The following is a 144,179-nucleotide window of genomic DNA, read 5'->3' as shown; positions in this document are numbered from 1 at the left end:
GCACACGGAAGTTTCTAGCATGAATAATCTTATGATCCCTTTGAGCCTGGGTGGCATTCCATAGGGTGATCACACGGGTACTCCGGGAACCCCTTGGGCAAGCACTGGGTTCTCCAGGTGCCCGGGCAAACCACTGGGTGCTCCAGGGTGCCCCAACCAATCCACCTAGATGTGTATTAAAGTAGCCACCTTAAGTTTCCCTTTGTTATTATCTCTCACAACTTGCATGATTCTCACATACCAATCCACATCTACGAGCATGGCTAAGCAATATATGACACAACGAATATTCCCGGGGTGTTTAAAAAGGTAATAGGTTCCTACCTCATCAACTACATAGCAAACCCCAATTCCCAAATCCTGCACATGCAAATCTTTGAGGAGTGTAACTAATGCAAGTAAAACTACGTATAGGAAGAATATGATCAAAGTGTGAACTTGCCTTGTACTGTTGATGAAGATTCTTCGCACTCATAAATCCTGATAGTTCTACTCGTCACACTTCGTTCAATCTATCGTAAGCAAGCAATTATAACCACACATAAGCAATCACTCAAAGATCCAAAAGAACGAAGAAAATACTTTAGAAAACTTCAAAACCAACAAATAAAACTCATGGACATAAACATATTTTTAACAGGAGCAAAACTATGTGATTTTGATCTTAACAGAAAGTACAAGTCAAGAGCTTTGATTTGCAAAAAGAATCAATTAAATCGGAGTTATAAAACTTAAGTTATAGCCAAAACAAGCTTTAATTTGAATCTGATCTAATTCAAAATTTAATATTCCAAAGAGTTGATTTAATAAGTTCTCTGGATAGTTGAGATCATGACGAAGAATTTGGCATTGGTTTCGCTGAATTTGGGTAAGCGAGCAAAAGGTTACGGAGGTTTAAAGATAAGGGGCTAATCTGCAAAGAAAATATTCACAGATGGCTCCTTGGCCGAAAATAAAACAGAAAAAGAAAAATCTATCGGACGAACGTCCGCTACGGGGGACTAACGAACGAAAATGTTCACAGAAGCTAAACCGATGAACGTTCACTAAATCAAGTAGAAACGTTTCAAAAAAACAAATCGATCTAGACCGTCAGATCCAGATTGGACGACGAGAGAGGAGCGGGGAGTTACCGCGTCGGCGGCGATGGTCAACGGCGAGACGGGACGGCGGCGGCGGCTCGGGTCCGGCCGGGGCGGCGGCTCCAATCGTCGAAGAGGCCGATGAAGTAGTCGGGGAGGGGCGGCGCGGAGCGGCGGATGCGGTGGTGGCGTCGGCGGCGGTCGTCGGCGTCGCTGCCGGCGGCTGCGGCCAGTGGCGGAGCCAGGAAAATCAAATTGGGAGGGCCAAACGTTGCTAAACCTTGTTTGGGAGGGCCAGATCATTAAAATGCATTGTTTTAACAACAAAAAAGTCAATGTTTACACTAGTATTAGGCCTAAACCAGTGACATTAGGGGGGCCGGGGCCCCTGCTGGTCCCCCTGTCTCTGTCACTTGCTGCGGCGTTTCAAGGCGGCGGCGGCTGCTGCTGCGGCTGTTTGGGAGGAAAGAGACGGGGCCGGGCCCGGGGTATTTATAGGAGGGAGCGGAGACGGTGGCTTGGAGGAGGGGCAAAGGCGAGGCGCTGGAGAGGCCGACTCGGCCACGGCGGCGGCGATGGCGTACGGGCGACGAACTCCCGCCTGGAGTCGGGGCGGAGACGGCGCGGACGCTGGGCTGGGCCGCGGCCTGGCAGGCGAGCTGGGCCGGCCCGGTTCGGCGGTTTTCATTCATTTTTTTAAACACAGCCACAACAAAAGAAAATAAAACCAAATGAAACAAAAATATAATATAGGCATATTATATATCAAATTTTCAGAGAAAGATTTTCTAAAACATGAACATATTTTTAGAGGCAAATAAATTCTAACAAAAAATTAAATAAAGAAAACAGTGCTACTGGTTCATTTAAAAACGAAATAAAAATATTTTAAAATATCAAAATGTTTTCAAACTCATTTTTCTCCACTTTTGTACTGTAGGGAATCATTTTACCCTATTTTCCATATATTTTTATTTTTGGACAAAATTGATTTGAATAAAAACCAAATAACTCCAAATTGAAAGTGGGTTTCAAAATAACTACAAAAGGACTTTCAATGTGATTCTTTGAAACTTCCAACTCTCTTTCTTAGCATTTGAAGAAGTCATTTTATCTTCTCTCATGAAACTCATTGAGTTGCATAAAGTTTCCAAATTTGGAATATTTCCAAATGCAATTCAAATCTTTTCAAAACCCTTTTCATTTATTTAAATGGAAGAAGTCATATCATCTTCTCTCTAGGGTTTTGTGATGAAATGAATTTGAATTCATGGAGATCATAAATGCAAGGTGAAAGTTTTGGGAAAGTCATTTCATTCCCTCTCATTCAAAGAAAAAGTTTCAGATTCCACTCAATTTCATACAAGCAACCACACCACAATCAAACAAACAGAGCAAAACTATATATTTAATATAACATTCCAAAATTTAGAATTTTGGGATGTTACAAAGATTCATGGAATTGTGCGTTGTAAAGCATAAAGTAAAAACAAATAATGGCAAATCATGTAGAAAAACAGTTGGGCAATTATGATACGGAAGATTCTAGAACAAAGAAGAAGTGCTTGTGTTTTGAGGTTTGTGCATTATGCTTAAGTTCAACCATGGAGTCTTCTAGATTGTACATGTGGCAAAATCTGGTGGAATGTAGATGATATCCACGGCCAGTAGTTCTGAAATTTGCCAGCTCTGCACCGTCGGATTGGCTTCATCCAACGACCATCTTTCAAAGTTAAAATTATTTGCACACTATATAAAAAATAAAAAATATAATATATAGGGGTATAGATATAGATATGTGATGCGAAAGCCACCCATCATCTCCAATTATAATAGTGTGTCCATGCACGGATGCAATGTGGCAAAACGATGTCTGCCATCGGTATCTCAAATTCAAATCAGTCTGACCTTGTTCAATGTGTATACAGTATAGCATGCCCGTTTTCAAACCACACCGCGCATATCTCAGTTATATTCATGCATGCATGGGTTTCAAACATCATGATCTCTTATTCAAATATTTGAATTCAACTTTACATTGATTATGACCTCACCTAGTCTTTTACACCCACACAGTCGTCTTCTCTTTATAATTGTACCACTAACTTTCTCTCATGCATGCATGCACACACACTACCACTTGGCATTATCCATCGCACACATGCAATCTTTTTCTTCAGGTCGGTCTCCCATGCATGCACACACACACACACACACCTCCCCCTCTTCATCATATCGGGCATTCTTTATCTCTCACGTGCATGCGCAACGATCGATGTTCCTCTATGTGTTTGAACTAGATTATTGACTCTAGTGCAAGTGGGAGACTGAAGGAAATATTCCCTAGAGGCAATAATAATGTTGTTATTTTATATTTCCTTATATCATGATAAATGTTTATTATTCATGCTAGAATTGTATTAACCGGAAACCCTCGGCAAAAGATATGGGCCTAATGGGATAAGAGGGGAAACACACCAGCCATAAGGAGGCTGGTGCGCCCCCCATATGGGCTGGCCAAATTGGCGAAGGAAAGGGGAAGGAGGAAAGGAAAAAGGGAATAGGATTCCCCCTTCCCCCTCTTCCCTTCCTACTCCTAATAGGAATAGGAAAGGGGGGAGGCCCAATTGGGAGGTGCCCAAGTAGGATTCCTCCTACTTGGGGCGCCCCCTTGGCTGCCTCTCCTCCTCTCCAACCTATATATATATATGAGGGGGGCACCGCTAGAACACACACCAACAATTGTTAGCCATGTGCGGCACCCCCCTCCACAGTTTACGCCTCCGGTCATATCTTCGTAGTGCTTAGGCGAAGCCCTGTGCGGATTATTTCACCATCACCGTCACCACGCCATCGTGCTGACGGAACTCTCCCTAGACACTTTGCTGGATCAAGAGTTTGAGGGACACCATTGAGCTGAACGTGTGCAGAACTCGGAGGTGTCGTACATTCGGTCTTTGATCGGTCGGAACGAGAGAAGTTCGACTACATCAACCGCGTTGTCAAACACTTCCGCTTTCGGTCTATGACGGTACGTGGACACACTCTCCCTCTCTCATTGCTATGCATCTCCTAGATAGATCTTGCGTGGACGTAGGAATTTTTTTGAAATTGCATGCTACGTTTCCCAACATTCCCACGTACACATCGATCAATCTATACCTCTCTATATAGGATTACATAGCTAATACCACCCACATTAATTATATATCCAACGTCCCCCTCTTATCATCCATGCCTTCCGCTTCATCTCCCAGACACGCGCACAGTGGCGAAGACAGGGAGCAGCAAGGGCCCTGCCCCTCCCCTAACATCACTATATATTGAGGCTAATATGAATGTGATCAGTAGATCAATTGCTGGTAAAATGGTTTAAGTTGATGAATTGGCCCTCCTCGTAAAGGATTAGCAATGCTTGGCCCCCTAGCTCATTCATTTTTCATGGCTCCACCACTGCGTGCAGCAGCGCAAGTTCTCGCATCCTCTCTTTAAATATCGATCTAGCACTTGTGCACTCCTTCATAGTCTCCCTCCACTTGGCCCCTCGCACCATATTCTAGCCCCCACCGGATTTTGCCACATGTACAATCTAGCAGACTCCATGGTTGAACTTAAGGATAATGCACAAACCTCAAAACACAAGTGCTTCTGCTTTGTTCTAGAATCTTCCGTATCATAACTGCCCAAATTTTTTTTCTAGTTGATTGCCATTATTTGTTTTTAGTTTATGCTTTACAATGCACAATTCCATGAATCATAAAATAGATTAAGGGCTTCTTTGATTCAAAGGATTCTCAAAGGAATTTTGGAGGATTCTAATCCTTAGGAATTTTTCCTATCTTGGTTGTTTGATTCGTAAGATTGTAAACCATAGGAACTTTTTCATAGGATTCATTTGCACTAGATCTCATAGGAAATTTTCCATCCACTCAAACCTCTTTGAAAGAATCCTACGTTTTTTCTATGCACAATCAAACACTCGTACAATCCTGTAGGATTCAAGATGACATTCCACTCTAATCCCATGTTTTTCCTATTCCCGCGTTTTGGAAATCCTACGAATCAAAGAGGCCCTAACTTTTTTATAAAAACTAATTGATTTTGAATGAGATGAACTATAAGAATTAAATGAACGTCTACATCATGCACATATGACTCAAAGCTTACATGCTATAGTGTGGTATTTATTCATAATTTGGTTGCCAAATCTGATGCGTGCAATGCACGTGTACCTTACTAGTACTTCCAGTATGTACAAAACACGTAAATTAGAATTCCATTGGCACGCTACACAGTGTCTCTCTTTCAGTTCATGAAGCCACATGGCACATGTGGAGGCGTTGTCGCGACCTCCTTGTGTGGATTGATGATAGTGACGTGTTGCTGGTTCCAGAAGAATGCACTCGTCCTCTCTCAGGCACACTGGCAGTACATGCACGAAGCGAAGATGTGCACACACGCACTCATTCCCTTGCACGCACATGCAGTGGGACGCATTTTTGTACGAAGATCCACCCCATGTGATAATTTGACGCGTGTAAAGTCCTTCACTTCATTGATGGTCAATTAATACAGCGCATGCAAATTGCGTGGACATGAGGGAGGAAGTAGTTGAGAAAGACATTACTACTCCACTGCGTGCATGCGAGTAGTTAAATCATGGGTTGCTACTTCCATTGGTCTCCTTCATATTTTGTGCCAATTTTTGACCATATTTTTAAGTAACATAATATTTATGCATGCCATAAAAAGTGGCACAAAAAAGGGGGCCAATAAACCAGGACATAGGCAGCATGATCAATTTCTGCTAGGGCTACTGTTGGTGGCCTTTGTATTTAAATATGGACGGAGTGGAGTAGTACTTTCTTTATCTTAGCCTCGTAGGGCTCTCCCAGCGCCTAGGCTCGCCTCCCCGCCTCACCCACCGGATCCCGGCATGGATAATCCCTTAGATCCCAGGATCCCGCGGGCTGCCCTCTTGCTGCGGCCCGCAGCACTGCCGCCTTTGAGCGAAACCCACATGTGTTTTTTAGGGATCCACTGCTCTGGAATCACAGATTGGTGGCACCGAAGGACATGCCAGGGCTGCGTTTCAGGTGGTGGGCAGCAAGGGCAAATCGGACCGAGGAAGCGTCGCATTGATTGGAGACAAGTTCGAAGGAGCTGCGCTTGGCGCAGCACAAGGCAGAGGCGCAAGAGGATCTCAGGGGAGAGATGCTGAGGGATGTCAGCATCTGGCAGCGTCACGTTGATTTCGAGCTAGGGCTAATGGCAGAGATCATATTCATGGAGTCAACTGCGGAGGAAAGAACGCGCATGCCTGCGGAATGGCATGAGCAGCCGGTGCAACTGTTCAAATGGGCGGTAGGAGAAGCCAAATGCGGGACCAGCTGCGGCGGCGCCGCTGGGCATGCATCGTAGGCCAGGTGAGCTGCCCTCCTTCCCCGCCGGCGATGCAGTGAACTTGCGGCGCCATGGCGGTTTGCAACCGCGAGAATCACTTCATCTATATGTATTGTATTCCTGTGAAAATACTTGGTCGTTTGGAAAAAGATGGTAATTGATTTATCACTAGTTTTTGAATGCTTGGTCGTGACAATCACCCGAAGCCACAACCAGAAGTCTCCATCCCGTAATACTTATGGTCGGTCGCACCAATAGACGGTCGGTCAGACCCGCGACACGCATCGGCTTGGTCTAACATGTACGACCAGTTACATCACTGACTTGTGCGACCGTATTTGAGCAGTAGTACTTGAAATTTGTGTTCCAAGAAACTCATCGGGAGCCATTTCGGGCCTCGAAACCAAAACCATCAATTAATCTTTAGCTTGTTCCCATCACATTCCAAAGTGTATAGTATAATTAAGTGCAAACCTGAATGTGTTCCCACTATGCAGGTTTTAGTACTAGTGCTAGTTCTAGGTTATAAAAACGGGAACTAGTACCTAGCCGAAAATTAAATCACTCTATCTCTTCCTCCTCATAAGTCTTTCTTGTTCGTTCGTCCTTGCCATGGCCAGTATGCAGAGCTCTAGGTCGAGAATTATCCGAACTACTCGTAACAAGGGAGCGGCAACCAAGGCCACGGAAAAAGAGGGCTCGCCGCCTCGCAGAGACCTCGAAAGATCTCTCACGGGCAGGCGAGGGCTCCCAGGAGCGCCCTAGCTGCAGAGGCGAGTGCCCCCAGGAGCGCCCTAGCCGCGGAGGCGAACATGCCGAGCTGGCGGCGCTGGAGTCCTTATCCCTCGACGACATGCCTGATCAGCTTAATAAGAAGGAGGAGTTCATCGACGGCTTGGTGGACCTGCTGAAGGAGAGCCTCGACGACATGCCCGCTGAGCTCAGTGAGCAGGGGGAGTTGACCGCCAGCTTGGTGGTGCTGCTGAAGAAGAGCATTGCCTTGGATAAGAAGGCGACTGGCGAAATCCTGTAACTTCAGGAGGACAAGGAGAAGCTCTGCCACGAGCTCGAGCTGCTGAAGGAGGAGAACACCGGCTGGAGAAGCTGCATGAGAAGATTAGTTCCTTGATGAAGATGCTGCAGGCCCTCGTCATGGAACAGAAGGAGGAGTTGGCGAAGCTCCGCATCGAGCACCCGGCTGCTGTCAAGGTACGTAATGCGGTCGTGGAACAGATGATGAAGGCTCGCGTCAAGAAATGCCGCGTCATGGACAGAATGAAGAAGATGGCGGAGGAGAAGCGCAAGGAGATGGAGGTCGTGGAGGCAATGAAGAAGCAGTTACGACTCCGCGGCCAGCAACCCTTCATGTAGTAGAGAGCAGCGCCCCAGACTTGTGTGTGCGTCTTCCTTCTTTTTTGGGGGTGATAATCTTCCTTCTTTTTTTGGGGTGATAATCTTCCTTCTTCTTTTGCTCCTGTGTTTCTTCTTTTGCTTTGCGTGTTTCGCCGCACGTGTCACGTTCTCTGCGAGGCATGAATAGAACAATGCTAACGATGAGCGGCGCTATGGGATCGATGACTAGCAAATTAGATCATATTTTATCGCCATATAGCACTGGGCTGCCGTGTTTCGTGCTCCTCCGTCATACTAGTACTTGATACGTCCATTTTGCATCATGCTTTTATATCAATATTTATTGCATTATGGGCTGTTATTACACATTATATCTCAATACTTCTGGCTATTCTGCTCTTATTTTACAAGGTTCACCATGAAGAGGGGGAATGCCGGCAACTGGAATTCTGGCTGGAAAAGGAGCAAATATTGGAAACCTATTCTGCACTGCTCCAAAAATCCTGAAACTCCACGAAACCTGTTTTTGGAATTTATAAGAATTATTGAGCGGAAGAAATACATCAGGGGGCCCACATCCTGGCCAGGAGGGTGGGGGCGCGCCCCCTGTCTCCTGGGCCCCCTGGTGCCCCCCCGGTGTCCATCTTCTGCTATATTGGGGCTTTTACCCTGGAAAAAATCGTGGGCAAGCTTACGAGATGAAACTCCGCCGCCACGAGGCGGAACCTTGGCGGAACCAATCTAGGGCTTTGGCGGAGCTGTTCTGCCGGGGACACTTCCCTCTGGGAGGGGGAAATAATCACCAACGTCATCACCAAACGATCCTCTCGTCGGGAGGGGGTCAATCTCCATCAACGTCTTCACCAGCACCATCTCCTCTCAAAACCCTAGTTCATCTCTTGTATCCTATCTTGTATCCAAACCACAAATTGGTACCTGTGGGTTGCTAGTAGTGTTGATTACTCCTTATAGTTGATGCTAATTGGTTTACTTGGTGAAAGATCATATGTTCAGATCCTTAATGCATATTATTACTCCTCTGATTATGAACATGAATATGCTTTGTGAGTAGTTACGTTTGTTCCTGAGGACATGGGTGAAGTCTTGCTATTAGTAGTCATGTGAATTTGGTATTCGTTCGATATTTTGATGAGATGTATGTTGTCTTTTCCTCTAGTGGTGTTATGTGAACGTCGACTACATGACACTTCACCATTATTTGGGCCTAGAGGAAGTCATTGGAAAGTAATAAGTAGATGATGGGTTGCTAGAGTGACAGAAGCTTAAACCCTAGTTTATGCGTTGCTTCGTTAGGGGCTGATTTGGATCCGTACGTTTAATGCTGTGGTTAGGTTTACCTTAATACTTCTTTTGTAGTTGCGGACACTTGCAATAGGGGTTAATCATAAGTGGGATGCTTGTCCAAGTAAGGGCAGTACCCAAGCACCGGTCCACCCACATATCAAATTATCAAAGTACCGAACACGAATCATACGAACGTGATGAAAACTAGCTTGACGATAATTCCCATGTGTCCTCGGGAGCTCCTTTATCATTATTAGAAATTGTCCAGGCTTATCCTTTGCTACATAAAGGATTGGGACACTTTGCTGCACTTTATTTACTTTCATTGCTTGTTACTCATTACAATTTATCTTATCACAAAACTATCTATTACCTACAATTTCAGTGCTTGCAGAGAAAACCTTACTGAAAACCGCTTATCATTTCCTTCTGCTCCTCGTTGGGTTCGACACTCTTACTTATCGAAAGGACTACGATAGATCCCCTACACTTGTGGGTCATCAGTACTCCAGTGGAAAACTTGAGTATACCGCACGGTTGTTTGCTCCTCCTCAGGTCGTCAGCAACATTTATATGAGCAGTCAAATCACAAGGCCCCGCCTTCCAGCAGTAATGAGCCGTCAAAATCACAAAGGCCTCGCCTCTCGTGAAACCGACCAAGCGAGACTGCCCCACCCTATAGCCTTTTAAAAAAAGTATACTACAGTAGTAGTATCGATGGATTGCGCCATGGAGCAAAACTAACAAGATGAAATTAAATAAAAAAGGTGGTACATATAGAGAGTGCTCGTTGCCAAATTATGCATATAGTACTATTAAAAAAGCTAGTACATGCTTAAATGGGGTGCTAAATTCTATTAAAGAAATTAGCATACCTATTTAATTCTTGGGTTCTTATTATTTATTCCAGTAGTTGTGTATCACTACTCAGTTTTGCCATTAGAAGTTACAACTACTCAAAAATGCCATCGATCCGTGAGATGCTTGCTCAAAAATGCAATTAGATATCTCAAAAAGGCCATCTTTCCGTTAGATGTTTGCTCAAAAATGCCATTAGACATTGTTATTTTCACGTCAAACCCGTTGACCATGTTAAATGACAAAAATAGGCCGATTCTCACAATGATAAGTGTGGCCCCGCTTGTCAGGAGTCACCAAGCGAATAATTTTACAGGAAAATAAGAACGTTGTTGGGATCAAGTAGGCCCCACACTTTATTGTATTGTAGTGAGATAGAGGGAGAGCTGGCATGTTGGTCCGTAGGTATTTATGTCATTATAACATGGCAAAAGAGATTTGAGTCACAATAATGGTGTCCAGCACAACACACCCCTCAAATAAAACTAAGCACCCTGAAATTATTTGACAACTAAACTGATGGCTATATGATGTTGGCCATATATATTGTACGTATATAATGTGAGGAAACGAGTGGTAGTACTCTACCAACTAAAAGATGAACTGTAAGAAATACTAGTATGTACGTACTGAAGACTTAAAGTAGCGAGAAGGAACATAACGCAGTTCTGTTGGGAGCTCAGCACAACACACCCCTCAAATAATACTAAGCACCCCTGAAATTAAACTAAGCAACTAATCCGGTAGACACGACATTAGAACCACCATGAGCAACGACACTGCCACCTTACTCGGACTCCTCATCCACGTGCTCGACTTCGTCCTTGTCCCTCTTCCTCTTGCCGATACTTCTTTGCTTGAACCACACACTTGGCTCTTGCTCTTCAGCCAACCCTTGTAGATATTGAAAGAAAGGTAGGAATCCATTGCAGCGTACTGGATGTTGTCTATATCTAGTACATTCCACTGCCATGCATGATGATGAAACTTGTGCGGAGGTTTCTTCAGTTTACAGTACGAAGGATGAACCATGGCTCCTGCGAGGGTCAGCATTGAAGGCTGATCACGGGAGGGCACCAACCTATTCTACTGGAGGTCGAAGGGCTCGCCTACAACGAGGCTATCCGACCCAGGACTGTTCTGTCGTTCGTAAAGTCTACAGTAATGAATTTGACTAGGCCGCCCGCGAGGAAGTTCTTAAATTCCTCGCACTCAACATCGGCATGGCATATGTGGTAGACCAAGCATAAGTTATGCACGCAAACCTGGATGACGGCGGGCTTCATCTTCTCTTCCTCCTTTAGATTCTTCTCTTTGTCCAGGGCTGTGGTTTACTCAACATCTAGCCCAATGACCCATTCATCATTTGACTTCTCGAACATGCGTCTGTTCACCGTCGCGGAAGAACGGGTGTAGATGACGTCGAACTCATCGCCGATGATGGTTCTAACCTTGTACTCACCGCCGATCATGGAGATTTGGGACGCCATGGATTTGGGAGGAGGGTTAGGATTAGTGGAATTGTCGTAATGTGAAAGGATGGGACGACTAGGAGCGAACTGCCATAATGTTAAAGGACGTCCGGGGACGAGTAGGAGCGAACTGCTAGCGTTTTTTCGATTGTAAAAATGCTGAGTGGGGCGTGCGAACGGAAGGGTAGTGGCTTTCCTAGTGGATAAATGGATTCAAGCACAGTACTACGGGGGCCCAATTAGATGGCATGTCTACTCGACGCCCAATTAAATGGCTTCATGCATCTGCGTGTTCGCACGTCAAGCGTCTTGAAAATTACAGGTGATACGAAGCTTTCCATGCTCCCATGATACGGGCTTCTGAGAGCCCTTGGATCTGAGATCGAATGGTTGCATGGCGTGATTCTAGACCTATGGGTGAATATCCTATCCTGGAGGATTATTCTGCAAAGTTTCAGCAACTTAGCATGCGACCGTTCGATCTCAGATCCAAGGGCTGCCAGCAGCCCGTATCATGGTCGCGCCTACCATGACCGTCGCCTTGCTCGCGCGGTCGCGCTCTTGGAGATTTCACACAGTGCGTTAGGTTATCTGATGTTGGCATATCATACATAGTCATCATTTAGTCACTCATACAACAAGGTTAGCTATAAGGTTGGCTATAAGAGTTTTTTTGTACTTCTCTCTATCTCTTTCTTCATAGTATTTATTGCATTTGCCAAGGAGTGACCTCTTCCACTGAAATGGTGCTTAGATGAGGTGCTAAGGGCATTAAATGGCTTAGCAACTCAAGTCCCCAATGCATAGGTGCTTAGTTTTTTGTTGCTAAGCTTGCTTCATTTAATTAGCTATAGACTCAAAATTGTCTTTTCACCTAGGTACACGCGCTTAGCACCGTTTCTTCCTGGGGTCACCAAACTAGTCTCTCTCTTCTTAATTAACTTGCCACATCAGACTTTATGCCTATGTGGCAGGCTTAGCACCTATACGAGCCAGTACAATAGTGGGCTATAAGCCCGCTTACATGGCATTTTTGCATATGTGGAGGAGAGAGGCAAGGAAAAAGTGGAGGAGTGGGCTCTCATGCAAGAGCGAGCCTCTACACGTGCTCCTAGACAAAAGCATTTAATACAAGGAGAGAGATGGAGAGAAAGTGAGAAAAACCTTATGGCCAACCATATAGCTAGCCAACCCTATTGTATGACTAATAAATAATACTACTAACTTTTGATGACATGGCATGTTTATATACTCATGCAGCACCAGCAGCTGGCTATACTATTGACCATGCTCTACATGGTGGAGCATTGGGAGAGGCACCTGTATACCATGGAGGTGGTCAGGAATCGGGAGACTCATGCCGGTCATAGCGCCGCAGTTAAAATGATAATGGCAAGTCAAATCACGGGGCCCCACCTATCCAGCAGTGACTCGCTGTCAAATCACACAGCTCTACGTTTGCAGCAGCCTACTCCCTCATCTTCTCGCATCTCCGTCGAACCGACTAGGCGGAACTGCCCCGCCCACCGCGCGGGAAAAGCCCCGCCCTCGACTTTTAAATAGTAGTATAATTTTGTATCCATGGATTGCACCATGGAGCAAAGCCTCAAGAAAACGGCGGTATACATGTACGGAGTATACAACACGCCCGTCGCGTTCGCGTCGCTCCTCAGACGATCGGTCGGTCTGGCACGCCGCTCTCCGAATGGAACGTGCGTCATATTGCATTTGCACACTCATGTGGGACCGCAATTGAGAACCGACCATAGGCACTCTCCCCGGCCCTGCAAATCGGGTGAGTTAATAGAAGAGAGAGACGAGCGATAGTACTGGAGCAGTGTTGTACAGACGTCGGTGCCTGGACAATCCTTGCATGACACGGAAGATCAGTTCATCCATGCATGTGACCAGACTCCAGCAGACACGGCTGGATTGGCTATCGTCTACATATCATGCAGGCTGCACTACAAGAAAAAGACACATCCGTGACATTTTGGGCCGAACGGATTTTTTTCCTGTCATGCTTATGACACTTCTATGACGATAATTGTGACAAAACCCGGTATCATCATAGATGTGGTGGGCTCCTACTTCTATGACAAAAAATCATGACAGAAAATGGGCTTTTCGTCCTGGGCGAGCCGGAGACGCAGTTGCATGACATTCTTTGGGCTGTCCATGATGGAAGAAACCGTGGTAGAAGCAAGGGCGAGGAAAATATCAGGAAGTTCCCGGTTACGGTGGGTGGTCGGGGGCCGAGCGATGCGCGTTTCTCTCGTACACGTATGCGCGTGGGTGCGAGGGGCTCTAATTGAACCCGAGTGAGGTGTTCGCCTACTGAACCCGAGCGATTGCACTGCAGGCTACGTGTTACTGAACCCGAGCGATCGATCGTTCTGGCTGTTAACTGAACCCGATCGAGCGCTTCCTTCGCTACTGCTGCTAACTGAAGCCGATCGAACCCTGCTGCCTCCTTCCCTTGATGAACAGTGAGCGTTGTTGGGGGGTTGGATGAACAGTTCCCGGTGGGGGGTTAGATGAACAGGACCCCGTGGTGTTGCCGCTGGATGAACAGGACCCCGATCGGTCGAGCCGGTTGGGGGTGGATGAACAGAACCCCGTGGAGGGCTGGATGAACAGGACGACCCCGTGAAGGGCTGGTTAAACAGTAGCTGGTGGAGGGCTGGATGAACAGTAGCCCGTGGAGGGGAGGTTGAACAGGACCCCGTGGAGAGGGCTGGTTGAACAGTAGCCGGTGGACGAGCGGTGGAGGCTAGATGAACAGGAGCCCGTGGAGGCAGGAGGGGAGACGCCGTGGATGAACAGTCGCAGGTGGAGGCTGGAGGAGGTTGACGGTGGGTGAACAGTAGCCCATGGAGGCAGTCGACGGTCGAGAAGAATAGTATCCCGTGTTGTCCCGTTTTGCGGTACGCCACACCCCTCCCGATGAACATGACCCCCGTTTCGACCGTAGCACTCCAACACAAGTCCGTTTCCTCCGTTTTGCGGTATGCCACACCCCTGCCGATCAACATGACCCCGTTTCGACCGTAGGAGGGCCAAGAGAAGTCCGTTTCCTCCGTTTTGCGGTACACCAGACCCCTCCCGATGAACAGGATCCCGTTTCGACGGTGGCCGGTCGAACACAAGGCCGTTTCCTCCGTTCTGCGGTATGCCAGGCCTCGTTTCGATCGGCTGTTCCATCCAAGTCGGTTGGCTCCCGATGAACACGACGACGCAGTTTCTCCGTTCCGACCCAGCCATGTACATGAGCCATGGCGTACATATGCGCGAGTAGGCGTTTGAGACCCCGCCCGTATGTACGTACGTTGCCGTATTTACTTTCTTGCACCCTGGCTGTATGTACGTGTACATGCTACGTGCACGCCTCTACTACGACACGTGCCCTTCCTTACTCGGCCATGGTTCATCGCTGCAGACTGCAGACAGACCGATCGTATGTACGTACACGTTCGCGACCAGAATGACAACGCTACGTACGCTACGACCAGGTGGGTCCCGACTGTCAGGCACTTCCTTGCGTGCGAAGATGTAGCTGGTGGGTCCCAACAGTCAGGGGGAAACATTTTTTTACGAAATACGGTGGCCCGTCCAGTGGGTCCCTACTGTCAGGTGGAGGAATCATTATTTTCGGCGTAATAAGGAGGCACTTCCTTGCTATGGCCGCGGACCCAGCTGCCAGCCTCTCACGTACAGTACTCTTCCGATGGAAGTCGTTCGTCGACCACATTGACCATGCCACGCCGAGAGCACCATGGCGGTGGACGACGACGAGGCCTAGGAAGGAGACGACGCGGAGCCGGGGAAGACGCGGCAGTGGATGCCCACGCGAAGAGGAGTACGAGGGTTCACTGGTTCGTCTTTGGTGTGAGGCTGCCGTCGCCGCAGAATAACAGGTGGTGTGGGTGAGTAGAGGGATGGCCTGGCCAGCGGTGGGAGTAGTAGGGGGCGGTGAGGCCTCCACGGCAGCACAGCCCGGGAGGCAGGAGCACGCAGCACAACCGGCGTTGGTTTGGGCGGCTGGAGCAAGAAGACCAGAGGTTGAAGAAGCACTACGGTCGTTAGATGGACATCATACGGTCACTGGAGCTAGAATCGTTCATATTGACTAAGTTGACAAAGCCCTCCGTCTGCGTCAACTTACTAGGCCCACAAGTCAGCCTCCCACTATGGTGGGTCCCAGCTAGCAGGGGGAGTATTCATTTTTTTGTGCGTAATAATTAAGGAGGCACTTCCTTGCGTGCGAAGATATAGCTAGTGGGTCCGAGCTGTCAGCAGGGGGAACATTTTTTTCGCGAAATACAGAGGCCCTTCCGGTGGGTCCTGATACGTCCATTTTGCATCATGTTTTCTTACTGTTATCTATGATGTTTTTATCCATAATAATGCTTTTTGGAGTAATTCTAATGCCCTTTCTCTCATAATTTGCAAGGTACACACTAAGAGGGAGAATTCTGGAAGCTGGAAATTTGGACCTGAAAAAGCTACGTCAGGCCACCTATTCTGCACAACTCCAAATGAGCTGAAACTTTACGGAGAATTTTTATGGATTATTTAAGAAATATTGGAGTCAATAAACACCAGAGGGGGGCCACCAGGTGGGCACAACCCACCTGGGCGCGCCAGGCCCCCCTAGCGCCCCTGGTGGGTTGTGGCCTCCTCAGCCCACCTCCGGTGCCCATCTTCTGGTATATAAGTGCTTTTGACCAAGAAAAAATAATAATAATACTTTCGGGACGGAGGGCCTCCTCCTCGAGGCGGAACATGTGCAGGAGCACTTTTGCCCTCCGGCGGAGCGATTCTGCTGGGGGAACTTCCCTCCCGGAGGGAGAAATCATCGTCATCATCATCACCAACAACTCTCCCATCTTGGGGAGGGCTATATCCATCAACATCTTCACTAGCACCATCTCATCTCAAACCCTAGTTCATCTCTTGTATTCAATCTTGTTACCGGAACTATAGATTGTTGCTAGGGGGTGACTAGTAGTGTTGATTACATCTTGTAGTTGATTACTATATGGTTTATTTGGTGGAAGATTATATGTTCAGATCCATTATGCATATTAATACCCCTTTGATCATGAGCATGTTTATGAGTTGTGAGTAGTTACTTTTGTTCTTGAGGTCATGGGATAAATCATGTTGCAAGTAATCATGTGAACTTGATATGTGTTCGATATTTTGATAGTATGTATGTTGTGATTCCCTTAGTGGTGTCATGTGAACGTCGACTACATGACACTTCACCATATTTGGGCCTAAGGTAATGCATTGTGGAGTAGTAAATAGATGGTGGGTTGCGAGAGTGACAGAAACTTAAACCCCAGTTTATGCACTATTCCGTAAGGGACCGATTGGATCCTAGAGTTTAATGCTATGGTTAGGATTTATCCTTAATACTTTTCTCGTAGTTGCAGATGCTTGCAGGAGGGTTAATCATAAGTAGGAGGTTTGTTCAAGTAAGAACAGCACCTAAGCACCGGTCCACCCAGATATCAAATTATCAAAGTAGCGAACACAAATCAAACCAACATGATGAAAGTGACTAGATGAAATTCCCGTGTACTCTCAAGAATGCTTTGCTTATTATAAGAGACTGTTTTGGCCTGTCCTTTGCCTCAAAAGGATTGGGATACCTTGCTGCATACTTGTTGTTACTATCGTTACTTGCTCGTTGCAAATTATCTTGCTATCAAACTACTCGCTACTTACAGTTTCAACACTTGTAGACATTACCTTACTGAAAACTACTTGTCATTTCCTTCTGCTCCTCGTTGGTTTCGACACTCTTACTTATTGAAAAGAGCTACAATTGATCCCCTATACTTGTGGGTCATCAAGGCTATTTTCTGGCGCCGTTGCCGGGGAGTGAAGCGCCTTTGGTAAGTGGAATTCGGTAAGGAAACATTTATATAGTGTGCTGAAATTTATTGTCAGTTGTTACTATGGAAAACAATCCTTTGAGGGGTTTGTTCGGGGTATCTTCACCTCATTCGGAACCACAATTAATTGCCCCTCAACCTACTGCACCTACTGAAAATATTGAATATGAAATCCCTTCGGGTATGATAGAATAACTGCTAGCTAATCCTTATGCAGGAGATGGAACCGAACATCCTGATATGCACTTGATATATGTAGAACAAAGTTGTGGATTGTTCAAGCTTGCAGGTTTACCCGGAGATGGGGTGATGAAAAAGGTTTTCCCTTTATCTTTGAAGGGAAAAGCATTGGCATGGTATAGGCTATGCGGTGATGTTGGATCATGGAATTGGAATCGTTTAAAATTGGAGTTTCACCAAAAAAATATCCTATGCATCTAGTTCATCGTGATCGGAATTATATATATAATTTCTGGCCTCGTGAAGGAGAAAGTATCGCTCTATCTTGGGGGAGGCTTAAGTCAATGTTATATTCATGCCCCAATCATGAGCTATCAAGAGAAATTATTATTCAGAATTTTTATGCTTGTCTTTCTCGTAATGATCAAACCATGGTTGATACTTCTTGTGCCGGTTCTTTTTATCTTTTACGAAGAAAACTATTGAATTCCAGTGGGATCTTTTGGAAAGAATTAAACGCAACTCTGAAGATTGGGAACTCGATGAAGGTAAAGAGTCAGGTATAAAGCTTAAGTATGATTGTGTTAAATCTTTTATGGATACCGATGCTTTTCAAAAGTTTAGCACTAAATATGGACACTCTGAGATAATAGCCTCCTTTTGTGAATCATTTGCTACTCATGTTGAACTCCCTAAAGAGAAGTGGTTTAAATATCACCCACCTATTAAAGATGAAATTAAAGAACCTATTCCGGTTAAAGAAGAAACTTTACTTTATAATGTTGATCCAGTTATCCCTATTGCTTATATTGAGAAACCACCTTTTCCTGTTAGGATAAAGGAACATGCTAAAGTTTCAACTGTGGTTAACAAGAGCTATGTTAGAACACCTAAACCTGACGAACAAATTAGAGTTGAGCCTAATATTGCTATGGTTAAAGATCTCTTAGAAGAAGATGTGGACGGGCATGCTATCTACTTCTGTGAAGAAGTTGCTAGAATTGCCAAACCCGAAAAAGGGATAGAAATAGACCAGTTGTTGGCCTGCCTGTCATTTCAGTTAAAATAGGAGGTCACTGTTATCATGGTTTATGTGACATGGGTGCTAGTGTGAGTGCCATTCCTCACTCATTATATCAAGAAATTATGAAAGACATAGCACCTGTTGAGATAGAAAACATAGATCTTACTATTAAGCTTGCCAATAGAGATACCATATCACCAGTTGGGATTGTTAGAGATGTCGAAGTCTTGTGTGGGAAAGTAAAATACCCTACTGATTTTCTTGTTCTTGGTTCTCCACAAGATGACTTCTGTCCCATTATCTTCGGTAGACCCTTCTTGAAAACAGTTAACGTTAGGATAGATTGCCAGAAACAAACTGTCAGTGTTAGCTTTGGTGATAAGGCTCATGAGTTTAATTTTTCCAAGTTTAGTAGAAAACATCATGAGAAAGAATTGCCTAGTAAGGATGAATTAATTGGTCTTGCTTCTATTGCTGTGCCACCTACTGATCCTTTAGAACAATACTTGCTAGACCATGAAAATGATTTACATATGCATGAAAGAAATGAAATAGATAATATTTTCTTTGAACAACGCCCTCTACTTAAACACAATTTGCCTATTGAAACTCTAGGAGGTCCTCCTCCACCTAAGGGTGATCCTGTGTTTGAATTAAAACAACTGCCAGACACTTTGAAATATGCTTATCTTGATGAAAAGAAGATATATCATGTTATTATCAGTGCTAACCTTTCACAACATGAGGAAGAAAGATTATTGAAAGTTCTAAGGAAGCACCGAGCTGCTCTTGGATATACTCTTGATGATTTAAAGGGCATTAGTCCCACTCTATGTCAGCACAAAATTAATATGGAACCTGATGCTAAACCAGTTGTTGATCATCAACGTCGGTTAAATCCGAAGATGAAAGAAGTGGTAAGAACGGAAATACTAAAACTTCTGGAAGCGGGTATAATCTATCCTATAGCTGATAGTAGATGGGTAAGTCTTGTTCATTGTGTCCCTAAGAAAGGGGGTATTACTGTTGTTCCTAATGATAAGAATGAACTTATTCCACAGAGAATTGTTACAGGCTATAGAATGGTAATTGATTTCAGGAAATTAAATAAAGATACTAGAAAAGATCATTACCCCTTGCCTTTTATCGATCAAATTCTTGAAAGATTACCTAAGCACACACACTTTTGCTTCCTTGATGGATATTCCGGCTTTTCACAAATACCTGTTTCTCAACCTGATCAAGAAAACACCAATTTTACTTGTTCTTTTGGGACTTATGCTTATAGACGTATGCCTTTTGGTTTATGTAATGCACCTGCTACCTTTCAAAGATGCATGATGGCTATATTCTGACTTTTGTGAAAAGATTGTTGAGGTTTTCATGGATGACTTCTCTGTTTATGGGAAATCTTTTGATGATTGTTTAAGCAATCTTGATCGAGTTTTGCAGAGATGTGAACAAACGAATCTTGTCTTGAATTGGGAGAAGTGCCACTTTATGGTTAATGAAGGCATTGTCTTGGGTCATAAAATTTCCGAAAGAGGTATTGAGGTGGACCAAGCTAAGGTTGATGCAATTGAGAAAATGCCATGTCCCAAGGACATCAATGGTATTCGTAGTTTCCTAGGTCATGATGGTTTCTATAGGAGATTTATCAAGGACTTCTCTAAAAACTTCTAGGCCTCTTACTAATCTTTTGCAAAAGGATATCCCTTTTGTTTGTGATGATGATTGTTTAGAAGCCTTTGAAACACTCAAGAAAGCTTTAATCTCTGCACCTATTGCTCAACCACCTGATTGGAACTTGCCTTTTGAAATTATGTGTGATGCTGGTGATTATGCTGTTGGTGCTGTTCTAGGACAAAGAGTTAATAAGAAATTGAATGTTATTCATTATGCTATTAAAACTCTAGACAATGCTCAATGAAATTATGCTACTACTGAAAATGAATTCCTACCAGTGGTGTTTGCTTGTGATAAGTTTAGACCTTACATTGTTGATTCCAAAGTAACTGTTCACACAGACCATGCTGCTATTAAATATCTTATGGAAAAGAAAGATGCTAAACCTAGACTTATTCGTCCGGTTCTCTTGCTACAAGAATTTGATTTGCATATCATTGATAGAAAAGGGGCTGAGAACCCCGTAGCTAATAACTTGTCTAGGCTTAAAAATGTGCTTTATGACCCACTTCCTATCGATGATAGTTTTCCTGATGAGCAGTTAGCTGCAATAAACGTTGCTAATAGTACTCCTTGGTATGCTGACTATGCTAATTACATTGTTGCTAAATATTTGCCACCTAGCTTTACTTACCAACAAAAGAAAAAGTTCTTCTATGATTTAAGACATTACTTTTGGGATGACCCACATCTTTATAAAGAAGGAGTGGATGGTATTATTAGACGTTGTGTACCTGAGCATGAACAGGGACAAATCCTTCAGAAATGTCACTCCGAACCTTATGGAGGACATCATGCTGGAGATAGAACTGCTCACAAGGTATTGCAGTCTAGATTTTATTGGCCTACTCTCTTCAAGGATGCTCGTAAGTACGTCTCGTCTTGTGATTAATGCCAAAGAATAGGTAATATTGGTAAGCGTCAAGAAATGCCTATGAACTATTCACTTGCTATTGAACCATTTGATGTTTGGGGATTTGATTACATGGGACCTTTTCCTTCCTCTAATGGGTATACACATATTTTGGTTGCTGTTGATTATGTTACTAAATGGGTAGAAGCTATTCGAACTAGTAGTGCAGATCACAACACCTCTATTAAAATGCTTAAGGAAGTTATTTTCCCAAGGTTCGGAGTCCCTAGATATTTAATGGCTGATTGTGGTTCACACTTTATTCATGGTGCTTTTCATAAAATGCTTGCTAAGTATGATGTTAACCATAGAATTGCATCACCCTATCATCCTCAGTCTAGTGGCCAAGTTGAGCTTAGCAACAAAGAAATAAAATTAATTTTGCAAAAGTCTGTCAATAGGTCCAGGAAGAATTGGTCTAAGAAATTAGATGATGCACTTTGGGCTTATAGAACATCATATAAGAATCCTATGGGTACGTCTCCTTATAAAATGGTTTATGGAAAAGCATGTCACTTGCCTCTTGAGTTAGAACATAAAGCATACTGGGCAGTTAAAGAACTCAACTATGATTTCAAACTTGCTGGTGAAAAGAGGTTATTTGATATAAGTTCATTAGATGAATGGAGAACCCAAGCTTATGCAAATGCAAAGTTATTCCAAGAAAGGTTAAAAGCTGGCATGACAAAAGAATTCAAAAGCGTGAGTTTAAAGTCGGAGAATATGTTCTTTTGTACAACTCTCATTTCAGATTCGTTGCAGGCAAACTCCTCTCAAAATGGGAAGGCCCATATGTCATCGAGGAGGTTTACCGGTCTGGAGCCATCAAAATACATAATTTCGAAAGCACTAACCCGAAGGTTGTCAACGGGCAACGAATAAAGCATTATATCTCAGGTACGCCTATTAATGTTGAAAGCAATATTGTCAAAATGTTGACACCGGAAGAACACATAAAAGAGTACCTTCGAAACACTAAAGAATCGTCAAAATAAGGAGGTATGTGATACAGTAAGTAAACAGAATCCGAAAAATCCGTAAAAATATTTTCTGTCAGTTTTGGAATATTTTAAAATTTGGGAAATAAGAAACTTCCAGGAAGCGTCCCCTAGTGGGCACAATACACCAGGGCGCGCCAGGCATGCCTAGCGCACCCAGGTGGGTTGTGCCCAGCTGGGACACCTGCCGTACTCCGTTTTTCTTCCATATGCTTGTCCTCCAAGATAAAAAAAATCTATATATATTTCCCGAACCTGTTAACCACCGTACCGCGGAGAAAAGCCTATGTTCACTTTTCTTGTTGTTTCGGGTCAGATTTGTCAAGCTAGGCATCATGTCTTCTGGCTCCTCCAACCACATGGAAGAAGATGCTTGGCTGATGAGGATTGAGACGAAGGGAGGAGCCTACTAACGCCATCAAGGGAGACAAGGGCAAGGAAGCTTCCGTAGATCCATCCCCGGTGGCAACACAAGCACTGTTGGCCGAGGAGGAGGAGGAGGAAGATGTCCTCAAACCCTATCTTACTCACCTTACTCCTGCTGAGATTGAAGCTTTTTGTGTCTTTGAAATGGTTCGCATGCAAAATAAGTATCTCACTCGCGAAAATATTCAGCATCAAGAGCATATCACCTACCTCCGGAGCGTCACCCGTCGGCTTCAGGATCTTTTGACCTTTAAGGACAAGGTCGCTTCATCACCACCATCACCTTCTTCACCACCAAAGGAGAACTGAGTATCGGGTATGGGCACTCCCCTTGGCTTCCGCCAAGCTTGAGGGAGGTGCCCCGGTATCGTATCATCCCGCTATCTTTTTGCCTTTACTTATCTTAGTTCAATCTTTTGCTTAGAAGAATAAAGTTTAGTTCGATCTTTTCTTCTTTGAGAGTTTGCTTAGTGATCAATCATTGTTATCATGTGCAAGTTATATAATAAAGTTAGTTCGAGTTTTTACTTTCTTTACTTTCCTGTTGCAAATAAGGAAAAGAAAAAGAGAAAGAAAGCAAACAAAAGAAAGGAAATAAATCAATAAGATCATATACTAATCCTATGGTAGGTGATGGCACCACATAAGGAAAAGTATAAGTAGAAAATTTTATTAGAGATTGACAAACATAACATTAGTCAATGATGCAACTCACGAAAGAATTAATAAGGGAAGAGAAGATTCACATATAAATATACTATCCTAGAAATCTTTTGTGATTGTGAGCCCTCATCAAAATATTATATGCCAAAATTGTTGACGTTGGACAAGGAAGACAACTTAATGATTTATATTTGTTTATATTCACATAGAAGTCATATTGTCATAGATCTTTCAACATGTGGTGGCCAAAATTCCGCACTAAGTAGAGATACTACTTGTGCATCCAAAAACCCTTAAACCCAAATCTTTTTCAAGTGTCCACCATACCTACCTAGGGATTGAGCAAGATCATCAAGTAAGTTGTCATCGGTGCAAAAAGGCAATAAAAATTGCTTCTAAATGTGTGAGATTGTTTAGTGTAAGAGAAAATTGACCGTTGCACGAACTTGGATGACAAATAATAAAAGCGACAGAGTGCATAATAAAGGTTGTCATCTTAAGGGGCAATGTAACGTGATGTTATTTTGCACTAAGGGATTGAGCATACAAACAAATAAGCGCATGGCAACCTCTGCTTCCCTCTGAGAAGGGCCTATCTTTTACCTTTATGTATTTACTTTTATGCAAAGAGTCAAAGTATTCCGTCTATTCCTTTTTATTTTCTCTTTTGGCAAGCATCATGTGGTGAGGAAAGATCTAGGCACATATGTCCAGTTGAATATAGATAGCATAAGTTATTATTGTTGACATCACCCTTGAGGTGAGTATGTTGGGAGGCGAAACTATAAGCCCCTATCTTTCTATGTATCCGGTTGAAATGTTTTGCTCATGTGTACTCGGTGAGTGTTAGCAATCATAGAAGACTATATGATGGTTGAGCATGTGGACTTGCCTAAAGGCTCCGACACGTGACCCTTCCTGAAAAGATGATGAATTGTAGTTGCAAAGTTGACTAAGAACATAGCTTGTTGGTTTATAATAGAGTTTTTGCTTTATACTTTGATTATGTGATGAACTGTTACTTATTCATGGGAAGAGTATGATAAAAGTTCTATGATAAGAAGCTTATGTTTAAATTGGTTGCTGTTATAATAATCAACATGATGCTTCTATGTCCGTATTTTTGTTTTTATCGACACCTCTCTCTCAAAGCATGTGGACATGCTTTTCGATTTCGGTTTTCGCTTGAGGACAAGCGAGGTCTAAGCTTGGGGGAGTTGATACATCCATTTTGCATCATGTTTTGTTACTATTATTTATGATGTTTTTATCCATAATAATGGTTTTGGAGTAATTCTAATGCCTTTTCTCTCATAATTTGCAAGGTACACACCAAGAGGGAGAATTCTGGCAGCTAGAAATCTGGACCTGAAAAAGCTACGTCAGGCCACCTATTTTGCACAACTCCAAATGAGCTGAAACTTTACGGAGAATTTTTATGGATTATTTAAGAAATATTGGAGTCAATAAACACCAGAGGGGGGCCACCAGGTGGGCACAACCCACCTGGGTGCGCCAGTCCCCCCTGGCACGCCCTGGTGGGTTGTGGCCTCCTCGGCCCACCTCCGGCGCCCATCTTCTAGTATATAAGTGCTTTTGACCTAGAAAAAATAAGAATAATACTTTTGGTACGAAGCGCCGCCGCCTCGAGGTGGAACTTGGGCAGGAGCACTTTTGCCCTCCGGCGGAGCGATTCTGCCAGGGGAACGTCCCTCCTGGAGGGGGAAATCATCGTCATCATCATCACCAACAACTCTCCCATCTTGGGGAGGGAAATATCCATCAACATATTCACCAGCACCATCTCATCTCAAACCCTAGTTCATCTCTTGTATTCAATCTTGTTACCGGAACTATAGATTGTTGCTAGGGGGTGACTAGTAGTGTTGATTACATCTTGTAGTTGATTACTATATGGTTTATTTGGTGGAAGATTATCTGTTCAAATCCATTATGCATATTAATACCCCTCTGATCATGAGCATGTTGATGAGTTGTGAGTAGTTACTTTTGTTCTTGAGGTCACGGGATAAATCATGTTGCAAGTAATCATGTGAACTTGATATGTGTTCGATATTTTGATAGTATGTATGTTGTGATTCCCTTAGTGGTGTCATGTGAACGTCGACTACATGACACTTCACCATATTTGGGCCTAAGGGAATGCATTGTGGAGTAGTAAATAGATGGTGGGTTGCGAGAGTGATAGAAACTTAAACCCCAGTTTATGCACTATTCCGTAAGGGACCGATTGGATCCTAGAGTTTAATGCTATGCTTAGGATTTATCCTTAATACTTTTCTCGTAGTTGCGGATGCTTGTGGGAGGGTTAATCATAAGTAGGAGGTTTGTTCAAGTAATAACAGCACCTAAGCACCCGTCCACCCACATATCAAATTATTAAAGTAGCGAACACGAATCAAACCAACATGAAGAAACTGACTAGATGAAATTCCCGTGTACTCTCAAGAATGCTTTGCTTATTATAAGAGACCATTTTGGCCTGTCCTTTGTCTTAAAAGGATTGGGCTACCTTGCTGCATACTTGTTTTTACTATCGTTACTTGCTCGTTACAAATTATCTTGCTATCAAACTACTCGCTACTTACAGTTTGAGCACTTGCAGACATTACCTTACTGAAAACTACTTGTCATTTCCTTCTGCTCCTCGTTGGGATCGACACTCCTACTTATAGAAAAGAGCTACAATTGATCCCCTATACTTGTGGGTCATCAGGTCCCAGCTGTCAGGTGGAGGAATCATTATTTTGCGCGTAATAAGGAGGCATTTCCTTGTGTGCGGTCGTGGACCTAGCTATCAGCCTCTCCACGTACTGTCCACTTCCGATGGATGTCATTCGTTGACCATGTTGACAACGCCGCGCCAAGAGCACTAGGGTGGTGGACGACGGTGAGGCCTATGAAGGGAATGACACATAGCCAGGGAAGACACGGCAGTGGCTGCCCACGCGGTGGGGAGTACGAGGGTTGACTGGTTCGGCTTCTGTCGCCGGAAAATAACAGGAGGTGTGGGTGAGTAGAGGGATAGCCAGGCCAAGGATGCGAGTATGGTGGGGCCGTGAGGCCTGCCCGACAACATAGCCGGCCATGGGAGGCAGGAGCAGGCGGTTCCGCCGCGCTGGTTTGGGCGGCTGGAGTAGGAAGATCAGAGACTGAAGAAGCACGATTGCCGTTAGATTGACATCTAACGGTCTGACGCTGGTAGAGTCGATTGTCGACTAAGTTTCTTTTTTTGAGAAACCTTGTGTACGCATGAACTTAGTAGGCCCACAAGTCAGCCTCCAAATCTGTGGCAGACAACATAGAGCCCATTTGCTATTTCTTTAATAATTTGCAGCCCATTTGCTAATTCTTAAGTAATTTATTACAGCCAATTTTCCGCCCAGGACCACGGTCAAAAAGTTCAACCTTATTTTGCATATTTCGGTGGAGTCCGAACTGTTGTAATCCCAAAATGATAAACATTTATTTTTTGAGAACTTATTGATTTGTGAAAAAAAATCTTTTTGTTTTCGTAAGCAAATAAGACGTGGGACAATTGAGTTGGTTTAAGGGAAAACCAGTGGTAAAGAAATCAGCGCTGGGAGGGAAAACAACAACAAAAATAAGGATGTAAATATGAAAAGGGAACTTTATGTATTTTAAATATAATGATACGTGTATATGAACTAGTAAAACTATAGGTAGAGATTAGAAAACGGAAGTAGGACATGGCGTTTCAAGAGGAAAATAGAACTGGGATGTGTGTTTGATTCAGTAAAAAAACTACCTGCGGATGTTCTAAGACAAAATATAACTAATGCTGGCAGGCCAGAGGCCAGTAGATACCTGCTGGATCTTTGTGACCCGTTGTGGTCATGGGCTGGGCATGTTAAAAACAAAACCAAGCCTGGGCAGTCTACAACCCAGTTGAAACTTGCTCGACCTGAAAAAAATATACCTGCTCAATAAACGAGAGAATTCTGCAAGTATAGACTCATAACTGGGATCTAGCAGGTATATTGTTCTTTCATCGTGATAATAAGTGCATGCACTTGTTTCGAAAAATTTGGAGAACTGGGAATTCGAACGGCAGGTGCTTATGCTACCCATCAAATAAAAATTAGGTGCTTGAAAATTCATTTTGAAACAAATGATTCAGCTTTATATCCACGTCGACCCTCGGCATGATGGTTGGAAGCAAATGCCAAGTTCATACCGAAAGATCGTTAACAACAATACCAACTTGCGGACGACAAGGTAGTACAAGTACCAATATCAAACTAACTTATAATCTTTTTAGCCCTGGCCCTAGTGTTCGTCTGGTAGAAAATCTTGTAGAGGACCAGCTCCCTCTCCTTCTCTTGCTCCAGGTCCCTGAGGTGGTACTGGTGCATCACCCAGTTGGTCCTCTGCTGGTTGAAGTTCTTGTTGGTGTGGAGCACCAGAACCTTTTTGCTACCCGTCTGCCGGCCGTTGACCATCACCAGCAAGGTGTTGCCGGTCTTGTGCCACATCGCATAGATGCCGCACTCTGACTGTATCTTGCGATGCGTCCATGTGCCTCTTTTGAATGCCCTAGAGTTGCGCTGGAAGAAATGCTTGCTTAGGCCACTCAGTGTGATACCTGAAGTATTGTCGAATACATGTTTTAGTGTACGTAGTTGGCATTTTCATAACATCTTTTGCATGTTGCAACCACTTGTTTCACTTTTTATTAACTGTCAAATTGTAATTGCTTCACTAGGTCTGCGTCTAAAAAGAAAAATAGAGCTATAAACAAAGGAATATGTTTGTGCAAGTAGACGGCCGATCGGTGTCTTACCTGGAAGTTTCTCAGGATGGGTGTAGCATATGCCGTGCTCGTTGTCGATGGTTGGTATGAACAAATCGACGAGAGGGTGAGATCTCGCGCTGTCAGCACTCACTTTGGCCTCAAGGTGCTTGATCAGCTCCTGATCCGTGGGATCGAACTTGAAGCCAGCCGGAAGCACCGGCCAATCATTCTTGGACTTGCATCGGTTAATTCCAGTTATATGGTACTCAATGTATGATCAATCGACTGTTTTAAGTGAATGATGAAAGATTTCAACAGATAAGTGGTACTCCAAATCTGAAGTCCACAATACCCGAACACGCCGCCGGGACTCTTGTGTCACCTCACGCGCAGCGTGTTGTCACGTCAATTCAATGTGAGGACATGATGAATAATTTGACCGACGTATACTAGTACTGCTACTGTACTACTTACTAGTCGTATTTAGTGTCACATTTTAACCATATCAATTAGGCTTCAAGTGCATACTTGTTGGTGAAATTGTTGTCCAATGGGAATTATATTTTGTATTACTCATGTAGCCTACAAAGTCTGTCGCACAACCTTGTAACTTCTTACTCCATTTCTATATATATATAGGACAACACTATTCTAATCCCAGGATTAGAATAGTTATTTGGATCACACTGTCGGGACCCCGATTCCAAGTCACACCGATCTAGCCTGTAACACCTCATATCACTTTGCGGCCTCACGCACGGTACTCCCACGGGTGTCGCCTTACCATGGCCCGGAACCGTTTGCGCCTTTTGGCTCACGTATATGACAATGTCGCTAGCATCCATATGACAGAGAACCCGGGCCGACATGGCTAGTCGTGAACCCAAAGCGGCACTAACGTATGGGGACAGGCATACATGAATCAACATCGAACGTGTCGGTCAGCAGCGTGCGAATCCGGGCTGTAGCACTAGGCTAACAGGACTCCGGGAACCCGGGCTGTAGCAGGCTAGGCAGGACTCCGGATGTCACCGCGTGACATTTCCCCGAAGGGACAGACACAGGAACGATATGAAACACATGCCGGCCAGTCAAGTGTCCAGAGCAGTAGTGCTGGGCTAGCAGGACTCCAGTGAACCGGGCTGTAGCGGACTACTATGGCTCAAGGAGGCACTAGACTACATTTCCCCATAAGAGAGGCTGCTAAGGATAGACAACTAGATTGTCGGATCCCACACATACCAAGCATTTCAATCATACACACAATATGCTCGATATGTGCAAATACAACATGGCATCACAACAAGACTCTACGACTCAGAGTATTTATTCATTAGGCTCCGAAGAGCCAGATATTACAAACATGGGTCTCATGACCCAACATTCAGAGCATACAAGTCAAAGCACATGCGGAAGCTTAACATGTCTGAGTACAGACATCTACAAATGAAAAAGGCTGAGAAGCCTGACTATTTACTAGATCCTGCCGAGGGCACAAGATCGTAGCTGAGGTATCAAGCTAAACGTCGAAGTCCACACGGAACTACTAGCGAGACTGACGTCTCTCTGCAAAACATAAAATAAGCAAACGTGAGTACAAATGTACCCAGCAAGACTTACATCAGAACTATCTACATATGCATCGGTATCAACAAAGGGGGTGGTGGAGTTTAACTGCAGCAAGCCAGCTTTGACTCGGTGGCTATCCTGAACTACGACTGCAAGTAACTCTTTTGAGGTGGCGCACACGAGTCCACATATTCACCATATCAATACACCACTATGGATCCGCTCCCGTCTCCCTACGAGAACGCCATCCATAGCACTCACGCTTATCTTGCGCATTTTAGAGTATCCACTTTCACTTGTCTATGAACTGTACAGGCAACCCAGAAGTCCTTTACCGCGGACACGGCTATTCGAATAGATCATATTAACCCTGCAGGGGTGTACTTCGTCACACACGCTCTCGCCACTTACCACCATGTACACGTCGTGTACCTCGGTAACCTTCAAGCGGAAGCCTGGCGAGGGAGTCGGCCACGACCTGACTAACCACACAAGTCTCTCGTCCAGGTTTATCGCCTATTCGGGTTCCATCCGCAAGGAGATCCGGCCGGGGTGTCGCTCACGGCCCCAAACGATGTGTGCAGGGTTCCCGAGCCCACCATCCGGGTGCCACTCGGTACACCAGGCCACGTGTGCCTAGTCTGTCCCAAGCCCACCTGTACCGGGTGCCACTTGGTAGACTACTAACACTACCTACAAACACCAGAAACTAGTTGCAACTCCTGGACAGAGATCAGGTTGATTAATAAGTCGAGAGAGCTCGGAGCGCCCGGAGCCCAATGTGTGGTAGTAACTGTTCATGGATCACAAACACAGAACTCAGTTCCCGAGGACGGTTTCAATGAGACAACCCACCATGTACTCCTACATGGCCTCTCACCGCTACCTTTACCAAATCGTGTTCACACACTTAGCTCTCACACAGTAGGACATGTTCACCACTTTCCAATTCATCCCCGATGAATCAGACCTGACACAACTCTAAGCAATAGCAGGCATGACAAACAAGCATGAATGAGTAGGCACATCAGGGCTCAAACAACTCCTACTCATGCTAGTGGGTTTCATCTATTTACTGTGGCAATGACAGGTCATGCAGAGGATAAGGGGTTCAACTACCGCAGCAAGTAACAGATGAATCGTTGTTGTCCTAATGCAGTAAAAGAGAGCAGGAGCGAGAGAGTGGGATTGTATCGGAATGAACAAGGGGGTTTTGCTTGCCTGACACTTCCGAAGATAGTATAGCTCTTCATCGGTGTCATCGATCGCATCGTCGAAGCAACGTCTACTGAGAGGGGACAATACCGGCAAACAGAGAAGAAACACGATCAATGCAATGCACAATATGATGCATGCTATGACATGGCAATATGAATGTGTTTTGAGCTAATGCAACTAGCAACATATTAAATGGAGTTGGTTTGAACCTTAGGTTCAAATTCAAACTCCATATAAGACATTTCAAATGCCATTTATTCAAATTGTCATATACAGTGGCTGTAAGTTGTTCAAACATGCATGAGGATGCCATAAACAGATTCTTTGGATTTTTCTGATAATTTTTCATATATGAATCATTTCATTTGGAGTTATAGATTAATTTCTATGGGTTTTTGAAGTTTTAAACATTTTCTGGAACTTTTAGATTTATTACTAAATAAGAAAATCCCAGCAAATGTATTTATGACGTCAGCAGTGTGCATAGCAACGTCAGCAGTAAACCACGGTCAAACCTGACGGTGGGACCCGCATGTCATTGAGACAGTGTTGAACTCCGGTTAACCCCGCGTTGACTCAGCTTTGACCCGTCGTGGGGCCCGGTGTCAGTGTCACTGGGTTAAACTAACCACGGGGTTAGTGGCTAACCTAATCTGCCACGTCACCTAGCCGGCGTTTAGCCGCCGGTGCTAATCAGGACGCGGCGGCGCTCCTCGTCTGGCCATCTCCGGCGATGAGAGCTCGCGTGGCTGGGCGCGTTGGAACCGGAGCAAGGAGGCGCGTAGGTTGGTGGCCTCAGGCGATGCTAGGGTGGCCGGGAACGTCGACGGCGTCGAGTTACGCGGCGGCGCAGCTGCGGCTTGCACGGGTGCGAGGGCCACGGTGCACGAGCGGGCGACCTAAGGCGCGCTACGGGTTCCTGGAGAAACCCGGAGCACGACTCCATGCTTGGGTTGGTTGGGCGGGGCAGCTAGCAGCGGCGAGCTTCACGGCGGCGGCAGCGAGTGCTCGGCCATGGCGGGGATGCGGTTAGAGAGCGGGAACAGAGGGGGTGAGCACGGGGGAAGGTGTAGGAGCTCACAAAGATGCGGTAGAGAAGGTCAGCGGCCTCGGGGACGGACGGAAACCGACGAATCGATGGAGATGATCTCCGGGCGCCGGCGGTGAAGACGAGGACGTTGGCGACAAAGCAAAGTCCTCCGGCTCGTTTCCATCGGCTTGGGGATGTGGTGCCCGATTGCGGAGCTGCTGGGCACGATCACGGGACAAGGGGTGGCCGGTGGTCATGGCTACGGCGAGCGGCGCTCTCAGGTGCGTTCGGTGACGAGAGGAAGGGAGAGCAGAGGAGGAGGAGGGGTCCAGAGAGCGAGGGAGAAGTGAGAGGGGGTCGGGGAGGTGCCGTGGCACTCGTGGAGGCGTCCAGAAGCGGCGGAAGCAGGAGGTGGCCTCGCGCGCGGCGACCACACGCCCGGCGTCCCTCTGGCGTCCTTCTGGCGCGAGGTGGGAGACGGTGGCGGCTCTGGTGGGCTGGGCCAGCTCCTGGGCCGTGGTGGGGCGCCAGGTGAGTCCAGGTGAGGGGCCCAGTGGCCTTCTCTCTCTCTCTTACTTAATTGTTTCTGTTTTTCTATTTTATTTCTCTGTTTTGAATTAGTAAAAATACTAATTCATTTTGTACGATCCTGAAAATAATTGTGGGCACTTTTGAAACTATTTCCAACAGCCCTCAAATGCTTTCAAGATTATTTGGACATTTAAAATATTTTATAGAATTTAAATGTCCAAATTCAAATACTTATGATTTAATTCAAAAATCCAGAATGTCCTAGAAAAGTGTGCACCATTTTTGCCAGGGGTTTTAGCCCAATCCAGAAATGATGAACATTTTGTGAAGGGCATTTTGGGTTCATTGAAACAAATTTTAGTAAACCCTAGTTGGTTTCAGGGGGGTGCTGGGGTTCTGTCATCCCCATTTCAAGTTTCTGCAAAATTCAAACATGATGCACACATGAAGCTAGCCTAGTGCAATACGAGAAGCTAGGGATGTGACAACTCGCCCCCACTAAACAAGAATCTCGTCCCGAGATTCAAGTCGTGAGGTAAGAAGACAGAGGGACACAAGCTAACACAATCTTCACGGTCCAACTGCTCTTCTCGAAGACATTGACTCATTGCATCATCCTGACCTTGACATCTTTTCTTTTGAGAGCTTCATCCAACTATGATGACGGAAGAGAGGGAAACTCTACAGGATTGATCTTCTCGAAGATCGAGCTATACAAGACCAACTCGCGGAATGAGATGTTGAAACATCTCGAGTTGAGACACCAAACACATCGAGAGGGATGGAAGAACAAACGATGAGGTTTGATTTGGTGGGCAACAATCCCACGCTTAGATAGTATGGTGCATGGGTTCCAAAGCAGCGAGGAGTTAATTGCCATGACTCCATAACGGGGCACCTTAGGAAAGGTGACTCGTAGAATTATTCCCTTAAGTGGCAAAAAGAATTACTTTTGATATAAATATCATTGAAACTCTTTATGCCAGCCTAAGGCAATCACAAATGATCGTTCGAGGGAGTTCGGGGGAACGACACACTCGGGCTAGAATGGACGATGTGAACTACCTTGTTGAAGACAACGAAATGGATGATTTGCTTATCATCGGGGATGGATGGGACCCATAGTAGGACCACTTTTGAAGATGATCCTAAGCAGTAATTACTGAGGTGCAAGCTAGGAACAAAATGCAAATGATGGGAATGATTCTAGTAACTGGGGAAAAACCCAACAGTAGAGAGTGATTCCACTATTGGAAAGGTTATAACATAACCGATGAAATGTGGGCCAATCCCAGTTAGTGCCGATGATGACACCTAATGCTTGCACGTGCTCTCAAGAACTTGAGCATTTCCATATTCATCAAGGTTTTACCAACATCCGTGCTGAGGATCCTGGCAACACAACTTACTACCATGATGAATGGTGATGGACGATGCAGGTGCAAAGGGGGACAACACTTTCTCAGATTTTTCCTTAGCAATGCCAAAGAAGCAAATCTGGATGATCGACCGAGAGACATTTAGCACTCCGCTTCTAATGTTCTCCTTGATGTTCTAGCGTAACCCATTAGATGTGGTTTGGTATCTTGAACATCAAGTAGTAGGTCGGACTTCGGAAATATAAAAATCCATAAGGAACACTTCTAGAATAAGTCACACGAAATCCTCATGGAGAAGATGGTTAAATAGCTCAATCAAGATAGTACAATGATAGATCTTCCGGCTAGGTGTGTCGGCCAGAACATCAACCCTGTCGGGACCTACATCATAATCTTGGAAAAGTTCCAACCATCATATCTGCCTGAGATTCAGATCTAGTTGGTAACAGGATATTCCAGACTCATTGAGTCTAGAAGAAAGTGAAGGTTTGCAACACAAATCGACGAGATGACGTTGCGAGATTCTCGAGAGATGAACTACGATAGTAAGCTCCAAAACATGAGCTGGTTCTGCTACACACCTGTGAACACACTGTCCTAGACAAGCACGACCACATGGTAGTCCTATAATAAAACACTACCGAGTTCTGGTTGGGAACCATCATCGAGGATAACGGAATCTTGTACAAATCCGTCCGGTACCTTCAGGACTAGCACTTAAAACTTATTATCCTTGAACAAATCATTCAGTGGCTTGGTGTGCTAGGAACACATATAGAATGAAGGTTGCAAGTCTCCAGACCACAGAACACTTCGCACATATGCATGACTGACTTGGGATGATTCCAAAGGAAGCAAAACAAGCTTTCTCGAATCCACGGCAGCAACTTACATCAAAAGCACGTGAATTAGAGGAAGTCACTACTTTCATCCAAACATATACTTCATGAGCTGGCACGAAGAAAATGCTTTCAAAAGTTTCCAACACTAGCTGGATGTTCAACATGAATCAGGGAGGAGACAAAATGCCATTGATGGGCTCAATAGCAACTCATCAGAATTTCCATATCACTGGACTTCCACCATCATGTGAACACGGTGATAGCATTGGTCAGACCAAAGATATAATGGTGTATGCTCGAGGAAACAACCACGAGTAACACAACATTAGGAATATCGTTGGTTCTGATTTGACTTGACGATAGCCCATACTCAAGTCAAAGTTTTGACAAGACAATAGATCCAACAACTGATCACGAGGACCAATCGGTGAAGATATCATCTTTCTTCAACACACACACAAACACAAAGATATCCTTTGGAAAGAACTAAGTCAGGCAAGCTTTTATCTTCCAACTCTCCAAGTTGTTGTTTAGCTTAACCAACTAGCTCAAGGTATCCAACACAGATTCTTGGAGAAAGAGTGGTTTATAGGAAAAACATTTGATCACGAGCTCAACATAGCGGTCAAGTGACAACCTGGTGATACTTCCGAGAAGATATTCGGAAAATCATGTACCACCGATATGTCACTAAGCTCGAGAACAATCTTGCCTTTCAGACAAGACGATATGATCAAATAAGCAAGGATTGACAAAATCCTAACTCATTGATTGAAGAGTGCACCAAAAATAAGGACTAGGTAGCACGATCAATCTTAGGATGATGATTGAATAACCAACACGCTAAGAATGAGATTGTTGTCCATTAACTACCAAGCAACGGGGTTGCTAGGAGTATTGATTTCACACATCACAGTTCACTTGTCAGCATTCCGGTTACAACCAACACGGAGACCGAGAGATGAATAATGATGGCGAGAAGTATCACTACATCAAGAATTCATGAGAGATTGTGCAATTCTCATGTCATTCTTGATATGAAAGAGGGTGACATTCCAAGGTAGAACAGATCAACGGCTGGATTGGCAATTTGATCTGCGGAATACAACTACTTTGACCCAATCCTAGATATGGACGAGGTGCCGGAGATTGTTTCTCCGAGTCATTCTGAAATAGAATGGCTTGACAGACCACAAGAGTAATAGGCATCGATGAACACGAGTGCACGACTACTCCTGACTATCAATTGATAGACGGGGGTCAGAAAATAACTAAAGAGGGACAACCCAAAAGAACATATGATTTTCTGAGTTGTGGATGCATGGATTAGTATGTCGAACAAGTTCAACGTATTTCTTCCGGATAACCCATGCAGAAGGAGAAGGACTGGCAGATTCACAATGTGAATGGAGAACTCGTCAAGAGCACTCTGGTTGTGATCTTTCGGTTCAAGAGAACTTCTGCCATAAGCAGTTCATGGTATTGGAAGAACGATATACCACATACCTCGAGGACTATCGCAAAGGTTACTAATATCCTAAAGGTATGAGCAACACTATCAACACGAGGTAAGTAGAGTGAATCTTGGGTCAAGAACCCAAGAGTAGGATACCCACTACTAAATGGCATCACGGGATGCTTTCGAGAATAATGGCCAGAATCATCACACTAGGGATACAAAGCATGGCTAGATTACTAGGTGACTCCCTAAAACACCTAGGGTCATAGTAATAGCTCCAACATATATGTCGAGGCAATAGAGTGCCTCAACGCACCGGTAGTGTGCTTAATCTGGCCCAAAGGGACGCAAAACAGAGGGAAAGGATTTTGCAAATGCATCAGATTGTTTAGAAACCAGGGATGACTCGGACAACATAACGGCTGTAAAAGCTCAAAAGATTTGAGACATCCTGCAAAAATGGTGGCATAACCATTCAGAATCACAATATCAAGGTTCCGAGACCAACTATGAACATACGGAAGTAGTAGGAACTGAACTGAGGCCTGGAACCAACAATCCTACGAGTCTACGGATTAGTAACACGTGATCCTGATAGAAAGATGAGGAGCCTAGTTCTTAATCCCCGTAGAAAAGAAGAGGCTGACTCAGATCAGAAGGCCATAAGGTATAAGGAGTAAAAGAGCCTTACGTTCCCTTCCACAATCAATTCCCTTATATAACTAAAGCATTTCTAGACTCAACTTCGACCAGTTTGGCTTCGTAAACCTACAGGCAGTCAGGCTCTGATACCAAAGCTGTCGGGACCCCGATTCCAAGTCACACCGATCTAGCCTGTAACACCTCATATCACTTTGCGGCCTCACGCACGGTACTCCCACGGGTGTCGCCTTACCATGGCCCGGAACCGTTTGCGCCTTTTGGCTCACGTATATGATAATGTCGCTAGCATCCATATGACAGAGAACCCGGGCCGACATGGCTAGTCGTGAACCCAAAGCGGCACTAACGTATGGGGACAGGCATACATGAATCAACATCGAACGTGTCGGTCAGCAGCGTGCGAATCCGGGCTGTAGCACTGGGCTAACAGGACTCCGGGAACCCGGGCTGTAGCAGGCTAGGCAGGACTCCGGATGTCACCGCGTGACATTTCCCCGAAGGGACAGACACAGGAACGATATGAAACACATGCCGGCCAGTCAAGTGTCCAGAGCAGTAGTGCTGGGCTAGCAGGACTCCGGTGAACCGGGCTGTAGCGGACTACTATGGCTCAAGGAGGCACTAGACTACATTTCCCCATAAGAGAGGCTGCTAAGGATAGACAACTAGATTGTCGGATCCCACACATACCAAGCATTTCAATCATACACACAATATGCTCGATATGTGCAAATACAACATGGCATCACAACAAGACTCTACGACTCAGAGTATTTATTCATTAGGCTCCGAAGAGCCAGATATTACAAACATGGGTCTCATGACCCAACATTCAGAGCATACAAGTCAAAGCACATGCGGAAGCTTAACATGTCTGAGTACAGACATCTACAAATGAAAAAGGCTGAGAAGCCTGACTATTTACTAGATCCTGCCGAGGGCACAAGATCGTAGCTGAGGTATCAAGCTAAACGTCGAAGTCCACACGGAACTACTAGCGAGACTGACGTCTCTCTGCAAAACATAAAATAGGCAAACGTGAGTACAAATGTACCCAGCAAGACTTACATCAGAACTATCTACATATGCATCGGTATCAACAAAGGGGTGGTGGAGTTTAACTGCAGCAAGCCAGCTTTGACTCAGTGGCTATCCTGAACTACGACTGCAAGTAACTCTTTTGAGGTGGCGCACACGAGTCCACATATTCACCATATCAATACACCACTATGGATCCGCTCCCGTCTCCCTACGAGAACGCCATCCATAGCACTCACGCTTATCTTGCGCATTTTAGAGTATCCACTTTCACTTGTCTATGAACTGTACAGGCAACCCAGAAGTCCTTTACCGCGGACACGGCTATTCGAATAGATCATATTAACCCTGCAGGGGTGTACTTCGTCACACACGCTCTCGCCACTTACCACCATGTACACGTCGTGTACCTCGGCAACCTTCAAGCGGAAGCCTGGCGAGGGAGTCGGCCACGACCTGACTAACCACACAAGTCTCTCGTCCAGGTTTATCGCCTATTCGGGTTCCATCCGCAAGGAGATCCGGCCGGGGTGTCGCTCACGGCCCCAAACGATGTGTGCAGGGTTCCCCAGCCCACCATCCGGGTGCCAATCGGTACACCAGGCCACGTGTGCCTAGTCTGTCCCAAGCCCACCTGTACCGGGTGCCACTTGGTAGACTACTAACACTACCTACAAACACCAGAAACTAGTTGCAACTCCTGGACAGAGATCAGGTTGATTAATAAGCTGAGAGAGCTTGGAGCGCCCGGAGCCCAATGTGTGGTAGTAACTGTTCATGGATCACAAACACAGAACTCAGTTCCTGAGGACGGTTTCAATGAGACAACCCACCATGTACTCCTACATGGCCTCTCACCGCTACCTTTACCAAATCGTGTTCACACACTTAGCTCTCACACAGTAGGACATGTTCACCACTTTCCAATTCATCCCCGATGAATCAGACCTGACACAACTCTAAGCAATAGCAGGCATGACAAACAAGCATGAATGAGTAGGCACATCAGGGCTCAAACAACTCCTACTCATGCTAGTGGGTTTCATCTATTTACTGTGGCAATGACAGGTCATGCAGAGGATAAGGGGTTCAACTACCGCAGCAAGTAACAGATGAATCGTTGTTGTCCTAATGCAGTAAAAGAGAGCAGGAGCGAGAGAGTGGGATTGTATCGGAATGAACAAGGGGGTTTTGCTTGCCTGACACTTCCGAAGATAGTATAGCTCTTCATCGGTGTCATCGATCGCATCGTCGAAGCAACGTCTACTGAGAGGGGACAATACCGGCAAACAGAGAAGAAACACGATCAATGCAATGCACAATATGATGCATGCTATGACATGGCAATATGAATGTGTTTTGAGCTAATGCAACTAGCAACATATTAAATGGAGTTGGTTTGAACCTTAGGTTCAAATTCAAACTCCATATAAGACATTTCAAATGCCATTTATTCAAATTGTCATATACAGTGGCTGTAAGTTGTTCAAACATGCATGAGGATGCCATAAACAGATTCTTTGGATTTTTCTGATAATTTTTCATATATGAATCATTTCATTTGGAGTTATAGATTAATTTCTATGGGTTTTTGAAGTTTAAACATTTTCTGGAATTTTCAGATTTATTACTAAATAAGAAAATCCCAGCAAATGTATTTATGACGTCAGCAGTGTGTCATAGCGACGTCAGCAGTCAACCACGGTCAAACCTGACGGTGGGACCCGCATGTCATTGAGACAGTGTTGAACTCCGGTTAACCCCGCGTTGACTCAGCTTTGACCCGTCGTGGGGCCCGGTGTCAGTGTCACTGGGTTAAACTAACCACGGGGTTAGTGGCTAACCTAATCTGCCACGTCACCTAGCCGGCGTTTAGCCGCCGGTGCTAATCAGGACGCGGCGGCGCTCCTCGTCTGGCCATCTCCGGCGATGAGAGCTCGCGTGGCTGGGCGCGTTGGAACCGGAGCAAGGAGGCGCGTAGGTTGGTGGCCTCAGGCGATGCTAGGGTGGCCGGGAACGTCGACGGCGTCGAGTTCCGCGGCGGCGCAGCTGCGGCTTGCACGGGTGCGAGGGCCACGGTGCACGAGCGGGCGACCTAAGGCGCGCTACGGGTTCCTGGAGAAACCCGGAGCACGACTCCATGCTTGGGTTGGTCGGGCGGGGCAGCTAGCAGCGGCGAGCTTCGCGGCGGCGGCAGCGAGTGCTCGGCCATGGCGGGGATGCGGTTAGAGAGCGGGAACAGAGGGGGTGAGCACGGGGGAAGGTGTAGGAGCTCACAAAGATGCGGTAGAGAAGGTCAGCGGCCTCGGGGACGGACGGAAACCGACGAATCGACGGAGACGATCTCCGGGCGCCGGCGGTGAAGACGAGGACGTTGGCGACGAAGCAAAGTCCTCCGGCTCGTTTCCTTCGGCTTGGGGATGTGGTGCCCGATTGCGGAGCTGCTGGGCACGATCACGGGACAAGGGGTGGCCGGTGGTCATGGCTACGGCGAGCGGCGCTCTCAGGTGCGTTCGGTGACGAGAGGAAGGGAGAGCAGAGGAGGAGGAGGGGTCCAGAGAGCGAGGGAGAAGTGAGAGGGGGTCGGGGAGGTGCCGTGGCACTCGTGGAGGCGTCCAGAAGCGGCGGAAGCAGGAGGTGGCCTCGCGCGCGGCGACCACACGCCCGGCGTCCCTCTGGCGTCCTTCTGGCGCGAGGTGGGAGACGGTGGCGGCTCTGGTGGGCTGGGCCAGCTCCTGGGCCGTGGTGGGGCGCCAGGTGAGTCCAGGTGAGGGGCCCAGTGGCCTTCTCTCTCTCTCTTACTTAATTGTTTCTGTTTTTCTATATTATTTCTCTGTTTTGAATTAGTAAAAATACTAATTCATTTTGTACGATCCTGAAAATAATTGTGGGCACTTTTGAAACTATTTCCAACAGCCCTCAAATGCTTTCAAGATTATTTGGACATTTAAAATATTTTATAGAATTTAAATGTCCAAATTCAAATACTTATGATTTAATTCAAAAATCCAGAATGTCCTAGAAAAGTGTGCACCATTTTTGCCAGGGGTTTTAGCCCAATCCAGAAATGATGAACATTTTGTGAAGGGCATTTTGGGTTCATTGAAACCAATTTTAGTAAACCCTAGTTGGTTTCAGGGGGGTGCTGGGGTTCTGTCATCCCCATTTCAAGTTTCTGCAAAATTCAAACATGATGCACACATGAAGCTAGCCTAGTGCAATACGAGAAGCTAGGGATGTGACACACACCACGCCTATATAGGGTCCGACGGATCCTCCCGAACCGGTGCGGCCAGCGCCAGCCGATAAAACAAAAAAAACCGCACCTTCTTCCCACGTCTCCCGACTCCACCCCGAAACTGCCCGCACCCCCGGATCCCCGCCGCCGAGCCCCCTCCCCCGATCCCCGTCGCTACTCCCTTCCTGAACCCCCCATGCCGCCGCGCCCTCTCCCTGGAGGCCCCTCCTGCCGTCCCCCCTACCCAAAGGCCCCCTCCGCCGCGCCCCTCCCCGGAGGCCCCCACCGCCGCTTCACCTACCCGGATCCACCCGCCGCGGCGCGCCCTCCCTGGAACCCCCACGCGCGCCACCGGATCCTGCGGCCGCCAGCCACCACCAAGCGCCGGCGCGCGACCCCGTGAGCGGCTTGGCTGGTGCCGTCACTGGTCGCCTCCAGCCTCCTCGTGAGGTCACTGCCGACCCCGGTGTCGCTCGCCTCCCGCCCCAATTAGGTGCTCCGCGTGTCGACCTCACGCATCTCGCCACTGTGAACCGCCGCCTCCTGCCGACGACCACGACCCACTGTTGCGCCTCACCCAGCTGCCCCTGCCGTCATGGTCCGTCTCAACATCCAGCCGCCGAGATCCATGCGACCAACCTCCTTCTCCCCTGCTCCAGCAGGTGGAGAAGTTCAGGACGACCTCGCAAGGAAGGTCAAAGGCGGCAAGAACGACGCCCATGAGCAAAGCTCCTCCCGACGGCTGTGGCTCGTCCACGAGCGTACTCTCAGACCCCGGAGGCAGCAGATTGTCCATGGTCACCATGGTTTCCGCAGGGCAATGCTATGCACCGTCAACCCCATCCGTTGCTTCCCGAGGCACCAGCAATCACGCACCGGCTACTTCTGGGTACCGCCATGCGCGACTTGAGCACGACCTCGCACGGTGGTACGGTGGTGCGTTGCTGCCATTGAAGGCCGACTCGATTGCCTATGCATGGATATTGGAGAAGTAGAAAGCAAGCGGTTCCATTCAGTATTGGTTTGTACGCCTGTAACTTGTAAGTTGTAACTTGCTAGTGCTTTTTCAGGGAATGCTCAGATTTTTCTAGTAGTGTTTTTTATAAAAAAAAATTAGTAGTCAAATCGCTACTCATTGTGTATGTATGTTAGATGATGGCACTTGCTCTCTTGTATTACTGAAGAACAGAACCCTCCTAGAAGTTCAGATAGTGAACCGAGTGAAATACAGACAATAAAAAACATTAGTGCCTGCTCTCATTCTTTATATTTCCAGTGAGGTTCCTACGAGTGTGTGGACCACCTATATTTTGTTAAAAATGATAACTTGACAGCACAGATGGTAGACAAAAAAACTTAGGGGAACTCTCTAGCAATATACATTTTCCCTGTCGAAAGTTCGATGTTTAAAAACACATAAGTTAAAGGAAAGAGGAGTAACTCGGAAGCCACTTCATGAAATCTCTATAAAAAATAGTGCACTTCAAAAAGTTTCTAAAAAATGAATTTTCCTTGTTTAAAAAATCCTAAAAGTTCAAATTTAAATAATAGAGCGGTTTTGATATATATTACAAAACTAGGACTTTCCCTGTTACTAATGGATAAGACCAAGAACTCTGAAGTAAAAAACAGAGTGTGGTTTAAATTTATAGAAAAAATGGATTTTCCTAGATACTAAACAATAAAACCAAGAACTTCAAATTTAAAAAATGGATTATTTCAATCTATATAAAAAAATTATATTTTCCTCGTTGCTACCAAGAAGTGTAATTATAGTATCAATAGGGAGTTCAAATTCTTTCTTTCTCTCTCTCCCTCTCTCATAACATTTTTATTGTAAAGAACAATCTAGATTCAAACTATAGTATCAATAGAGAGTTCAAATTCTATATTTCTTTCTATCTGAAGTTCAAATTAAAACAACACAGAAATTCAAAGTATATTTAAACCTAGGATTTAGAAGCTCAAAAAACAAAAAACAATAGTGTCATTTTCGGCGCCAATGCTAAAGATTAAAACCAAGAAGTTCAATTTCAAAAACAGAGTAATTCAATGTATATAAAAAACTCCTGTTTTCTCGTTACTAGAGAATAAAACCAAGAAGTTCAATTGAAAAAAGCGGAGCAGTTTGATATTTATTTGAAAAAATCACATTTTTCTGGTTACTAAAGAATAAAACCAATAAGTTCAATTTCAAATAACAAAGAAGTTTGATGTTTCTAAAAAACCTCAAATTTTCACTTTTCTAAAAGTACACAATGAAGTTCAAATAAAAAGGCTAGGGTGGTTCAATGTCTATAAAAAAACTCACATATTTTCGCGTAACCGGGAGAAGTTCAGATTGATAACTGCGAGAAGTCCATGCATAAAGTTCTGTTGCTAGAAGTTCAAGTGCTCGGCCCGAGGAAGTTCAAAAATTCTCGTGTGGGAGAGGTTGAAGAAAAATACGTGACATAAATTCAAGGTGAAAACAATGGGGAGTTCAACTACTACACGGAATGCGTTTCAGATAAGAATATAAGAATAGAAAAACAAAAGGATTTAAAGGTCTGTTGCAAGAAGTTCTCGTGCTCCTCCGTGCACGGTTCGGAATTCATATTGCAAGACGTCCGGCTTCCAGTTACATGTTTGAAAAAAGCAAAAAATGGCGTTCGACCTTCAATTGCGTGTAATTCAACGTATGCACAAAACTGTGACAGAAGTTCATAGTGAAAACAACGAGAAGTTCAAGTACAGTAAGAAATGCATTTCAGGTGAGAACAAAGGTATAGAAAAATAAAAGCTTAAAAGGTTTGTTGAAAGAAGTTCAGGTGCTCTGTCAGGGGAAGTTCAAAAAATCTTGCGAGAGAGGTTCACCTTGCATTTCCATGTTCGATTTTTTCCGTTTAGAAATCGAATACAATTCTTTACACAAAATAGAAAAAAGGTGAAGTTCAAATTGAAATAACAGAGAAGTACGGAGTTAATTAAAACCTAGGATTTACCTGTTCAAAAAATAAAAAACACAACGCCATTTTTTGCATTTTTAAAAACAACTCATAAACGAAAACAAAATGGTTGCTAGAAGCTCAAGTGCTCGGCGAGGAAAAGTTCAACAATTCTCGTGAGAGAGGTTCACCGTGTATTTAGATGTCTAAAATACATAAAAAAATATGTTGTTTTTGTGTTTTAAAATAATTCTATCAAACTAGAGAGAAGTTCAAAGTGATAACAACCGGAAGTTCACGTAGTACATGATGTGTATTTCGTATAAAGAAATATACAATAAAGTGAAACAAAGTGAAGTTCAAACAGACATGCCGAGAAGTTCAACTACTTCACGTAGTGCAAAAAACAACATGTCAAAAACAGAGTGAAGTTCAAACAGACATGCCCAAGAAGTTCAACTACTTCACGCAGTGCATTTCCATTTGCGATGAAGGCAGAAATCATGATCTCGTCATTTTCTAATTTACTTCAAAACGGTAGGAATATCATTTATGTAAGTTCTAGTCCTCGGTCGGAGAAAATTAAAAAAAATATTATGAGAAGGGTTTGTACAAAAGGAAAATCATTTGTGTAACACTAACGAATGGATGAGGAAAATTACAAACGAAAATACGTCACAGAAGTTCAACGTGAAAAGAACAAGAAGTTCAACTACTACACTGAATGAATTTCACATGAAAAACTTTTAAAACCGTCGCGAGTATGAAAATATGATCAACACGGGAAAGTTGCGTGTCTACATCAGCTTTCCATCGGTATATCACTTGCTCAATTTCGATGAGTGGATGGAGAGCTACAAGCAGTGCATGGAGATCTACGAGCAAAAAAAGCACGTGAAAAACAGAGTGAAGTTCAAGTAGATATGTCGAGAAGTTCAAGTCTTCACGCGGTGCATTTTCAAAGAATCAGTTTCGCGATAAAGGCAGAACGAATGATCCCGCCATTTTCACAATTACTTGAAAACTGCTAGGAATCAGAGAAAACCATCAACATGAAAAAGTTTCGCATTTTCCGTAGCTTTTTAACGGTATATTATTTGCGCTATTCCGTTAAAGTTTGTAGAAAATACAGCGAAAATACATTTTTCGCAATTTTCGAAACTAACTTAAAACCATAAAGAATTGGGAGAAATAATAGATACAAAAAAGTTTCGCATTTCCTCAAGATTTCCAACGCCATATCGTTTGCTGCATTCGGACATACTGTTAAAAAATTAGCTCGAAAATACAAATTCGCTAGAACTTGTATTGTTTTCTAAATTTCTTTTAAACCATTCAAAATTAGAAAACACTTTCAACATGAAAAAGTAGCGCATTTTCATAAGCTTTTCAATGACATATCATTTGCCTCAATTGGATTAGCCGTTTAGAAATTTCATCGAAAATACGAACTCAGCTGTTCGGTTTGTGAAATTTTACAATTTTCCAAATTACTATTTAACCATAAGGAATTAGAGAAAAACTTTCAATATGTGGAAGGAGCGGTTTTGCAGCAGCTTTCCAACGCCATATTATTTGCGTCATTCCGACAAATGGTTTAGAAATGCGATCGAAAATACGATTCACGTTTTTTGTATGAAGGAAAAATGGTTTTCAAAACTGCTCTTAAACCGCTTACATTTTGCCAAAAATTCAACTTGGGTCATGATACTGGTGTTCATAGCTTTCCAACGGTATATCGCAAGCCCCATTTGGACACTTTTTAGCTGAAGTTCAACCTTGTACTCGGGGAAGGTCAGGCGCGTTACTCGGGAAGTTCATGTTGTGATGAGAATATTATTCTGATCCCGTGATTAGAATAGTGTTCATGTATATATACATATATATATATATATGGCTTCTGCACAGCATCTCCATCATCATTATCAGTACATTGTACGCAGGTCAGTTAGGATGCACTTGATCCCAGAAAGGTATCTATCCTTCAAACCAAATGAGTGCTTCGAACTAACAACAGTACATAACATGCAACAAAAGAGGGTCGTGCTACAGCAGCAGGATCCATGGCTTAGTCTAGATATCAGTACGAATCAAGTTGTGCATATTTGCTATTGGCATGAACCACATCGCCGCATGTCGGGTTTGCAAAAGCCATCCATCGCATGGAAGCTTGATGCCTTTCACACACTGAAGATTATCTGGCAACAAGCTGTGTCGACGAATCTCTGGATATGGTGATTCATGAAACCCATTGTATGATGTGTAAACACAGTTCCCCCTGGCGAATGGAAGTTGCATAGCACGATAATTATCGCCGTTGATATGATCGATGATTGGTTGGATGATCGGATAATTGAGCCTGAGGAACATGGAGTGGTTACCGAGGCTGTAAACCCGCCTCCAGTTGAATACGCCTGGACCAACGGAGCTAGGATCTTTCTCGAACACGAAGCAGCCATAGCCATCAATGTCATGAACGCCCCAGGTATTGTACTGCATGTGGTTTGATGTAATGGTTTGGTCAATTTGGTACGTGAGAATGAGCATCAAATGACCGCCGTCAGCTGAACGAGCGATAAACCACCACCAATCGACTGGTATGATTCCAGGTCCTAGAATCATGAAGGCCAGCGCATTTTCGTCTGCTGCAACAAATCAAATTGGAGACCAAAAGGACAAAAATATACAATCATGTTTAGAGTATGTGTGGAATTAAGATTATTATAACAGTGACACATATCACAGACAGAGAATTGCAATGACGTGGTCATAATCATACCCCAAGTTAAAAAAAATAAGCTAATGGCTTTCATATTCTTGCAATATGTCATGGTTAAAACATCATGTAACAATGAGAGGAAAACAGCTATGACAGGGCCTACTCATATTCTACCTTAGCACTTACTACTGTTCTCATATCAACTCTAAGCAATAACATGCGTTGTTATAAAAATCTTTGAAATGAGAGTAACATATAGCAATCATGAGGTTATACTCATAATGTCTATTCTAACAATCATCAGATGCCAATTGTTCTCATGTCAACTCTCACAATAACATGTGTGGTCATAAAAATCTAGGAAATGAGAGGAACATATAGCAATGATGTGGTTATAGACATACTATCTATTCTAAATTTGTAACAATCAACAGGCAGTCGTATTCATAAGGTAAAGATGAGATGCGATAGAACAATTACACGACGATAGATTCCACCAGTGTAGGAAGCCAATCTGTGCGTAGACCGCGTAACGATGCCATCATGCACTATAGCATCAGACAAAAATGTTGCCTCAACAGGATTGACGCTGAGCCATAACCATGTATGGCGACCGGATTCCAGATAGACTAATCCCATGTTGGACAAGGCAATGAGCTTGTAATCCATGTAGTCTTCTGATGGTGTGGGCACTTCGCAGATTACAACCTTGAGCAAACAGAGGTCGAGCCAAAAGCTTGACGCGTCTCGTGCGTAGTAGGCAGGAGTGTCCGGCGGGCCGCGAGGCTCGATGGCGGCGGTATCCAACGATGGAAGGGTGATCTCTCGCTGGGTGTAGATATCCACGAGACGCCATGGACTACCGGATTGGTGGATGAGGACGATCCAGTTGGCCTTCATGCCCGCCCAGTAGTGGTCGCGCATGAAGGACAAGTGGACAGGTAGTGGTAGCATGTCGAGGGGCACCACGGCAACCTCCGTAGGATCGTTAAGTCGGTGTCTGGGACACCTGCGAGGATCGGGCATCAGCAAGCAGGGTGTCTTGAAAAGAGCCGGCCGGTTGCAGACGAGTAGACGGTACAAAGACACCGAGCATGCGGCCAGACAGACGGTGCTGAGCAGGTCCATATGATTACAAATCTGCTCCAAGAGAACATCGGGGAGGGAATTCCAATCATGGAATTGTGTGTCAGTCGGTTCTTCCATAGGGTTTTTTAGGGCGCTGAGTGATTGGGGTTTTCGGTGCCTGCGAGCCAGCGGGGAAGTGGATTCGGGCGGGCGAGCGAAGAAGATGGCGTGTGTGGCCGAGCAGTGAGCGGGGGATATGGTACGCGCGAGCTACCAAGGTAGATGGCGCGGGCGTGCGAGCAATGAGGGGGGGGGATGGTGTGTGGCCGACGATGGGGAAGAGAGGAGGAAGAAGAGTGAAAGACGGGAAAGAAAGTGCATTAAATCTCAATTCTACTAGTACTACTACCAGGATATACCGTCCTTCGGAGTGTAAATAGTTACGCCGATGACATGGGGGTCTACCTCAAGAGGGCCCATATGTCAATTAATGGAGGAGAGAGGCGCGTAGGCATATTTGCAGAAGCGTGCTCCACTGGCAAACATGATGGCAGTACTGGGTAAGGCTGATTTAGTAACACCAACACGCTGGTTCAGCTTATTAATTAAGTGTCCCATCTGCTGCAACGTGTATTGTCACTTCACTGTGAAGACTAGTGATGACCCACAAGTGTAGGGGATCTATCGTAGTCCTTTCGAGAAGTAAGAGTGTAGAACCCAACGAGGAGCAGAAGGAAATGACAAGCAGTTTTCAGTAAGGTATTCTCTGCAAGCACTAAAATTATCGGTAACAGATAGTTTTGTGATAAGGTAATTTGTAACGGGTGACAAGTAACAAAAGTAAATAAGGTGCAGCAAGGTGGCCCAATCCTTTTTGTAGCAAAGGACAAGCCTGGACAAACTCTTATATAAAGGAAATCGCTCCCGAGGACACATGGGAATTATCGTCAAGCTAGTTTTCATCACGCTCATATGATTCACGTTCGTTACTTTGATAATTTGATATGTGGGTGGACTGGTGCTTGGGTACTGCCCTTTCGTGGACAAGCATCCCACTTATGATTAACCCCTATTGCAAGCATCCGCAACTACAAAAGAAGTATTAAGGTAAACCTAACCATAGCATGAAACATATGGATCCAAATAAGCCCCTTACGAAGCAACGCATAAACTAGGGTTTAAGTTTCTGTCACTCTAGCAATCCATCATCTACTTATTACTTATCAATGCCTTCCTCTAGGCCCAAACAATGGTGAAGTGTCATGTAGTCAACGTTCACATAACACCACTAGAGGAAAGACAACATACATCTCATCAAAATATCGAACGAATACCAAATTCACATGACTACTTATAGCAAGACTTCTCCCATGTCCTCAGGAACAAACATAACTACTCACAAATCATATTCATGTTCATAATCAGAGGGGTATTAATATGCATAAAGGATCTGAACATATGATCTTCCACCAAATAAACCAACTAGCATCAACTACAAGGAGTAATCAACACTACTAGCAACCCACAGGTACCAATCTGAGGTTTTGGACAAAGATTGGATACAAGAGATGAACTAGGGTTTTAGAGGAGATGCTGCTGGTGAAGATGTTGATGGTGATTGACCCCCTCCCGCTGAGAGGATCGATGGTGATGACGATGGTGATGATTTCCCCCTCCCGGAGGTATGTTTCCCCGGCAGAACAGCTCTGTCGGAGCCCTAGATTGGTTCCGCCAAGGTTCCGCCTCGTGGCTGTGGTGTTTCGTCCCGAAAGCTTCCTCCTAATTTTTCTAGGGTGAAAAGACTTCATATAGCATAAGATGGGCACCGGAGACCTGCCAGGGGGCCCACAAGACCGGGGGGCGCGCCCCCCACCCTCGTGGCCAGGGTGTGGGCTCCCTCTGGTTGATTATTTCGCTAGTATTTTTTTATTAATTCCAAAACGTGCCTCCATGAAGTTTTAGGACTTTTGGAGTTGTGCAGAATAGGTCTCTAATATTTGCTCCTTTTCCAGCCCAAAATTCTAGCTGTCGGCATTCTCCCTCTTCGTGTAAACCTTGTAAAATAAGAGAGAATAGGCATAAGTATGGTGACATAATGTGTAATAACAGCCCATAATCGCAATAAATACTCGAATATAAAAGCTGATCAAAATGGACGTATAACTCCCCCAGCTTAGACTCGCTTGTCCTCAAGTGGAAACCGATAAGGAAAAATAGTCAGCATGTTTCGAGATAGCGGTGTGATAAAATAAAATACGACATGAGGGCATATGATCATTCTTCTAACCAGAAACATAATATACAATATTGTCATATGAGTTTCTTATGCTAAAGGTAACAATCTATCTCACAATGTAAGTAATGAACTCAGAAAACTTCATTGAGAACTAACAAACTATCATCTCGGTCATGAGCAATTCAATTTATCAAAACATTAGAAAGAGTCAATATAGAGCTTTTTCAGCAGTCCACATACTCAACTATCATTTAGTCTTTCACAATTGCTAACACCACTGCAATCTTATGGTTATGGAAATTTTTCATCGGACATCAGAGAAAGCTAGGGGCTTTATAGTCACTACAAAAAAATACACTTCCGTGATGATACGTGTTTGTCACAGTAGGTCGCGTTTTTTGTCATGCATGTACATCCATGACAAATTTATGACAGAATCAAGATAGTCATACCTGTGCTGTCGTAGAAGTGTTCCATGACATTACCAAAATTATCATCACGGAAGTGTCCACTTCCATGACGATAAATCGCGCGTCACAGAAGTGCTTTCGTCAAGGGTGACCGACACGTGGCATCCACCGTAACGGAACGCCGTTAAGCTATCGGGTCGGGTTTTGGATCCGATAACCCGTTAACAGCCCCGACCAATGGGGATTTTCCACGTGTAAAATCATCATTGGCTGGAGGAAACACGTGTCGGCTCATCGTTGGGACAGATGTCATCCACTCATTGGACAGAAGGCGCCTATGATACGTCGACACGTGGCACGGCCCATCAAGTTTAAATGGGCCGGCCCAACTAAAGGCCCACAAGATTTTGCGGACCATAATGGGCCGGCCCAGCTAAAGGCCCACGAGATTTTGCGGACCATAATGGGCTGGCCCAGCTAAAGGCCCACAAGATTTCGCGGGCCATAATGGGCCGGCCCAGGTAAAGGCCCACAAGATTTTTGTGTGCCATAATGGGCCGGCCCAGGTAAAGGCCCACAAAATTCTTGCGGATCATAATGGGCCGGCCCAGCTAAAGGCCCACGAGATTTCGCCGACACTAATGGGCCGGCCCAGCTGTAGGCCCACAAGATTTTGAGGACCCTAGTAGGCCGGCCCATTAACTGGCTGCCATGTTTTGGGCCAAATGCCGGCCCATATTTGATCCGGTCCATTAATGGCCTGCCACGTTCCGGGCCTAATAATGGCCCATATGAGATCCGGCCCGTTAAAAGCCTCCCACGTTCTGGGCCAAATCACGGCCCAGATCAGGTCCGGCCCTTTAAGAGGCTTTGGCCTCAATTATGGCCCATATCAGATTCGGCCCGTTAACTGGACGCTATGCTTTTGGGCCCACTTGCTAAAGGCCCATTTAGTAATTCGGCCTGATATTAGTTTCGGCCTGTTAAGGGCCCGTTTAACATTTCGGCCCTATATTAATTTCGGCCTGTTAAAAGCCCGTCATATAGTTGGGCCTAACTACGGCCCGGTTTGCATCCGGCCTGCTCGCAGCCGATATCTGATTGGGCCAAACAAGGACCGAGACAATTTTGGCCTGTTAAAAGCCCGTGATTTGATTCGCACAATCATGGGCCGGGGTCCATTTCGGGCTGCTGCCGGCCCGTGAGCTGTTCGGCACGTTTCAGGCCCAACCTACTTCTCAGCCTCCTAAAAGCCCATTGAGTTTTCTTGCGAAAAGAGGGCCGGGGTTACTCGGCCTATTAAAGGCCCGAATCTACTAGTGGGCCAGTTTGACGGGGCCCATGATGCGGATCATACATCGTGATTGCATGACGACCCGATTATGTACCGTAATTTTATGGTTTGGCCGCTTTACTGCGAAGACAGGATATATATACAGTAAAATAACTGCAGCATCGTGAATAAGAAAAAACCTAGACTATACAATAAAGAAATTACGGCATATTACATCCACTGGGCATCAAAGTTCGCCACTATGATAATAAAGCACAAGCAGACAGCAGATTACATACACTGGGCATCAAAGATCGCCACCAGTGCAAATAAACACGCCGACAAAATAATATACAAAACCGACAGCACTTCAATAGAGTTCAAGAAAGGTTAGCCCTGCTGGCGAGCTGCAGCGCAAGCACCTGAGCAAGATGATGAGACTGCGCTTGTTCAACACTTATATCTTCCTCACTCTGAAAGATAAACAAGCAGACAGATGACAGGTTTTGCACATAAAAGTATCAGTGCTGACAATTCATCACATTTCTTACTGACGAATAAAGTGACACAGTTTAAAAATGCATTAACACAATATGGTATTGTTCAGGTCAAGACATGGCAGGAAATGACATTGTGAAGGAGTTGGCAGCTTCACGACACCACTGGATTACAGATCAAGAACTCATAAGTATCAATGGTTAGTGTGCTGTCAATTTATCCCATTTCAGATTGGCAAATAAAGAGACGGTTTAAATAATAGTAGAATGATATGACATTGTTCATAGTTAAGACATTGCAGAATATGACATTGTGCTGTAGTGGGTAGGTTCACCACACCACTGGATTACGGATGAAGAACAGAAGCATACATGCAGTGCAAAAGAAGATCACTTGCTCTGTATAGTTTAATTTACATGGTATGAAGAAGGAACTTGGTTGTACAACTGAAAACTTAAATTGAGAAGGACAAACTTTTGTTTATGAACTACATAATAAACTTTAAACATGCAATTTGATGCAAACACCAAAAATAAACAGCTGTTGCAGTCATGCCTAACCAAATATACACAACAAAGTTTGAAGGCTTGAGAAGGACAAACTTACATTACTGGTGAAGACAGGCTCTATAAAGCCCTTGTCCATGCTGATGGGGGGGGGCAATTCAAGAAGTTTACCACAGAATCTTCTTCATAAGCATTGCCTTTATTCTACATTTTGTTAAGAGTATATATAGATGTGATAATATACGAAAAAATGGAGAATATTTAAGATAAGATGAAGAGTGATGCTACATAACCAAGTAGCTATAAATGTATGTGCAGCGATACAGGCAAAAGGCACAGCCAAGAGCAATGCACAGCTAAACTTCTTCAGTACCAACCTTATGGTAAGAGTAAATATAGATCTGATGTGTAGAAAATGGAGGGCAAAGGAAAATAAGCTGCAGAGTGATGGTACATGAACAACTACCTGTCAATATAAGTACACTGATAAAGGACAACATGTACTTACAAGAACAATGCAGAGCTAAAAAAATTCATTGGCATTGGATATATTCTACACTAATGTAACCATTCATACAGATCAGATAATTTGGAGCGAACAATTGATAAGCAAGCTATCATGCATACTGCTGTCACATAATGAACCAGGTATGTATGCAAGTACAGTGATACAGGACAACAGGTACTAACAAGAGCAAAGCAGCGGGCAGCATATTTGCGATATCCTGTCGTTCTTTTCAAACCGGAATTCTTCTTCGAGCAGATTTCCTGCAAAAAAGATCCGTAAGGCACATGCGGAAAAGTAGAAGTTCAAATTGTCATGTGATTTCATAGACAGTACCTCATCCTGGGAACGAGACCAGTGCATAACAAGGTTTTTCCATTCAATGTCTTCTAAATTTAGCACAGGAGACTTCACCGGAAATTCGTTTATAGACTTGCCATCAAAGTGTGATTTCCTCAGGTAACACCGATACTGCTGCAATGCTTCCTTGAAAAGCACAAGCAAGCTTTGCTCGTCATGACTATCCAGATTGACCCTCGCCTAGTTACAACAATGTAATGTAAATCATTGATGTGTTCGATCAGCAGAAAACAGGAAAATAATAACCATGAATAATAGCACTTACACGTAAGTTGGACAGGAAGATGTGAAAATGGTGTTTGTCTTCACTATAATCTTCCCATGATGGGAATATATGCACGTAGTCCCTAACAACATTGAAAGCATTGTCTTTTAAACTGGGAATAAATGGAATGGGGTTCCAATCTGCAGGAATTGGCCGTCTCTGCAGTTGGGATAGGTCTTCGGCCGGTGGACTTGCTGTACTTTTTGCTGGAGTGGGATTTTTCTGTGGTACGGCTGGTGCTATGGCAAATGAAATCGGTATACCTTTTGCTGGAGTGCAGGTCCTGTGTGGTGGGGCTAGTGGTGTGGCCAGTGAAGTATGGGTACAGTCTGCTGGAGTCGGTCCTACGTTTTGTGTCACTGGTTGTACAGCCAATATAAGTGGGGCGCTGTCTGATTTCTCCGGCACCACCACGTTTTTCAAGGACTTTGCTGGTGCTCCTTCGGGTTCGGCAATCACCCTCTTCCTTTTTGATGTCTGATGCACAAGAACAACATTTGAGTGGAAAAACATGGTATGATGACAGATGGAATATGTATTGATAATGGATGGGCATGGCATCTCGAGTTATATGATGAGTAAACTAAGCAGATGGCGGTGCAACAAAGTAGAAGAAATGCAAGACAACATATGCAAGATACGCGCAATCAATAAAACCTTGCCAAATTAGAACAGGCACCTTGATGGGTGAACAGGACAGGCCATCTGCCTTTGACTCCTCGAGGTTAGAATAGTCATTAGGATGATATTCTGAACAAGAATCAACAGGTGGGGAGCGTATGAGTTTCATTGCTTCCAGAATGGCACTCAATGCCTTGGTGCCAATTTTGTAAGTCATTGCAGTGTTCCACAATATTCTTCTGATGCGCGGATTCTGATATTCACTGTAATTGCGTATAATATCTGAGAACCATGAAAACATAAATAGTTGTGAGATTATCTTTGTAATGCAGATGATATTCTAATATAGGGGCGCCCCTGTAAACACTTGTGTGCTATCACTGGATTCTGATGAGAGAGCTCATGTGTGCTGTAATATGGTGCGTGCATTTATATAATCTGGCACAAGTACACAAAAAATAGGCTCCAGAAGTAAGGATAGCTGGCAGATGACAGGTTCATAATATACTGTATAGAGAGTTTATTGCCAAACCATGATAACAAGAGCACACAGCAACTAGGCAGATCATAGTGTACATAACAGGGGTACACCATAACCACGATATATAAATCGGGAAAGTGGAACTGGCTTGAAAATACGGTGTTGTATTGCCGCTAGTAATTGAAAGCCTATCGATCACGTACAGGCCAGCTCTATCAGCTGTTGACTGCAGATGTCCCTGCGCCCCTTCCTGACAAGGAACATACTGTACGTACTAAATACAGAATAAACAAAGAGGAACATGTTAAAGAACAGAAGAGGAAGCATATTCTTGAGGTTCCGCTTCATTGCATACAATGTTGGTTGCCCACTCATGATGAATCACAGCGCCCAAAGAAATGCAATTCCATGTTGTCTCTCTATATGTGGCAATTTTGAACAAGAGTCATTAGGATCATATTCTGAACAAGAGTCAACAGGTGGGGAGCGTATGAGTTTCATTGCATCCAGAATGGCACCCAATGCCTTGGTGCCAATTTTGTAAGTCATTGCAGTGTTTAGCTTCAAGAGTGGACTGCTGCTAGTGCGACACAATGCAGCTACACAGATCATAGTGTAGATATAACGGGAAAACCTTAAGCATCAGAGTAAAATCAGCAAAGTGGAACTTGCTGGAATATATGTGCTAGTTTGCCGGTACGGCTAGAAAGGCTTCGGATACCAGCTCTCTTCAAGTGAAGGTGCGGTACTGTTAATATCAGTGTAACTCTCAAAGGCGACACAGCTCCCCGCATTTCCTTGCTATTCTTATAGGATTCAAGTGGGCAGGCCACTACAAATCCTATTCCTATGTTTACAAGATCCTACGAATCAAAGAGGCTCAAAGTGTCCATCACAACCGACCGTATAGACCTCTACACTGCAAATGTCCCTGCTCATCTTCAGTACAAGGAACATACTGTACTACTATCAAACTCCCTCCGTTCCAAAATATAAGTCTTGGTAGAGATTTCCACTATGGATCACATACAGATGTATCCAGATACATTTTAGAGTGTAGATTCACTCATTTTGCTCCATATGTAGTCCATGGTGGAATCTATACAAAGACTTGTATTTAGGAACGGAGAGAGTACATATTAAAGAAGAACGGAAGAGGAACATGGTAAAGAAGAGCAAGCAGATTTTGGATAATAAAATGTTGGTTGCGCAGTGCCCACACATGATGAACCAGAGCGCATTAAGAATGCAACTCCCAGCTGTCTCTCGACCATTTCAGGCGGTTGGATGAAGATCCTACGTCTCCTAACCCATCTTCTTCCTCGTCTCTGATTCTTCCCATACAGAACACCGCACGGGCCGCCGGCCGGACCACCGGCCCCCACCGCCTGTGTTCCTCCGCCACCCCCACCCCCACCCCCGCCCCAACCCCCACCCGCGTCGAGTTTTCTTCGTTCGGCGAGGCCCCACAACCACCCGAGCCCCTTCGTTCGCACCGGCGAACTCCGGCGAGCTCTGAAAAATTTAGTCTACTGTGATTTAACTAGTGTGGAATATAAAAGGGGAAAACCATAAGCATTGGGAGTATAGTGTTGAGCGTGCCATGGCGGATCTGAAGGTGCAAACCGGACAAAGGCAACTTCGCAACCAAGACAAGAAATCAGAGTAAAGCAGTGGCGATCTATTTTCTTGCTGCGATAAATAAGTTGAGCAGATACGAAAGAGTACCGCCTCTGGTGCGGCGCCGTGTACGCATCTGCTGAGAATTTGACGGTGCTGCGGTAGCGATGGCTGTCGGCGGCGTGGAACCAGATCTAGGAGGGTAGACGGTGGCGGCGGGGCGCGGTGGACGAGACGGTCGTAGGAGCGGCGCCGGCAAGGTGGACGACGGCGGGGATGAAGCGAGAGGACGGGATGCAAGGATCCCGGTCCGAAGCCGTGGATGAGAGAGGTCGATCTCTTGTAATGGACGGCGGCGTCGGCGTATCAGCTCCGGCATGGTGGAGGAGGACGGCGGTGGATGGGGTGGCGGACGGCGGCGGACGGAGGAGGGTGGGGTGGAGAGGGTGTTTTGGCGCCCACGGAGTACGAATGGGGAAAAGGGAGGTAGAGAGGAAGGGGGGAACCATGTATTCAGGGCGCGCTTGTCTCAAATGCGAGGAAATTTACAAACTTAGCCCCCGTTTCAAATTTCTACTACATCACAGCAACATTAGTCGGTTGGGGATAGGACGGTAATCTCGCATACACCGAATATTTGCCGACGAGAGTTTGTTTTTGGCGCCCACTGTGTATGAATATGAATCGGGGAGGGAGTCGATTTCGGCCGAGGACACACTGTGTTTTGGCGCCCACCGTGTATGAATCCGGGTGAGAGGCGGTTACGTCACATTTGGGTGAAATTACAAACCTACCCCTATCGAAACCTATAGAAATCCAGCAGATAGGCTTTGCGTGGCAGGGATAGGCAGTAGTAATTTCCATCTCGCAGATTTTGGTTTCGGGCGGTTACTGCGACTTTCCCCGCTTCGTTCAAATTTTGCAGAGTGCACGTTTACCCGTGCCAACTCAATTCGAATCCCGTTTGTATTCTATTTTTTTCGGGCGGGATCCATTTTCAATTGGAATTACATTCTATATACATCATTTTTTATATATACTTTCAAAAGCACAACAAAGAATTCTGCTCCTTTATATGTATAATATGATTTACAAATACAACGATCTCGAAATCTTAAGGTTGAATTCGAAAAAATTTAACCAAATTATGTTCTACTAAAATGTATGGATCAGTAATATCTACATATTAAATAACATAGATGTGCGTGAATTCATATGAGTATGCATGTTTGATAGATCAATTTTGGTTCGAGTATGGATTACATGTATCATCATCTCGAATTCAAATATTTGAATCCCTTTTTTGTTCACTCCTTTCACGCCCATCTCTCTCGCATGCATGCTCCTTCAGGTAGCTATCACTCTCTTTTCTCCAGCTCACCCGCACGCTCACTTCATGTTTCTCCTATCCTCGCAAACATGGTCTCTCGACGTCTCCCTTGAGAAGTGTCACACTCTCCCTATCATTATACATTACACGGTTTTCATTATCTCTCACGTCTCTACTGTTCTCTGGTATCACTCGGTACCTAAGCTTTCTTTTTCACCGCCACACACACAGTCTCCACTCGTCTTTCACTTTGTCTTTCTCTCTATGGGATTCTCTCACACACCCTATATGTCTCTACATATGACTCATACCACTAAAATTACTCTCTCTCTCTCTCTCCTGTAGACACAACATTTGTTGCGGTCTCCTTTTCGTCTCCATCCCAGACTGACATTATTCATTTGTTTACCGATCAGACAACCCCGACTACCGTCTCCTCTCTCTCTCTCACAGACACACACACACAACTCCTGCTTCCACTCCCCTTCCCGACTACCGTCTCTCTCTCACACACACAAAACTCTCGCTTTCGCACCCCGACTCGTATTTCTCTCACAAACATTTATCGACTAGCTAGCCTCTAGATAGGTTTATACACCCGCACACTCGTGCTTCCACCATCGCATACATGTCTCTCTCCCGCTCCTTGTATCTATGTAGATTTTTCTTCCCTTCTTGAGACACGCCCTCTCGATCGTGCACACACACACTATCGCCTCATTTTAAGCTGATACCTATCGCACACACACTCCTTGTGTCTTTGTCACACATGCACTCCGTCCTCCTCCACTCTCCCTCTCTCTCACACACACATGGGCTTTTTGCAACAACTAGCAAGATGCCCATGCGTTGCACGGAACATCAAGATGCATTTGTATGAGTAGTTTATCTTGTGGGGGAAAAGGATGAACGAGGGAAGGCCTTATTTGCAAATGTGGAGAGGGGTGTGGGTATCTTTTTGCAAAATTGCCATAGTTTCCTTCCTATCCGTCAGATATAGATCGGACGGCCTATATTGCAGGATGGCAGGCACACGATCATCACCGACAATGCTTTTTATAAGAGTAGGGATAAAAAATAGAGTTGGTGATGATGGTGGGCCTGCCATCCTGCAATGTAGGTCGTCCGATTTATATCTGACGGATAGGAAGGAAAATATGGCAATTTACCCGCACTCTTCACCACATTTGCAGATAAGGCCTTCCCTCGTTCATCCTTTTCTCCCACAAGATCTTGATGTTCCGTGCAACGCACGGGCATCTTGCTAGTAAGAGTAGAAATTAGACATATACCACTTCTCGAATCTTGAAACCAACAACATTCCTCCCTTATCTCATCAAAACCGCCAAAGGAATATATTTTGAGTGAAACATAACATATTTTTAGTGATATACGTATTTCAAAACTAGACTTTTTTTCTATCAAATCGGTGAATATGTATTAATCTACTTTGATCGTGTGGCAACGCATTGGCACATTGCTAGTAGTTATTATAATTTTTTGGACACCAGACAAACGGTGGAGTACATATACGAAGAGAAGAGGCGCACGCACGCAGTCGGCCTCTCGCTGTCTCGCACACATGAGTGTTACGTAAAGGCGACGTTAACAAATAAACCCTAAAACCCTAGGTGCACGATTGCTGCATTCGCGGGTACCGGGTACGTGGTGGAGCACCTTTGTAGGAATAGTCAGCTCGCGTGATAATTTGATCCGTAGGAGTTGATGGTCGGGACCACAGGTGAACGACTTGGAGCGCGGTGGCTCGCCAGTTGCCACAGATCGAGTAGCCACGTTTAAAATATCGTTTTTTAGCGGGGTTAAGAGTTCCGATTTTCAATGGCACGTTATAAGTAGTAAGTAGTTTTTAGAACGATTGGTATGGAGCGAAAATGGAATTCATAGTACTACGTACCTCCTTGGCGTATGGTTGTATGGGTTTATGTTGCGAGATGTTGAACCTGGTAGTTCTAGGGCAAATACTATGGTTTAGATTTAGATGCTGGTTTTCAGTAATGAAAATCGGAAGGGGAAACCCTTCTTTGATTAAAAAAACTACTACCTCCATTCTGGTTTACTAGTCCCCATCGTACTTTGGGTCAAAGTTTGTCCACGAATTTTACTTGTAAAATGTGAATGGAAAACGAGATTTTGTTATACCCAAACAAAAAAGGACTGGAGGGAGTGATTGCTCTGACACGGACGCGACCTCTCATAGCGCAGGCATTGAACCGGCGCGCCGGCCAAGAGGGCCGCACTCGCTGCAGGCCCGGCTGAGCACGCCTCCTCGCCGCGTGCAACCAGCTTAAGACTGCCCCGCCTGCCTTCATTGAATCCGCGCGTGTGCCGGCAACACGTCCTTCCGCGAGCCGGCAGGCATTTTAGAACACAAAAAATGACTAAAATATAATTAATTTACGCATGGTCTTGACTTGTTGTGCTCGCACTGGTAGCAGGAACTAGTAGAGGTTTTTCTTTATTTATAACTCTCCTCACATTTTTTTGGCTTTGAAGTGAATCATGGTTGTGGACATTATGTATGAATGTGCAGATATCTGTGAACATGAGTTTGATGTGGAAGTTGAACTTGGAATGTCGGGCTTGCGCGTGAACTATACCATGTCCAATGCTTCGTCTGTTATTGTTTGGAAAGTAATTGTTGTTATTACATGACCCGAAAAAAACATTTTGTGCCACATCAGTAGATGCACGGACATCACAACAGGCATGCTGACTGGATAAACATTTGAACCTAGCTATTATGAAGGAAATTTTGTATTGACAACAGTTTTAGATAGCAGGAGACGCCTAGCCTGCTCTGCCTCTGCTAGCTTATTTCTGGCTTCTTCCATCTCTTCTTTGGCTTGGGTGAAGAGAGCATCTGATTGCTCTTTTCGCTTCTTCAGGAACTCAGCTACATTCTCAAGGGCTGCTGCACGCTTTCTTTCAGCCTTTACTAATGCCACGAGGACACGAACAGCTGACGACTCCACCTGGCTTGTGTGTAATCCAGCATCATCTGGGAATTTGCACCTTGTGTCTAATCCAGCATCATTAGGGAACTGGCACCTTGTGTGTAATCCAGCCTCATTTTGGAAACATGATCTCGAGGTTGACCATACTTCCCTCCTCGCAGGAACTGCATCCTGACATGAAGTTACTTCTTTTTTAGATCAATACTCAGAGCAACCTAGATCCATTTAGTAGAAGCCAGATAAACAGAACTCGGAGAAGTGAATTCAAAAGGAAAAAAATATAAAAACAGACTACAAGGTGAGAACACCCACTTCCTACATCAAGCTAAAAACGAAAGCATTAGGACGATTAAGACTCTTCTTATTACACATCGAAGAACACCACGCTTAAGAGAAACAGAAACTACAACATATACACATCGAAGAACACGAGGCTAAACGAAAGTAATTGAAAGGGTGTTACTTACCAAAGCTCGTTTTACAGGTTCGGTGCAGCTCCTCTTTAACTTGCCACGCTCCTTGAAGATGTCCCGAATATCCCGTGTTTGGTCTTCATTGCTCCTCTGCATGTTCGCACTCGTGGTTTTAAAATCTCAACATGGCAAGAAAAATATACTACTAGTAATACTCGCGCATCTTGTGGGCAACATTAAAGCACTCGTCTGCCATGTTAGAGCATCTCCAACAGAATCGCAACGCGCGGCGCTTTAAAAAAGCGTTTACAGTGCTGAGATCGAGAAGTAGATACTAGAGAGTAGAGGATAGTTCTCAGCATAGATAGATAAAAAAAGATAATTCAACTACTCCTCGTCGTCCGACTCCTCCTCGGTGATGTCCTCCTCCGACGTCTGACTGTAGGCGTGAAGATACCGATCGTCGTCGGATTCCCAGGGCGACGCTGCTCCTAGCCTCATGTTGAATTGAGCGTCCGCTTTTCGCCTACGCTTGTCCTCGCGATAGGCGGCTCGCTCCGCCCTCCTCTTATCCCTCTCCGCCCTCCTTTGCGCGTAGAACTCGCGCTCGTTGATGATGTCCTGCGGGAAGTGTTGGCGCCACAGCGCCATGGCTTCCTCGTCCATCTCGGCGATGCCGAGACGGTGCTCCCGCCTCCGGTTGTCGCGACGATCCTCGTCGGTGCTAAGCCGCGGCAGAGGCGCGAGCTCCTGCGCCCGCTCCCGCGTCGGCACGTTGGGGAAGTTCAATGTTCTATGAGGCCACCGGAGGCGCCACGCCGCCGCGTCGTACGCGCGGGCGGCCTCGTTGGCGGTGTCGAAATTGCCGAGGCCGAGGCGCATCCCGCGGAACAGGATCTCGGCGGAGAAGCCGCCAGAGGGGCGCGCGCGGACGCCGCGGTATCCCCAAGTTTCCCGGCGACGCGGCGGCATGGTGGCGTGGCGGCGGCGAGGCGAAAAAGAGCGGGAGAGAGCGGTGGCGAGGCACAGAGCGGGGAGAGAGCGGTGGCAAGGCACAGAGCGGTGGGAGGGCGTTGGATTTTATAAAGCGCGCCGGACGCCGCGCGCCAAAACTAGCGCACGCCCGGCCGCTTTTTCCCGTGCGCGCGCGATCTTTTCCCGACGTCTCTGCTATCTCTACTCTCTTCTCTACTGTTATATTTATTTTATATTTAATATTTAATATTTATCTCTACTTCCTTTACTATCTACTTTTTTTCTCTATACTTTTTTTCTTGCAATATAGGCCGTCCGATTTATATCTGACAGATAGGAAGGAAACAAATGGGAATTTTGCAAAAAGATACCCATACCCCTCTCCAGATTTGCAAATAAGGCCTTCCCTCGTTCATCCTTTTCTCCCACAAGATAAACTACTCATACAAATGCATCTTGATGCGTGCAACGCATGGGCATCTTGCTAGTTCTAAAAACCTTTCCATCATTTGCCACACTACTGGTTGCAGATGAAAAACCTACCCAAGCACAGCGCGATACAGGAGCGACGCACAATTACAAGCTGATATTCTGTTGGACAATGGAGGCTATAACCAATTACTTTTACGGGAACAATAGCACCCAGGAAATTTGAAGGGTAGGTATGAACAAAATTGGAACTGCACATGTACTGCTAAGTGATTCAATACACACATTACCAATCGAGGAGGAGAACGATGGTCGCGGCGGCCTCTGTGAGTCATGGTCGGCAACGGGAGTCAGTTCATTGTCCACGACGGTGGTACTTCTGCGCTTGGCGTCGGCTTCCGGGAAGCAGATCCGAGACCGTGGAAGACGATGCCGGGGAAGAGGCTCCGTGTACGACGACGACGGTGGACCGGCTCCAGTGCGGCGTACGAGGTCGTCGATGAGGCAGATGCGCTGCGGTGGACGAGTGCGCCGATGTAAAGGGGAGGAGCACGAAGGCTGCGGTGCCGTGGAGAAGTCTATTTTGCGGTGGGGATAGAAAATGGGGAGTATTCAGGTGTACTACTCTGGGTGCCGGGGTGGGGTTGGCTGGGTAGGGTGAACCTGAAGTTACGAAAACAGCCCCCTACCAAGCGTCATCCGTAGGCCTGTTCCGAAGGCTATGATGGTAACTTCCCACTGCTCGAATCAGGGTCGCGGGAGATTTTCCCGCCGACCTCAAAATTTTGTGACACTGGACTCCCCGTGTGGCGTGTTGAGTGATTCGGCTAAGCAACTAGCGAGTAGTAGTAGTAAACTCTGCATATTAGGTTTGACCGAAGTCAAACTTCCTAAAGTTTGACCAAGTTTATAGAAAAATATAAACATTTACCATAACAAATATGTATGATGTGAAAGTACATTCAATAATGAATCTAATGGTATTTATTTGTTATTGTATATGTTAATATTTTTTGTTATAAGCTTTCTGAGAGTTTACAAAACTTGACTTTGACCAATGCTAATACGCGGACTTAAATAAAAACGGAGGGAGTACACATTTGTTTTCTTAGTTTGTAGTGAACTAATCATTTGTTGAAATTGTGAAATAAATATATTAGGCTATTGACTTCGAATGTAATGGTCTATACAATTCAATAGTTACAATCATTGTCGAATCCCAAGATGTATACAAGGTCTATAGTACTTCACAACATGCTCAAACTCACATAATCCCAGTCAAATGAGAATCTAAATGCATTTCATAGTTATTACTTTGTAGGATGCAACAAAAACAACCATAACTCTACATCAGCCATTATAGAAGCAACATTTTGACATATCCCAATGTGTGAATGAAACGTGCAGAGAGAGCTTTTGAAGATGGAGCAGATAGGGCGGGAAAGATTGTATGTATGTGGACGAGAGAGTAGGAGACAAACCTAACGAGACAGAGAGAGAGATAGAGAGAGAAAGAGAGAGGAAGAAGTTAGGTCTGTGAGAAAGATGGAGACATGTAATATACGTGAGATGCGTGTGCATCCGGATTCTGTATACGTGGAAGGAGAAGAGACAACATGTTTGATGAGAGAGCTGGAAAAACATGGACGAGAGGGGAAGGATCTCGTGGGTTGAGGGATTGACAATTTTGTGCGGGGGAGAGAGGGATTGGTAATTTTGTGCAAGAGAGAGAGAGAGGGTGGGGGGAGGAGTCAGTCAGCCGTCGTCACATCACCCTGCTTCCAAATGACCCCGCATTCTCTAGCGCGGTGTGGTCGCCGTCTTCGATCTGCTCGATGCCCTCTTTGAAGATTGAGGTGTTGTGCATGTTGGGGTGCAAAGAAGCACAAGCGAGAGTGGTCGCCGTATAACCTTGGATGGGGATGAATTGTGTGCTCGGGGGAGGTGTGTGTGTGTGTTGTGCTGCGTGTGTGTGTGTGTGTGTGTGTGTCAGATATTGAGAGAAAACAAACCTAAGGAGAGAAATGGGTATTCACGAAGAGATTGTGCGGGCCTTGAGGTGGGCAGGGGCCGGGTGAGGGTGTCAAAATGTGCGCGTTGATGCATGTGTTGCATGCGATCGTGCGAGGGACGGACGAATCGAGAGAGATGGTTGTTGTGTTACGGATGCTCCTCTCTCTTCTCTCTCTCCTCTCTCTCTCACACACACACACACACAAGTAAACTAGAAGACCGTTCTCTCATGTATACACAACGTATCGGCATCTGTCTATGTATCACTCATGCATGATCATTTGCACATTCACACCTCTCTATGTCTGTATCACACGCACACCGTCTCCACATTGCCCTTCCGCCACAACACACATATGGACACATACACACGTTCTCTCTCAGTCACACACACAAAATCAGTATTAAAAAAACTAGGGCGCACCTAAAACGTCCAAATCCAAATAAACACGAACTGGAGCTAAATTCAAATATATGGAAATATTGCAGCGTCAAGAACTTTCCCAGGAAAAAAAAGTTGAGTAATATTCGAGGATTGTTTTCACACACACAAAAAGGTTCGGTGGATGTCCTTCGAGCGCGACACGGTGACGCACCGTTCGATCGACCGCGCGGCCGCGGTTCACGCGCTTGCACAGGATTCCGTATCGTGGCTGTGGTACTAACTAAAATAAAAAGCGCTGCCTAAGTCTAATGTTTACGTGTACTAGTACGGTTTTCTTTTAAGTTTGACCAACCTTATATAAAACTAAAGTAAGCTCCCACACGCGCACTCATCAATATGCGCCGCCGCCGTTGCGCATGCCGGCGCCCGCCTGCTCCGGCCAACAATTTCTCGCCCATCACCGCCGTGTCGCCGCCATCCCTGTGCCATGAAGCCGAAGGCTCGCCCGCTCACGTCGTCTGCAGTCCCTCCTCGCCGATGCCGCCGCGCTGCCAAGCACGCGAGCAGCTGGTGGAGCCGCGTCTATGCACGCAGCGTACGAAGAGGAGGACGAGCGCGTGCTCCAGCACGCCGGCGAGGAGGAACTAGCGTGTCATTGTCGTCTCCGCCCGCGCGGAGGAGGCGCGCATGGTGGCTGTCGCGGCGGAAGCCGGTCGCGCGCGCGTCGAGCCCGCAAACCGGGTGCGGACGCGGAATCTACCTTCGAGACCTTGAATGCCACGTGGATCCTGCAATCTGAAGGAGCAATTTGGGTCAGTCGACTCATGTGAGCCGTTTGATGCAACATGGATGGCTAGAAGGGCTTCTTCCACCTCTTCTGCCGTCTTCTTCCTTCGCTCCGTCGAACTTCTTTCACAAATCGACTGACCCAAATTATACTACTAGTACGAACGTATTAAGTACAGTAGGAACACGAAGATACGAGCAGTAGTACCAACTGCAAGAAGAACAGTAGTAAGACATAGTACTAGTACTACTGTACGTACTAAAGAGTTCAAATAACGAGAAAGAACATAAACATAGTTCTGCTGGGGCCTCAGCACAACACACCCTTGAAAATAAACTAAGCAACTAGTCCGCTTGACACTGCAGTAGAACCAGCATGAGCGACGGCACTGCCACCTACTCGGAGTCCGAGTCCACGTCCTCGACTTCGTCCTCGTCCCTCTTCCTCTTCCTCTTCGCCGACGCTTCTTTGCTTGAACCGGACACTGGGCTCTGCTTCTTCATCCAACCCTTGTAGATATTTAAACAAAGGTAGGCATCCATTGCTGCGTACAGGATGTGATCTTCATCTAATGTCTTCGACTCCCATGCATGATGAAACTCGTGATGAGGTTTCTTCAGTTTAGCGTACGAAGGATCAATCATGGCTGCTGCCAGGGTCAGCATTGAAGGTTGAGAGGAGGACACCAGGCTTGCCTTCTGGAGATCGAAGGGCTGGCCTACAACGAGACCTATCCGACGCAGGACATCCCTGTCGTTCTTAAAGCCTACAGTAACGAATTTCACTCTTTTGTCCTTGAGGAAGTTCTTAAAATCCTGGCACTCAACGTCGGCATGGCATATGTGGTAGACCAAGCAAACGTTATGTACGCAAACCTGGATCACGGCGGGCTTCTTCCTCTCTTCGTCCTTTAGATCCTTCTCTCGTCCCAGGACTGTGGTGTACTCAACATCTAGCCCAGCGACCCACTCATCCGTTGAACTGTTGAACATGCGTAGGAAGCGAGCAAGCCATGCTTTCACCGTCGCGGATCCACGTGTGTAGATGACGATGAACTGATCGCCGGTGATGGCTCTAACCTGGTACTCAGCGACGACCATGGAGATTTGGGAGGCCAAGGATTTTGGAGGAGGGTTAGGAGAAGTTGAACTGTTGTACCCCGCAAAAACTGGGAGCGAACTAATGTGAAAGGACGAGACGACTGGGAGCGAACTGTTGTGAGGTATAAGACGGGGACGAGTACGGCGTGCGAACGGCGTGGGGTTGCTGGCTTGCCCGGTGGATAAACGGCTGCAAGCCCCCAAAGAGTTCTCGAGAACTATGCGGGGCCCACTAGATGTCATGTCTACTAGACCCATATCGTAGGCCTGACGGTATAGCTTCTGCCTGTTCGCACGCCATGCCGGCGCGTGGATGTAACTTCACTTAATTCCGTCAACCGTCGCGCCCTTTGAGACTTCGACCAGCTATAAATGAGCAATTTTTTGCCTACTCCGCATGCATGATACTCCCTTTGGTCCTTTTTACTCCTGTCAACCGTTTGCAAAGTGTTTGACCAAATTTATACTTTTTTTGAACACCACCTTATATTAATTAACCAGCTACACCAGTACACTCATTCGATACAATATTCACCACACAGGGCGGTACGTTATTTACAATAATACCATCTAATCTATTGTCAAAGCTATACTTAGCGATTAAGTGTGCCACCTTATTGGCCGAACGGCTAATCTTTGACAATTGAAGATTGTTGATCAACTTCGAGATGCTCAACGCTTTCATCTTCAGGTCACGCATAGCAGACCTGTCATAGTCCCCCGATGCAAGAGACGCTACCACAAAAGCGCAATCAGTCTCTAAAATTATAGGATTATGAAGAGAAATACCTATGTAGAGACCGGCAATGCAAGCCCTAAGCTCCGCTTCCTCCACGCTTTGACAGGCATCAATGAAATCCCACGACCAAATTTATACTAAAAATATCAATATCTACAATACTGATTATAATGAGTATAAGAACTACGTTTTATAATGAGTGTAAAAATATTGATTTGACATTGTGAATGTTGATACTACATTTTTCTATAAGTCTGGTGAAAGTAGAGGTACATTGACTTCAGACAAAACTTAAATGCACAATGCAGACTAGTTCCTCCGTCCAGGTGCGTGCCATGTCCTATCTTGTCATCACAACAAGGTTAGCTATTAGAGTACCACTACCTCCCTTCTAGTTTAAAGGGCTCGATTCAAAAATTTCACCTACTCTTAGCAAGATAGTAGAGGCGGTGGAATAGTTTTTGAAGTCTGCAAAAGTACTCAACTAATGCTGTCGTTCTTCACAAAAAAATGTGTTTACCAATGCATGCATGAACACTAGTTACTCTAACCCCCCTCTCTTCTTTAATTCTTTGCCACATCAGCATGTTTGCTATTCCCGTGTGCATGATACCAGCTAAGATACCACCATTATGGCCAGCCTTAATCATCGCATGCAATAATTTAGTGCACCTTGAAATATGAACATGTGTGGGGCGTGTATGTTTTTAATGACTTGAGACTATACCTAGCCCGGCATGCAAGATGACTTATTATGCACCGTTCCCCATACCTGCAGGAAGCCCGTTCGTCTCCAAATCTTTTCCTCTCCATGTGTGGAAAACGAAATATGCCTGCCAAACTCTCCTTCTCCCTCCGGCGGTCCCACCACTCCACCCCGTGTGAAAAAATCTGCATGCATGACTCTCCTCCCCCACGCTCGTCCAATCCGTTGTGACCAGCAATATTTCCACCCCTTCGCTCCCCCGTAATTTACTCCAACAAATATGCCCACGTAGCTTTTACTTAACTTCAGGTGCATTGGGTCACTGACATATGGGCCCAACAGGGGACTGGCCCACATGTCAGTGACGCAACTGGACCTGCAGTTAAGTCAGTGCAGCTCAGTCCATATCTTACGTAGGTGTGCCATTGCTCGCTATAAATACTGCGCCTCACACGACATCGCTATCTCCTCCCCCTCACGTTCACGTTCATCGCTATCTCCTCCCCCTCCCTCTCATGTCGACCACCATGGCATCGCCCCTCCCAAGCCCTAGGAGCCCCTCGCTGCACCGCGCGGACGGTCACGCGTCGCCGTTCCGTTCCTCGCCGCCACTAGTCGAGGAGGACGCGTCGGTGTTCCGCTCCTCGCCGCTACGCGACGCGTCGCCGTTCCGTTCCTCGCCGCCACTAGTCGAGGAGGACGCGTCGGTGTTCCGCTCCTCGCCGTGACGCGACGCGTCGCCGTTCTGTTCCTCGCCGCCACTAGTCGAGGAGGATGCGTTGGCGTTCCGCTCCTCGCCGCGACGCGTCGAGGTGGACGCGTCGGTGTTCCCAATCTCGCCAGCACGCGCGTCGGAGGACGCGTCGGCTCCCCGCTACGAGGAGAACGCCGCGCCGCCCGCCGAGCCCCCCAGCCTTGAGGAGCTTTGGAAAGAAATGGATGTCGCCTTGTGGGAGGCTTTGCCTCCAGCAGAGCGCGCCAAAATAGAGGCGGAGAAGAAGGCCGAGGAAGAGAAGCGCACCGTGGAACAAGCTGCCTGGGAGGCCTATGTCGCGTCCGAGAGAGTCAGGCAATTGGCTCTTTGGCAGAAGGCTCGTGCGAGGGCCGTGAGGGTGGCGGAGGACGCCCGTGCCGACGCCCTGAGTGCAGTCGGGCCCAAGCGCCTCATCTACGCTTGGCGGTACGTGGACCGGGTGCACGCTTCCAGCGAGGAGGAGTACCTGTTGGCGCCGGATCACCACACCGGTGAGATCGCGCTCGCCCGCCGGCAAGCCGCCAATCAGCACCTCGCGAGTTGCGAGGCTGAGGAAGAGGCGTTGTGTCGGCGCGCTGGGAAACGGCCGCGCACCAGGGCACTCGTGGCGCGCCGCAAGCGCTCCTGCGAGCGCCGTGGCTTTTAGGAGGAGTATAATTTTTGTTTCGTAAGGCGATCTCATTAGTTTTGGGACGCAAATGATAAATCCCGAACGTTCAGGAATTTTTAGCGTCCTTAATTAAGTATGTAAAAGGGAAAGTTTGGAAACCTTGTGTATTCGTACGCATTTTGCAAGTACGTGCATATAGCACAAACTTTACTATATACTATCGGACTACACGTCTCTCTCGATATATGCTTGCAGACTGTGCTACTCCCTCCGTCCAGGTCAATAAGTCATCTTTGGTTGTGCACCGTGACCAAGAAGGAGGGAAGACTTGTACACCTAGACGGAGGGAGTACTACTATTACTTATGTACGTGCAAATGCACGTTTTAACATTACGATGCGGTTTTTGTAAAAGTAGAAAAACAGCACTAGTCAAGCTTGTGAAACGATTCAATGCAAAACAAATGCAAAAATGCTCGTTTGATTGTTTACTTTTAGCTTCCTTCTCTGTGGTTATTTCTCTGTCGTACTTTGTACGGAGTATCTCACTGGTTGGAAAGGCATGCAAATTCCCAAACCGCTTCCTACACCCTGTATCGAATTTTTTGCCTAACAAGTTGTGCCGTGCAATTGGAATTCCAACTTGAGTACTACTACTAGTAGGAGTACCAGGGGCCAGTTCTTTTAGGCTTCTAGATTAGTAATCCCATAACTACTACCTCCGTCCTGGTTTATTGGTCCCCATTGTAATCTGTGTCAAATTTTGATCATAAATTTAACTAATGAAATGTTAGTGCATGTCACATGCACTACTCCATCCGTCTAGGTGAGTAAGTCATCTTAGGCTGTGCACCGTGACCAAGGAGGAGGAGAAAACGAGAAACGTTAATGTTTATTTGCTAATTAATAGTATTGCATGCAATGAACTAACCACTGCATGTCGTGTTTGATATCTCAAGTCATTAAAAGCATGCACACTCTTTATCTCTTATTGGTTGATATGTCAAGAAACAAGAAACGAGGTAGAAGTTAATGCACCGCGCCTAAGTGTTTTGGGATTATTTGGTTTTCGTAAGATGACTTACACACCTAGACGGAGGGAGTAACATTTTATCAGTTAAATCTTTGGTCAAAATTTAGCACAAATTACAATGGTGAGGAATAAACCAGGACGGAGTAGTAGTTTAGAAGCCCAAATAAATGAGTGAGGCGCCTTATTGTTACTCTCCACTGTGACTAGTCTTGTGGGAAAAGCTGGGGAAGCCGCCAAAAGAACTGGCCCTAGGAGTAGTAGCTAGGGATCGAGTGTGCGAGATGAACCGGAGAAAGTAAATGCAGAGAGATGAAATGCAAAAAAGACGGAGGGATGTGATGGTTGCTTGTCCGTTTATTTTACCAGGCCACTTATTACTGGGAGTGGTTGGGTTTTGTGATATGACGGCTTTACTGCCGCGCCACGAGCGGGGTGAGAGGTGAGACTCCCGTGCAGCGCCGCCCTCTACACTTGTACTACATCGGTCGTGGTTTATTAGTCCCCCATTGAATTTGACTGAAGATTTAACTGACAAAATGTTAGTGCATGTCAACAAAAACTATATCGTTGGATTCGTATTTGAACATAGTTTTGAATGATATAATTTTAGGTGACATGCATCAGCATTTATCGTACTATATATAATGTTAGTTCAATTTTTGGTCGTACTAATCTATAGTAGTAAGGTGCCCGTGCGTTGCACCGAAGAGTGAAATGCATTGATCGGGGAGTTGTTTATTTTGACAAAGGATGTGGGGGTCATCTCATGTGTAACGGGTATCGATAGGTTTCTTCGGATATTATTTCATCTCTAGAGCTCACAAACATCCGGGTGAAATAGATAAAAAGGTATCTTTTGCAAACAAAAGCGTTCAACTGTTCAACCTGCATCCAAAACTTGTGAAGAAATAACACTTATTGTGCTTTGCAAGAAATGATCTTTAAGAATTAGTTTTTGAGTATCGATTGTTATACATGTTGGCTACAGATGACATGGCACTTTCTTATAGTCAACAGTTGGCTATACTATTAAGTAATATTAACCATGCCCTTATACACCTAGACGGAGGGATTAAATCAGGATGACTTGCAAGGGGGCAGAGGAGATGTAAGAAATGGTTCATCGTAAGTCTTTCACCAGTACTGTAGTAAAAATTCATACATGGAAGATTCTAGACTAAACCATAAACGGATACACTTTTATTCATGCGCGATACTCCAATAGAGCAAGATCCTGCATGGAAGTCTCCACATGCTTAGACAGCGGATTACATTGAGCGAAGACTAATGATCAACATTTAACTTGATAATGCGTATGTCCAGGTGAACCTCCTTGGAGTCCCCGTGCACCGCGTCGGCGGGTAAAGGATGCCATGGGTTTTCCAAGTCCACATTGGCGGGATAGTCCCAGCTCCCCAGAGTCCAAGTCCGTTCGATGAGGCCGGTGTCGCCGCCCACGCGACCCGGAGGGGTAGTAACACTGACCACGCACCCGTACATCGGCCTCGTGTCAGTGTCAGCGTCAGCGGCGTCGCCCCTGACGCACATTACAGAGACGGGGCGGCGGCCTGCGCGGGCCTCGCCGGTGCCCACGATCAAGAGGAAGACGCTGCCGTCCTCCTCCGAGACTAGCAGGCGGCGGTGATCCTCCAGCGACTCCGGCATGGTGAACGGGTAGCACGTCTCGTACTTGATGTTCTCCGCCAAGGGCCAGCAGTGACCGCTGCACGCATCCGTGAGGTGATGCACCATGTCCGCCGGCGAGCCACAAAACGGCATCGGGCACTCATAGCAGTGGACGAAGGGCTCCTTGGAGGCATCGACCAGGCCGTCCATGAAACGGGAGTGGCTGTAGGGGACGTTGCGCCAGTTGAATATATGAGCAAGTTACTACGAGATTTAATCCGAATAAGCACAAAATAAATCATGACGGCTATAACAGAGATGAAACTAATCATGTGGACTAGCATAGTAGTAGGATACAGAGTAGAAACATGAATTCTACCACGATTTCGAACAGGAAGGACAGAAACACATACGGTGCAACGGGAGCAGCACCGTTGGCGTTGAGGTTGTCGCCCATGTCGTTGAGGAAGAGGTTGCCGAGGTCGGGGAAGAAGTCGTCGTCGGTGAAGTCGTGGCTGCCAGCAGTCGCGAGAGTGCGCTCCCCAAATTTCAACAGCGCCCGCCGAATGTAGCGCAGGAGGGAGTGGCTGTAGGGGACGTTGCGGCCGCCGAATGGAGCGCAGGAGTAGTACACGAAGCAGTAGATGGTGTCCTTACTAGTACTCCCTAGTCTCTATCTATCTATATCTACTCTTATAGAAAACCGAGTTGGTGATGATGGTATGCCTGCCATCTTGTAATATAGACCGTCCGATCTATATCTGACGGATAGAAAGCCAACTATGACAATTTTACAAAAGATACCCGCACCTCTCTCCACATTTACAGATAAGGCCTTGCCTCGTTCATCCTTATCTCCCACAACCTCGTGCTCCTCCCTATGTCTCTATCTCTACTACTCTTCTTTGTTTTTTATAACAAATCGAATAGTGCTGCGCCGTCCGCTGCACGCCCGGCTGAACACGCCTCCTCGCCTCCATCATCACCAACTGAGTCTTTTATAGGAGTAGGAGTAGAGAAAAAACCGAGTTGGTGATGATGGTGTGCCGTGCAATGCACGGGCATCTTGCTATTTTTTTGCATATAAGTCCAAACACCACGTAGACACGGTCTTTGAGCACGGTTCGTAGTCGTTCCACGCTCGGGCATTGAAGTTTGTAACTATTTTAGATTAGAATATACTACTCCTCCGGTGCTAGTAGTAGAGCAGAGTCCTACTCTACTACTCTACTCAAGCAAGTTAGGGCATAGTACTGTAGTAGGTACTGTAGGGAGTACCAGTACTGTGATCACTCAAGCAAGTTGTCTGGCATCGACATGACCCTACGCTGCTGGTATGTGTCTCGTAAGTCAAGCGGCGTGCTGTAGTCATCATCACCTGTCCACTTCCCGCAGCACATATTCGCTTCTCCATCTTTGTCCGCACATAATCTCGTCCAATCTTCCATCCCCGCTAAGGCGCCTCCCCCCTCGTCCGAAACCCAAGCACTAACAATGGCAGAACCGAGCAGCGTCCGCCGAAAGAGTGGCTGGAATTCGCTCCCCACAGAGGTAATCAAGCTCATTGTTTCGCGTGTGGACAATCTCAGTACCATGCCGCTCGCCGCGTGCTCGTCGGGGCTGTACCGTTTACTCAAAGCCCTCAGGCCGGAGCTTTTTAAGCCAGCTCCTTGCTTGCTGATGCCGCCTGATCTTCAGAAACGGCGTGTCACGCAGCATAACGATCGTAGGGTGGCGAGCATCAACCCCCTTGACTGCGATCCGATCCCCGTCAGCCTCAACTACATTAACGGTATGTACTGGGTCGGCATGAACACGTCTTGGATGGTGCTCGTCGACGGTCGCGGCAGCTGGATGCTCGTGGAGGTCTACACCCGGCGATTGATCCCCCTTCCTTCGATTAACACTGCACTGCTTTGGCACCGCGGCCCAGAATACTCGGAATCTTACAGTAGCCAACATGATACCAAGTTTGATTTGCTCAAGGTTGTAATCTGCCAAGTGCCCACAAGATCTGCGAATTATAAAGACTTCAGGCTAATTGCGTTCTTCAACCGCGGTCTCGCCTATCTGACAGGTCACTGCGGTAAGTGGATAAATCTGCACGTCCATCGCAGGATCATACATCCTCCATGGTTCTCTGATGCCATTGAACACAAGGGCTTCATTTACGCTGTCGACTCCTTCTATGGCTGGACGTATTGCTGGCCTACTCCAGTCATCGCTACAAACGGCTGTTACAGCAGTATGTTACTTTCCTATGATATCATGATGGCTTGCTTATATTACTGTCAACATTTACTGAAAAAATATTCATGCTCATAACATGCTGTTCTTAAGATTGACTAAATCAAGAGCCCTTTTTTATTTGACTCCAACTTGATATGATGTTGTAGGCCGCCTGGTGTCCCTACCCTTCCTAATCCCAGAACCTTTCAAAGAAAAGCGGCATGGCAGTTGCAGGTGGTTCCTGGCTCGATCAGACGACGGCGAAAGATTGATGATCGTTCGCACGTACCGGACGTGTTGTTTCGCGGAATACAATCACAGTCACTGCAAGGTCTTTGAGCAGGATCCCAGCTTCTCTGGGCCTTCAGGAATTTTTGACTGGAGGCTGGTAAGTAGCCTTGGTACACGCTCTCTGTTTGTCGGACTGAATTATCCGATTAACCAGGAGATAACCGACGGCAAGGATCATGATGGCAGCGCGGTTTCGTTCATCAGGCAAAACTGTGTGTACACAGCGTACCATGCGTCTCTGCATGCACCATACCCTGATATGTGCCGCCACGCTCTGCAGCCCAAAGTAGGAGAGAGGGTCGCAAGTATCAGACTTCGACCTGCTGGCTGGAGTTTCCCCCGTCAGGCACCCATCTGGTTCAAGCCGTCAGCCAATCTCCACAGCTTAATAAATAGTAACGTCTAACTGAGCCAGTTAGTTAGATGCGTACACTTGTGTAGTAGGATCTTTATTTAGTTTGATGCATACACTTGTTCTTTTTTGGTAGCCCTTTTGTAATGATGGCTGATGTTTGGTTTGGAAGAGAGAGCTGCGTCTTCACTCTTCTGGCCTGCTTACTGCTTCTGTTGCACCCCCAGCCCTGGTTGCTGCTGCTGTTTTCAATGTACAATCAGTAGTATATTTCGTCTGTTGGTTGAATAAATGTGTTGTTAGAACGACAAACACAATGTTTTGGAAGTCGTTGCACGGTTCGATCCTTTAGTGCCCCGTACCGTACGTAGCTCATACTATTTTTCGTACGGAACACATTTTCCACTTGTTGATAACATGCAGCCCACTGATGAAGGCCCAATAGAGAAGCCCATAATTAACTGGAAGGGAGGCTCTCACATGAATCCGGCCCAGGTACATGCTCATGGTCCCCTAAACATAAATAAGTAAATAAATAAATAAAGCTAAATGCTCATGCACCAGTTTTTTGAAGAATACCCAAGCTAGGCCTATTTGTTTTCTTCGAATTACTGGGCTGCAAATCTTTCAAGACGAGGAGGGATGCATTCCGTCCTGGCCAAAGAGTATGGTCAATGTCTGTTAAAAGTAATATCAAAAGGGGTTGAAAATTCCAAAAAATTATAGCAAATGGGATATTAGTTTCTTTTTTTGTTTTTGTTCTTCACTGATATCTTATACGTATTTCATTGGATTTAACATGACATAGTACTAATTTATTTTTAAATTTGTTTTAGTATGGCTATTAATTTTTGGATTAAGAATATTTCGTTCCCCAGCAAAAATTTGCGAATTTTCAAAATTTCCCACATATTTAGTTAATTTTTTGACCCTGGTACTGACCAGAAAATGGCCAGCAATTCTAAAAATGGAAAACGGGCTGCAATAAATTCCATATGAATTAGAAAATGAGTAAAAATTATAAAAATAATAGCAAATGGGCTGTACACGCCACAGATTTCGAGGCTGACTTGTTTACGCAAGGCTTTGTCAGTGAACACACGATTCTAGCAGCAGTGACTGTTGGATGTCCATCCAACGGCCGACGTGCTTCTTCAATCTCTGATCTTCCTGCTCCAGCCGCCTAAACTAGCGCCGGCGGGACTGCCTGCTCCCTCCTCTTGTGGCCCGCTGTGATGCCGCGCAGGCTTCCCCGGCCCACCCTACTCCCTCCGCTGGCCTGGCCGCACGCAATCAACTGCCTCCTTATTACGCGAAAAAAATGATTCCTCCCACTGACATCTGGGGCGCACCGGTTGGGAGGCTGACCTGTGGGCCTACTAAGTTGACGCGTACGCAGGGCTTGTCAACTTAGTCAACAAACGATTCTAGCAGCAGTAACCGTTGGATTTGAATCGAACGGTCCTGCTGCTTCTTCAATCGCTGCTCTTCTTGCACCAGCCGCCCAAACCAGCGCCGGGGAGACCGCCTGCTCCTGCCTCCAGTGGCCGGCTGTGCTGCCGTTGAGGCCTCATCGCCCCCTACTACTCCCACCGCTAGCCAGGCCCTGCGGCGACGGCAGCCTCACACCGCAGCCGAACCAGTGAACCCTCGTACTCCTCTCCGCGTGGGCATCCACTGCCGCGTCTTCCCCGGCTCCGCGTCGTCCCCTTCCTAGGCCTCGCCGTCGTCCACCACCTTGGTGCTCTCGGCGCGGCGTGGTCAATGTGGTCAACGACATTCCATCGGAAGAGTACTGTACGTGGAGAGGCTGACAGCTGGGTCCACGGCCACAGCCCAGTTTTTTTGTGATTTGCCAAGTAAGTCGCTTTGTCAGGCCTGTTGGGCTGCAAATCTTTCAAGACGAGGAGAGCTTTCATTCGGCTGGCCGAGAAAATGGCCCATCAGTAATGAGAAATGGGCTGTACATTTTTAAAACACATCAAACCGGCAATTAGTTTCAAATATCTTTTTTTTCATTTCGAGATTTTAAATTACATTAATTTTTATGCGTGGAGAATTTGTTGGATTTTATATTGATATACATTTATTTTTAAAATCAGTTTGAATGTGAGTCGAAATTTCGGGATTAAAAACAGTTCGGACCGCACCGAAATATGCAAAATTTCGTATAATTTTTTAACCGTGGCCACAATATGGGCTGTAATGCTAACAAAAAGAATATGGGCTCCAAAAAAACCTTAAGAATTAGCAAATGGGCTGTAAATTATTAGAAATAATGGCAGATGGGTTGTATGCTGTTTTCCACAGATTTGAGGCTTTCCTAAAAAAAGGTTGACGCACAAGCAGTGACTGTTGGATGTCCATCCAACGGCCGTCGTGCTTCTTCAATCTCTGCTCTTCCTGCTCCAGCCGCTCAAACAAGCGCCGGCGGGACTGCCTGCTCCCTCCTCCCCGCGGCCGGCTGTGCTGCCGCGCAGGCCTCACCGCCCCACCGTACTCCCGTCACTGGCCTAGCCATCCCTCTACTCACCCACACCTGCTGTTATTCTTTGGCGACGGCAGACAAACCAGTAAACCCTCATACAGTCGTACTCCCCTCCGCGTGGGAAACAACTGCCGAGTCTTCCCTGCCTCCGTGTCGTTCCCTTCCTAGGCCTCGCCGTCGTCCACCGCCCTGGTGCTCTCAGCGCGGCCTGGTCAACGTGGTCAACGACCGACATGCATCTGAAGTGGACTGTACGTGGAGAGGCAGATAGGTGGGTCCACGGCCGCACGCAAGGAAATGCCTCCTTATTACGCGCAAAATAACGATTCCTCCATCTGACATCAGGGACCCACCGAAAGGGCCTCTGTATTTCGCGAAAAAAGGTTACCGCCGCTGACAGCTCGGACCCACCAGCTATATCTTCGCACGCAAGGAGTGCCTCCTTATTACGCACAAAAAAATGAATACTCCCCCTGTTAGCTGGGACCCAGTATAGTGGCAGGCTGACTTGTGGGTCTACTAAGTTGACGGGGACGGAGGGCTTTGTCAACTTAGTCAATAGGCATGATTCTAGCTCCAGTGACCGTACGATGTCCATCCAATGGCCGTAGTGCTTCTTCAACATCTGGTCTTCTTGCTCCAGCCGCCCAAACCAGTGTCGGTCGTGCCTCGTGATCCTGCCTCCCGTGGCCGGCTGCGATGCGGCGGAGGCCTCACCGCCCCCTACTACTCCCACCGCTGGCCAGGCCATCCCTCTACTCACCCACACCCCCTGTTATTCTGCGGCGACGACAGCCTCACACCGCAGCGAACCAGTGAACCCTCGTACTCCTCTACGCGTGGGCATCCACTGCCGCGTCTTCCCCGGCTCCGCGTCGTCCCCTTCCTAGGCCTCGCCGTCGTCCACCGCCCTGGCGCTCTCGGCGCGGCGTGGTCAACATGGTCAAGGAACGGCTTCCGTCGGACGTGGACTGTACGTGGAGAGGCTGACAGCTGGGTCCACGGCCGCAACAAGGAAGTGCCTCCTTATTACGCGCAAAATAATTATTCCTCCACCTGACAGCGGGGACCCACCGGACGGGCCACCGTATTTCGTGAACAAACGTTTCCCCCTGACTGCTGGGACCCACCAGCTACATCTTCGCACGCAAGGAAGTGCGTCCGGAAAAAAAACGATTCGCCCCCCTGACTGCTAGGACCCACCAGCTACATCTTAGCACGCAAGGAAGTGCCTGACAGTCGGGACCCACCTGGTCGAAGCGTACGTAGCGTTGTCATTCTGGTCGTGAATGTGTACGTACATATATACTGGTCGATGTAGAGGCGCGCACGTGTCGTAGTAGAGGCGCGTACGTGTCGTAGTAGAGGCGCGCACGTAGCATGTACACGTGCGTACAGCGGCCAGGGTGCAAGAAAGAAAATACGGCCATGCATGTGTACATACGGGCGGGGTCTCGAACGCCTACTCGCGCATACGTACGGCCAAGGCTCGTGTACATGGCTGGGTTGAAACCGAGAAACAGCGTCGTCGTCGTGTTCATGGGGAGCCAACCGGCTGGGTCGGAACGGAATGCGTCGTCGTGTTCATCGGGAGGGCTTGGACGGAACAGGCGATGGAAGCGAGGCCTGGCGTACTGCAGAACGGAGGAAACGGCCTTGTGTTCGACCGGCCACGCTTGAAATGGGATCCTGTTCATCGGGAGGGGTCTGGCTTACTGCAAAACGGAGGAAACGGACCTCCTACGGTCGAAACGGGGGTCCTGTTGATCGGGAGGGGTGTGGCGTACCGCAAAACGAAGGAAACGGACCTCCTACGGTCGAAACGGGGGACTTGTTGATCGGGAGGGGTGTGGCGTACCGCAAAACGGACGAAACGGACCTCCTACGGTCGAAACGGGGGTCCTGTTCATCGGGAGGGGTGTGGCGTACCGCAAAACGGGACTCCACGGGATACTGTTCATCTCCACCGTCGACCTCCTCCAGCCTCCACGGGCTCCTATTCATCCAGCCTCCACCACGCGCTACTCCACCGGCTACTGTTCAACCACCCCTCCACGGGCACCCCTCCATCATCTACTGTTCATCCAGCCCTCCACACCACGGGGTCCTGTTCAACCACCCCTCCACGGGAACCCCTCCACCGTCTACTGTTCATCCAGCCCTCCACACCACGGGGTCCTGTTCAACCACCCCTCCACGGGCACCCCTCCACCGTCTACTGTTCATCCAGCCCTCCACACCACGGGGTCCTGTTCAACCACCCCTCCACGGGCACCCCTCCACCGTCTACTGTTCATCCAGCCCTCCACACCACGTGGTCCTGTTCATCCAGAGGCAACGCCACCGCTCACTGTTCATGCAAACCCCCCCGCAACGCTCACTGTTCATCCAATCGATCGCCTTTAGTTAGCAGCAGTAGCGAAGGAATCGCTCGATCGGGTTCAGTTAACAGCCATCGATCGATCGCTCGGGCTCAGTAACGCGTAGCCTGCAGTGCAATCGCTCGGGTTCGGTTAGAGCCCAACGCCTCGCTCGGGTTCAGTTAGAGCCAACGCCTCGCACACATGCGCGTACGTGTACGTGAGAAACGCGCATCGCTCGGCCCCCGACCTCCCACCGTAACCGGGAACTCCCCAAAATTTTCCTCGCCCTCGCTTCTACCATGTTTTTTTTCCGTCATGGACGGCCCAAAGAATGTCATGCAGCTGCGTCTCCGGCCCACCCAGGACGAAAAGCCCATTTTCTGTCATGATTTTTTGTCATAGAAGTAGGAGCCCACCACATCTATGATGATACCGGGTTTTGTCACAATTATCATCATAGAAGTGTCATATGTATGACAGAAAAAAAATTCGTTTGGCCCGAAATGTCACGGATGTGTCTTTTTTTTGTAGTGAGTGTTGCCTCCCAACCTTTTAGCTCAAGGGTAATGCCAACAATAATAGTGCTAACCAATTGGATATATATACCAGGATCTTTCCAACACATGTGCTTGCCAAAGGATAAAATTTAAAAAGGGAAGGTGAAGATCACCATGACTCTTGTACAGGGTATAAGACAAGAATAAAAGATAGGCCCTTCGCAGAGGGAAGCAGAGGTTGTCATGTGCTTTTATGGTTGGATGCACGAAATCTTAATGCAAAAGAACGTGACTTTATATTGCCACTTGTGATATGGACCTTTATTATGCAGTCCATCGCTTTTATTTCTTCCACATCACAAGATCGTATAAAGCTTATTTTCTCCACACTAATAAATCATACATATTTAAAAAGCAATTTTTATTGCATGCAACAATGACAACTTACTTGAAGGATCTTACTCAATCCGTAGGTAGGTATGGTGGACTCTCATGGCAAAACTGGGTTTAAGGATATTTGGAAGCACAAGTAGTATCTCTACTTGGTGCAAAGAATTTGGCTAGCATGAGGGGGAAAGGCAAGCTCAACATGTTGGATGATCCATGACAATATACTTTATTTCAGATATAAGAAAAAATAACCCATTACGTTGTCTTCCTGGTCCAACATCAACTTTTTAGCATGTCATATTTTAGTGAGTGCTCACAATCATAACAGATGTCCAAGATAGTATATTTATATGTGAAAACCTCTCTTTCTTTATTATTTCCTATTAATTACAACGATGACCAAAACTATGTTTGTCAACTCTCAACAACTTTTATTCATCATTCTCTTTATATGTGAAGTCATTACTCCCCATAAGATTAATATGATCTCTTTTATTTCTTTTTATTCTTTCTTTTTCTTTTATTTTTATTCCCTCAAGATCATAGCAAGATAATCAAGCCCTTGACTCAAAACTAATCTTTATTATATATAGGTCACAGACTCGATTACATAGAAGGATCATAAAGCAAAACTTAAAACTAAATCATACTAAAACTTTATTCTACTAGATCAAGATATTACCAAAAGGATCGAACTAAGAAAAACGGTAAAGATAGGAGTGTGATGGTGATACGATACCGGGGCACCTCCCCCAAGCTTGGCAGCTGCCAAGGGGAGTGCCCATACCCATGTGTTTATGTCTCTTTCTTCGGAGGTGAAGAAGATGGTGATAACGATGAGAATTGTGCCTTAAGCTTCTTCATATTGTAATTGAGAAGAGCAATTTCCTCCTTTAAATCATCGACCTCCGATTCCAGCTTCAAGATCTTGTCACATAAATCTCCTTTACTTTTCTGCCAAAAACGGGAAAGAATAGATCGGTTGTTAGGCAGTTTAGCCCTCTTAGGGAGACTAGACTTCTTGAACTTCACGTGCATATCCCCAGGTTGAGGTCGAGGGACATCCTCCTCCTCCGAACTTGAATCATTGATCCTCATCAAATGAGCATCCTCCTCATCATCCGTAGTTCGACCACAAGGAGATAAATCCCCATAGGTCTTTGGGTCAGCAACGAGATGTGAGACATAGCTCTCTCCGTCGGAATCCTGAGATGACATCTTGCACCTAATCTGCTAAAGAAATAGCTCGAAACAAAAACAGAGGATATTTGCATGATACGGTGATCAAAACCTTCGGGAGATTATATAATGAATTTTTACCGACCAAAAGAAGTATCGTGCAAGAAAACGGAGTCCGGAGAGCACACGAGGTGCCCACGAGGCAAGGGGGCGCGCCCAGGGGGTAGGGCGCACCCTCCACCCTCATGGATGCCTCGTGTCCTTCCCGGGCTACTTTTTATTTTCCTATTTTCTTAAATAATCCAAAACGGAGAAAATTTTCCATTGGAACTATTTTGGAGTCGGTTTACTTACCGTACCACATACCTATTCCTTTTCGGAGTCTGAAACATTCTGGAAAGTGTACCTTATGTATTCCTCCGGGGTTACGGTTTCAATAACATTAGTTTCAACATTTATGGGATTACCTGAGATACAATGTTTGATTCTTTGACCGTTTACCACCTTCGGATTTGTGCCTTCGAAGTCGTTGATTTTTATGGCACCGGAATGATAAGCCTCCTCGACGGAAGGACCTTCCCATTTAGAGAGGAGTTTTCCTGCAAAAAATCTCAAACGAGAGTTGTATAGCAAAACATAGCCACCTACATTAAACTCACGCTTTTGTGTCCTTTTGTCATGCCATCTTTTAACTTTTTCTTTAAACAATTTGGCATTCTCATAGGCCTGGGTTCTCCATTCATCAAGTGAGCTAATGTCAAATAGCCTCTTCTCACCAGCAAGTTTGCAATCATAATTGAGCTCTTTGATGGCCCAATATGCCTTATGTTCTAGTTCGAGAGGTAAGTGACATGATTTTCCATAAACCATTTTATACGGAGACATACCCATAGGATTCTTATATGCAGTTCTATAGGCCCATAATGCATCATCAAGTTTCTTGGACCAATTCTTTCTAGATCTATTAACAGTCTTTTGCAAAATTAATTTGAGCGCTCTATTACTCAATTCTACCTGGCCACTAGATTTTGGGTGGTAAGGAGATGAAATTCTATGATTAACGTCATACTTAGCAAGCACTTTACGAAAGGCACCATGAATAAAATGTGAACCACCATCAGTCATTAAATATCTAGGGACTCCAAACCTCACAAAAATAACTTCTTTAAGCATCTTAATAGAGGTGTTATGATCAGAATTACTAGTTGGAATAGCTTCTACCCACTTAGTAACTGTAACATCCCAATTTTCAATTTGGATGTTATACATAGGTCATCATATGCATATCATATTTTATTTGCTTTTTGTTTGCGATCCGAGAAAATCCTAAGCAAATCAAGGACCCACGGAGAGAGTTGGGGATTTTGTATTTTTTCGTATTTGAATTTTCTCAAATATTGAAAATCGGATCATATTGGTTTTAATAATTTTTCTCTCTGAAATATTTTCAATATAAAAATAAAGAGAGGAGATCAAATGACTTCTCCAAAAATAAAAGAAATATTGGAGGAAAAATGTTAAAATAAAATAAATATTTGATTTGATTTTATTTGGATTTTTATTCGGAGTTAATTTATTAAATTAGGAAAAAAATTGCTTATTTGAAAATAGCATTAGGTCAGGGAAAATTGTTCACTTTGTCCTAAATTTTATTAGAGGACCGTGAAAATTTATTTCAGAATTTTTGGACTCCGTTTGATATTTTTTTCTTTTATTTACTTCATCCGTTTAAAAAATACGCGAACCGCCTTTGGGCCGTGCCCGAGCCGGACACGTCCCGCCAGCCTCTTTATAAGGCGAGGCCCGAGGCCGCCTCAGCCCCAAGCCGCCGCAGCCCACCGAGCTGCCCGAAACCCTAGCGTTGCCGCCTCGAGCCCCGCGCCGCCTCGTGATCCGCGCCGCCGCCGCCGCTCGCGCTGCCGCCGGAGCCCGCCGCCGCCGACCGGTTTTTCACCGGTTTATTCTGGTAAACCCTAGATCCGGTTTTTTATCGAGTAGATCGGTTCGGTTTTTCTCGGTTCGTCGGTTTAGATCGGTTTTTCGTTTTCCGGTTCGGATCTAATTTACGGATGTTTGTTCGTTTAGATCTATTAACGAACGAATTCGTTCATTAGTATCTGTTAGCGGACGTTCGTCCGATAGATTTTTCTTTTTATGTTTTATTTTCTGCCAGGGACCTGTCCGTGATTATTTTTATCGCAGATTAGCCCCTGATCTTCAAACCCTCGCAACTTTTTAGCCATTCGTCCAAATCCAGTGAAACCAATGCCAAAATCTTTGTCTCGAACCCCTCTTTCCAGTTAATCAACTTGAACATGATTTCGACTATTTAAAATTTGGTTTCAAGCAAATTTGATTTCGAACTTCTTTTGATCGTAGTTTCAGTTTTGTAGCTCAGATTTGGTTGATTCTTTTTGCAAATCGAAGCTCTTCAGTTGCACTTTCAGATTTGATCTTTCTCATCTGAGTTTTACCCTTGCATATATGATTGATTGCTTATGTATGCTATTGTTTGTTTGCGATAGAATTCCCGAAGTGCAAAGCGTGCTACTACGAGTCTCTAGGGTTTGCGGATCATCAGCAAGGCAAGTAACACATTGATCATACTTCTTTATTACCCAATTTTTATGCATTAGTTCCACTCCTCAAAGACTGCATGATTAGGATGTGATTAACTTGTGGGTATTGGGAAGTAGATGATGAGGTAGAACCTATTGCCTTTATATCAGACCCTTGGGAGTTACTTCTACGTTATGCTTATACCGCTATGCTATGCTCGTAGACACGGATTGGTTAAGTGTATCCATGACAGATGTGCAATTGTTAATTTAATGGTTAACTTAAGGTGGCTACTTAAATACACATCTGGGTGGATTGGTTGAGGCACCCTGGAGCACCCAGTGGTTGTTAGGGCACCTGGAGAATCCAGTGTTGTCCTAGGATATCCCGGAGTACCCGTGTGATCATCCTACAGTTCACCACCCAGGCTCAAAGGGATCATAAGATTATTCATGATAGAAACTTCCGTGTGCAACCACAAGCCATTATGGGCTCTGGCATAGTTGAGTATGTTGCATGACCTCTTTCAGTGGTAGGCTAGCAGATGTAGTATGTGTATCTGTCTACCCAGAGTAAAGAGTTAATGTTTCTCAAAGACTGTGTCTCGGTCATCCGTTTCTCAAACACCATGTAGTGCGAGAAATCCAACGGAGGCGATCGAGTCTTGTGGGGAAAAGTGCGCAAACCTCTGCAGAGTGTACAAACTAATCATGATTAGCCATGTCCCCGGTTATGGACATCTTGAGTATCTGGTACTTGAATTATTGATTTGATCTCATCACTCTAAATTAATTTGTTGGGTTGTTAATACTGCTTAATTGGGATTGAGTTGGAGGAACCTTCTCAATGTTTCAACCACCATGATAGTTAAATAAAATTTATTCCTTTGTTGTAGGAAAAAAATTGGCTTTTCACAAAACATTATAACCATAGAGCCTCCAACAGCCATATATGCATGTAGTGTTAGCATTTATCTGTTCATTGCTCTATTGTGTTATCTTGCCAGCATATTCCATGCGCTGACCCATTTCGGGCTTCAACACATCATGTTGCAGACTTTTCACACAAAGAGTAAGGTGCACTAGGTCGTTTTCGTGCACTCAGCTAAGCTATTGGAGTTGATGGACTCATTTACCTTTGATGCTTCCGCAGTTATCTTATTTAGATGGCCTTAAGACATATTATTGTAATAAGTTCTCTTTTGAGACATTCGATGTAATAAGTGTGTGATTGCACTCTGCTGTAAATCCTTCGAGTACTGTGTGTGTCAGCATTACCGATCCAGGGATGACACTTAAGCACAGATATTTGACCGTGTGAGGTCGGATCACTACAAGATGGTATCAGAGCACACGCTGATTGTAGGACACGACCACTAAGATAAACCATAGGTCACTCTTCTCTACTCATTTCTGACTCCTCTCCATTTTTCACACTATAGGATGGCAGACTCAAGGAACAAGTTTGCACAACCGGATGAAGACACACCTTTTGGACGACACTTGAAGGAAGTCACTAGGTACCTGAACATCGGAATGCCAAGCTTCATCGGGACCTAAACCGCCACTTCACAAGAAGAGGAGCATTGGATGATTCGAGTTCAAGTTCCAGGAAGGACATTCACGCTAGTTACTGAGCCCATAGTGTTTTCCTTTGATGCACCAACCTGGAGTCTAGGTAAGAGCATGGCATCCCACATCGCCATGGGACGCATCGGCGAAGTTTATCACAAGGATCTTAAGGACACCATCTATAAGATATGTGGGCGCCGAGATGAGCAATGGGAGATGATCAGCACTAGGAGGGACATGTCCATTGCAGCTTTCATCCAGGAGTTAAACCAGCACATTCGTCGCCAGGAGAACCAAATGTGCGCAAGCATGATAGAACTGAAGAAGGTGATGACCAAGAACATGGAGCTAGAGGAAGAACTCAAGTCTACACGCGATGGATATGAGGAGCAAATCGTGATACTAGTGGAAAAGAATGATGACCTAACGAGGAAGCTAGGAGTATTCATGGGAGACCCCGCGCCAGGAGGAGATGACGACCATCCCAAGAACTACATCATCATCGACGACACCGACTCCGACCCCGAAAGTAGTGATGATGACTATGAAGACGAAGCTGGAGCGGATATCATGGAGTCTTCCACCGACCAAAATTTCTAGATGACCACCACATCAGTAGTAGTATTCCCATGTATATAGTAGTAGCCCGAGCACTTTTGTAACGGTAGCTAGATCGATTGTATGCCCTTGTTTGAATTGATTGATGTGATATGAATGTTTGTCTCATGTGCATATGGGTAGTGCTTTCTCACTAGACCTCACTCTATTCTAATCTCTTCCCTCTAAACCCATCAGATGCCTCCGAGACGTGACCCTGGATTTGTCTTCCCACCGGAGCTCACTCAATTGATCCAACAGCAGAATGCCTTGATGTGGCTACTAGTCAAGAACCAAGGCAACAACAAAAACAAAAACAACAACAACAACAACCCACCGCCACCACCTCCAGTTGACAACTTAGCCCGTTTTCTGAGGTTGAATCCGCCGGTGTTTTCCAGTAGCACCGAGCCGATTGTTGCTGATGACTGGCTACGCAGGATTGGAAGGGAGTTGACCACCGCAGGTTGCATAGATGCTGAGAAGGTGCCCTTTGCCGCACATCAATTGGATGGACCCGCAGTCTCATGGTGGGAAAATTACACAACCACTTTCCCCATAGCCAATGTCACTTGGGATCAGTTTCAGCAAGCTTTCCGCACTACACATGTCTCAACTGGAGCAATGAACATGAAGAAGCGTGAGTTGCACAACTTACACCAGGGAAATCGTACTGTGGAGCCGTACGTGGATGAGTTCAGTAAGTTAGCTCGCTATGCCCCAGATGATGTGGCCACACACACCGCGAAGCAGGAGAAGTTTATGGAAGGGCTAAATGATGAGCTAAGTATGCAGTTGATGGTAGCAGCATTTGCTAACTACCAGGAGTTGGTAGACATGGCTCTTATGATTGAAGGGAAGCAGCAGCAGATAGAGAGCCGCAAGAGGAAGTATGGACAAGGGAAGTACAATTCAGGAGCTCAGCAGAGACCTCATTTTACCCCGAGCTCGGGGGGACACACTCACCATAACCATGGAGGCCACACTCACAATGGAGGGAGTTCGCATAACCATAGTGGCCCCAAGAATGGGAATGGAAATGGAGGAAGCAGCAGCCAGAACCGTTCCAACCCAGCAACGCCCGCCAAGAAGGATCTAAGTCACATTACTTGTTTCAAGTGCGGGAAGACTGGACACTATGCCACCGAGTGTTCTGAAGCCAAGAATGGAAATGGCAATGGAAGCTCTGGAAAGAAGCCCAACCCTTTCAACAGGGGACAAGTGAACCACGTTAACGTGGAGGAGGTTGAAGAGCAGCCAGATGCAGTTATAGGTAAGTTTTTGGTTAAGTCATTTACTGCAATCGTTCTTTTTGATACTCGTGCATCGCATTCATACATATCAAGGGAATTTTTGGATAAGTATAAGTTGCCCACCAAGGTTCTTAGAACACCTATGTTAGTAAGCTCACCATGAGCGGAGTATATGGCAAGCCAAGGATGTTTTCAGATGCCATTGACCATAGGTAGGCATGTTTTCCCCTCAGACCTAATAATTTTGGAGTCGCAAGGATTGGATGTGATACTACGCATGGATTGGCTATCGATATATGGAGGAAACATCGATTGCACCATTATGTCAATTCTACTCACCACCACGGAGGGAAAAAGGATTAAGTATGTATCCAGACATGCGCCAAGGAGGACCCAAGTAAATTCCCTCTCAGGAGTTGTTCAGGAGGAAGTGCCTGTAGTGAAGGATTACCCAGATGTACTTCCAGAGGAACTACCAGGCATGCCGCCGGATCGAGACATTGAGTTTTTGACAGAGTTGTTGCGAGACACCGGACCGATATCGAAGAGACCATACCGGATGCCTGCAAATGATCTGGAGGAGATTAAGAAGCAAATTAAGGAGTTATTGGAGAAAGGTTACATTCGACGAAGTTCGTCACCATGGGGAGCCTAGTGCTTTTGGTTGAGAAGAAGGATGGATCTTTGAGAATGGTTGTTGATTATCGTGCATTTAATGAAGTGACGATCAAGAACAAGTACCCACTACTGATGATCAATGATTTGTTTGACCAGCTGCAAGGAGCTAAAGTGTTCTCCAAGATCGATCTGCGATCAGGATACCACCAGCTGAAGATACGAGAACATGATATACCTAAGACAGCCTTCACCACAAGGTACGGGCTATATGAGTACACGATTATGTCATTTGGATTGACTAATGCCCCTACCTATTTCATGAGTATGATGAATAAGGTGTTCATGGAGTTCTTGGACAAGTTTGTCATGGTGTTCATTGATGATATTTTGGTATACTCGAAGAATGAAGAGGAACACTAGAAGCATTTGCGTTTAGTTATCAAGAAGCTCAGGGAACATCAGTTATATGCCAAGTTCAGCAAATGTGAGTTTTGGTTGAAGGAAGTTGGATTTCTTAGACATGTTATATCAGGAGAAGGTATAGCAGTAGACCCCACCAAGGTTCAGTCTGTCACTGATTGTCTAGCACCCACCTCAGTATGAGAGATCCATAGTTTTCCGGGACTCGTGGGATACTACCGGAGATTCATTGAGAATTTTTCCAAGATTGTGAAGCCTATGACGGAGTTGTTAAAGAAGGACACCAAGTTTAAATGGACTGAAGAATGTGAGGCAAGTTTTCAGGAGCTGAAGAAATGTTTGGTTACAGCCCCAGTGCTCATTCCGCCAGATATACGCAAGGATTTCCAAGTGTATTGCGACGCTTCTCGCTTAGGACTTGGAGGCGTACTTATGCAAGACGAAAGAGCTGTTTCATACGCCTCACGATAGCTTCGACCGCATGAGTTGAATTATGCCACGCATGATTTGGAGTTAGCAGCCGTAGTGCATGCACTCAAGACCTGGAGACATTTTCTTATTGGAAACCGTTGTGATGTGTACACGGATCACAAGAGTTTGAAGTACATTTTCACACAGAAGGAACTGAATCTCAGGCAAAGGAGATGGTTGGAGCTTATAAAGGATTATGATATGAAGTTGCATTATCACCCAGGAAAGGCCAATGTCATAGCAGACACTTTGAGCCGGAAGAGTTATGTCAATACACTCGTAAGCGGAGGATTACCAAAGGAGTTAGCCGAAGATCTCAGGGAGCTTCGTTTGGAGATAGTTCCTAGAGGTTTTGTCGCAGCAATGGAGGTTCAGTCAACAATATTGGGAAATATTCGAGAAGCTCAGAAGGATGACAAAGAAATTGCTGAGATAAAGGAGAAGATGAGGGAAGGAAAAGCCAAAGGTTTTCGTGAGAATGAGCACGACACTTTATGGTTTGAGGACTGTGTATATGTACGCAATAATGCAGAGATCAGGAAGTTAATACTTCAGGAAGCTCATGACTTGCCATACTCGATACACCCCGGAAACACCAAAATGTATTTGGATTGGAAGGAACGTTTCTGGTGGACGGGTATGAAGAAGGATATTGCCGAGTATGTAGCTGTATGTGATGTATGTCAGAGAGTGAAGGCAGAACATCAGAAGCCTGCAGGATTATTACAGCCTATGCCGATACCCGAATGGAAGTGGGATAAGCTTGGCATGGATTTCATCACCGGATTGCCCAGGACCCAATCGGGATATGATTCTATCTAGGTAGTAGTGGATCGTTTGACCAAAGTGGCTCACTTTATCCCAGTGAAAACCACCTATACAAGTGCGAAGTTGGCCAAGATATATACGACCAGGATCGTATGTCTGCATGGAGTTCCGAGGACCATCGTATCAGATAGAGGAACACAGTTTACCTCGAAGTTTTGGCATCAGCTGCACCAGACTTTGGGTACCAGGCTAGAGTTTAGTACAACTTTTCATCCGCAGACATATGGACAGACCGAGAGAGTAAATCAGATACTAGAGGACATGTTGAGAGCTTGTGCGCTAGATTGTGGATCTAGTTGGGATGACAATTTGCCGTACGCGGAGTTCTCATACAACAACAGTTACCAAGCCAGTTTGAAGATGGCCCCTTTCGAAGCCTTGTATGGAAGGAGGTTGTCGGATCTCGGGTTCCAGCAAGACCCTTAAGGTTCGAACTCTGGGGTGCGCACGATGATCTCCCCCTACCGATCCACGTCCTAGCTTTGCTAAGATCTCAAGGACTAACTCGACGAACTCGCAACACAAAGAACACAAGATTTATACTGGTTCAGGCCACCATTGTGGTGTAATACACTAATCCAGTGTGGTGGTGGTGGATTGCCTCTGGGGCTGAGGATGAACAGTTACAAGGGGAAGAACATCCTCCCGAGGTTGAGGTGTTCTTGTGCTCTATGTGTGGGTGAGGATGAGGATTACTCAAGATGAGATGCCTGAGGCTTCGTCTTTTCCTACTGTGGTGGCTAGTCCTATTTATAGAGGCCCTGGTCCTCTTCCCAGATATTGAGCGGGAAGGGAGCCAACAACGGGCAATTTGAAAGAGGACAGCTAGTACAGCTTATCCTGACAAAAGTAGTCTTCACCTGCCAAAGGCTATGGTGGTGACGCCGCCTTGGGCTCCATGGTGACCTCCGTCTTGCCGTCCTGCTGGTCTTGGTCTCGTTGCAATGATATGGAAACCTTTGCTTGACGCCTCGGTACTCCGCGCCTGCGCTTGCTTCCTTAGCACCAAAGAGGAAACAAGGACACTGTGCGCACTGGCGCCCGCCTGGCTCCCGCCTGGTCTCGGTCGTCATGGCTCACGTCACGAGAACCTCGCGAGGTTTGCCTGGCCTTGATCTCTCCGCCCCTCGCGAGCCAACCTGGTGAGGCCGCTCCTGAGGAGATCTTTTGTCATCCGCCTCGCGAGGCTTGGCCCCTCGCGAAGGTCTTGAATGCTTGTTGGTGAAGATGGGCCATACGGGCCGGCTTGCAGAGCCACGCCGTGGGCCGCAGGCAGGCAAGTCTGGGGACCCCCGTTCCCAGAACACCGACAGTAGCCCCTGGGCCCAAGGCGCGCTCGCGCTTGGCTTAAAGGCGAAGCCAAAGGTCAAGTGCGGAGCACCACGGGCCCCAATAGCCTGCGGCCTTGGTCGACGCGTGGCGGTTGATTGGACGTGGGCGTTTCCGCTTCCCCACGCTACCTTGATACCCGCCTGGCTAGGCGGCCACCGCAACCTACAGAGTTATTCTTCCATCGCCTGCGCCATACTCCTCCAATTCCTCTGCTTCCTCGGGACTCCGCTCCTCTTTCCGATCTGACCTGAGCTCTGCTAACTCAATCGTCATGGCGCCGAAATAGGCGATTAAGGGGAAGAAGCCTCTGTCTTCGACCAGTGCGCCTCCGGCCGTCGAGCCCACAGTTGGTCGATCGCTGGTGCTCAATGATGAGCAGCTAAATAAACTTGGAAAATGTCACCTGGTTCTGTCGATGCAGTGATTTTGGGGCAGCTGAAGGTATGCGGCGAAGGGGTCGCTCCTCACGAGCCACCGGGGCCCTGAGCCTCGGGAGGCTCTTGGGGCCCAGGCGGTTCCTTGAGGACTGTCTCCATCTTTGTCAGGACGGTGTGGTGTCTGGCCTCCTGAGTCGCCAGGGCGCGCCGCAAGTTGTGCTGATAGGCGGACGCCACGCTCGGCAGGCCGAAAGGCATGTGAACGTAGCTGTGCGGTGGACCCTCGCAGCGTCCCATGCGCGAAGGCCAGAAGAGCTCCTGAGATGCGGCCCTGTTGAGACCTGGAACGTCGATGCAGATGCGCAGCCCGGCATCCTCACCTGGATGGGGAGCTGCGCCTAGTGAGCGGTGGTCGCCGTGCATGGCCCTTGTGTCTTGCAGTTCCTGGGTGGTCATGGTGATGAACTCCTGAGCGGTGGGCGCTCCTCGCCCTGTCTTCTCCTGAGGGAAACGTGCCGTGAAGCACGCCTCCAAGTGGTGCCCGAGCGCCTCCCTCGTGATGTTGGCAAGGTCTGAGGCCCTCCAGAAGAGAGCCCACGGGCCCTGCCCGAGAAGGGCTCCGGGTGCGCTTTCCTATGCGACGGAGGGAGGCGCCCCTGGAGCGGGCGCTGATCCTGACGAGGTACCGCTCGCGACGCCACCCTCCCGAGGTCCTGCACGGCATAGCTTATTTTTCTTCTTGTGGGTGGCCTTAGGAGGGCACTCGCCCTTGCTGTCGGGGCCGTCGATTGCTGCAGCTTGGAAGGCACACTCGAGGGAGCACACCGCGTCTCTTTCTTCGCACGAGACTGTGATGATTCGGCCGCTTCCTGGCATCTTGAGGACATTGTAGCCGTGATGGGTCACCGCCATGAACTTGGCCAGGGCTGGATACCCGAGGATGGCATTGTACGGCAGACGGATGTGTGCGACGTCGAAGTTGATGAGCTCGATGCGGTAGTTGTTGCGTTCTCCGAAGGCGACAGGGAGGCGGACCTGCCCGATCGGGGTAGTGGAGCCGTCGGTCACTCCTGAGAAAGGCTTGGTGGGCTGAAGCTGGTCATACGGCACTTGGAGGTTGTCGAACGTATCGACGGACAGGACATTGAGCCCTGCGCCGCCGTCGATGAGGGTCTTGGTGACTTGCACGTTGCTGATGACTGGTGAACAAAGCATCGGGAGGGCGCCAGTGGTAGCCGCGCAATTGAGCTGATCTGCCGAGCTCAACATGATGGCGCACTTGGACCATCTGAGCGGGCGCGTGGCCTCGAGCTTGGGGAGGACTGCATTCACTTCACGAGCAAACTGTTTGAAGCTACGCTGTGAGGCTGGGGCCTGAGCTCCACCCAAGATGCAGGCGATAGCACGCGGCTCCTGGAAGCCCCAAGCCCCCTCGTCTTGGTGGTGGTCGTCATTCCTTCTTGGTGGTGGTGATAGTGGAGGAAGACCAGCGTTGCCCTGAGGACGATCTTCACGAGGCTGATCCCTCCAGGCGCCCTCGCGAGGCTGATCCTGCCAGCGGTTTTCACGAGGCCGTTCGCACCACTCCTGGCGTGGGCCACGGTCATCCCAGCGTCCGCCACCACGTCCTCTTCCTCGGCCGTAGCCTCGGTCGTTGTGCTCGGGGTGTCGACCGAAGCGTCTTTCTCGAATGGCTCTGAGCTCTTGACAGTCGCTGGTGTTGTGGCTATGCAGGTTATGGAAGGCGCAGAATGGTCGGCTGCTCTTGGATGACTCAGGCTAGTCTCTGCCGCGCTTGGTGTCTCGCTCCGCCGCGAGCACGGCTGCTCCTTTTCGTTTCACGTCCTAGGCCTTGGCTTTCTTCTCCTCCGGGTCCGCAGCCGGGAGCTCGAGGAGGGAGAGGCGCCCCTCCTCATCTCTTGCGCACTTGGTCGCCTGGTTGAACAGCTCCAGGGACGTGCAGAGCTCCTCGTGGATGGCGAGCTCCTCCTTCATCTTGACGTCACAAACGCCATCAGAGAACGCGGAGATGATGGCCTTGTCCGTCACCTTGGGGATCTTGAGGCAACTGTTGTTGAAGCGCTGGATGTGCTTCTGGAGGGTCTCTCCTGGTTGTTGCTTGACGCGGCATAGGTCACCCGCGGCCGGAGGGCGGTCGTGAGTGCCCTGGAAGTTGGCGACGAAGCGGTTGCGCATCTCGTCCCAAGAGGAGATCGAGCTTGGAGGCAGGTTGAGGAGCCAGGAGCGGGCACCATCTTTGAGAGCCATGGGGAACCAGTTTGCCATGACTTTCTCATCGCTGTTGGCTGCCTCGATGCTCAGCTCGTAGAACTGCAAGAACTCCGTGGGGTCGGGGGTGCCGTCGTAGCGAGGAGGCAGATCCGGCTTGAACTTGCCCGGCCAGGCGACGCTACGCAACTCGGGGGTGAAGGCACGGCAGCCGGCCGTTGTCCCTGGGGCCTGTCTTAGAGGTGGAGCTTGGTCTTGGAGCCCGTGTGCCGCCACGGCAAGTGGCACGGGCCCCTGCCGCAGCAAGCGATCCTGGCGTGGCGGTGCGGGAAGCGGTGGAGCATTTTCTTGCGGGCAAGGGACTTCTTGGCAGCTTCTCTCTTCTTGCGCGGGCGCCGGACGCGGCAGGTCGCGCCATGGGGCCGCGCGCCTTGGTGCCAAGACTCCGTCTTGGGGCAGAGGTGGTGGAGGCGCTCCATGGGCCACGCCGCCCGCAGCTGGTGGAGGGCGAGGCAGCGAGAGGTATGGCACAGGGGAGCCCCCTGCGGTGCTGACATGCTCGGCGATGCGGTAGAGCCAGTCCTTGTAGAGGTCGTCGACGGGGCGGTAGCGCAGGAGCTCGCGCGCCATGCACAGAGCGGCCTGCGCGTCCACGGGAGCGCGATGAGCGTGGGATGACGAACCGGTCGGGGTCTGCGATGGAGTGGCGGTGCGGCCGTCCCGCCGCCTCGAGGGGTGCAGCGAGGATGCTTGCTGCTCGTTCCCCGCCGGGCCGGTGGCAGCGTTGGCGGCAGGTGATGGAGAACGACAGGGTGGCCCACTTATGGGAGCCGTCTGAGCAACGCGGGTGGCGAGGGTAGCCCGGTGCTCGGTGTGAGCGCGGCGTGCGTCCTCCATGGAGACGATGAAGCAACGGGACGCGGAGCGACGGAAGGGAAGCTCCGGCACACCCCTACCTGGCGCGCCAAATGTCAGATCTCGGGTTCCGGCAAAACCCTTAAGGTTCGAACTCTGGGGTGTGCACGAAGATCTCCCCCTACCGATCCACGTCCTAGCTTTGGTAAGATCTCAAGGACTAACTCGACGAACTCGCAACACAAAGAACACAAGATTTATACTGGTTCGGGCCACCGTTGTGGTGTAATACCCTATCAAGTGTGGTGGTGGTGGATTGCCTCTGGGGCTGAGGATGAACAGTTACAAGGGGAAGAACAACCTCCCGAGGTTGAGGTGTTCTTGTGCCTTGTGTGTGGGTGAGGATGGGGATTACTCAAGATGAGATGCCTGAGGCTTCGTCTTTTCCTACTGTGGTGGCTAGTCCTATTTATAGAGCCCTGGTCCTCTTCCCAAATATTGAGCAGGAAGGGAGCCAACAACGGCCAATTTGAAAGGGGACAGCTAGTACAGCTTACCCTGACAAAAGTAGTCTTCCCCTGCCAAAGGCTCTGGTGGTGACGCCGCCTTGGGTTCCATGGTGACCTCCGTCTTGCCGTCCTACTGGTCTTGGTCTCATTGCACTGATATGGAAGCCTTTGCTTGACGCCTCGGTACTCCGCGCCTGCGCTTGCTTCCTTACCACCAAAGAGGAAACAAGGACACTGTGCGCGCTGGCGCCCGCCTGGTCTCGGTCATCATGGCTCACGTCACGAGAACCACGCGAGGTTTGCCTTGCCTTGATCTCTTTGCCCCTCGCGAGCCAACCTGGTGAGGCCGCTCCCGAGGAGGCCTTGCGTCGTCCGCCTTGCGAGGCTTGGCCCCTCACGAGGGTCTTGAGTGCTTGCTGGTGAAGATGGGCCATACGGGCCCGCTTGCAGAGCCACGCAAGTCTGGGGACCCCCGTTCCCAGAACGCCGACAGTAGCCCCCGGGCCCAAGGCGCGCTCGGGCTTGGCTTCGAGGAAAAGCCAAAGGTCAAGTGCGGAGCGGCGCGGGCCCCAATAGCCTGCGGCCTTGGTCGACGCATGGCGGTTTATTGGACGTGGGCGTCTCCGCTTCCCCACGCTACCTTGATACCCGCCTGGCTTGGCGGCCACCGCAACCTACACAGTTATTCTTCCATCGCCTGCGCCATACTCCTCCAATTCCTCTGCTTCCCCGGGACTCTGCTCCTCTTTCCGATCTGACCTCGTCAAAGGAAGGCATGTGCTCCACGAATTCCTCCTTGTTCGAGCAACGGTACAACAAGCAACTCTTCCCAGGCATGTCGTCTGGCAACGGAACGCCCGCCAAGACCTCAAGCACCGTCTGCCACGCTTCAAGAGGGAGCCCGGACTCCTGAAGCCTCATATGGTCCTTGCTGTGGAGCAAGGCCCACATCGGTCAAGAATGGCGTTGGAGCGGAGCGACTCGACGCCTGACGAACTCCTTCAGCACCATGGGCGCAGTCACACCAAGGTCTTTCAGCTTCTTCAGCCTGAGCCAGACGAGGACAAGGCAAGGGCTCACGAGCTTCTCATGGCCCCAGCCGGAGTTGGAGACGGCATGCGACGACGGAGGCGAGAGCAGGGGGCTGAGCACCCCTACGTCCACATACACCCAGCGCATCCTAAATTTTCCCGCGGATGGCGGGAGGTCAAAATCGATCCCCGAGCCGGCTGCCTTGGCCACGGCATGGAAGCTCACGCATCCTGACCTCTGCCGGGGATCCACTAGATGCAACGAGAAGAAGTGGCGGAGGAGGGCCACGCAAGGGGCAATGCCCACCATGGCCTCACAAACGAAGGTGAAGACGGCGAGAAGAGTCACGGATTGGGGGTCGAGATGCAGCATGTGGATCTAGTAATGTTCAAGTACTGCGTTGAAGAAGGCGGAGAAAGGGGGAACTAGGCCAGCCCAGAGATCGTCGATTGAGAGCGGAACCTCGGTGACTGTCCTGTCAATATGAGCTCGAGACGCAGGCCAGGCGACCGTCTTTCCCCACTCATTGAAGCAAGAGGCGAGCATGGGGCGCACCTTGCCCATGGCCTCATCATTGAGCACCAGCGATCGACCAACTGCGGGCTCGACGGCCGGAGGCGCACTAGTCGAAGACAGAGGCTTCTTCCCCTAAATCGCCTATTTCGGCACCATGACGATGGAGTTAGCAGAGCTCATGTCAGATCGGAAAGAGGAGCGGAGTCCCGGGGAAGCAGAGGAATTGGAGGAGTATGGCGCAGGCGATGGAAGAATAACTGTGTAGGTTGCGGTGGCCGCCTAGCCAGGCGGGTATCAAGGCAGTGTGGGGATGCGGAGACGCCCACGTCCAATCAACCGCCCCGCGTCGACCAAGGTCATAGGCAATTGGGGCCCGCGGCGCTCCGCACTTGCCCTTTGGCTTTGCCTCGAAGCCAAGCCCGAGCGCGCCTTGGGCCCGGGGGCTACTATCGGTGTTCTGGGAACGGGGGTCCTAGACTTGCCTACCTGCAGCCCACTACGTGGCTCTGCAAGTGGGCCTATACGGCCCATCTTCACCAACAAGCATTCAAGACCCTCGCGAGGTGGACGACGCAACACCTCCTCAGGAGCGGCCTCACCAGGTTGGCTCGCGAGGGGCGGAGAGATCAAGGCAAGGCAATCCTCGCGAGGTTCTCATGACGTGAGCCATGACGACCGAGACCAGGCGGGCGCCAGCGCGCACAGTGTCCTTGTTTCCTCTTTGGTGCTAAGGAAGCAAGCGCATGCACGGAGTACCGAGGTATCAAACAAAGGTTTCCATATCAGTGCAACGAGACCAAGACCAGTAGGACGGCAAGACGGAGGTCACCATGGAGCCCAAGGCGGCGTCACCACCAGAGCCTTTGGCAGGCGAAGACTATTTTTGTCAGGATAAGCTGTACTAGCTGTCCCCTTTCAAATTGGCCGTTGTTGGCTCCCTTCCCGCTCAATATTTGGGGAGAGGACCAGGGCCTCTATAAATAGGACTAGCCACCACCATAGACGGGGACTGAGATCATCCTCACCCACACAAGTTCACCAAGCACAAGAGCACCTCTCCTCAGGAGGCTTTTCTTCCCCTTGTACTATTCATCCTTAGCCCAAGAGGCAATCCACCACCACACACTAGAGTAGGGTATTACACCACAACGGTGGCCCGAACCAGTATAAATCTTGTGTTCTTTGTGTTGCGAGTTCGTGGAGTTAGCCCTTGAGATCTTAGCAAAGCTAGGACGTGGATCGATAGGGGGAGATCTCCGTGCGCACAGTGTCCTTGTTTCCTCTTTGGTGCTAAGGAAGCAAGCGCAGGCGCGGAGTACCGAGGCGTCAAGCAAAGGTTTCCATATCATTGCAACGAGACCAAGACCAGCAGGACGGCAAGACGGAGGTCACCATGGAGCCCAAGGCGGCGTCACCACCATAGCCTTTGGCAGGCGAAGACTACTTTTGTCAGGATAAGCTGTACTAGCTGTCCCCTTTCAAATTGCCCGTTGTTGGCTCCCTTCCCGCTCAATATCTGGGAAGAGGACCAGGGCCTCTATAAATAGGACTAGCCACCACAGTAGGAAAAGACGAAGCCTCAGGCATCTCATCTTGAGTAATCCTCATCCTCACCCACACATAGAGCACAAGAACACCTCAACCTCGGGAGGATGTTCTTCCCCTTGTAACTGTTCATCCTCAGCCCCAGAGGCAATCCACCACCACCACACTTGATTAGTGTATTACACCACAATGGTGGCCTGAACCGGTATAAATCTTGTGTTCTTTGTGTTGCGAGTTCGTCGAGTTAGTCCTTGAGATCTTAGCAAAGCTAGGACATGGATCGGTAGGGGGAGATCTCTGTGCGCACCCCAGAGTTCGAACCTTAAGGGTTTTGCCGGAACCCGAGATCTGACATTAACGCCGACAGAGGTGCAGGACAGCGTTAATGTGGGATGAAGTTGGAGACCTTCAGTTGTTTGGACCAGATTTGACCAAAGAGTCAGAAGAGAAGGTTAAGTTGATTCGCGACAGACTAAAGGTAGCTCAGTCCAGACAGAAGAGTTATGCAGACTCAAAGCGCAAGGAGGTAGTCTATGAAATCGGAGACAGAGCATATCTTCATGTGTCACCTCTCTGAGGAGTTAAACGTTTTGGAGTTAAGGGAAAGTTAGCCCCGAGATTTGTAGGACCATACCGAGTTTTGGAACGTATTGGAGAAGTGGCCTACAAGTTGGAGTTACCCGAAGGATTGTCAGGAGTTCATGATGTGTTTCACGTTTCCCAGTTGAAGAAGTGCCATGCACAGATGGCCGATATTCCTCTAAGAGACACAGTGCCTCTGGATGCAATTCAGCTGGATAGTGATTTGACCTACGAGCACTACAAAAAAATACACTTCCGTGATGATACGTGTTTGTCACAGTAGGTCACGTTTTCTGTCATGCATGTACATCCATGACGAATTTATGACAGAATCAAGATAGTCATACCTGTGCTGTCGTAGAAGTGTTCCATGACATTACCAAAATTATCATCACGAAAGTGTCCACTTCCATGACGATAAATCGCGTGTCACAGAAGTGCTTTCGTCAAGGGTGACCGACACGTGGCATCCACCGTAACGGAACGCCGTTAAGCTATCGGGTCCGGTTTTGGATCCGATAACCCGTTAACAGCCCCGACCAATGGGGATTTTCCACGTGTAAAATCATCATTGGCTGGAGGAAACACGTGTCGGCTCACCGTTGGGACAGATGTCATCCACTCATTGGACCCAAAGCGCCTATGATACGTCGACACGTGGCACGGCCCAACAGAGGCCCATTCCTGTGAAAAGGCCGGCCCGTTTGACTTGGTCAAAAGGTGGCGGGCCGGCCCACGGCAAGCCTGTTAACGGCATGTTCGCATATAGCCCATTTACAGCCCGCTAACCCAGGGCCCGTTTACGGCCTATCCGAATTAGGCCCAGTAGCGTCATCTGGGCCGTCCAATATAATTCCAGCCTGTTTTAACTTCCGGCCCATGTATGGCCCATGACGTATTTCGGCCCATATGAGTCCCTTTGTAACTCTTGGCCCATTAATGGCCCGTGGTGAAACCGGCCCGTAATGAACAGTGTATCTCTTTATACCCATTAGCGGCCCATTATTCCATTGGGTCGTTTCCAGCCCGTGTTACCTTTCGGCCTTCTGAGGGCCCATTTATTCTTGGGCTCATTTCCAGCATTCGGTTACTTACGGCCTGTTACTGGCCTTTTCTGCTTGTGCGCCAAATTCAGCCCGTGGATACCGTCGGCCCGTTTGTGGCTTGTTAATCTGTTGGGCCATTTTCAGAGCATCATCAAATACGACCTATTAACGGCCCGTTATGGTCAGCCCATAAAACGTACGATTTCCACTCTAGCCCGTTCACCGCCCCTTATACGACCCGTACAAGGCCCATAGATGAGACGACCCGTAGAAGGCCCATGGATCCTACGGGACGTAGAAGGCCCATTGACCCGACGGCCCATAGAAGGCCCATTGATCTGACGGCCCATAGAAGGCCCATGGATCTGATGGCCCATAGAAGGCCCATGGATCCGACAGCCGATAGAAGGCCCACGGATCCGACAGCCCATAGAAGGCCCACGGATCCGACGGCCATAGAAGGCCATGGATCGTCCGTCCCATAGATGGCCCATGGATCGTACGGCCTGTCGAGGGCCATGGTCACTACAACGTTTGGGCGAGTTGGCCCCGTTTGAACGATATAGCATATTCAAAGAATTATCCTACTCTATACTATCACCTCTAAAAAACATACACTATACAATAAAGAGACTAAGGCATAGAAACGTAGAATAATCCTACACTATACAATAAAGAAATTACAGCCGATTATACCCACTGGGCATTATGGTTCGGCACCAGTGATAATAAAGCATACACAAACAGCAAATTACATACACTGGGCAAATACAGCTCATACATCATGGACGCGCATCAACATAACTTACCATTTGAACTATAATCTCTTCAGAAAATAGGATTGGCCGGATTTAGATAGCACAAATTTCAGTCTGCAAAATCTCCAATTCCTTCGTTGTTACCTCAGTGTCTTGTTTCATTTTTTGACTCCTGCATCTAATACCTGCATGTCCAGTCTCAACTTGTTGATTGTACGTTCAGAATCATGTACACGTTGTCTTGCCACCTCTAGTTGATGCTCGAGAACATCAGCACATTCCAATTCCAATCCATAATCATTCGGTAACGGCCATGCCGCACTGCTCGCAGATCTTTGTGTTGATGTCACTTCATCCTGAAATGTTTCTGTAAGTACACATGACTAGGGCAAAAATATAGTTACAACAGTGAAGCGAGCAAGACAGACTATTTTGTACATGGCAAAACAGGACTAACAATAATGTTACACGTCATGAAGCATAAGCAGGTGATATTTTAAAAATTATAAAAAGGTAGTCTGTGCAGCCTGCATACAGAAATCTCTCTTAGCTCACCAGAGGAGCATGATGTTGGGGCCCAATCCAAAACACAGACAAGTTACAAATTTAGACAGCACGTTGCGTAGAAGTAAGCAAGCAGTTGGCCATTCTGTAGCTCAATTAAAGTCTTAGGGAGCATAATGAACAGCAGAGGGTTTCATACAAACATACTACAACAAGCAAAACTATGCAATCATTAGCCTAGTATAAACTAGATTGTGAGCCTCATGCAATAATAGTTGGTTAATAGACTTCAAAGCTTCAGGCACACTTCGGCAGAGTAATTAAATGGTAAGGCCTTTAATTATGTCAACTAATAGTTATACAAGTACCCAACATCAGGCATCATTCTTTGGGCATCTCATTAACTGAGGACAAATAAAGCAATTGAAAAGAGCAAATTAACTATGCCTGAAACAAACAAGGAATTGAACTGTTGAGTTGGATACAGTGACTTACCTTAACAGGTTGAAGAGGCTCAGCGCAGCTCCTACTTCTCTTGCAAGGCTCCTTCCTAACATCTTGTACTTGGAAATCCTCAATCTTATCTTCATTGCACCCCCTCTGCAAGGTGACACAAACTAGTTACTCGTCTCCTTGGAAGATAAATATGCATACTTTCCAGTCTGTGAACACAAAAGGATGAGATTATAACAAAACAACACCACATAATGAAACATGCCGCATCTCTTGCACTTGCACACAATGAAATGAGCATTTACTATGTCTGCACTATGTAAAAACTAGGCATACCTTCGAACTGGATCTCCAGGTACTCTTGGAGAGCCTACTTTAGTGTACAGCCAAACCTTTATGTCACCTATGAGTTAGAAAAGGCCCCACTACAGCAGCCCTTAGTGTTTAAATCGTTGACAAGCTCTGTTAGAGTGTTAGGTCAAGAACAACAAGTAATCAAAGCAAACAGTCCTAGTATGGCTGGCTGATGCAAACAAGCAATTGAACAGATGTGTGAGCAAATCTTACATATCAAGAAAAGAAGCAAAGAAGGAGGCTTAAAGACCATCACTTGACTGACCAGATTTAAGGGGCATTTAAACATCATGTGCAACGTATGAACTAACATAAACATTGCATATTCCAGATTCTACAATGGAATGCACATGTATTAGGTTATGCCATGTATGATGATGCCTAAATGTACACTATAGCAGGCAGGAGTGATTCATCATTGCACGCACAATTGAATTGCAGGTTAAGGGCCAGTTCTATTCCGCCTTTTCAGGGCTTATTGTCAAAATAAGCCATAAAAGATGTAAAGAAGTCATTTTTGAGTTATGGGCTTGGGCTTAACTAATTTCGCTTTGGAGGGGGGTGTTTCGGGTAGAACCTCACTAAAAATTGAAGGGAAGGGGAATAGTGAAATGACTCTGTTGTCTGCCTATATTACACTCAAAATGCAACTGGTGACGCCCGCGTCACACCTCACCCTCAAGTAAAAACAAACACGCAAGCGTTCATTGCCCTGCCCGCTTGCATCTCCTCTCCCCTTTCCCTCTACCTCGATCCCCTGCCTGCAGCACTAGGGTTCCTCCAGCAAGCCGTCGCCACTGGTCCCATCTGGCCTGGTCCTCGACGATGCTCTGTCCAGCTAGGCTACATGGCCGGCGGGTAGGGGCAAATCTCCCTGGCTGCTCCTCCCTCTGGCGCCGCCCCTCATTCTCATGGTCTCCAGCAGCTGCTCCACTGTGGTTCGTCCAACGCACTACTCCGGCAGGCGCTGCACAACTACGGCTGATGCCACACTGCGCAGAAGGCACCTTATTCCCCCTCCCCACCTTCCCAGGCCGTGGCCTTGAGTGCTGTTGAAGGATGAAGCTCATCCAACAAGGTGAGGATCTCCTCTGATTTTTTTGCCAAATTTTCATTCTGATCCACTATACGATGAATTGCTATGAGCTGCTTCTGCTGCTGCTATATGATGCATTGCTATGAGCTGCTCCTGCTGCTGCTATAATGATGAATTGCTATGAGCTGCTGATGCTATATGATGAATTGCTATGAGATGCTGCTGCTGCTATCTGATGAATTGCTATGAAGCTGCCTGCTGCTACTATATGATGAGTTGCTTATAAGCTGCTCCTGCTGCTGCTATATGATGAATTGCTATGAGCTGCTCCTGCTGACTGCTATATGATGAATTGCTATGAGCTGCTCCTGCTGCTGCTATATGATGAATTGCTATGAGCTGCTCCTGCTGCTGCTATATGATGAATTGCTATGAGCTGCTCCTGCTGCTGCTATATGATGAATTGCTATGAGCTGCTGCTGGTATATGATGAATTGCACACTGCTGCTGCTGCTGTATGATGAGTTGCTATGAGCTGCTGCTGCTGCTATATGATGCTTTCAGGTGGTGCTGCTATATGATAATAACCAGCCACTTGGACCATCGAATTTCAATAAATAATTGTTCTTCATTTAAATGTGGGTCATGCGTTTTTCGTTTAAATTAGGCAATGGGATCTCTATGGAAAACATTGACCAAAGTAGATTGTGCCAAGTAGATGGTATCTTTGTATTTGCATTTTGAGCAAATAGTGATGGTCTGTTTTCCTATCATATTAATTACTGCACTGGGTTCAATTTGTGATGTTTGCAAGTCAAATTAATTTTCATATGGGCAGCAAAATGAAAAAATATAATGCAATCTAGACTTTTCACTGATCATACCAAAGATAAGCTGAAAACGCAATGAAAAGAACTGGTTGGCTTATTACATGGAGCTTATATTCACAGGTGCTTATTTTCTTAGGATAACTCGTAATAACTGTCCCTAAGAAACTTGGCCAATAGAACTGACATACAAATAACATGTCACGATGATTGCAATGGAGGAGTGACGTACCATAGCACACTGTATAGGCTCACCGCTGGCTCTCCTTTTTTTGCGATGTTCCATGAAATTGCCACATACATCTTGTACTTTTTCATTGTGTAACCCTATCTGCAAGTTGACACGGCTAATTTCAGACATCTCTACATGATAATACATTGCATATCCCTTGCGCATATTTAAACCACCAATTAATGATTGTGTGCGTAGCATAAACTAGCCATGACTCTGTGTGCTGGACTAGCAGGCACTCTAAGGGAGCCTAATGTAGTGTACTGGAATTCCTACATGCCACCTACGATTTTGTGTAATGTACTGCCTCTGTTCCTAAATATATGTCTATGTAGAGATTCCAGTATGGACCACATACAGATGTATATAGATGCATTTTCGAGTGTAGATTCACTCATTTTGCTCCGTATGTAGCCTATAGTGGAATCTCTAGAAAGACTTATATTTAGGAACGGAGGTACGAGGTAGTATCATGTATGACATCTACATATCTAATTTAGCAGCCAGTAGTAGAAATCATTGTCTGCACAAAGGGATTACTGGTCGAAAATCCTAGCAAAGCACGCTGGCAGGCACAGAACAATACAAGAGAGAGAGACACGCTTACAAGATCATAGCAATGCCTCGGTCCAGGATCTTGGTTGGCCAAGCTGTTAGATCCAGAAGAAACATCGTCCTTGTAGTTTTTGCCAGCTGCATAACAGGTAACAGCGACCTGTTAGTATATTTGAAGTACATCGGGCAGGTGATGCTGGACGGGTTTAAAGGTGACAAGTACCTAGGCCGTGGCGGGTGCTTGGCATCTTGCCAGACGGTGGGAATCAGGTTAGAAACGTCAAGGGTGATGACGCTGCGCTGGCTGTCGGGGTCCGGTAAGGAGATCTAGAACCGTCGAGTAGGGTGTTTGTGGAGCGGCTCCGGTAGGGTGGACTACGGTGTGGGCGAAGCGGATCTGTGGCCGTGGACGAGGGCGTAGGTGAAGCTGCTCCGGTGGTTGGGTTAAGGATGGTGTCGACGATGCGGATCTGCGGCCGTGGACGGGGCGTCAGAAGCTGCTCCGGTAGGTTGGATGAGGGTGCGAGGAAGCGGATCTGAGGCCGTGGACTTGTGAGTTGGCAAAGCGGCCCCGGTAGGGTTGAAAATGGTATAGGCGAAGCTACTCCGGTGGGGTTGACGATGGTGTCGGCGAAGCGGCTCCGGTAGGGTTGAGGAAGGTGTCGGCGAAGAGGATCAGAGGCCGTCGACGGGGGCGTCGGTGGGGCGGCTCCGGGGGGGTGTGGACGAAGCGTCTCCGGTGGGGAGTACGAATGAGCCGCTGCAGATGCGCTGCGGTTGACGAGAGTACCGGCGAAGCAGATCCGGCGCCGTGGACAAGGCCGGCACTGAATGGGCTGTGGTACAGTGGTGGATGAGCAGTCTACTTGTTTCTAGGGGAGGTGGGAGGGGTAGATGCGGCCGCAGAAGCAGATCCGGCGAGGTGGACGCCGCTGGCAGTGAATGGGCTCTGGTACGCCGGTGGATGAGCAGTCTAGGGTTTCGAGAGGGGAGGGGAGAAAGGCCGATGAAGTACGGACGGCGTGATGTGAGATGCTCTGGTGCTGTGGAGTTAGTCGTTTTTGCGGGAGGGGGAGAGGAAATGGGGGTGCCGTGTAGTGGGGGGAACCGGAAGTTACCAAAGCAGCCCCGACCTATTATGTAGATGAGGGCGGTATTGTAACTGTTGGTCTCCGTGCACCAAGGACAAAAGGGGAATTTCGCATGCTAAAGACTAAGGTGGCGGAAATTTTAGAAGGAGGCGGGAGATTTTGCCGCCCGCGGGATCGTTCGTATCCAGTTTCAACTAATTTTGGACCGTGCTAGCGGGAAGGTCATGCGAGACTGTGTACACGGGGCACGCGTCAGCAGTTAATAACTGGTGTGAAGTCCACCCCAGAAAAAAGACAATAACTCGGGATGATGCGCCGATAACTTGGACGTTCACACGGGCGCGGCCAATCGTACGGGTGTAGTGGCGCGTTCACAAAAAAGGGATCAAACGCTCAGCCTATGTATTTCTCGTGTAAATAGATAATTTAGTGCAATTGGTTATTTACTTTAAACATAATGCATTGACGTGTTAGTGTAGAGGCGCACAAAAAGAAATGGATATTGTAGTCCGCTACTTAAAAGTGTTACCTCATATGATTACATAGCCTCCATTTCATAAATTGCGTACCCGTTGAATTCATATATGAATATTACATATATTACTTCATAATAGAACCTTAAATCATCCAAGACTAATGATTTTGAATGCAAGAGTAACAATGGTGCATGTACATGATAGCTACATTGGTTGTTTGAAGAAACATCACTGTAACTTTGGCATGCACAACTGAAAAGGTTTATTTAAATAGAAAAAATGTGATATGTGAGTGTCCAATCTTTATAGCGTTGAATCGATATTGTACCTTTGGCCACGATACGAAGTAGATATTGATTTATGTTCAAGCGATGCACGTCCACGATCGCTAGATAGTGATACGTGAATGAATTGTGCAATCTCTCTCACACGCATACATATCTCATTTCCCTGTGGGCATCGGAATCACACACGCGCACTTCGTGTATTTCTCTCCCTCCGTCAAGGTTAGAATTCGTCTTTCTACCCCGTCCTACAAGTCTCTCACACAGAAACACACACGCTCTCTCTGTCGAACACGCCCACCCCTTTAATTCCGCCCACCCACAGCCACTAATGTCTCAAAGTATAATAATGTCTCTCACACATATGCCTAAGGTTAACTCGAGTTCCGGAACCATATGAATACATACAATGGGATTCCAGCAGAGCACCTTTTGTTTTGAGATTTCGCTCTCTCTCTCTCTCCCTCTCTCTCACACACACACACACGCGTGCACGCGCGCGCACACACACATTGTTTCTCGCTTCATTTTTTTCCGGCACTTGCATGCACACAATTTTGTTTATCTTCGTGATGCTTTAAGTATGCCTCGCACAAATGCTATCTACCTATCCCTTAATATAGCTAGATATGTGTCACACAAACTCCTTCTCCCTACTAGCAAGATGCCCATGCGTTGCACCGAACATCAAGATGCATTTGTATGAGTAGTTTATCTTGTGGGAGAAAAGGATGAACGAGGGAATGCCTTATTTGCAAATGCGGAGAGGGGTGTGGGTATCTTTTTGCAAAATTGCCACAGTTTCCTTCCTATCCGTCGGATATAAATCGGATGGCCTATATTGCAGGATGGCAGGAACACCATCATCACCAACTCTGTTTTTTATAAGAGTAGGGATATGTAAGTGTCACTGCCCCCCCCCGACACACACACCCACACCCACACAACCACACACACGCACTTCCCAACACCGAAGGAGTAGGGTGACACCTCGAGCTTGATACTAATCTATCGACTGGCTTCTCTCTCAAACACACACACACACGCACACACACTACCCGACACCGAAGGAGTAGGGCGGCACCTCGATCTTGATAGTAATCTATCTACTCCTCTTTCAAACACACACACACACATACACACACACTCGCTAGTTGTGCCTCTGTGCCTACCGCGCACACTCTCGATACGTCTTTCTCTCCCTCCCCCTCCCCCCACCCCAACAATGACAGCAGAAGGGTGACAACTCGATCTGATCGTAATCTGTCAATTGGTTTCTCTCTCGAACATTGTGTCTCTGTGCCTCGCTCAGTAGCCCCCTCGATATGTAGACTTCTCGCGCGCGCACAGCTGTAGTGACGATGACGCTGAACCCAGTGTGCCTCGTTTTTACCGGCCTCATGTGATAGTTTTCACCCTGTTTTCTGTTAATTAACAAGGCAACCTTTTCTTTGTTACTACTAGTGAATCTGAAATCATTCGGGGCAGACATAAAATATATCACTTCAACCCAATTATCGCAGTAACTATTTTAAAAGAAACTAGCTAGATGCCCGTGCGTTGCACGGAACATCAAGATGCATTTGTATGAGTAGTTTATCTTGTGAGAGAAAAGGATGAACGAGGGAAGGCCGTATTTGCGAACGTGGAGAGGGGTGTGGGTATATTTTTGCAAAATTGCCATAGTTTTCTTCCTATCCGTTAGATATAAATCCGACGGCCTATATTGCAGGATGGCACGCACACCATCATCACCAACTCTGTTTTCTACTCCCTCCGTTCCTAAATATTTGTCTTTTTAGAGATTTCAACAAGTGACTACATATGGAGCAAAATGAGTGAATCTACACTCTAAAATATGTCTACATACACATCCGTATGTGGTAGTCCATTTGAAATCTGAAAAAGACAAATATTTAGGAACGGATGGAGTATAAGAGTAGACATGGAGATATATCTCCAGCATGGTCTACAACAAAAATGTGCTGGACTGGTTAGCGCCGGATGCTCGCAACGCGATGACATGAGTTCGAATTCTGTCTTTAACTTTAGATTTTTATATTATATATTACTTATTTAATATATACTTCTTTCGCTACTGTACTGACAGTGGAACCCACAGAGTACTTAGAATACAAGATTAAGGATGGACTTGTTTCTTTTTAACTTTCTGTACGAAGCTGTAGCCACCCTGCAAGTCACGTGTACACTGTACATGCAATTAACTTTTTATAGAGGGACAATCATACACGCAATTAACTCAAATGGATTGGATGTCACTCTATTATTTCCAGCATAAGAGCATCTCCAACGGCAGCCGGCAAATTTCCTCCCGCTTCCTTCCGCGGAGGACGACATCAAACGCCAGCGGCATACATTTTCACAACTCTAACCAACCAGATGAAATTCGTGCAAACACGGACTGATTTCATATAAGCATGAAGGATTTCGTATAAAAAAGCCGGATCTTCATATAAACATGATGGATTTCATTACATTTACATGAACTAAGCGGTGCCAATCCGGCTCTCTTGGTATAATTAATACTCCCTCCGTCCGGAAATACTTGTCCTAGAAATGGATGTATCTAGACTTATTTTAGTTATAGATACATACAATTTATCCATTCTTAGAACAAAAATTTCCCGCCAGCTGGAGAGGGAGTACATAATCTAAATGGCCGCCCGCGGATCCCTTTGTCTTCCTCATGTCCGGCAGACACTTTGCGGGGTCGACGAAGGTCCTCGGAAGAGACGAAGAAGCAAAGAAACCACCTGAATGCGCAGTCGTCGCCTCGGCGGTGGCCTTCATGGGACCCAAGTGGCGGCGGCCTCCCGTGTTCTACTTCTCCTCGATGATGGCGGCGGACACGGAGAAGCTGGCCACCGACTCGTCGCTCTCCACGCACCCGGCTTCTGTCTCTGCCTGCATGGCGCTGCCGCAGGCACGGGAGGCGCGCCCACAGACACGGGAGGCGCGGCACCGCAGACACTGGTGGCGCGGTACGACGCGGCAGCGACGACGCCCGTACCGGTGTGCTCGCCGCCGTGCCGGCGTGGAGCAACTCGCCACTCCTCATCGAGCTGAACTGGAGCGGCGAGTTGCTGAACCACGCGCCTGCTTGGGGCGGCAACTGGCTCCGTCGGGCCAAGCGAGGTTGGTGAAGCACCGAGCGGCCTCGCCCGTATCCGGAGGGCTCGGCGGGCCACCCAGCCGGGTAATATGCCGGAGAACGGCTCCTCGGAAGCCATCGGAAGAGTGGAGAAAATGGTGAAGGAGGAGATGGGGGAGCGGCGGAGGGGTGCGATTCTTGCCCGCTGTCTGTCTGGCCTCGTGTAAATAGAGGGCGGACGGTAGGAGCTTGGCCGGCGTCTGGCCTCGTTTAAACTGAGGGCGGACGGGAGGAGCTCGGCCGGTGTTGCGTTTAATTCCGGCCCGCTCATGAACGGACGTGTGGCCGGAGTAGGTTTCTCGGTTTGCATGCGGGTTTAACGGAGGGGTTTGATGGAGGCGAGGAGGCGTGTTCAGCCGGGCGTGCAGCGGGCGGCGCAGTACTATTCGATTTGACAGCGGGCGGCGCAGTTCCCGATACGGCTTTAATGCAGACGAGGGAGGGAGTAGCGGTTCCCGAAATGTTGAACGGCCAATGCATCCTCCTTCAATTAATGCATGAGGGAAGTAATGGGAGGAGGACCGGGAAAAGAGGCTGCACGATGTGAATGCAACGCAGTTTGCCCTCATATAAAGGCGCCCCTCCATTCCAATGCATCTACCACATCGTACGCACCTAAGCATTTGCCTAAGCACCTACACTAAGCGCAAAAGAGCTCACTCCAGACCCATGGCGGCGATGCGCGCGAGCGGCCAGCGGCTGTGCCAGATGGTCCACGACGTCGGCCTGCGGCATGGCGCCGAGGATCGTCTCCAGACGGTGTTGGAGACCGGCTGGTGGATGGCCGCCGTCGACGCCAACTACGACTCTCAGTTGGACCAGATGATCGTTGCCACCACCAACAAGTTCACCGTCCTCAAGAAGCTCGCGGACGACATCGCCGTACTCCTCCAGCCCGCGCGCCCGGGCTCCTCATTGCCTGCCACCCTAATCGGCCTCCATGGCCGGAACCTCTTTCAAGCACTGGTGGCCCTGCGACTGCCCGCCGACGCCACGAAGAATGTCCACCTGGAGGTCGCGCTCGCCGCGAGGCGCCTCGCCCTGCAAGAATTCGTCGACCTACACATCCACGTGTACGAGCAAATCGTGTACATAGGTATCTACAAGGCCAGTGAGGACGCTACGACGTTGGCCTTCCTCAACCGGCTGGAAGCCTTGGATGCCTTTGCTGAGAAGCACCTCGACCTCGCCACAAAAGCCGCCGCTCCTTAGCCGCCGGTCGGTGGCCCGGCGCACTAAGTTGAGGAGGAGGAGGTCGTACGTTGATGGATGCATCTTTCTTCTTGCCTTCTGTAACCACCACTGCGATCGCATCATCATCGTGGCCTTAATTCTTATTGTGCTGTTGCATTCTCGTTCCAGTCAATACCGACATGTGCGATCCCTTTGCTTAATTATATGCATCACTGTAACTAGTACTCCATCCGTCAATTTATAAGTTGTGCTTACCTTTTCCATCAACTTCGTGCAACGCGCGGGCATCTTGCTAGAAACACTAGAACATGTCGGACCGCGTGTGACCAAACCGACGATGCGCCAACCTAGCTACTACGTACCCTGCTTATCTGGCGGAAATAGCCCCGCCCTAGCGTTTCCAATCGTTATTTCTATCTATCGATCGTGCCAAGGAGCAGAACCAAAATGTTACAATTTATACATGTTTCTCTACTCCTACTCCTATAAAAGACTCAGTTGGTGATGGTGGTGTGTCTGCCATCCGTCGTTTCTGACCATTAGATCTGCATCTAACGGCTGTGAGGTAAGTTGTGGCATTTTTGCAACAATAGCCCACTTCTCTGCTCCAATTTGCAGAAAACCCCTTATTATCTTGAAAGCAACCACATCCCTCCCTCACCTCATCAAAACAGCCTGAGAAATATATTTTGAGTGAAAAGTACTCCCTCCGTTCCTAAATATTTGTCTTTCTAGAGATTTCAATAAGTGACTACATACGGAGCAAAATGAGTGAATCTACACTTCAAAATATGTCTATATAATCCGTATGTGATAGTCCATTTGAAATCTCTAAAAAGACAAATATTTAGGAACGGAGGGAGTAATATATTAGGAGTATATCAAAACAAGAGTGATTTCTTTCAAGTTTGTGAACAAGTACTACTATTCTACTACTTTGGATCCGTCGCAACGCACGGGCACATTGCTAGTAAAAGGAAAAGGCCTGCCGCGTTCGCGTCGCACTCCCCCCCACACACGCCCGGGAATCGGGAGTACTCCACGGCCCGTCCGGCACGACACATAGCTTAGGGAAGGCGTGTTGCCTAGCATTTTCACTTTCATGTGGGACCGCCGTTGAGCAAACCGACTATTGGCAAACCGCACCCCGCCCGCCGCCGGGTTGGAAAACAGAAACGAGGGGAAGATCTAGCTGTAGCACGGAAGCCAAGAAATTTGGTGTCAGATGGGGCTCGTTGATAGAGTAGGAGCATTCCGTACTACTCTACTCCTACTAGTACCAAGTTTGTACTATACAACTAGTACTACCACTATACAACTAGTAGGTACGTGCACGGCACAGCATCGTAGGAACAAAAAACGGGAAGATCTTGTTTTGGGTGATTTATCTTTTTTTCAGTCAACGTAGTATGAATAATATGATGTGGGGGGCACCCATGAAGCTTATGTGGCTTGGTTGCATGGCTACGAAAGGTTAGAGAAAAATAAATAGATAATGTGTTTAGAGTGCACTCCACTAAACAGATATACTTTGGATCCATTGCAACGGGCCGGCACATCTATATCTATACCCCCTATATAGTGTGTGAATAACTTTGAAAGTTGGTCGTTGGATGAAGCCAATCCGACGGTACAAAGATGGCAAATCCGAGCACTACTGGCCGTTGGATATCATCTACATTCCACCAGATTCTGCCACATGTAGAATCTAGAAGACTCCATGGTTGAACTTCATTCATGACTAACTTTGCCACAACTAAGCTTAGGCAAAGTGTGTCTGCCACAAAAAATGTGGCTAACAAAATGGCCACCACAAGTGTGGCAAGATTTGGCAAGAAGTTGAGTCTATGACATGTGGACCATGTAGCTAGAAAAGTGTGGCAAGCCACAAGTGTAGCAATGAACCAAACACATGCCTGGTGTGTTTGGTAGGGTGTATGAAGGGTGCATGATCCCAAGAGTTCCCTTCTCGACCCACTTTTGGGTGTTTGGTAGAGTGTATGGAGGGTGCATGAGTCCACACTAGATTAGCACAAATACACTAGAAGCATGCATGAAGAGAGCATACATGAAGAGGGGTGTTGAGTTGAGCATGCATGAAGAGGGAACAACTATGCTGAGACGAGAACGCAACCAAACACACTTGTGGCACGCCTAAGCTTAGGCGTGGCAACCTTAGGCTGCAAACCAAACCATAACTTTGAAAGTTGGTCGTTGGATGAAGCCAATTGGATATCATCTACATTCCACCAGATTTTGCCACATGTAGAATCTAGAAGACTCCACATGTAGAAGCATAATGCACAAACCACCAGAATCTCATGCGTGCAATGCACGTGTACCTTACTAGTAGTTGGTAGTAGTAAGAAACAAATTCCGGGTTTGGCACGAGCTCGTACTGCGGGAGCACCACAAGGCCTGCCGCAGGAGTTACATTTCCCTCTCGGGGCCCACGGGACCGAACTTCAGTGGCTTAGTGCCCGGCCTATGAGTCAATGACATGCGGACCTTAAATGCGGCTGGCCCACATGTCATTCTCATGGTGGTGGTGTGGTTCGCGACTCACTCGTTCGAGATGAACCGGCCGGTGGTGGCGTGGCCGTGGCGAGGGTGCCACAGCTAGGCGTCGGGGCGTTACGAGGTGTAGATGGCCACACCGGTGGGTACTACCTGTAGTACAGAAGTACTCCAGCTGAGGATTGATGCCCGGGACGAAATGTGTCACAGCCGCTGGATGAAAATTTGATGGTGCGGGAGTATGGATCGGAGCACAGCAGCGGAGCAGGCAAACCGCGTCCAATCGGGTGTGGCTGTGGTAGAAAGTTGATGGTCGCCGCAGTTTAGCTGGCCCGCATGTCATGCACACAAAGGCAGAGGAGCGGTGGGGCCGAGAGGGATGAGGCGCACGTCGGGGGATGAGGATCCCCTGGCGTGAACAATCCTACCATTATATCATTCACATGTGGGACCCGCAAGTGTGGGTCCCACCAGTCAGCGAAGGAAAGGCAGGGCAAGGCAGTGATAGCCACGTCAGAGGATCCATGTCCACGTCGGGGGACGTCGTGCTTACAGGTAGGGTTGGAGCGGCGTCGTGGGAATCGCGTGTGGGTGTGGCAGTGGTAGAAACAAGAAACGTGATGGTCGCCGTGGTTCAACTTCCATGGACAAGCTGTCATGTCTGCTGACACATGTATATCAAAACTAGAGTGTTTATATTTCAAGCACGTGAACAAGTATTATTCTACTACTTTGGATCCATTGCAACGCACGGGCCAGCACATTGGTAGTAGTAGTGTCTATCTCTATCTCTAGAGGCCTTCCCTCGTTCATCCTTTTCTCTCACAAGATAAACTACTCATACAAATGCATCTTGATGTTCCGTGGAACGCACGAGGATGTTTCCTTGGGGGTCTCTCCAGCGCGGCGTGGCCGTAGTTGCAAGTTGACGCCCCTTGAGATGCCGACGTTGAGGGGCACTCGGATTTCCTCCGATGAGCAGGTAAGATGAGTTTGATCACGTAGTAAATGCATTCTAAAGACTACTTCCGTGTCCATTTCCTAATTCTCCCCCTGCCCACTGTTTCACAGGTTAGGCTCGGTGCGAGTGGAGATTGGCTTGCATATGTACGGGAGGGTACCAACATCAATTTGCACAACATTTACAACGGTGACACCGTTCCCGTAGAACCTTTGTCCAACATTGGGATCAGCCATGCAACGGGCCACCGCATGAATTGGTACGATAGAACCACGGTGAGATTGAATAAGATAGCACGAACCTTGCACATGGCGGTCAAAGGTGGACCATGCTGTCTGCGGCCGATTTGTTGCCGTACGAGTACGAAGACGCTGTGCTCCTTTCTAACCGCATCTTCGCGGTGACAAACCAGGGGACTTGTTTCGTATGGGACACATCCTACGATATACTCCCTCTCTCCCAGTTTATTTGTTTTGAATCTTTTCGTTTTATAAGTTTCAAATTCAAATTTAGAGGGGCAGTGGGGCCGAGAGGGGTGAGCCGCAGGTCGGGGGACGTGTGGTGTCATGGGTTCGTGCGGCGTCGTGGGAATCGCGTGTGGCTGTGGTAGAAACTTGATGCTCGCCGCATTTAAGGTGGCCCACATGTCATGCACACAAAGGCAGAGGGGCGGTGCGGCCGAGAGGGGTGAGGCGCACGTCGGGGGACGTGGTGCCGTGGGTTGGAGCGGCGTCGTGGGAATCGCGAGTGGCAGTGGATGAAACGTGATGGTCGCCGTAGTTGAACTTCCATGGACAAGCTGTCATGTCTACGGACACATGCATTGCATACCGATCACTGGAAGGAGTAGTAGAGAAAGCTAGGCGGATAAATAGTTCCTTATAGTCAAGCGGACCCACGCTACTACTTGTTCCAAAGACATGCACACCATCGAAATAGTCCATCTATATCAATATACATAGAGAGGGAATATTTTTTTACAAGAGAGGAAATAGTTCATCCATCCATAATGCCCTGCTGCTGGTGCAGCATCTTCTTCTTCTTCTTCTTCTTCTTCTTCTGTTCTCATTTTCTGTGGGAGACGGCTTCGCAACAAGCTCTCTGGACCTTGCAGCTATCTCGAAACTCACACGGGCATCGAGGGCAGCATATTTTATCCGCTCGTACGTCAAGGGATAATTCTCCCATCCAGACGACCTTAATGCCAGCGTCTCGTCACCCTTCTGAAGATTTGTTCCTAGCACAAAATTTGCTACGTCGAATAGGGATGGTGTCGGTTTATCACAATCTTCTACAGGAATTTTTATTTTGGTTTGTAGGTCAGCGATGCTTTTCAAATCAAGGTTGTACGGCTCCAACTTCTGTTTGTCCCCTGCGATGGCTGCCCCACAGAAGTATATGTCCTCCCGAGACAAGAAATCGTGAAGCTCACCTGGTATGGAGGGCGCGTGTATGATGTGGTACACCAAAACATCATCTTCGAGGCACAGCTGAAGGACAGCGGCGCGTTGGATCTTCCCAGTGGCACGCTCCGTGTACTCTGCGTCGAGACCGATGACATTCATCTCCACCTTTTGGAGGGAGTTGGATACATTGTTGATCCACTTCCGAACAACCCTTGGGTGGTCGGTGACTGTGGCAACTATGCTCAACGAGCCTTCGACGAGGACATGTTGGACGCTAAAAACCTGCATCTCGATCTCTTTCGCCATTTGGAACCGCTGGACCGGAGGGCTATGGTTTGGAGAATTAGGATTAGATGGCTAGTCTAACTGAAGAAGATGATTATTTATAGGGGCTTCGGAATTACTCCAGGAGGATGTGAAGAGGTTAAAACAATGTGAATGCAGTGTGGTTTGGATGCAAATGAAGATCAAGGAGTAGTGAAAAAGCCGAGGAAAATCGGTTCCCGATGGAGAAGTAAATGGGAGAAGTTATGCGCATGCATGAGGAGAGCTGCGGTGGTTTGACTGCTGCATGCAATGGATTGGACGGGCTCTTCGGTTGCCTTTTCTCTCTCCCACGCGCACAGAATGGCCCACTTGCATGCTGCAGTTTATTGGCTGGAGTCTGGCTGCAGCTGCTCATGCGTACGCTAATTAATGCTGTGAATGCGGGGCATGGAGGGAAATGGGCGCATGCAAAAGGGTATATACGCAGACTAATTAGAGAAATACTGAAAAAAGTTATGCGCAGACAAAAGAGGACCGGAGGGAGTACTACTCATGTTCCTACTACGGTTAAGGAATATGCGGTTATCCTCAAAAAAGAAAAGTCCTTCTTCGCGCTTCCGCATGCACGAGAATTTGGTTCTGCTCGCAATATGGATGATAGCTGGAGGATGAAGTGAACCCAGAGGCATGCTAGCACGGGAGTGTACTCATGTTCCTACTACTCCTACTAGTAGTAGTAGTAGTACAACTGTGCTACACTTGATGGTCAAAATACTATTATTCATCCGGTCCTCACAGTGAAGTGACAAGACCCTGCGCCCGAGGTGACACCAGTCCAGGCGGCGTGTCCGGGTTACCAAAGTCAGCCTCACCTTGTGCACTGTGCAGTCACTGTCACCGCCGCTGTATAGCATGCCTCGCCTCGTCTCCCTCTCCCCTAGCACCACTCCATCTCCATCTCCGTCTCGCCGGAGATCCTGAGGTCACTCTTCATTATCTCACTATGCCCCCGCATACCCTCGCCTCGCTCGCCTCCCCCAGTACCACTATTCCCTCGCTAGCCGCTCCAGCACCGACAGCCTTCTCCCCCGTAAATCAAGCCCCCCAAAACCCCACCTTCCAAACTCCACCATGGCCGAACGCGAACCGCGCAGGATCCATATGAGCCGCGATTGGAGCAATCTCCCCAGTGACGTCCTCGACCTCTGTTGTTCGTGTATGGATATGTTGAGCGCCCTGCGGCTGGCTGCATGCTCGAGGGGCATGCACACGGCCATCATCGAAGCGAGGCCAAAGCTTTTCAAGACACCCTGCTTGCTGCTATCTGGTCTTGCGAGATTGGCTCACCATGATACGGAGGCGTACATGATGCCCCTCGACTTCAATCCGATCTCCATTAGCCGAAACTTCTTTGCAGGTATGTAGTGGGTCGCCGTACATCATTTCCCTCGACTTCGATCCGATCACCATCGCCCGAAACTTCTTGGCAGGTATGTACTGGGTCGGCATGAACTCCCACTGGATGGCTGCCTTCAGAGAAGACGGTAAAAAGTTGGTGCTCGTGAACTTCCAGACCTCCCATGAGATTATCCTTCCTCCGTTGGATTATATAGAGTTTTACCATCGCGGTCCTAGTCATCTAGATTACCACGTCAGTTGGACGGACCTTGTTTTGCAGAAGATTGTAATCTGCCAAGTGCCCACACGACATGCGAATTACGCAGACTTCAAGCTAATTGCCTTGTTCGACCGCGGACTCGCCTATCTTTACGCCGGTGCCTTCTTTAGCTGGAGACAACTCAGCTCGCAGTGGATCATCGTCAAAGCTGATACACACTTCTGTGATGCTATTGAACACAATGGCATCATCTACGCGATCGACAAAGCAGATGGCACCACGTATTGCTGGGACGGCGCGTGTAAGTTGTTTCCGTCTCATGTTAATGATGACGCCATGACACTGTTTGAACTTTTTGTGATGATTGGCATATCCCTGTTTGAGCAGAATTTGAGTAGAACTATGGCAATGTATTAGAGACGCCGTAAATCAGCTATATTTGGAATGAGTTAATTCATGCGATTGTGATCATGTCATTACAGCCAATTTGTACCCCTGAATAATCAAACGGTTAGGAATATATGGATATTCTCCTTATTTTACAGTAATCTATATACTACTACTAAATATGAGTGTGTATCAATGGCCATGTTAGTTTCCTCATTTTCATGATGTAGAAACATGCACCACACTGTTGGTTTCATCTAACCATACATTAGGGAAGTAAATGTGCATATGGAGAACTCTATATTTGGAAGTAGTGAAATCCTGTAATGCTTACCATGTGTACATACCTATATTCGCCCTTCAGCAATCAATGGCTAGAATAATATCCTCACAAAAATTTTGCCCACAGAACACGAGTATATAACAATGCATGGTCTGTTAGTTACCTTGAAGAATTTGTTTGTGAGGACAGAACATGATTACATAACATGCATGACATGGTAGTTTCCTGTGAAGAATCGATTGCGAGATAACATGAGTATAACCATGCATGGCACTTCTATATTTTCGAACCCAGTATACATTTCCCTGTATTTTCCTCCCAGTTCCAACAGGGACATATCAATGTTGTTTCTTGCATTATCCTACTCATACTCTGAACAATGCTGATCTTACATTAACAATGCCTGTCCTTTTTGATATGATGCAGTGTCCCTACAGTTACTGCCCTTTGTAATCACACCACCTTTGCCAAAAACAGGGAAGCACAACTGGTTCCTCGCTCGATCAGACGACGGCAAAAGACTGATGATCATTCGGACACATGAGCCGGAAAAGTTATATTGCAAAAACCCCACTGTATACAAGCACCGTGAAATACGTGAGTATCCGGACAGTGGCTGTTACGTCTATGAGCAGGATACCAGCTTGTTGGGGCCTTCAGGATTTTTTAGTTGGAGGCGGGTAAACAGCCTTGGTTCACACTCTCTGTTTCTCGGACTCAATTATCCGATTAACCAGGAGATCACCGTTGGCAAGGACCTTGATGGCAGAGAGGCTCTGTTTGCTATGGAAAACTGTGTCTACACGGCGAGCCCTAGGAGTTCGGGAGCAAACTCCCCTGATTGTCAACGATACAGCCTGCAGCCAAAAGAAGGTGAGAATGACAAAGGCATCCGGATTAACTTTGATCCTTGGATGTCTCAATTACGACAGGCAGTGATGTGGTTCAAGCCTTCAGGTTGATAGGTAATTGGGCTGTTGCGTCGAAAGGGTGGAGTACTGGTGTCTCCGGATCATTGGTCGCTGAAGCGGGGCTGCAAATTATGATGGTGTTGGATCATCTCTTCGAATGACTTTGTTGTCTTTGCTGCTTGTTCTGGATGGGTAGTTCTTTCTTTTGTTATGCATATTCCTTGTCATTTGGTCATCCTCGTCTATGTCACTCTTACTATGTAATAGTTGCCTCTGTTTAGAATGTCATTCTCGTCTGGATCACGAGAGTCTGAGCGCTGCAGATGGGTGCGTTTTGGTGGTGTAGCAAGACTTCTTATGAACTATCATGTCTTGCTGTTTATGTCAGTAGTAGTCACTAGTCAGTGTTTGAATGTTGTATATATCGTTGTTTCGAACTGTTTATTGTCTCGAACTACTGGTGGGCTAAATGAGGGCATCACCATTCTCCAGTGTTCAGAGTGTATCTCCTTTTTTCAAGTTATATAATTTGAGCTCAGTGTCTTTTCGATGATGTACACTTGTTTGGGCCAGTGAGGTGTCGTTGAATATGGGCCGAGTAGTAACGCAATGCCAAACAGGTCAATTATGACTCTCAGGCCGGGCTCTCAAAAGATCCTCAAAAAAAGGCCGGGCTCTCCAAAAAAGAAAGAATAAGGACTCTTAGGCCGACATGTGGGCGCCACCGGTGTTTTCGTGCGCTTGCGCGCCGAGAGCATATTGGCGCGTGTTCGAAATTCAAGCTACCTTTTCATCCCCAATCTCCCGCCCCTCCCCCACCTCTGGAATCTCGATTCCTACTCCAGTTCCCCCAAATCCCCCTCCTGTACTCCCTGTACTCAAGCTCACTATCATGTCGCCGGTCAACGCGGATCTCCGAGCCGGAGATCCTGAGGTCCGTCCTGCCTTCGGTCGCTGCATGCTGTCGCTCAACAGTGGCATGGCGGCGCTTGACGACCAGTTTGCCGGCAAAGTGCTGATGGTAACCATCAACGGCGACCGGCCTCCCGTCTCGCCGGACGACCTTGTCAAAGCTCTTGGCATTGCGCACGGCATCCAAATAAGTGACTTGCTCGTCGAAGTCTGTCCGCCACCGGCTGATTTCTTCGTCAGGTTCCGGACAACTTTCGACTGCAGTCGTGTGTTCGAATCTTCCCGGCGTTTGTTCTGCGATGGCGCGCTGGTGAGCTTTGATCGGTGGCACCCAGGATGGGGCTCGGTGCCCTCTGAGCTTGAGTTTTTAACAAAGCTTACCTTCCACGGCATGCCTCGACGTGCTTGGAACAGCGAGTCCATGAATGAGCTTATCAACGACCTTGGAGGTGAGCTCGTAAGTATGTTTGTTCCTCCAGACAGCTGGGCTCTGACGGTTATGGCATGGATGAAGAAGCCGTCCACCATACCGAAGGTGATTGGTGTTGAGATACCGGTGCAGGAACCGGGGTTGTACTATTCGTCGCCACCAAGGCCGCCGCGGACCACGTTAGGGATGTACCTGTATCGAGTGTTCGTGCATGTCGAAGAAGTGGTCAATCCATCAATCGAAGTCCTGCCGCCGCCGCTGGTGCCAGGGTCCGTCGACGACGTCCATTACAGGAGTCAACGTCAGACTTTCCCCGTGTTGCTCGGAACGATGGATGGCACAGGGCCTACTCCATCGCGCGGCGGAGGCCACTGCTTCTTTGGGAGAAGAGGCAGGGCTGGCTGCCTGGATGTGCTCTAATTTGAGGTAACAACTGAATCTTGTCAGATACTAGTTAAATCCGAGCTATGGGTGTGAAGCACTGATGTGCCAGTACATTTGATTGTGACCTGTTCTAATTTTGTACCTGAACTTTTTTTAGAAAGGGTTGTACGTCAACTTAATGTGCTAGCAGAACTTATTGTGTTGTCTGTCTGTTTTCTTTGCACAACATTCAAGATATTTCCCTGTCATTGATAAAGACGATGAACCGTTATGTACGAGTTCGTTGGTTTCAACATAGCCCTACCCGTAGCGATCCACTGCTTCCATCCTGATTGTGCCGCCTGCGTGAAATTTTTGTATGCAAGTTCAGTGTGCTATGATGTTCTATATGATTGTGTCAACTATATAAGTTTTTACTGAGCATCAGCAATGCATATGGCTGAAAGATGTATTTACGAGCATCGACCGATGGGTCTCTCTCTCTCTCTCTCACACACACACACACACGCACAAGTGGGACCCGTTGAATTATTTCTTTGCTCGTGACAACTTTTAATTAGGTTCCACTGTAATCTAACTTTTTTCTTAAGTTATTAATTGAGCTCAGTGACTTCAAAAAGTTGTACAGAAGCCTTGTTTGGGCCTTTCCGGCGTCGCTGAATGTGGGCTGAGTAGCCATGTTAGGTTGTACTGTACTACACATGCCTTTTTTTCAACATCAGCAATGCAACTGGGCCGACAGTTGTACACAATATCCGGGTCAACTTGTTATTCTCCGCCCCGCTGGGCTGCAAACTTTCCTAGGAGGTATGCATTAGGCTTAACAAGAAAATGGACTTTAAGAAATAATAAATGGGATGTAATTATAATAACTGGGCAGTAACTATAAAAAATGCACCAAACGCGTAATTAGTTTAAAAAATATATTATTTTTGGAATTTGAAAATTTTAATTTCATTACTTGTTGCGCGCGCAATATTTCGTTGGATTTTAACGTAATACAACTTTATTTTGAAATTATATTTAATCTGACTAGAAATTTCGGATAAAAATATTTCGGATCCCATAAAAATGTGGGAATTTTTTTTGAATTCTGTTTTGAGCGGTTGGTTGAAATTATTAATCGTTGTCCTAGCTAGAAAATGGGTTGTACTTTTAACAAACAGTAAATGGGCTGTAGTAAATTCCATTAGAATTAAAAATGGGATGTACATTCTTACAAATCGCAAATGGGCTATATGTTCTCTGCCACACACTTGTGGGCCTTCTAAGTTGATGCGTCCCCTAAAAAAACTAAGTTGACGCGTATGCAAGGCTTTGTCAACAACACACGGTTCTGGCAGCTGTGGCCGTTGGATGTCCATCCAACGGATGTCGTGCTTCTTCTTCAATCTCGGATATTCTTGCTTCAGCCGCCCAAAAAATGATTCCTCCCCCTGACATCTGGGGCGCACCGTTTCGGAGGCTGACCTGTGGGCCTACTAAGTTGACGCGTACCAAGGGCTTTGTCAACTTAGTCAATATAAACGATTCTAGCTGCAGTGACCGTACGATGTCCATCCAACGGCCGTAGTGCTTCTTCAACCTCTGGTCTTCTTGCTCCAGCCGCCCAAAGCAGCGCCGGTCGTGCCGCGTGCTCCTGCCTCCCGTGGCCGGCTGTGATGCCGCAGAGGCCTCACCGCCCCCTACTACTCCCACCGCTGGCCAGGCCATCCCTCTACTCACCCACAGCCCCGGTTATTTTGTGGCGACGACAGCCTCACACCGCAGCCGAACCAGTGAACCCTCGTACTCCTCTCCGCGCGGGCTTTCACAGCCGCGTCTTCCCCGGCTCCGCGTCGTCCCCTTCCGAGGCCTCGCCGTCGTCCACCGCCCTGGTGCTCTCGGCGCGGCATGGTCAGTGTGTTCAAGGAACGGCTTTCATCGGACATGGACTGTACGTGGAGAGGCTGACAGCTGGGTCCACGACGGCAGCAAGGAAGTGCCTCCTTATTACGCGGAAAATAATGATTCATCCACCTGACAACAGGGACCCACGGACGGGCCACCGTATTTCACGAAAAAAACGTTTCCCCCTGACAGCTGGGACCCACTGGACGGGCCACCGTATTGCGCAAAAAAAACGTTGCCCTCGCTGTCAGCTCGGACCCACCCGAAGTGCCTCCTTATTACTCACAAAAAATGAATACTCCCCTGCTGGTTGGGACCCACCTTGGTGGGAGGCTGACTTGTGGGCCTACTAAGTTCACGGGGACGGAGGGCTTTGTCAACTTTGTCAATATGAACGATTCTAGCTCCAGTGACCGTACGATGTCCATCCAATGACTGTAGTGCTTCTTCAACCTCTGGTCTTCTTGCTCCAGCCACCCAAAGCGGCGCTGGTCGTGCCGCATGCTCCTGCCTCCCGTGGCCGGCTGTGCTACCGCGGAGGCCTCACCGCCCCCTACTATTCCCACCGCTGGCCAGGCCATCCCTCTACTCACCCACACCCCCTGTTATTCTACGGCGATGGCAGCCTCACACCGCAGCGAACCAGTGAACCCCCGTACTCCTCTCCGCGTGGGCATCAACTACCACGTCTTCCCCGGCTCCGCGTTGTCCCCTTCCTAGGCCTCGCCGTCGTCCACCGCCCTGGTGCTCTCGGCGCGGCGTGGTCAACATGGTCAAGGAAAGGCTTCCATCGAACGTGGACTGTACGTGGAGAGGCTGACAGCTAGGTCCACGGCCGCAGCAACGAAGTGCCTCCTTATTACGCACAGAATAATTATTCCTCCACCTGACAGCGGGGACACACTGGACGGGCCACCGTATTTCATGAAAAAACGTTTCCCCCTGACTGCTGGGACCCACCAGCTACATCTTCGCACGCAAGGAAGTGCGTCCGGGCAAAAAAAAACGATTCGCCTCCCTAACTGCTGGGACCCACCAGCTACATCTTCGCAGGCAAGGAAGTGCCTGACAGTCGGGAGCCACCTGGTCGAAGCGTACGTAGCATTGTCATTGTGGTCGCGAACGTGTACGTACATACTGGTCGATGTGGAGGCGCGCACTTGTCATAGTAGAGGTGCGCACGTAGCATGTACACGTACATACAGTGGCCAGGGTGCAAGAAAGTAAATACGGCCACGTACGTACATACGGGCGGGGTCTCGAACGCCTACTCGCGCGTACGTACGGCTAGGGCTCGTGTACATGGCTGGGTCGGAACAGAGAAGCTGCGTCATCGTCGTGTTCATGGGGAGGCAACGGAATGCGTCGTGTTCATCGGGAGGCAACGGAACGCGTGGGAGCCAACCGGCTTGGACGGAACAACCGATGGAAACGAGGCCTGGCCTACCGCAGAATGGAGGAAACGGCCTTGTGTTCGACCGGCCACGTCCGAAACGGGATCCTGTTCATTGGGAGGGGTCTGGCGTACAGCAAAACTGAGGAAACGGACCTCCTACGGTTGAAACCGGGGTCCTATTGATCGGGAGGGGTGTGGCGTACCACAAAACTGAGGAAACGGACTTGTGTTGGAGCGCTACGGTCGAAACGAGGGTCCTGTTCATCGGGAGGGGTGTGCCATACCGCATAACGGGACTCCACGGGATACTGTTCATCTCCACCGTCGACCCCCTCCAGCCTCCACGGGCTACTGTTCATCCACCGTCGACCTCCTCCATCCTCCACCTGCGACTGTTCATCCACGGGCTCCTGTTCATCCAGCCTCCACCGCACACTACTCCACCGGCTACTGTTCAACCAGCCCTCTCCACGGGCTCCTATTCAACCACCCCTCCACGGGCTACTATTCATCCACCCCTCCACCGTCTACTGTTCATCCAGCCCTCCGTGGGGTGGTCCTGTTCATCCAGCCCTCCAAGGGGTCCTGTTCATCCATCCCCAACCGGTTCGATCGATCGGGGTCCTGTTCATCCAGAGGCAACACCACGGGGTCCTGTTCATCGACCCCACCGGGAACTGTTCATCCAAACCCCCCAGCAACACTCACTGTTCATCCAGAGGCAGCATCGATCGGCTTCAGTTAGCAGCAATAGCGAAGGAATTGCTTGATCGGGTTCACTTAATAGCCATCGATCGATTGCTCGGGTTCAGTAACGCGTAGCCTGCTGTGCAATCGCTTGGGTTCAGTTAAAGCCGAATGCCTCGCTCGGGTTCAGTTAGAGCCCAACGCCTCGCACCCACGCGCGTGTGTGTACGAGAGAAACGCGCATCGCTCGGCCCCGACCACCCACCGTAACCGGGAACACCCAGATATTTTCCTCGCCCTCGCTTCTACCACGGTTTTTTCCGTCATGGACGGCCCAAAGAATGTCATGCAGCTGCGTCTCCGGCCCGCCTAGGATGAAAAGCCCATTTTCTGTCATGATTTTTTGTGATAGAAGTAGGACCCCACCACATCTATGATGATACCGTGTTTTGTCACAATTATTGTCATAGAAGTGTCATAAGTATGACAGAAAAAATTTTGTTCGGCCCAAAATGTCACGGATGTGTCTTTTTTTGTAGTGGAGGAGAAACCCGTCGAGATTCTCGAGTTTGCCAGCCGAGTCATGCGCAGCAAGGTTATCAAGTTTTGCAAAGTTTAGTGGAGCCACCATACCGAGGATGAAGCCACCTCGGAACGAGAGGAAGACCTATGCAAAGACCACCCACACCTATTTTCTAGCCAACCCGAATCTCGAGGGCGAGATTCATCTTAAGGGGGGTAGGTTTGTAACATCCCAATTTTCAATTTGGATGTTATACATAGGTCATCATATGCATATCATATTTTATTTGCTTTTCGTTTGCGATCCGATAAAATCCTAAGCAACTCAAGGACCCACGGAGGGAGTTGGGGATTTTGTTTATTTTCGTATTTGAATTTTCTCAAATATTGAAAATAGGATCATATTGGTTTTAATAATTTTTCTCTCCGAAATATTTTCAATATAAAAATAAAAGAGAGGAGATAAAATGACTTCTCCAAAAATAAAAGAAATATTGGAGGAAAATGTTAAAATCAAATAAGCATTTTATTTGATTTTATTTGGATTTTATTCGGAGTTATTTTATTAAATTAGGAAAAAATTGCATTAGGTCCGGGAAAATTGTTCACTTTGTCCTAAATTTTATTAGAGGACCATGAAAATTTATTTCGGAATTTTTGGACTCCTTTTGATATTTCTTTTCATTTATTTACTCCGTACGTTTTAAAAAAACGCGAACCACCTTTGGGCTGTGCCCGAGCCGGACAGAGTTAATTGCACGTTGGTACCACACTTGCGCACCTACTCACGAATCAGTACCACTACTCGTGCATGTCGCAGTTCAGTACCAACTCAGGCCCTAAGTGGTGCATAACGGACTGAAAGCCGTATAAGCGCGTATTGACCGCGTATCCGATAGGTCGGGCCCACATGTCAGGTGACACACTGGCCGAATCGGCGCGTGGACGGGTCGCTGACTAGGACGAGGCCGACCTAACGGGCTAGGTCGAACCGAGCCGCCAGTTCGAACGCTAACTCTCGTTCCCCTCTCCCTCTCCTCCCCGTGCTCGTCTGTGTCAATGGCGACGGCGAACCCGGGCGGCGGCGGTGTAGGCGGCGGCTCGAGCAGCGGTGGCGGTGTGGGCGGGTACGGAGATCTTCTTGGCCTCGGGGCCGATGCGCACCCAGGATTGGCCGAGGGCGACGGCGACAGTTCGTCGTACTACTCGAGCGGCGAGGAAGAAATGGAGGAGGCCCCGCTGACCATGGAGCAGCGCCTGTGGATGGCAGAGATCTGGGTCGCCAACCCTTTGACGAGCCATCACTGGACCCATGGATGTGGTGGGGTGCTGTAAGTCCTCCTCCCTCTCCTCTGTTCTTTCTTCCAATTTGGGGCTAGGGTTAGTGTTAATGAAAATGTCCAAATTTGCTAGCACTTGTAGTGTGGAGGAGGCTATGTGGGATGTTAGGATTCACTTTGATGCCCTACATAATTTGGATAGGAAGATATGCAGTTCTGATGTCACTTTTCTCAATCTGTATGCACTGTTGCATACACAAGCATTTACATTCTCTGATGAATTGTATCACATGGAGAACACATGCATAGGAGAGCAGAGAGAGCATGGCCTAGACTTGATTGACACAAACATTAAATTGCAGCAAATTAAGAAGCGGCATGAGCATACTTTAGTTTTGAATCTGTTAGTTAGAGCAACATCCACTGACAGTGCTGCAATTCAGAGAAATGCTGAATTACAGACCATTCTTTATGCACCACCAGTTGTGTATGATTTCAGTGAGCCAGTTGTGCTTGCTGTTGATGACCAAGGGGTTGTTTTTAATAGTCAGTGCAGTAGTAGTACCAATGTTGAAGCTAGTGGTTTTTGCACAAAAGAGAGCAAAACTCTAGGTAAACAAAAGCTGAATTCTGTGATGGAGGATGAAGTTTTGTTGGAGGAGGGATATTACAGTAGTGATAATCCAGAAGGGGCATATGACAGTGACAACTACTTGGAGAAGTACAGGAATTCTCAAGACACAGATATAATAGATGGAAAGAGACAAGCAGATGAGGAACAACTAGCAGATGATCAAGATGAATATTCAGATGATGAGTCAGAAGAGGAGGAACAACTGCATTATGAGGGTGACACTGAGGTTGAGGATCTGTTTGAGGAGGAGGAAGAGAGTGGGGATGAAGAGAGGGAGGAGAGCTTGAATGTGGAGTTAGCTCAACCTTTGCAGGTAGAACCTCCAAAGAAGAGACAGAAGCTGCCAATTAGGAGGTGCCCCACCACTAGAACACATTCTAGTGTTTTAAAGGAGGTGAAGAAAGATTTCATTCCTTCATCAGATGAAGAAGAAACTGGTTGGCTGATGGATAGTGAAGATGATGGGCATGAGCCACTGCAATTTGTCCTAAAGAAAAGCAAGAAGAGTAGGGCACAGAAAAGAAAACCTAGGATATGGTTCAATGAAAAAATGGAGCACCCACACCAGCAATTATGTAAGTACATGTGCTTCACAAGTGAGCAGCAATTCAGAGATGCTCTGTTGAGCTTGCACATTTCACAGGCAAGAGATTTCAAATATCATAGAAACTCTGACCAAAGGATCATTGCATGTTGCAGAAATGAGCACTGTCAGTTCCACATTGTTGCTGCTGTGATCAAAGGTGAAAAGACTTTTGCTATAAAAAAATGAACCTGGAGCACACTTGCCCTACAACTACAGAGTCTTCCAGGGTTAGTGCAAAGTGGCTTCCAAAGACATATGAATCATTGTTCAGGTCTGATCCAACCACTAGCATACAAACTCTGATTGATGCCTGCAATGAGAAGTATGGTGTTGAGGTTCCTAAGCACATGGCCTATAGGGCCAAAAACTTAGCTGTGGAAGCTGTCTTAGGAGAGCACAAGAAGCAGTATCCCAGGTTAAGGGACTATGCAGCAACCATAATGCAGACAAACCCTGGAAGTAGGGTTGTAGTTACAACTCTAGTTCCTAAAGCAACCAAAAAAAATACCACATCCAGGGCCAAGGTTTCATGCAATGTTTTTCTGCTTAAATGGAGCAAGGGAGGGATTTCTCAATGGATGCAGACCTTTCATTAGTTAGTTAGTTGTTTCTTTGCTTTAGCCCATTGCTATGTACATGATTACACCTTTGCTGTAGTTTCTTTGCTATGTACTAACTTAATTGGTTATTTTTTTGCAAAACAGGTGTTGATGGATGCTTTATTAAGCTGACCACAGGTGCACAGATCCTTGCTGCCACTGGCAGAGATGGCAATAACAACATTTATCCAATTGCATTTGCCATTGTTGGTCAGGAGGATACAGCAAATTGGTGCTGGTTTCTGCACCAACTCAAGATATGTCTAGGAGGAGAAGTTGGCCAATTTGGTCCTTATACTATCATGTCAGATAGACAGAAGGTAAGTACTTAGTTTGCTGTGTGATTTCAGTTGCTTAGGTTTTTTTCAACTATATCTGTAGTCAGTAGCTTAGTTTGCTGTTGTAATTTCAACAGGGGCTACTCAATGCAGTGAATAGAGTATTTCCAAACTGCCACCAGAGATATTGTCTTAGACACTTATATGCAAATTTCCAGAATGCTGGTTTTAGGGGGGAAGATCTAAAGAAATGCATGGATAATGCCAGTTATGCTTACAATGAATATAAGTTTAATATTGCTATGAATGATTTGAGAAATGAGTATGAGGATGCTTGGATCTGGCTTAATGCAATTCCTAAGAAAACATGGGCAAGGCATGCTTTTGACACTAACTGCAAGACAGATTTGGTTGTTAACAACCTATCTGAGGTGTTCAACAAGTATATCCTTGATTTTAGGAAAAAGCCTATTAGGACTATGGTTGATGGTATTAAGGACAAGCAAATGGTGAGGTGGCATGAGAAAAGGGAGAGAGGAAAGGCAGCTTTCTGGGAGATCACACCACACTATGCTGAGAAGCTAGAGCTGGAAAAGGAGAGGGCTAGATACTGCAAAGCCATTCAAACTGGTGTTAATTTATGGCAAGTGACCAGTGGGCAGCAAACACACCCTGTGAACTTGGATAATCATACATGTGGTTGCAGAAAATGGGACCTCAGTGGCCTACCATGCAACCATGCAATTTCAGCAATTAACAAGGCCAAGAGGTTTCCAGAGGACTTTTTTTGTAAATTCTTCAGAAAACCATTTTATGTGGCAGCATATGAACCTATGATCTTTCCTGTTCCTGGTGAACATGACTGGATAAGGACACCTGGACCAGACATAGAGCCACCAGAATTTCATGTTAGGAGAGGAAGAAAGCAAGAGAAGAGGATCAAGGGCAAGTTTGAAGTGCCAAAGCCAAAGGACAGCAGTAGAATGGCCACAATAACATGCTCTAACTGTGGTCTCCAAGGCCATAGATACACCAACTGCCTGAAACAATTGAAACCAGATTTGGCTATGAGGAAAAACAAGCATGTGGTAATACCAAATCTCACTTCTTTTGTATTAGTTGACTAGTGCATTTGTTAATATTTTAATGTTGTCTACTAATACCAATCTCACTCCTTTTTGCAAGACCAAGAGGTCACAGCAGGAACCTACACCTGCAAGATCACAACAGCAACCTACACCTGCAAGATCACAGCACCCACCTGCAAGATCACAGCAGCAACCTCCACCTGCAAGATCCCAGCAGCAGCCTCCACCTGCAAGATCCCAGCAGCAGCCTCCACCTGCAAGATCCCAGTAGCAGCCTCCACCTGCAAGATCCCAGCAGCAGCCTCCACCTGCAAGATCCCAGTTGCACCAAGATCACAGCCTCCACCTGCAAGTACTGGTGCAAGCTCTGGAGCAAGGTCTGGTGCAAGGACTGGTGCAAGATCTGGAGCAAGGTCTGGTGCAAGGACTGGTGCAAGATCTGGAGCAAGGTCTGGTGCAAGTTCACAACCATCAACTAGTGGTGCAAGGTCATTCACTGCCCCAAGATATGCAACTCCTTCTACATCTTCTGCCCCAAGAAGTCACACTGGTTGGATGACCTGATTTTCTCCTAGTGGTAACAGATGAGTGTTGTAATGAGTTGTTGTTTCTCAAAACTATGGTACTGATCAATGTTTTGTGTCCTGAACCATGGTTTCATGCTTAGGTTTGATTGTACTGAACCTACAAGTCAAACTGTTTGGATGATTATGTTTGAGTGTACTGAATTGCTATAAACTATCTTAGTGTTATGGGCAATGTTATGCTATCAATTTGGTGATTAGTGTTATTGGCAATGTTAGGGGGTTCTCGATATCGACGGAGACTAAATGCCTAACCACTTAGGTTTAGGGGGTTCTCGACGTCGACGGAGCCTAAATGCCTAACCACTTTGGTTTAGGGGGTTCTCGACGTCGACGGAGACTAAATGCCTAACCACTTTGGTTTAGGGGGTTCTCGACGTCGACGGAGACTAAATGCCTAACAACTTTGGTTTAGGGGGTCCTCGACGTCGACGGAGACTAAATGCCTAACCACTTTGGTTTAGGGGGTTCTCGACGTCGACGGAGACTAAATGCCTAACCACTTTGGTTTAGGGGGTTCTCGACGTCGACGGAGACTAAATGCCTAAGCACTTTGGTTTAGGGGGTTCTCGACGTCGACGGAGACTAAATGCCTAACCACTTAGGTTTAGGGGGTTCTCGACGTCGACGGAGACTAAATCCCTAACCACTTAGGTTTAGGGGGTTCTCGACGTCGACGGAGACTAAATGCCTAACCACTTTGGTTTAGGGGGTTCTCGACGTCGACGGAGACTAAATGCCTAACCACTTTGGTTTAGGCGGTTCTCGACGTCGACGGAGACTAAATGCCTAACCACTTTGGTTTAGGGGGTTCTCGACGTCGACGGAGACTAAATGCCTAACCACTTTGGTTTAGGGGGTTCTCGACGTCGACGGAGACTAAATGCCTAACCACTTTGGTTTAGGGGGTTCTCGACGTCGACGGAGACTAAATGCCTAACCACTTTGGTTTAGGGGGTTCTCGACGTCGACGGAGACTAAATGCCTAACCACTTTGGTTTAGGGGGTTCTCGACGTCGACGGAGACTAAATGCCTAACCACTTTGGTTTAGGGGGTTCTCGACGTCGACGGAGACTAAATGCCTAACCATTTTGGTTTAGGGGGTTCTCGACGTCGACGAAGACTAAATGCCTAACCACTTTGGTTTAGGGGGTTCTCGACGTCGACGGAGACTAAATGCCTAACCACTTTGGTTTAGGGGGTTCTCGACGTCGACGGAGACTAAATGCCTAACCACTTTGGTTTAGGGGGTTCTCGACGTCGATGGAGACTAAATGCCTAACCACTTTGGTTTAGGGGGTTCTCGACGTCGATGGAGACTAAATGCCTAACCACTTTGGTTTAGGGGGTTCTCGACGTCGACGGAGACTAAATGCCTAACCACTTTGGTTTAGGGGGTTCTCGACGTCGACGGAGACTAAATGCCTAACCACTTTGGTTTAGGGGGTTCTCGACGTCGACGGAGACTAAATGCCTAACCACTTTGGTTTAGGGGGTTCTCGACGTCGACGGAGACTCAATGCCTAACCACTTTGGTTTAGGGGGTTCTCGACGTCGACGGAGACTAAATGCCTAACCACTTTGGTTTAGGGGGTTCTCGACGTCGACGGAGCCTAAATGCCTTAGAGTTCAAGCAACTTTGGTTTAGGGGGTTCATAAAAGAGTTCAAGCAACTAAGACAAGCAGCAACTAAGAGTTAACATACTGGTTCACAACAAACTGGTTCACAACAACAACATATTGATTAACATAGTGGTTCACAGCAACTAACAGTTAACATAGTGGTTCACAGCAACAACATAGTGGTTCACAACAACTAAAGCAACAACATAGTGGTTCACAACAACTACACATCCATAGTACATAACTTAGTTCACAACAACACCATACTTCACAAAAGGTCAGCAAAGCCAGCATTCTTCTTCTTCATGTTGATCTGGATCTTGCTCTTGCTCTTCCTGTACATCTTCATTCTGACAAGATGTCCAGGATCCCCTTCAATTTCTGCTTGTTCTTCTCCTCTGACTTCAATAGTTCAGCAATCTGAATCTTTAGCTGATCCCTCCTTGCTGTGAGCTTGTCATGCCCCTTCTTGAGATCTCCCATGTGAAGGAGCAGCTGGGTGTTCTCCTGGGTGAGCTTTTCCTCAGATTTTTTGAGTTCATCAACCTGGAATTGTAGGTTCCTGGTGGATGTACTAAGCACTTCCTTCTCTTTTAGATGATTAAACTTCAGGTTCCTGATGCAAGTGCCTTGAGATTGTGTCAGGTTCATTAGTACTTTATACTTCTCCTGCAGCTTGAAGATCTCTGCATCTTTCTTCCCCATCTCTGTCTTCATGTCAGATACAACTGAATCAGAAACATGCACATTCTGCATCTTAGCCTGCAAATAGCTGAAATCTACCCTCCTATCCTCTTGAGCATTGAACAGTTGGTGCACATCTTCAACCAATTTGTCATAGTTGGCCTCTAGATTATTTTTTTCTTCAGTGAGATGGTGAATAGCGAGTGAACTCTCCAGGTTATCCTTCCTCCTATCACTCTTGCTGTCATGATACATTTCCCATAGCTTCAACAAGGCATTCTGCAATGTAGGAGGCCACTCTGGGTCAACCCAGAGAACAATACCACAATTGTCATCTTCCTGCAATATAAACAACCATAGCATGTGCAAAATCAATCTCGTAGGTAAATTATTTAAGCAATAAACTTTGAGCAACTAGCTTTAAACAATGAACTTTGAGCATCTTTAAACAATGTAGGACCCTAAATGACTAGCCACTGAATTAAAAAATGAACTTTAAGCATCTTTGAGAAACAACTTTAATAATATAGCCAACTAATGAATGAACCTCTGACACTAAACACTATCTGAATTTTGAGCTTCTGACATTGAATCTCCCTGACCTAAAACATCCAAATAATTTGCAAAGTGAGTACTCTTGTGAGCTAAACAATGAATATCTGCACTGCAAACTAAGCTATTGACCAATTATAAAATTACTGGCCAAATTAAATATACATGGCAAGCATCAACACATTTTCTAATCCACTGATTAGCATCAGTAGTACTAAATGGCTACAAAATGACCCTCACAGCTACCCAGTAAACAATACAATTCCAGGTTGGTGGTGGTGTGTCCAGGCAGGCCAAACACAACTACAAAATGACCATGACAGCTACAAAATGACCATCACAGCTATGCTACAAAGAGTACTCATTAAACAATGTGCATCAGCACATGGCTAGATTAAAGAACGTGAATTCTATGCTCTGGACTGAACAATTCTATGCACATGGCTAGATTAAACAATACAATTAACACAGAGTTTGGACAGAATCTTACACTCATAGGACAGACTAAGAATCTCCTGCCCGTGTTAAATGCTTCGAATGCTACACGCCTCTCAGCCGCCACGCCATGCTGATGGCAAAGAACTCTGGGTGCTGTCTCAATGCCACTGTAGTCTTGGTCTTCAATGCTAGCAGGGATCTACAGGAACAAAAGGAAAACAAAATCCCCAAATCAAATCAAATCCCCCCCAAATCCCAAATCTGATAACCCAACCCTAACCCTAGCTCTACAACTCACCCGGAAATGCGTGGCTTCGTCGTCGGAGAGGTTCATGTATTGCACGCTTGAGTCCTGGCTGCTCTCGTCCTCCATGGCGCGACGATGAGCCGGTTGAGGTGGCGGCGGCAGCGGTGAATCGGAGAGAGGAGGGAGAGCCAGGGTGAGAGTGAAGTCGAGCGTCGAGCGAGAGTGAGGCGAGTTCGACCGAGCCCATGTAACCGACCGAGCCCATGGAGTATAACCGACTGCATCGGCCTCGTCCTAGTCAGCGACCCGTCCACGCGCCGATTCGGCCAGCGTGTCACCTGACATGTGGGCCCGACCTGTCGGATACGCGGTCCATACGCGCTTATACGGCTTTTAGTCCGTTATGCACTTCTTAGGGCCTGAGTTGGTACTGAACTGCGACATGCACGAGTAGTGGTACTGATTCGTGAGTAGGTGCGCAAGTGTGGTACCAACGTGCAATTAACTCAGCCGGACACGTCCCGCCGGCCTCTTTATAAGGCGAGGCCCGAGGCCGCCTCAGCCCCAAGCCGCCCCAGCCCACCGACCCGCCCGAAACCCTAGCGCCGCAGCCTCGAGCCCCGCGCCGCCGCCGCTGCTCGCGCCGCCGCCGGAGCCCGCCGCCGCCGACCGATTTTTCCGGTTTTTCGCCGGTTTATTCCGGTAAACCCTTGATCCGGTTTTTTATCGAGTAGATCGGTTCGGTTTTTCTCGGTTCGTCGGTTTAGATCGGTTTTTTGTTTTTCGGTTCGAATCTAATTTACGGACATTCGCTCGTTTAGATCTATTAACGAACGAATTCGTTCGTTAGTCTCTGTTAGCAGACGTTCGTCCGATAGATTTTTCCTTTTCTGTTTTATTTTCCGCCAGGGATCTATCCGCGATTATTTTTATCGAAGATTAGCCCCTGATCTTCAAACCCTCGCAACTTTTTAACTGTTCGTCCAAATCCAGTGAAACCAACGCCAAAATCTTCGTCTCAAACCCCTCTTTCCAGTTAATCAACTTGAACACGATTTTGAAAATTTAAAATTTGGTTTCAAGCAGATTTGATTTCGAACTTCTTTTGATCGTAGTTTCAGTTTCGTAGCTCCGATTTGGTTGATTCTTTTTGCAAATCGAAGCCCTTCAGTTGCACTTTCAGATTTGTTCTTTATCATCTGAGTTTTACCCTTGCATATATGATTTATTGCTTATGTATGCTATTGTTTGTTTGCGATAGAATTCCCGGAGTGCAAAGCGTGCTACTACGAGTCTCTAGGGTTTGCGGATCATCAGCAAGGCAAGTAACACATTGATCATACTTCTTTATTACCCAGTTTTTATGCATTAGTTCCACTCCTCCAACACTGCATGATTAGGATGTGATTAACTTGTGGGTATTGGGAAGTAGATGATGAGGTAGAACCTATTGCCTTTATATCAGACCCTTGGGAGTTACTTCTACGTTGTGCTTATACCGCTATGCTATGCTCGTAGACACGGATTGGTTGAGTGTATCCATGACAGATGTGCAGTTGTTAATTTAATGGTTAACTTAAGGTGGCTACTTAAATACACATCTGGGTGGATTGGTTGAGGCACCTTGGAGCACCTAGTGGTTGTCAGGGCACCTGGAGAATCCAGTGTTGTCCTAGGATATCTCGGAGTACCCGTGTGATCATCCTACGGTTCGCCACCCAGGCTAAAAGGGATCATAAGATTATTCATGCTAGAAACTTCCGTGTGCAGCCATAAGCCATTATGGGCTCTGGCATAGTTGAGTATGTTGCATGACCTCTTTCAGTGGTAGACTAGCAGATGTAGTAGGTGTAACTATCTACCCAAAGTAAAGAGTTAATGTTTCTGAAAGACTGTGTCTCGGTCATTCGTTTCTCAAACACCATGTAGTGCGAGAAATCCAATGAAGGAGATCGAGTCTTGTGGGGAAAAGTGCGCAAACCTCTGCAGAGTGTACAAACTAATCATGATTAGTCGTGTCCCCGGTTATGGACATCTTGATTATCTGGTACTTGAATTATTGATTTGATCTCATCACTCTAAATTAATTTGTTGGGTTGTTAATACTGCTTAATTGGGATTGAGTTGGAGGAACCTTCTCAATGTTTCAACCACCATGATAGTTAAATAAAATTTATTCCTTTGTTGTAGGGAAAAAATTGGCTTTTCACAAAAAGTTATAACCATAGAGCCTCCACCAGCCATATATGCATGTAGTGTTAGAATGTATCTGTTCATTGCTCTATTGTGTTATCTTGCCAGCATATTCCATGTGCTGACCCATTTCGGTCTGCAATACATCATGTTGCAGACTTTTCAGATGAAGATTAAGGTGCGCTAGGTCGTTGTCGTGCACTCAGCTATGCCGTTGGAGTTGATGGACCCATTTACCTTCGATGCTTCCGCAGTTATCTTATTTAGATGGCCTTAAGCCATATTATTGTAATAAGTTTTCTTTTGAGACATTCGATGTAATAAGTGTGTGACTGCACTCTGCTATAAATCCTTCGAGTACTGTGTGTGTGTCAGCATTACCGATCCAAGGATGACACTTAAGCACAAAGATTTGACCTTCTGAGGTCGGATCGCTACTATAACGTAATCAGGAGCAACTAAAATATGTGTATAGCCATTAGAGTAAGGAAACGGTCCCATATAGTCAAAGCCCCAAACATCAAATGGTTCAATAACAAGTGAATAATTCATAGGCATTTCTTGACGTCAACTAATATTACCAATTCTTTGACATTCATCACAAGACAAGACAAACTTACGGGAATCCTTGAAGACAGTAGGCCAATAAAAACTAGATTGCAATACCTTATGTGCAGTTCTATCTCCAGCATGGTGTCCCCCATAAGCCTCGGAGTGACACTTGCGTAGGATATGTTCCTGTTCATGCTCAGGTACACAACGTCTAATAACACTATCTACTCATTCTTTATAAAGGTGTGGGTCATCCTAGAAGTAATGTCTTAAATCATAGAAGAACTTTTTCTTTTGCTGGTATGTGAAATTGGGTGGTATAAATTTAGCAACAATGTAATTAGCATAATCAGCATACCATGGAGCAGTACGATAAGCATTTATGATAGCTAATTTTTCATCAGGAAAGCTATCATCAATAGGTAGTGGGTCATCAAGAACATTCTCTAACCTAGACAAGTTGTCTGCAACAGGGTTCTTAGCTCCCTTTATATCAATAATATGCAAATCAAATTCTTGCAGCAAGAGAACCCATCTAATAAGTCTAGGTTTAGCATCTTTCTTTTCCATAAGATATTTAATAGCAGCATGATCAGTGTGAACAGTTACTTTAGAATCAACAATATAAGGTCAGAACTTATCACAAGCAAATACAACTGCTAAAAATTCTTTTTCAGTAGTAGCATAATTTCTCTAGGCACTGTCTAGAGTTTTATTGGCATCTTGAATAACATTTAATTTCTTATCAACTCTTTGTCCTAGAACAGCACCTACAGCATAATCACTAGCGTCACACATAATTTCAAAGGGTAAATTCCAATCAGGTGGCTGAACAATAGGTGCAGAAATCAAGGCTTTCTTAAGTATTTCAAATGCTTCTACACAATCATCATCAACGATAAAAGGAGCATCTTTTTGTAAGAGATTAGTCAGAGGCCTAGAAATTTTTGAGAAGTCCTTAATGAACCTCCTATAAAAACCGGCATGACCAAGGAAACTTCTTATACCTTTAATGTCCTTAGGACACGGCATCTTTTCAATAGCATCAACTTTAGCTTTATCGACTTCCATACCTCTTTCAAAAATTTTATGCCCCAAGACAATACCTTCATTAACCATAAAGTGGCACTTCTCCCAATTCAAGACAAGATTAGTTTCTTCACATCTATACAAAACTCGATCAAGGTTGCTCAAGCAATCATCAAAAGAAGTTCCATATACGGAGAAATCATCCATGAAAACCTCAACAATCTTTTCACAAAAATCAGAGAATATAGCCATCATGCATCTTTGAAAAGTAGCAGGTGCATTGCATAAACCAAAAGGCATACGTCTATAAGCAAAGGTACCGAAAGGGTAAGTAAAAGTGGTCTTTTCTTGATCCTCTTTTGACACAGGTATTTGAGAGAAACCAGAATAACCATCTAGAAAGCAAAAATGCGTATGTTTGGATAATCTTTCTAGCATTTGATCAAAAAAGGTAAAGGGTAATGATCCTTTTTAGTAGCTTTATTTAGTTTGCGGAAATCAATTACCATTCTATAACCTGTAACGATTCTTTGTGGGATCAATTCACCTTTATCATTAGGGACAACAGTAATGCCTCCTTTCTTAGGGACACAATGGACAGAACTTACCGACTGACTATCAGCAACGGGATAAATTATACTTGCCTCTAGAAACTTTAGTATTTCTTTTATTACCACTTCTTTCATCTTAGGATTTAACCGTCGTTGGTGATCAACAACCGGTTTAGTGTCTTTCTCCAATTTTATTTTGTGCTAACATAGAGTGGGACTAATGCCCTTAAGATCATCAAGAGTATATCCAATAGCAGCATGGTGCTTCTTCAGAGTTTTCAATAATTTCTTTTCTTCATGCTATGAAAGGTTAGCACTAATAATAACAGGATATATCTTTTTCTCATCAAGATAAGCATATTTAAGAGTATCAGGTAATGGTTTAAGCTCAAACACGGGATCACCCTTGGGTGGAGGAGGATCCCCTAGGATTTCAACAGGCAAGTTGTGTTTCAAAATAGATCCCTGTTTAAAGAATACTTCATCTATTTCCCTTCTTTCATTCATAAACATATCATTTTCATGGTCGAGCAAATATTGTTCTAAAGGATCATTAGGAGGCACGGCAATAGAAGCAAGACCAATAATTTCATCTTTACTAGGTAATTCTTTATCATGCAGTTGTCTACGAAATTTAGCAAAATTAAACTCATGAGACATATCCCCCAAACCAATAGTAACAACATCCTTTTTGCAGTCTATCCTAGCATTAACAGTATTCAAGAAGGGTCTACCAAATATAATGGGACAAAAGTTATCTTGTGGGGAACCAAGAACAAGAAAATCAGCAGGATATTTAACTTCCCCACACAAGACTTCAACATCTCTAACAATCCCAACTGGTGAAATAGTGTCTCTATAGGCAAGCTAAATTGTAACATCAATTTCCTCTATCTCAGCAGGTGCAATATCATGCATAATTTCTTTGTATAAGGGATGAGGTATTGCACTTGCACTAGCACCCATATCACACAAGCCATGATAACAATGATCTCCTATTTTAACAGAAATAACAGGCATGCCTACAACAGGTCTATGTTTATTTTTAGTATCAGGTCTAGCAATTCTAGCAGCTTCATCACAGAAGTAAATAACATGCCCATCAATATTATCAGCTAAGAGATCTTTAACCATAGCAATAGTAGGTTCAACTTTAATTTGCTCAGGGGGTGTAGGTGTTCTAGTGTTACTCTTACGAACTACAGTTCAAGTTTTAGCATGATCCTTTATTCTAATAGGGAAAGGTGGTTTCTCAATATAAGCAGTAGGAACAACAGGATCAACATTATAAGTGATAGTCTTTTCTTCAACTTTAATAGGTGCAACCACTTTTACTTCAATGGGAGGATTATATTTAAACCACTTCTCCTTAGGGAGATCAACATGAGTAGCAAAGGATTCACAGAAAGAAGCTACTATCTCATAGTCAAGTCCATATTTAGTGCTAAATTCACGGAAAACATCGGTATCCATAAAAGATTTAACACAATCAAACTTAGGTGTTATACCTGTCTCCTTACCCTCGTGGAGATCCCAATCTTCAGAGTTGCATTTAATTCTTTCCAATAAATCCCATTTGAATTCAATAGTCTTCATCATAAAATAACTAGTACAAGAAGTATCGAGCATGGAGTGATTATTGAGAGAAAGCCGAGCATAATTTTTTTGAATAATAATTTCTCTTGAGAGCTCAAGATTGGGGCATGAATATAACATTTACTTAATCCTCCCCAAGATTGAGCGATGCTTTCTCCTTTGCGAGGCCAAAAATTATATATATAATTACGATCATGATGAACAAGATGCATAGGATAAAACTTCTGATGAAATTCCAATTTCAATCGGTTGTAGTTCCATGATCCCATATCATCACATAGCCTAAACCATGTCAATGCCTTTCCCTTCAAAGATAGAGGGAAGACATTCTTCTTGATAACATCCTCGGGCATACCTGCAAGCTTAAATAATCCACAAACTTCATCCACATAGATTAGGTGCAAATCGGGATGTAATGTTCCATCACCTGTGAAAGGATTAGCTAGCAGTTTCTCTATCATACCCGAAGGAATTTCAAAGTAAACATTTTCAGTAGGTTCAGTAGGTAGAGGAGCAACTCTTTGCTCTACTGGTCGGGGCGAAGATACCCCGAACAAGCCCCTCAAAGGATTACTTTCCATAGTAACAAGTGACAGTGAATTTTAGCACACTATATAAATTTTTTCTTACCAAATTCCACTTACAAAAGGTGCTTCACTCCCGGGCAACGGCGCCAGAAAAGAGTCTTGATGACCCACAAGTGTAGGGGTTTTATCGTAGTCCTTTCGATAAGTAAGAGTGTCGAACCCAACGAGGAGCAGAAGGAAATGACAAGCATTTTCAGTAAGGTATTCTTTGCAAGCACTGAAATTATCGGTAACAGATTTTGTGATAAGGTAATTTGTAACGGGTGACAAGTAACAAAAGTAAATAAGGTGCTGCAATATGGCCCAATCCTTTTTGTATCAAAGGACAAGCCTGTACAAACTCTTATATAAAGGAAAGCGCTCCCGAGGACACATGGGAATTATCGTCAAGCTAGTTTTCATCACGCTCATATGATTCGCGTTCGTTACTTTGATAATTTCATATGTGGGTGGACCGGTGCTTGGGTACTGCCCTTTCTTGGAGAAGCATCAACCCCTATTGCAAGCATCCGCAACTACAAAAGAAGTCTTACGGTAAACCTAACCATAGCATGAAACATATGGATCCAAATCAGCCCCTTACGAAGCAACGCATAAACTAGGGTTTAAGCTTCTGTTACTCTAGCAACCCATCATCTACTTATTACTTCCCAATGCCTTCCTCTAGGCCCAAACAATGGTGAAGTGTCATGTAGTCGACGTTCACATAACACCACTAGAGGAAAGACAACATACATATCATCAAAATATAGAACGAATACCAAATTCACATGACTACTTATAGCAAGACTTCTCCCATGTCCTCAGGAACAAACGTAACTACTCACAAATCATATTCATGTTCATAATCAAAGGGGTATTAATATGCATAAAGGATCTGAACATATGATCTTCCACAAAATAAACCAACTAGCATCAACTACAAGGAGTAATCAACACTACTAGCAACCCACAGGTACCAATCTGAGGTATTGGACAAAGATTGGATACAAGAGATGAATTAGGGTTTTAGAGGAGATGGTGCTGGTGAAGATGTTGATGGAGATTGACCCCCTCCCGCTGAGAGGATCGATGGTGATGACGATGGTGATGATTTTCCCCTCCCGGAGGGATGTTTCCCCGGCAAAACAGCTCCGCGGGAGCCCTAGATTGGTTCCGCCAAGGTTCCGCCTCGTGGCGGCGGTGTTTTGTCCCGAAAGCTTCCTTCTAAATTTTTCCAGGGTGAAAGACTTCATATAGCAGAAGATGGGCACCGGAGGCCTGCCAGGGAGCCCATGAGACAGGGGGCGTGCCCAGGGGGTAGGGCGCCCCCCACCCTCATGACCAGCGCGTGGGCTCCCTCTGGTTGATTCTTTCGCCAGTATTTTTTCTTAATTCCAAAATGTGCCTCTGTGAAGTTTCAGGACTTTTGGAGTTGTGCGGAATAGGTCTCTAATATTTGCTCCTTTTCCAGCCTAGAATTCCAGCTGCCGGCATTCTCCCTCTTCGTGTAAACCTTGTAAAATAAGAGAGAATAGGCATAAGTATGGTGACATAATGTGTAATAATAGCCCATAATGCAATAAATATTGATATAAAAGCATGATGCAAAATGGACGTATCAACTAGTTGAATAGTTCTCTCTGATCGAGATGGGGAATAATGGATCGCGAAGACCTCCTATCTACAGTATCCCTATGCCTGTACGCTCATCCTGTCCAACAAGATGAAACATTGGCCAAGGCACCCGACTCCAATAATGTAGGAGTACTAGTACTAGCTCCTTTCCGGTTTACAGGGCTCAATTCAAAAATCTCATCAACCAAGGTAGATGATGAGTGGTGGAATAATTTTTGTAGTTTGCAAAAACACTCAATTAATGCACTCGTTTTCCTCAAAAAATTATTTTTACCAATGAGATAATTTTGTGTCAAACTTTGACCATCTACTCTCTCCATCCAGGTGAATAAGTCATCTTTGGTTGTGCACCGTGACGAAGGAGGGAAAACAAGAGAACTTAATGTTTATTTGCTAATTAATAGCATTGCATGCAATGAACTAACCACTGCATGTCCTGTTTGGTAATCTTGAGTCATTGAAAACATGCACGCCCACATCTCTTATTGGTTGATATGTCAAGAAACGAGGTGGGACTTAATACACCGCGCCTAAGTGTTTTGGGATTATTTGGTTTTTATAAAGTGACTTATACACCTAGATGGAGGGAGTATTTAACTAATAAAATGATAATGCATTTCACCAAAAATCATATCACTGGATTCGTATTTGAACATAGTTTTTATTGGTATAGTTTTTTATGACATGCATTGACACTTTGTTAGTTAAATTTATGGTCAAAATTTTACACTAAGTACGAAGGGGACCCTTAAACCAGGACGGAGGTTTATATACAGGTCAATAAAAAAATCATCAACCAATGTAGTAGTAAATGATGAGTGCCCGAAGATTTTTTTCTGAAAGTACTCAATAATGGCCTCGATTTCCTCAAGAAAATTGTGTTTACGAACGTATTAATTGGAATGCATGCGTGAGGAACAAATGACCAGAACTTTTACACGCATTGGTGAGTTATCTCTTAATTCTTGCATGCAACGTTTTAATGAAGCTTGAAATATGAACATGTCAATGGGAGGGAGTAAAAGCCTCATGCATGCATGCAACACTCACACGTACACATGGACTCACGCAACACTCACGCACCCATGCGGCACACAACACACGATGCAACACACACGTTCACGCTCAAGTGCTCAACCTACTTCCGACGTCCGTGAAAGACTGTACATTTAGAGATTTACACATTGGCCAGGGCATAATTAACGCCCAAAAGTAGCAGACTTATGTGTGCATGCGAGCATTGAGAGAAGAAGATTAAATGAAGGTTGTTGCATGCTGTAATTAAGGATAGACATGTAGCCTATAGCTAGAGCACAAGTTGGTGCATTAGTCAATCAATATCGATTTAGATTAAAGGCTAAATGCATTGGAAGTGTAGATGTACACACTTTGTTTTTTAGCCGATGTACACTCTTTGTTGGAAGACCGAGGGAGTACACGTGCATGCA

The sequence above is a fragment of the Triticum aestivum genome, chromosome 6D (assembly GCF_018294505.1).
Source record: "Triticum aestivum cultivar Chinese Spring chromosome 6D, IWGSC CS RefSeq v2.1, whole genome shotgun sequence".
NCBI classification, from domain to species: domain Eukaryota; kingdom Viridiplantae; phylum Streptophyta; class Magnoliopsida; order Poales; family Poaceae; genus Triticum; species Triticum aestivum.
The sequence above is the reverse complement of the archived record's forward strand: the minus strand, read 5'-3'. Positions refer to the sequence as shown.